The sequence below is a fragment of the Sminthopsis crassicaudata genome, chromosome 5, assembly GCF_048593235.1.
Source record: "Sminthopsis crassicaudata isolate SCR6 chromosome 5, ASM4859323v1, whole genome shotgun sequence".
Lineage (NCBI taxonomy): Eukaryota > Metazoa > Chordata > Mammalia > Dasyuromorphia > Dasyuridae > Sminthopsis > Sminthopsis crassicaudata.
This window is the reverse complement of record NC_133621.1, coordinates 61,401,893-61,546,071: the sequence shown is the minus strand read 5'-3', so window position 1 is coordinate 61,546,071 and position 144,179 is coordinate 61,401,893. Positions and strand designations below refer to the sequence as shown.

At 35.7% G+C, this 144,179-nt stretch overlaps 1 protein-coding gene and 1 long non-coding RNA gene across 5 annotated transcripts; one reads left to right on the top strand and one right to left on the bottom strand.

The window, feature by feature from the left end:
* Positions 1-29,347: 29,347 nt before the first annotated feature.
* PRTFDC1 (phosphoribosyl transferase domain containing 1) lies at positions 29,348-126,587 on the top strand. 3 transcript variants are annotated; one of them, XM_074266953.1, is made up of 10 exons: positions 29,402-29,482; positions 41,100-41,206; positions 44,771-44,954; positions 103,469-103,534; positions 116,705-116,722; positions 119,240-119,322; positions 119,636-119,713; positions 119,832-119,878; positions 122,746-122,822; positions 126,388-126,587. In XM_074266953.1, the coding sequence occupies exons 1-10, from the start codon at positions 29,456-29,458 to the stop codon at positions 126,523-126,525; spliced, it is 825 nt and encodes a 274-aa protein (XP_074123054.1). In that variant the 5' UTR covers positions 29,402-29,455; the 3' UTR covers positions 126,526-126,587. The 3 variants fall into 3 exon arrangements, with proteins under 3 accessions (XP_074123055.1, XP_074123056.1, XP_074123054.1); XM_074266954.1 differs by lacking the exon at positions 119,636-119,713 and having other exon boundaries at positions 29,348-29,451; XM_074266955.1 differs by lacking the exons at positions 119,636-119,713; positions 126,388-126,587 and adding an exon at positions 124,554-125,900 and having other exon boundaries at positions 29,348-29,451.
* LOC141542507 (uncharacterized) lies at positions 75,544-99,038 on the bottom strand. Of its 2 annotated transcripts, XR_012482181.1 has the most exons (5): positions 98,872-99,038; positions 83,557-84,619; positions 78,602-78,861; positions 77,716-77,862; positions 75,544-76,573 (listed from the first exon to the last, which is right to left on the bottom strand). It is a non-coding gene; the product is annotated as an uncharacterized LOC141542507 (long non-coding RNA). The 2 variants fall into 2 exon arrangements; XR_012482182.1 differs by lacking the exon at positions 83,557-84,619.
* Positions 126,588-144,179: the final 17,592 nt, after the last annotated feature.

Below are 144,179 nucleotides of genomic sequence, written 5' to 3'. Positions count from 1 at the left end.
ATATAATGATCTTCTGGTTCTACTCATTTCACTCAGCATCAGTTGATGTAAGTCTCTCCAAGCCTCTCTATATTCCTCCTGTTGGTCATTTCTTACAGAGCAATAATATTCCATAACCTTCATATACCATAATTTACCCAACCATTCTCCAATGGATGGACATCCATTCATCTTCCAGTTTCTAGCCACTATGAAAAGGGCTGCCACAAACATTTTGGCACATACAGGTCCCTTTCCCTTCTTTAGTATTTCTTTGGGGAATAAGCCCAATAGCAGCACTGCTGGATCAAAGGGTATGCACATTTTGATAACTTTTTGGGCATAGTTCCAAATTGCTCTCCAGAATGGTTGGATTCTTTCACAACTCCACCAACAATGCATCAGTGTCCCAGTTTTCCTACATCCCCTCCAATATTCATCACTATCTTTTCCTGTCATTTTAGCCAATCTGACAGGTGTGTAATGATACCTCAGAGTTGTCTTAATTTGCATTTCTCTGATCAATAGTGATTTGGAACACTCTTTCATATGAGTAGAAATAGTTTCAATTTCATCACCTGAAAATTGTCTTTTCATATCCTTTGGTCATTTATCAATTGGAGAATGGCTTGATTTTTTATAGAGTCAGTTCTCTATGTATTTTTGGAAGTAAGGTCTTTATCAGAATCTTTAATTGTAAAAATGTTTTTCCAGTTTATTGCTTCCCTTCTAATCTTGTCTGCATTAGTTTTGTTTGCACAAAAGTTTTTTTAACTTGATGTAATCAAAATTTTCTATTCTGTGATCAATAATGATTTCTAGGGACCTAAATCACAAACCCATTTTGATCTTATCTTTGTGTACGGGGTTAAATGTGTGTCCATGCCTAGTTTCTGCCATACTAATTTCCAGTTTTCCCAGCAGTTTTTGTCAAATAGTGAATTCCTATCCCAAAAGTTGGGATCTTTAGTTTGTCAAACACTAGATTGCTATAGTTATTGAAAAGTCTGTGTTTTTTTTTAAATCAACCTATTTTGCGAATATTTATAGCCATCTTCAAATAATGGAAAATAACAGTTTATGAGAATATTTTATATAAGTTGCTCTTATATTCCAAAGTCAATTCAATCAACTTATCTGACTAAAGTTCATTTGATCAACATGGTGGTGTTTAATCTGTAGTTTCAATATTGGTGTGGGAATTTATTTCCTTTTAATAAAAAGGGATTGTTACTATGGATACTGTACAACACTACATAATCACTTTACTTGTGAAAGAGGCCTTCCTTTCTTAAGGGAACTTACATGACTTTTTTTTTTTTTGGTTAATTAACAAACGCCTACTTTTCCTCTTTCACCTGATTTGCAAATATTCTAAAACTTTGTTTATAGACAATTGCTAAGGAAAAGCTTCAGGAAATGAGGAATGTTAGTGGGGCTTGACCTTCACAGCTGCCATGGTTTAGAAGCAAAGGAACACTCAAATGACCTCTGGAAACATGTGATCAATCCCCTTCTAGCAGCATTTCCCCAGATTCTACTTTTCTCCACTCCCACCCCCATGCATCATGTTTATCCTGTTTTCATGTTGCTATGCAAAGACACAGAAAAGGCTTGGCTTTAAAAAAAAAAAAAAAAACAACTATCATATCTATCAAATATATTCTTATAATGGTACAAAAGTTCCACATAAGAATTCTAAAATCCTTTGGGAAAACTAGCTAAGAATATACATAATAAGATATGATACAGATTTAAAAACTAACTATGCTTTCATATATTACCATATACTCAAGGAATAAGTATATAGAAGAACTAATTCGTATTTTGGGAAAATATTGTTAATTTTGCTAATACTAATAAAAGTGTGTCATATTGATTCTAATATATCTTATTATTACTGTCCCCTGGATTGTTTCCCCCTCCTTTATTTACTGAAATAAAGAATCATTAACAGGCAAAATAATCTATTGATCGTTTTGATCTAAAGAAGTCATACAGTCTTTTTGAGGCTCAAATAGGTATAATAAGACTTATCTCACAGCTTTATTGGGAGGACTGAATGAGATAATATATATAAGCCCTTTACAAATGGTAAATATATGTAAATTTCAACTGCTGATCTTTATCAATGGACTTCTGCTAGAAATGATCCTAAAGAAAATCACTATCCAGTTATTATTTTATATCTGTTACTATTTTATTATATATTATTATATAATTATGTCTATGGTATAATAAATTATTTTATATATACTGATTATATAGTATTCATTTTCTATGTGATGATCTATATGTTTAATGCATAAGATTAAATATGTATGCTTTTAATAAACAAGATTAAATGCACATGCATTTTATGATCTATTGCATAGGTTAAGTAAAATTAAATCTTTTTTATATTTGAATTTAAAAATTCTAATTGATGTAGGATCACTGAAAGCAACTTTGATATAGACAAAAAAACCCAATAATAATATATCCTTCATTCTGTTCCCACAAGATTTTGTTTTCCTTTGGTCTCTATAATTTTAAAAGATTTTCCTTTCATGTAACTTGGTGGTTAAAACAGATTAGTTTTATGTCTGTATAATTGTGAGTCTCTGATAATGGTCTAGTAGAGTACATGGTTTAAATTCAACAGAGTAATTTAAGGTTTGTATTTCTGGTATGATAGTTTATCTTCTGCTATTCCAAGTCTGGGAAGGTATTATAATAAGTTTCTGCTATATAATTCTAGCCATTAGGTTACATTTCTCTAGTTATTCTGAAGGTGCTAAGTTCTTACAGCCTGAAGTTTTGTGTTTACTATTTCTTTGTATCATCTGCAATGATACTGTAATCTGGATTCTTTAAGGATAATCCTGCAATTTTTGGAGATAATGATCTACTCCCGAATTACCATCACAAACCCTCCATTTTGACAAACAAAACCCACAGGCCTCAGTCATTTATTCCACACGTGTTTTTTTTTTTCTTTTTTGGTACATCTATGTCACTCATAGAGGGCCTTTTTAATACTACCCTTGAGTTTGAGCTATGTCATAAACTCCACCCAGAGGTACACCTTTGGGGGTTACATTCAGGAAATACAGTGGTGTATAACTGTTATTAGAGTTAGCTATACACAGTAAGATGATAGCTTTTCCAAACATATTTCTAAAGATTTTTACTTGTTTGTCATACACTTTAAGAATGTCTATCAGGATCAATTCTGGTGGAGATGGCTCTTTTCAACAACGAGATGATTCAGGCCAATTCCAATAATCTTGTAATGAAGAGAGCTATCTATACCCATAGAGAGGACTGTGGGAACTGATGGTGAATCACAACATAATATTTTTACTCTTTTTGTTGTTATTTGCTTGCATTTTTTTCTTTCTCATTTTTTCTCTTTTTGATCTGATTTTTCTTGTGCCGCAAAATAATTGTATAAATATGTTACATATATTGGATTTAACATTTTTTACCATGTTTAACATATATTGGATTACTTGCCATCTAGGGGAGGGGATGGGGGGAAAGGGAGGAAAATTTGGAACACAAGGTTTTGCAAGAGTCAATATTGAAAATTATCCATGCAAAAGCTTTAATAAAAAAATTTTAAAAGCCAGGAAGATCTTAAAAAAAAAAAAAGTCTCATCAGTCTTTTCCCCTCTTTTTTATCAAAGAAGTGTTCATCCACCTATATCTGCTTTAGGGTAATGGGCCTCGCATTTCATTAATATTGCATGGTTTTTGTTTAGATACTTTACAGAGTTATTATAGTGCATTTTACAATCCCAAAAGTATATATTAAGATTGGTATTGAATGGGTGTTAATTGCTTTAAACTTGTTCCTCCTATTCAGCTTTGATCTCAGCATGCTAGTAAATCTCTTAATGTATTCAGCTGCTGCCTTTGATATTTTGATGTTGGATGTGTCTTGCCTGGAGGAAACCATGATATTTGTAGTTATCACCCTCATTCTATTAAGTCATATGATGTCAAGAATCAAACTGAAAGGTTTTGACTTCTATATTTACTTGGCATGTATTGAATTTTGTACTAAAAGAATCCAATTAAAATCTTTATATCATTAGAAAAAAAAGACATGAGTCAAAAGAGTTGTTTAACATGTTTGTCATTTTCCCCCTTACCTCCCCTCCTTCCTGTGGAACTATATATAGCTTGATGCCATCCATATATATCAAGGGATTAATAAGATATTTTGGTTCAAAACCCTTTTTAACCTAGAGCTATATGTACTCCTATTGAAGGGTATGGATTTACAGTTAGGTGGAACCACGATGGGCTTAGACTAACTTCTTGAAAAATGTCATACTTTCTATCCATTTTTCTTGACATTATTGTGTTGGTGGTCTGTTTTAAATAAAGAACAGCTCTTCATATGGACATTAAGTATTCTAATATTCTCATTTACTTGGGTCTAATTCACATAATCACAGCATATAAATCAGCCATGATTAGAGAACTGAGTCAAAAACTTTACAGTAATCAATAAAGATAATATAAATATTAGACTGCTTTCAGGCAATTTGTCCATAATTACCAAACCACCAGTAAGTTAGTTAGAACTTTTTGGTAGATCCCTTTTGCTTCTCAACCAACATACTGTTTTCTTATAAGTATTTATATTTCTAGTGATACAAATTGTGAATTCTTGATACAAAATACTCAAATATGCCAGTACATTAGATTTGAAGGATTTACTGGTATGCTTATAATATTTTCATTATCATTACAACTATCATTTTAATAATTCAGGAAATTCGTGGTTTTTATAAGGGTCAGAATCATAATTTCCTTTACATCCTTTTTTAAAGTAGAGAATTAAATTCTAATTAATTACTTATTCATTTTTTTTCTAGTCTGATGATTTTAACAGTGTAGGGAATTATCTCAGATGGAAATTCCTACCACCCAAGTAGACTGGAAAATTATCTATAACTTAAAGTCTTAATTGCACTAAGAATGACTTGCCAATGGGGTTGCAGAAGTAATATTACCAAAGTTATGAACCAAGTTCTTTAAGTTCTTCCTTCAAACTTTATATTCCAATTTTTTCTCCCTTTCTCCCTGCCTTGTTCCCCAAGACAGCAAGCACTCCAATATGGGTCAAACATGTGCAGCTCTTCTAAACATATTTCCATACTCATCATATTGCACAAGAAAAATTAGATCAAAAGAGAAAAAAAATAATCTGGTAAAAAGGGAGCAAACAAACAACAACAAAAAAAAAGGTGAAAATACTATGCTTTGATCTACCTTCAGTCTCCATAGCTCTCTCTGTGGATGCAGATGGTACTTTCCATCACAGATCTATTGGAACCATCCAACAACCCAGAAAGACCATTTGTCACTTAAACATTAGTCCTTTCTTGGTTGTTAGAACATTTTGGGTTGTTTGAGTGACATTTGGGGAGGAGCCACGCTTTTTAGTGATTCTTCATGGACTATGAGGTGCAGCATCCTGAGAGGAAATTGGACTCAAATCAAGAATACACAGTGACTCTGGCCCCCATAGCTCCAGCTACAGCCATCGGAAGGTTGGCCATAAAAGGGTGATTATTATGGCTCCAGATATGCAGAATTAAAATAATAACTGAATAATTTTTTGAATTACTTCTTGACTCCATCCACAATAGAAAGTAGAGATGGGGAGAGAAATCCTGGCTGTCAGCAGGATTTCAGATTAGTACCTGTGTTCAATGAAGGCTACGGTTTCTAGGGAGATCTGAGAACATATAATGTCCATAGGATGGACCTTAACACACAGAATGTTTGAACTGGAAAATTTTGACTCAAGACTACCTAGGCCAGAGATTCTTAACCTGGACTCTGTGAACTTGTTTTTATTGTTTTTTAAAAATATTTTGTTAACTGTTTGGACATGTATATATATAGTATTTAATTTATAGTTAAACACATTTAACATGTATTGGTCAACCTGCCATGGAGGGGGGGGGGAAGGAGGGGAAAAATTAGAACAAAAGGTTTGGCAATTGTAAAATTACCCATGCACATATCTGGTAAGTAAAAACTATTAAATAAAAAAAGAAGGCAAGATAAAAAGGAAAAATATTTTGTTATTAATATTTCAATATAATTGGTTTTCTTTGTAATCCTATGTATTTTATTTTGTGTATTTTAAAAAACATTCTTCTGAGAAGGGGTCCATAGGCTTCTCCAGACTGTTCAGAGGGTCCGGGCTACAAATAAACTTAAGTACTCCTGATTTAGGCCAACATTCTGATTTGAAAACATAAGAAACTGAAGCTTGCAGAGGCTAAATGGCTACTCTGAGGTCACACAGGAAGTTAGAGGCAGAGCTGGGAATACAACACAGGTCTCTTGACTCCTGGATGCTGTACTTTCCATTATTATCAGGCAATAGATTCAATGCACTTCAAATATAAATAGTAAAGAGGTCTCTAGACTGAACAGGAGATGCAGTCAGTGCTGCAGAACTAAGTAGCACTGGGGTTGAGGCCTACAATATTGTGGTGGGATGGATAATTTTAAGAGGGAATCTGCACAGATGCTTGAAAAAACTTTCAGCTGGACAACTCCATTGTCAGAGTTTACTTAGACTTCTCCAGGTCATCTGGTCCAAATGATCCAGTAAGTAGTTCATGAGTGATGATGATATCATATGTACCATCTGTTTTTGTTTTCCAAACTCTTTTATTACTTGTCTACAGGCTCCAATAGTGGGATAAAGTCTTTCTTCAAGCACTGGTAATAACAATGTGTCCTTCTGCGATGGCCTTCTGAATGGCAGTGCATTCTGCACAGATGCCCAATGGGTAAGCCGCGTTTTCCATGTTGCATCCTGAAAAAATCTTCCCATCCGGGGTCAGGAGACTTGCCCCCACTGTAGGGACCATAGGCAAACTTGTTGGCTTCTTGGTCCCTGCAGATGAGCTTCCGAATCTGAGCCGGCTCCAAAGGCCCCCAGATGCTTGGGCACAGAGCCAGGCCAATGGGCACTTGGGGCCTTGACCCTGAGGAACTCTTCTCTAAGGTCAGCAGAAGACAGAGAGCCAGCAGGAAGGCAGCTGCTGGAGCAACTGACCCATATTCTTCTTAAGACACAGCTCAAAACAGTCCAGGGGTGATTTAAGCCAGAAAGGAAGGGGGAGATGAGGATAAGGTCCTTCCTTTTTAATATCCATCAAGTAGATATTTCACAAGCATTGTGAACGGCTACCTCCATTAGCCAATAAGGGAGCCCCATCATTTCAAAGTTTGTTCCTTCGGTGATTAGTCACCCCGGCAGGATATAGATCCCAAAGCTCTCTTAGGGTTTTCCAGAAGGAGGAATAAAAACTGACTATGCAACACAAAGTGGCCATTGTTAACATATAGAGGAGGAAAATGCATCCCAGAGATGGTAAGTTATTCAAAATCATACATTTATTAAGGGACAAACAAAGCAGGGGTTCAAATCTAAGGGGCTTCTTTGACTCTTATCACCGGACTTTGTTATCTCCTGAGATGACCACATAGTTTATAGAAAATCCCTTAACAAAATATTCATAGGATCATAAATTTAAGCCACAAGGGATCTGAGAGACCATTTAATTCACTGCGCTTCATTTTATGATAAGGAAACCGAAGCCCAGAAATGAGGCGACTTACCTGGAGTCACAGAGGTAATAAGCAGCTGAGTCAGAATTTGAACCCAGATCTTCCCTCTCCAACATCAGCACTCTTCCCCCTGTATTATTAACCTAAATCTAAGTATATGTGAAGCAATCAATATATTTTAAAATGTATTTTATCTTTGTAGAGTTTGACCCACACTACAGACATTCAACTGATTTGTGTGGTGTACCAGTTTTATATGGAGGACGGAAGCCTCTTTTTTTTCATTTTTGCTCCTGGCATCCTTCAAAGTCGCGTCTCTAGAGGTTGGTACCAGCTGCACGTGGTGAAAGAGTTTATAGAGATTTCAGGATGTTGAGAAGTTCAATGGCACAAACCAGTTCATTCACACATTATAGCTCTTCTAAGTGTATTCAGAATGTGAAGGGGGAGAAGGGAGGCACTGAGGGAGAGGAAAGTCAAGAATCTCACAGTAAAGAGGGAAAAGAAAAACAAAGAAAACCATACAAGCCTAATTTCTTATGACAATGGTGCCTCGCAATATATTTATTGTCTTAGGTAAGAGAGACAGAGAAAGAAAGAGACAAACAGAGAGAGACAGAGACAGAAATAGAAAGATAGAGACAGAATCAGAGAGAGACAAAGACAAAGAGACAGAGAGGGACAGAGAGAAAAAGATGCAGAGAGACAGAGACAAAGAAGCAGAGACAGACAAATACAGAAACAGGGAGACAGAGACAAAAGGAGATGGGGAGAAAGACCAAGAGACAGAAAAAGAAAGAAATTCAGAGAGAGAAAGAGAAAGGCAGACTGATAGAGGCAGAGACAGAAAGATAGAGACAATCAGAGAGAGACAGAGACAGAAACAGAAAGATAGAGACAGAATTAAAGAGCGACAGAGACAAAGAGACAGAGAGGGACAGAGAGAAAAAGATGCAGAGAGACAGAGACAAAGAAGCAGAGATAGAAAAATACAGAAACAGTGAGACAGAGACAAAAAGAGATGGGGAGAAAGACCAAGAGACAGAAAAAGAAAGTAAGTCAGAGAGAGATAGAAAAAGGCAGACTGATAGAGACAGAGACAGAAAGATAGAGACAATCAGAGAGAGACAGACAGAAACAGAAAGATAGAGACAGAATTAAAGAGAGACAGAGACAAAGAGACAGAGAGGGACAGAGAGAAAAAGATGCAGAGAGACAGAGACAAAGAAGCAGAGATAGAAAAATACAGAAACAGGGAGACAGAGACAAAAAGAGATGGGGAAAAAGACCAAGAGACAGAAAAAGAAAGTAAGTCAGAGAGAGATAGAAAAAGGCAGACTGATAGAGACAGAAAGATAGAGACAATCAGAGAGAGACAGAGACAGAAACAGAAAGATAGAGACAGAATTAAAGAGAGACAGAGACAAAGAGACAGAGAGGGACAGAGAGAAAAAGATGCAGAGACAGACAGATACAGAAACAGAAAGACAGAGACAAAAAGAGATGGGGAGGAAGACCAAAAGACAGAAAAAGAAAGAAAGTCAGAGAGAGATAGAAAAAGACAGAGACAAAGAGACAGAGAGAGAAAGAGAAAGGCAGACTGACAGAGACAGAGAGACAGAAAGATGGAGACAGTCAGAGACACACAGAGACAGAAACAGAAAAAGAGAGAATGAGAGAGACAGAAAGAGATAAACAGAGAAACAGACAAAAAAGACAGAAACAGACAGAGAGACAGAGAAGAAAGATTTAACCTTCACAAAAAGATAAGGCAACACATATTCAATAAGAGGAGACTTTCTCCCCCCACCTAAACCATTGTACTGAAGGTAAAGCTTTCTAGAGACGGAGAATAGTGACAGAGAGCATCAATATGAATGGGACAAAACAGGGCAATCCTGCTTTTAAGCCTCATTGGAGCAGCACTGAATCTCCTTCACACCATTTCTAACTTCCTCCCTCCCTCTTACTCAAACCACAATGGTCATCCTATTGCTTCCTTATTTTCTACCCTGAAATCTATCCAATTCTGTCCACTTTTCCCCCTGCTTTCCAACCAGCTCCCTCCACCTCTGTTTAAAACTGCACTGAAAGCATTTATGATCTGTGTCTATATATTATTGTAAAATAAATTTATTTAGGTAGTATAATAAAATCATAGATTGAAAGTCAGAATCTCAAAGGCCATTTAGACCAAATTATTCTTGTAAAGGAGTACCTGAACTTGGAGAGATTAAGTGGCTTTGCTCAAGAGTCACACAAGGAGTAAGTTGAAAAGTTGACATTTGAATCCAGGTTGAGTGTCTCCAAAACAGTCTTTTTTTCAACCTCAGAGATATTTCTCAGCAAACCCCCTTTGTAAAGAGAATCACATTTTAAAAAGTTAATTTTTTATTCTAAAATATTTTAAATTTAAATTTATCTTAAATATTATTAATTATTTTAATTAAATATTAAATTAAGATTTGCAATTATTTTATTATTTTTAAATAAATTATTTTAAAAGATTATCAAGAAAAAGTTGATCACATCCTTAAATGTTGTCAGGATAATACAATGAATACAAGAGGTACAAAACCTTGCCCAAAGAACAAACTCCCTGAAAATTAGAGTGGACCAAAGAGAAGTCAATAAATCTATGAGTCAGCAGATAATTTTAAATTTCAATCAAAAGAGTTAAAAAAAGAAAAGAAAAGAAAAGAGAGATTTTACCTTTTAATGTAAGGGTAAAAGCAACAGAATTTAGCAATTGATTAGATATGGAGAAATAAGAGAGTAAGGAGTTCAGGATGCTACCCAGATTGTGAACCTGGAAGCCTGGGAAGATGTGGTACCCTCAGCAGTCATAAGGAAGCGGGGAATAAGGGAGAGTTTGGAAGGAAAGATAATTTGGACATGGTGGGTTTAAAGTAGCCATAGGACATCCATTTAAGATGTCTAATAGTCCACTTCCACTGGAAGTCGGAAGAGAGATTAAGATTAGATATATAGATTTCAGAATCATTACCTAGAATGATAATTAAATAAACAGGAGCTGATGAGTTTGCCAAGTTGTAGAGCATGGAGGGAAAGAGAAGAGGGTCCAAAACAGAGACCTGGAGGAATTACCTTTGCCCTCTAAGGAACTAGCATTAAAAATAGCTGAAAAAGCACCAACCTGCTGTGGTAGCATTTCCTCATCTGGGAATTCTCCTATGCCAATGAAAGCACAGGTCTCGTCCCTATCCCTGTCCATAAGGACAAGTCCTAACTTGGCAAAACAAAATAACTCTTCCCATTAGATGGAAACGGTGACTCCCTGGGAGCAGGAAATTCAAAGAGCCAGTCCAAAGGAACGTCTGACCCTGGGGGAAGGCAGGGATAGTGGAAATATTGTAAGCTTCCCTGAGAATATTGTCTCCAAATGATCAGGAAGCCAGCCTTAGCTAAACTTTTCAATCTTTCCAAGACCTACAACACCTCTGCTGCACGACAGATGCTTAATAAATATTTGTTTAGTGAATAAATGAACGTGAAGGTGTTTCCCTCTTGTCCAGAAAGAGACTTGCCCCTCCCAGGGCAGGGATAAAAGGAAGGAATGTGAGGAACAAAGCCTGAAAGTCCTACCTGGTGAGCTCAACCTTGGATTTATGGAAAAACAGTGCTTCCATATGCCTCCTGAATTTTACAAAGTCAATGGGAAATCATCTGCGTCCCCCATAATTATGAACTTTCCTTTCTTAAACTCCGATTAAAACCTCTGGGCACATGTTGGTTTTGTTATGTAAATCTTAATAGAGCACAGATGTGAAAAGAGCAGGTTACTTGAGAGCCATTTTCACATTTCTGTTGGTAGAGTATAGATGCTACAATTGGCTCTGATTCATCGGCTTCTTGGGGAATGTAGTTGACATGCAGGCAGCTCGTCTCCCTGGGTACATTCTTAGCAAGCTGGTCATGCAGGGATGCTCTGTGAAGTCATTCTATGAGTCCTGGCATAAAGCTAAAAGTGTTTTTTTTATTATTTTCCCCTATTGTTATCTCTTCCTCTGACACATAATTCCTTTTTTTCTGGAATCCAAATGTCAATATCCAGTCTAAAATATTTATCCAAAGACACCAATCCTCAGGTCACCCAAAGGCCAGCTTTTTATTTTGGCCTGGATATTTCGTTCTTTCCACATAAATTCTTTGGGAGGATAGTTCAGCCAAAGATTTGGGTAACCTTCCAGATCGTGTCTCCTTTTCTAAACAGAGGCTGTAGAATAGCAAAAAGACCATTAGATTTGGAGGGGTTGATGGACGTCTGATATTTGCTAGCTTGGTGACCCTTATGGGCCAGCCATTTAGCTTGTCTGAGTCTCAGCTTCCTCATCACCTGTAAGCTAGGAGCAATGATTCCTGCCTCCTCCTGCCTCTGTACAAGAAAAGGAGATAACTTATGTAATAAAAGGGCACTTGGGTAGCAGAGTAGATAGAGCTTGGAATCAGGAAGCCTCATCTTCCCGAGTTCAAATCTGGCCTCAGACACTTCCTAACTATGTGACGCTGAGCAATTTTCCTGAGCAACTGCCTCAGTTTCCTCATCTGTAAAATGAAGTGGAGAAGGAAATGACCGACCAGTCCTGTATCTTTGTCAAGAAAACCCCAAATGGGGTCTCAAAGAGTAGATCAAAAGTAAATACTGTGGAATCTGAAAAAGACTACATAAGCATCCATTAATAGTGGTAATAATAACTAGTTGTGTCTATAAAGCAGGGAGGCTAATTATTTTGTGGCGTGTAGAATTTGCCTCATTACTTCACTATAAATCTCATACTTTCTCTCTGTAATCATGCTGCCTTTTTTCTGTGCAGACGACATCCTGACTCATCACCAGAATGACATGAGCATATTCATGTCTTTATCCAGCACTTTTCCCTGTTTCTTTCATGAGAGGAAACCATTTAGAGCTGGAATAAATCTTAGAGTTCATCTCTCCCAACTCCCGTATTTTACAGATAGAGAAACAGAGGTTGAAAACCTTTAGATGGCTTGCCTATAATATCCAACAAATAAGTGTCTGAAGCAGGATTTGAATGCAGGTCCCTTGGCTCCAGATGTAGTCACTTTGCTTGAGGGCAGGAACCATTTTAATTTTTTTTTTTTTGTATCACCATATCACCTTTCTTGAGGGCAGCAACAAGTCTAATTTTTTTTTTGCATCACCATTAATTATCATGGTTCCTAAAACATAATAGGTACTTTGAAAAAAATGTCTATTACTGATTCTCTTGATGGAGAATAGAATTAATTGAACCAAAGAAAGACAGATATAACATCTTTAAGTTGTTAGCAGCCCCTTCTCACCCCAAGGCTAATTTGTGAGGTCCATCTTGAAATGTCAGACAAAGTCCCCAAAGGATAACTGACCACTTCTTCCTCCCTCCTCAGGGTTTCTAATACTTTTGTTCATAAGCTTCTACCACTGTACTCCTCATTAATAAACGATCAAAGTTAATTAACCTTTAAAAAGTTTATTTGTTAAGTGTGTATCATGGATGGTTATTGAAGAAACAGCTCTCCAAGCCAGAAGTACATTCTAATTTCTCATACATAAAATACCTGAGGAGAGTGATGGGCAATTATAGTCAACTGATTGGCGGGTCTGGGTTCCTGGACATCCTCTTCCCTCTTCCCAGAGGACACCTGCAATTCCCCTTCTGTAGTCTCTCTGCTGGCTTCCCATGCACCTCTGCACTTAAATATAGCATAGGAACCTAATTTAGAATTGCACATTCTAGGAGCAGGCCAGTTGAGTGGTGGTCACCCTAAGAAGCAAAGTTCTCTAGAGAAGGAATTGCCCTTGGGTGTAGGGAGGAGAAAGTTTTCTTTCTCTGTAACCTCCCTCTCCTCACTACTGTTCTCCATCCTTGGGGAAGCGATAACATTGGCATTTTTAGTATTATTAGTATCAGTGCTCAGCACAGTGCCTGACACATAACAGATGCTTAAGAAAGGTGTGTTAACTGACTACAATGTGGGATTTCAATAAACTGGGAGTCCATTTGGAGTAGTGTTAAGTGTTTAGGATATTTTTAATAGAGTATTGAAAAAGGCAAAAAAAAGGAGGAAAATGTGGGACATAAATGAAGATATGGAAATATTTTTGATTGCTATAGGAATTTGTGCAGGGAGAAATATAAGGTCAAAAGGCAAAGTGGTAAAAAATTATGGAGAACCTTGAATGTCAAAGTGAGTTCTGTCTGTACTAAAGAGTCTGAACATTAAAAACAAGAATAAACATTCTCAGAGCACAGAAGTCTTGGCTTCTTGGTTAAGTTTTTTATATAACGACTAAAACTGGTCTCCATGACTTCTAGACTACTTTCAGTACATTCTTCTCTGGCTCATGATAGGAAGATGAACTGAAGAATCTCTGACCTTTGGTTTCCCTTATATTTGGCAGAATTTGTTCGAAGCCTACAGACCAACTTAAATATACCTATGGCCAAGAAAGATAAATTGTTAATAATGAGAGCCTGAACTTCAGTTCGAAAAAGTTAGCCCTGTGCTGTTTAGAAATTGTAAAAACAACTCTAGAGGAATACTCAAACAAGGTCATTTGTTGGCCAGGTTAATTTGCAGGCAGGGAGAATGGGAGAAGGCCTGGAACTTGTATAGCACCATTGCATACACGGGTTGAATCAAATACCACATGCAACGAATCACTTTTCTGGAGAGGGACATTTCTTTATAATTTTCCATATTGAGACTTGAGACAAGAAATAGCATGTTGAATGGCTTCTGTTTTGATTTACTTTTACTCCATCCTCCATAAAGTAAAATACAAAATCCTAAAAACTAAGAGAAAAGCATTTTATATTTGTTATGCTGTCACTTCAATAGGAAGAGGATGCTTTTGAAAAGTTTCATTTTATAATGAGCAAATGAATATCTTTTGTTCTCTAAATGAATAGTTATAACATGTTTGGGGTTTTTTTAATTTAAGGAAGCGGAGGAATAGCTGTTTAGTTGTTTCAGTCAAATCTGACCCTCTGTGACCCCATTTGGGATTTTCTTGGTAAAGTTACTAGATGGGTTGGCCATCTCTTTTTCCAGATGGGGAAACTGAGGCACACAGGGTTAAGTGACTTGTGTAGGATCACATAGCTAATAAGTGTTTGAAGCCAGATTTGAACTCATGAATGTCTTCCCGACTCCAGACCCAATGCTCTATCCATCTGTCCCCAACACAGCACTATTTCTGCTTTACCAACAGTCTAAATAATAAATAAAGTCTAAATTAATGATGTCTCATTGTTTCTTATTGAAATAAGAAACAATGAGACATCATTAATTTAGACTTATTAGTAAACTACACTTTTACAAATCAGCAAGGGGGGTTAAGATAAAATTTACCTTTGCTCAGTCTGGGAAGAAGAGGTTTGCTAAGCCAACTAATAGAGCAACTAAACTTCAGAGGATGATTAAACTAATTAAATCGACAAGATGTTTTCAAGAATTTCAGAAGCATCATTTACCTGGAAACAATATGCTAATTAATTATAAAATGTCTGTTTGTCAAAGCTTGATTTCAAATGAATTCTGGGAAATTCTTTGTAAGTCTAGATATTATTACATGAATTTGAGAGTAATAAGCTACATTTTTAAAAAATAGTCTATGTTTTAATCTTTTAAAAAATTGACACAATTTTCTTTTCCTTTCTATTCAAGACCACCTGCAATAACACAAGTGTGGTTCATTGAGTTGAATGGGCAAACATAATTATCTCTAGCTCCAAAAACCCAGAAGCAGACACTGTCAAATTGAGGGGCACAAATTGCCCATGGGTGCTGACACTCAGTAATCTCTGCCTTTGATCCTAGACTAAATTTAAATGCTCCTTAAAGGCCTGTTATTCTGGCCTGCCTAAGTTAAATCACAGGATTTAAAATAGCAGCAACAAAAAATTGAGGTCATCTCACCATAGGATCATAGAAGGGTATCTAATCCAAAGCCCTGGATTTACAGGTTAAGAAACTGAGGCTCAAAGAAATTAAGCGAAGTCATTTAAGTGACTTCAGGCACTTCAGCTTGCTAAGGTAGATTTCTTTCTTTTTTTTTAATTTTCAATACTATTTTATTTTCCTAACACATGTAAAAGTAGTTTTCAACATTCATTTTTCTAAGACTTTGTGCTCCAAATTTTTATCCCTCTCTTCCTTACCTTCCCCCTCCCCAAGACAGCAAATAATCTAATATGTTAAATATGTGATTTCTTTTTTTTAATTTTTTAAAATTTATTTATTTTTAATACCCGTTGTTTTATGAATTATGTTAGGAGAGAACAAAAGGGAAAAATCATGGGAGAGATTAAAAAATAGAAATAAGTGTTAATTTATATTCAATCTCCATAGTTATTGTTCTGGCATTTTTTGGTCCAAAATCTATTGGGATTGCTTTGGATCATTGAACCACTGAGAAGAAGCAAGTTTTCACAGTTGATCATTGCATATTCTTGCTGTTATTGTGTACATTGTATTCCTGATTCTACTTGTTTTGCTCAGCATCAATTCGTGTAAATTTTTCCAGACCTTTCTAAAGTCATCTTGTCCATCATTTTTTATAGAACAATCATAGCCCATTATCTTCATATATTACAACTTGTTCAGCCATTCCCTGACTGATGGGCATCCTCTACTTTTCCAATTCTTTGTTTTCCAATTCTTTGTTACCACAAAAAGAGCTGCTACAAACATTTTTTGCAAATGTGGACCCTTTCCCCTCCATTATGATTTCCTTAGGATAGAGACCCAGTAGTAGCACTGCTAAGTCAAAGGTTCCAGATTGCTCTCCAGAATGGTTGTGTCAGTTCACAACTCCACCAACAATGCATTAGTGTCTCAGTTTTCCTACATCCCTCCAACATTAATCATTATCTTTTCCTGTTGTCTTAGCCAATTTGAGAGATATAAGGTGGTACTTCAAAGATATCTTGATTTGCATTTTTCTAATCAATAGTGATTGAGAGCCTTTTTTTTTCATATGACTATAGATGGCTTTAATTTTGCCAGCTGAAAATTGTCTGTTTATAACCTTAGACTATTTATCAATTGGGGAATGACTTCTACTCTTATAAATTTGACACAGTTCTTTATATATTTTAGAAATTTAGAAAATATTTTAGAAACACTGGCTATAAAGATTTTTTCCAGCTTTGAACTTCCCTTTTAATCTAATTTTTGTTGGTTTTCTTTGACAAAAAACTTTTTAATTTACTGTAATCAAGGTTGTCCATTTTGCCTTTCATAATGTTCTCTAGTTCTTCTTTGGTCATAAATTTCTCCCTTCTCCAAAGATTTGATAGGTAAATTACCCCCTTTCTCTCCTAATTTGTTCATAGTAACATTCTTTAAGCCCAAATCATACACCCATTTTAACCCTATTTTGGTATGGGGTATGAATACCCAGCCTTTTTGTCAAATAGTAAGTTCTTATTCTAGAATCTGGAGTTCAGGGTTTATCAAATACTAGATTGCTATAGACCTTGATGATTTTAAACATATTTGTCATATTGTGCAAAAAAAAATCAGATCAAAAGGGGAAAAAAGAATGAGAAAGAAAAACAAACAAAAAGTGAAAATACTGTGCTTAGATTCATATTCAGTCTCCATAGATCTCTCTCTGGATGTAGATAGCATTTTTCATCAAAGTCTATTGGAATTACCTTGAATCACTGCATAGTTGAGAGCAAGTCCATCACAGTTGATCATCACATAATTTTGTTGTTACAGTGTACAATGTTCCCCTGGTTCTGCTCACATCACTCAGCATCAGTTTATATAAGTCTTTCCAAACTTTTCTTAAATCAACCTGCTCCTTATTTTTAATACAACAATAATATTCCATAACATTTACATACCATAACTTATTCAGCCATTCCCCAACTGATGGGCATCCATTCAGTTTCCAGTTCCTTGCCATTATAAAAAGGACCTCTACAAACATTTTTGGATCTTTTCCTGAGATATATTTCTATCCCATTTCTTTTGCTCCTTCTTCCCAATAACTCTGCTTTTTAAGTCTCTCTTTGTTGTGGTTTATTGTCTTCGATCCATTACTATTAATTTTCTCCTTGGCCTTTTGCTTTGGATCAATACCAACTGTTTTTAATCTAGGATCTATAAATGTGTTTAAGTATGTCGATAAATGCATTTCAATATAATTGGTTTTCTTTGTATTCCTATGCATTTTATTCCTTCAAAACTGTTTCTAGGAATGGGCATTAAGACAGCATGTTCACTTTCAAAAATACAAAACGGAGGCTCAGGGAGGAAAAATCACTCGGTCATGGTTATCCGTTTTTGACATGGCAGATCTTGGATTCAAATTCAATTCCTCTGATTCCAAATTCAGAACTCATTTTCACATTGTCCTCCTTAAAAAGTCTTTGACTCCAGTCAAACTGTACAGTGAAGATATATGTGTCTCTCTCCTTTCAAAAGCTGAAACAGCTATAATATAAATAATATGAGCCAAGAAGTTAAAAAATTGCTCTAAAGATTAAAAATTAAAAGCTCATATTTATTTAGCAATATGAGCTCTGAATACTTTTTCTTCACAACTGTGAGTTAGGTGGTATAGTTATTACTAGCTCCATTTTACAGATGAATAAACTGAGGCTCAAAAGTGTTAAACAATCTGCTGGCAATCATAGAGACATGACTTAGAACTAAATTTAATATGCTTTTTACCTCCCAATGTTACTATTGTAAAGAGACCAAATCTGATTCCCAACAGCCTGTTGATACAAATTGGGGGGGGGGGTCGGCTAGGTGGCGCAGTGGACAGAGCACCAGCCCTGAAGTCAAGAGGACCCAAGTTCAAATGTGGTCTCAGACACTTAACACGTCCTAACTGTGTGACCCTGGGCAAGTCACTTAACCCCAGCCTCAGGGGGGGGGGGAAATGAGAGGAGGGGGAAGCAATTTATAATATTGTAGAAATATTTTTAGAAACACTGATGGTCTTGGAGTCAAGAAGAACTGGATGGGAATTTTACCAACTTACTGGTTGTGTGACCCCGTGCAAAGCATTTTTTAAGCTCCTTTTGCCTCAGGTTCCTCATATGAAAAGTGAAGATAATTATTGCTCAGTCTTGTTGCACTCACTGTGGGATTTTCTTGGTGAAATAGAGTGCTTTTTGCATTTCTTTCCCCAACTCATTTTACAGATGAGGAAACTGAGGCAAACAGGGTTAGGTGATTTGACCAGGATCACACATCTAGTAAGTGTCAGGATAGATTTGAACTCAGTCAGCTTTTTAGTCATTGAGCAAACTAGCCACTTCCTAATTCCCTAACACACACACACACATATATATACATATATGTATATGTATATATATATATATCAGTGTTATCAAATACATCAATCATATTTATATACTATTTATATATCAGTGTTATGACAAGCACAATAAGGTGTGGGAAAAACTCTCTAAAACTTTAAAGGCATTATTTAAATGAAAGTTTTATCAAATAATTTCCAATAGCTAAGGGCTGATCCATAAACACAATATAATCAATTTCTCTGAGTATGAATCTTACAGTCATTAGTGCATTTGCTGTTGAACTGGGGAGCTTGGCAAGCGTTCATTGTACCTATGATCTTGCTGCTTTCTGTCACTGATTTCTGGCCCATACAGGCACTTGCTCTTACTTATTAGGACCCCAAACTGTATTTGGCGATCCCTGTACAGTGGCAGATACATTTAAAAAGGGATTTCTCATAGTAAGGTGAATATCCCCACAGATAGCTCCTCCACCTCTTCACTCCTAAAAGTGTCTTTGGGAAATTTTATCTCAATTTTGGGAAAATAAGGAAACTTCTTAGGTGGGATTTGCTCTGGTCTGCAGATAAGATCATTTGCTGAGTAAATACAGATCAGGGGCATATCTAGAGAAGTCTCAGACACCCCAAAATAAAACATGGGACTACCAGAGACCTAATTGGAAATAATCTGGACTCAAACTGAAGGGGCCGCAAAGATTCAATGCCTTTTTTTTTTTTAACTCTTCCTCCTCCCTTATTAGTAGAACTACAGTCTAGTAAAACATCCCTCCCTTTTTTTTCTCTTTGCAAGTTCTGCCTATTTCAGACCTGTAACCTGGGCCAAAAATGGATCTGCTTCTACAGCATTCTGTGGTTTGTCAGTCTCTGGGATGTCACTAGAGAGTAATGTACTTCATGTCTGATCTGGAGAGAATCCATCTGCTGCTGAGAGAATAGCTCAATCCCCATGCCACTTAATTCTCGCAATCTCTACTACTTCAGTCAATGGGGCTGTCAATTAAGGAGGCCTTTTTGGGAAGGGGACATCTTTCCATTAGGCTACAACACTGGCTGATGCATCAATTAATTTTGCATAAGCTGCCATATCACCATTAGATGCTAATCTGTTCATTCATAACCCCAAGGTATTGTGCTAGGGTCATGCACATGATTTCTGCATCCCGCCCTGAGGATTTATTTAGTGCTCAGACCCCCAGCTCTTGCAGCTGTGTCCTCTCAATGACTGCTTTATGGTGGCCAAGAGAGTTGAGCTCTGCTGCCAGACAAGAGGATCTGGAAGAACACATGGACAGATTGCTCTTGTATGCTGAAGCTATCCAATTCCTGTTCCGGTCAGATGGGGAAACAGTGGAAGGACATCTCTTAAGCAATCCAGTTTTCATTGTTTCTGATATTACTTATATCTGACATTTTTTTTAGAAATGGTAAAACTCTAAAGCATAGATCTCATTGGATTTAACCCTGATTGAAATTTATTGATATTCTAACACCAGGAACTCACTGCATGATACAGCAGAGACATTCTTTTCTTCTCTTTGTACCCTATGCCAGGAAGAGAGAGTTACTATGTCACTTGCATACTAATGAAGGCTTTTAGGGTTTTATATTAGAACTGGAGGGAAGTCCTCTAGCCAAGGCCTTCTTAAACTTTTTTCACTTGCAACCCCTTTTTTGCCCAAGAAAGTTTTACATGATCCCATGTATGTACGCATATAAAAAACGTATCCAAATCAAACATTTACTGAGAATGTCATAATTTCACGACCTTCATATTCAGTTACAAGACTGAATGAACCACAGTTTAAGAAGCTGGCATCTAGCCCCACCCTTCTTATTTTTAACACATTTACCAGAGAGGTAGTAAATGGCAGAAGCCAAGATTTGAATCCTGGGCCTCTGATTTCAAATTCGTCACTCTTTCTGCCAAACCACAAACCTATTTTGTTGCTTTTTATTTTTGTTATGGAATTGACAAATATTAAACATGAATATTTCATTATATGAAGAATAGACAAAGAAAGAACACATTTATTTTAATTTTTATTGCAATTAACTCCAAATCATCCAATACAAAAATGCAAAGTTGTTATATTTAAGCAAAAGTGATTACTGATATAGAAGACATTTCCAAATCAGTCATCTGTGTAATCAATTAATTTGTTAGAACAATGATAGAAAAGAGCAAAACTCATATCAAATTAGAAGAAAAAATGAGAAAATTATATATGATTAGATAATTTAAAAGTTCTAATCTGATCTTAACAGGCTACTGACATTTTTAAAAAAGGAAATGGAGGGGCAGCTAGATAGAGCACCAACCTGGAGTGAAGAGGATCAGAATTCAGATGCAGTTTCAGATACTTGACATTATCAGCTGTGTGACCCTGGACAAGTCACATAACTCTGCTTGCCTTGTCCCACCCTCCAACAAAGGAAATGGATAAAGGAAGGGATAAAGCAATTGATATAATGTATTTCCCCCAACTACAAGGCCATGAGACACAACAACTCAACAAATAAACACATATTCTCCTTGCTAATTGAAGAAATATGTCAATAAAAGACATCTTTATGATATAAATTCATTAAAAAAAAAAGAATAAGACTTGATTCTGGCAATATTACTTCATAGAGCAGAGAAGGGGTGGATCACTTAAAGGAAGGAGAGATATTTAGCCTGGAGCAAAGAAAGCTAAAGGGGGACTTGACAGCTATCTTTAAATATTTGAAGGTCTGTCAAGGGAAAAAGGAATTAAGTCTTGTTTTATTTGGGCCCAGAGGGCAGCTCTAGGAGTAATGAGTGAAGATTTCAAAAAGGCAAATCTAGACTTGATATCATGATTTTTTCCCCCCAATGATTAGTCGTACAAACATGAAATATCTTCTTCCCTGCCCTAGAAGTCTTCAAGTAAATGACCACTAACCAGATATTTTGAGGAAGGAGCTATTTTTCAGATATGATATAGAAGTAGTTAACATTCCTTCTGAATCTGAAATTCTGAGAGTATATGATGCTGTGAGTATGGAAAAATAACTTGTGACAATGGCAGTTGAGAATGTCACCAACAACCTATTTATATAACTAATTTCTCACTTCTAAATAATTAGAGAATTTGACTAGGGAATAGGTAAATCCAGATTTTTGCAATAAGATTTGAAATTAACCATATCTTAGTTATCACACAACTGACTGAAAAGTGCAGAGAATACAAAATTTCTCTTGACTTGTTCTTTGTTGACTGTTAACATTTGATTACATAGAATAAAAGGCTTTCTTAAAGACTTTGCTCTAACAAAGTATATCCCATATTATAATCATAAAAACATTCTTTGACTTTGCTCCAACAAAGTATATCCCATATTATAATCATAAAAACATTCTTTGAAAGAAATAAATGATCCTATAGTAGCAAATGAAATAAGTGAAATCATAAAGCAGGAAAACATATGCTTGTCAAAGTTATCTGCCTCTATCATGCAAATGTCCAACATGAAATCCAAAAAGAAGTTCTACATAGATAGTGAGGTTTTCTAAATTCCTGCTGTTTGAATATAGTATTGTGTTAATTAGGTCAAATTCTGGAACACTGCAAGCCTCCCAAAGAAATCTATATTGCCTCAAAAGAAGTCACTGTGGGAGTCAGGGAATCTGACTTCAAATCTCGCCTCTAACATTTATCATCTATGTAACCTTTAATGAATCATTTAATCTCTCTTGGGTCTCAATTTTTCTCCTCTATAAAATGAAAAGATTGGCCTCTGAAATCCTTTTCAGTTTTTAGTCTAGGATCTTAGGAACCATTCACTCATGAAATACCAAGTGGATGAAGAATTCTTTTTGTCCAGACTATGTTGGTCACCTGCCATTTTGTCACCTACTACCTCTATAGTACTCCTTGACTCACTTCTGCTTGAAATTGCACACAGCCAAGAATAGTGCCAAACTGTCATGATTTGTAATAGGAGTTGAAAAACTTTCACTTGGTTAAATGGATAAACAAGTGTGGATTAAGATCTGCCCCAGACTGCTAGAAACTGATACCTCCATATTCCTCAAACTTTATGTGACAGAGTGCTCCTTCCCTGAACCATGACGCTATATCCAAGAAAAGAGAGTCACCTTCACAAGCAAAATCAATCAATTTTGCATTGGTTTAAATTTTCTCTTCCAGTTATTTGGTTATTATATTTCTCTTTGGATGCTGCATACAAGTTGCATGTATAGCCCTTAGAACAAGTCCATTAGCATAATATAAATATTTTAGATACTTCAGATAGAGAATAAAAGGATCCACACTCCTGAATTGAATTGCATTTGGGATATTGTACAATAATTTTAACAATCCTTGAAACAAAAGACTATCTTTGTAAAAATCAAAATTCTCCCTGTGATGACAAATCAAGACATATCACAGTTTTTGAGTAATTCAATTTGCAAATTACTCAAAAGCTAATAGAGAAAAACATAGGATTGAAATAAGGCTGTAGCATACTATTATATATATATACATACATACATACATGATAGATATATATCAATATATATGTGGGTTTGTATATGTATATAGATAAATAGATAATAGGTAGGTAGGTAGGTAGGTAGGTAGGTAGATTAAAAACAGCCCAAATGATATCTCCAGAGAAATGTTACCAGAAAAGGAGATGGTCCGATGTGAGATCTAGTGAGATGTTAACCTCATGCTACATTGCTACCCCCGCCCCCAAAATTTCTAAAAGTCCTCCATCACGTTGAATGTGGAAGATTTTCAGGAAGTTGTAAATAAGACTTCTTGCTCTGCAGGAGAAGGCACAGATGGATTGAAATTTACCCCCTGGGAAGGAGTACCAATAGTTCTAAGATCATAATTCCAGTGACAGGCACCCAATTTCTTCCATCCTTATGTTGAAAAAGAAATCAGCTTCCTCAAATGGAGAGTGATCCTTAACCTACACTACAATTTTTTTTCTTTTTGTTCACCTAACATTTAAAATATTTTCTATATTGAACTACAGGAAAGAAAAATATCATGATCATTTTTACTGGCTTTTGGCCAGTGGATCTCATCCAGACTCTAACCAGTGACTCAGTGACTAACCATCTGAATCACCAGGTTCCATATGTTTGTGTGTTTCTGAGCAGTTCCCAGGCTGAACATTTTATATTTATTTTCATGTGTCAGTACTCATGAACAGTTAGACATCATCCTGAATTTAGCATGTGCTGACACCAAGTGATTGTCTCAAATCTCAGGAGAGGAAAAAAATTCTATGTTCTGTACCAGACATTTACCCAATAACAAACTTCAACTAGCAAAATATTTGCACATGTAAATGGCATAGGTGGAGGATCACATAGGCTGAGAGTGATCAAGATGTAGAGAAGGAAGTGACCTTAGAGTGGACAATCATCATCACCTAGTTCAGCTTCTTCAATTTGCTTTCCCAATTGAAGTGAAGCAACTTTCCCAATTTCACAAAGGAAATAGGTGACAGAGACAAGCTTTAAAGTGAAGTTTGGATGTAAGTCTATTTTTTACTACCCACCAGCAAAGCTCTTTTATAGATGAGGAAACTGAGAAAATATGGTTAACTGACTTATACAAGTACATACATCTAGTGTCTGAGGTTGGATTTGAATTCAGGTCTTTTTGATTACAGGCCTGGCACTCTTGTGCCACTTGATTGTCCTATAGAATCAGAGGATCTATGATCAAATAGTGATTCTGTCTATTTACTATGTGTCTATGAATAAATTATCTTTCTGGGCTTTAGTTTCCTCACTTAAAATGAGAGCCTTGGTTTGGGCAAGCTCCTATTTTAGAAAATTTAGAATTTTATTTTAATTCTAAAATTTTTAATAGCATCTGTGTATCTTAATGTTTTTCACTATGGTAGGACTATATGATTACTGAAGAGTTATTGTAAATTATTACACATGACTATTTTTTATTATTTTGATACATTAATAAAAGTATGTATTCTGAAATTTTAATTATTGCAAGTTTATATTTGTTAATAATATAGATTTAAAAGTAATTACTATTGAGAAAAGATAGTTCTCTATTTCATTAAATAAATAATTAGTGTGGGGGTTGAATTAGTGATTTAATGAAAAAGATCACAAATTGATTAATGAAAAATAAATTATTCTATGTCTAAAATGAAATATGTAACAAGGAGCAAAGTGGCAGGCCCAAGTTGGGTGAACTACAAATGAGTAGGGTCAGATCTCAGATCCCAAACCCACTGAAATTACTGCATTGAAGTTTATGGCTCTCTCTCCTCAGACTTGATAACAAAGAGAAAGGAAGGAGAAGAAAAAGTTCAATGCATTCTCTCTGCCTTAGATTTTCAGAGCTATGGATCTCATTCTCCTCGTATATGAATAGAATTAAATCTACAATCTATTTATGCTCCAAATTCTATAGTTTTCTAGTTTTTCTATATCCAGCATAGTTTCTTAGGCCACTGTCTCTGGCAATAATTTCAAGCTACTCTCTTTGCTTTGTTAATATTATCTCGTTAATTTTCACCACATCCTATACTAATAACACCTTACATTTTTGTAGCATTTTTCCAAGAGCCTTTCATAAATATTATCATATAACCTTGTAGGATAAAACAGACTTTCACTCTCCCCATTTTTCAGATAGAATAACTGAGGCACTGAGATGATCAGTGACTTGACTGTGATATAAATTGTCATGGCTAATTAATGGCAGAACTAGAACAGGAACAAAGAACTACTGACATGTTGTCAAGAACTCTTCCAAGTGAGAGCAATGAGACATAGATAAATCCCAGAGCACTTTCCTCCAGGCTATACAATATGCCAGTGGCAAATATAGGGATAAAGTCTAGTTACCTGAGTCAAGTGTTATTCCTTAAAAATATTTGGACTACCTAGTAAGTATACAAGCATTTCCATGTACCAATTCTGTATTCTAATATATTAAGACAATATCTCAGAACTATCTTGTAAATAAACAACTGAAGTAAGAGAAAATAACAAAATTAATTTGGTCTACTCTTTCTTCCTTATTCTTCATGCTTAGTAAGCACTTTTTGCTTTGGATGAGATGGATATTGCCAAAGTTGTACTTATATAATTTCCATTCCCTCCTATGACAATATACAATTATCTCTGTATTTCTTCCCCTAATTTCTACACAGTTGAAATAATAATTTGTCTATTGATGCCAGTTTGGTCAAATCAGATATCTCCTATATAGCATTGCAATAGCATTGTTAAAACTACAAAATATAGGATTTTCAGAGAAATTGGAAGATCTGTATGAACCAATGCAGAATGAAATAAGCAAAATGAAAATGACATATACAATGACTACAATAGTGTAAATAAGACAATTGATAAAGAACTAGGGAAAGTATAGATATGAGTGTTGAATACTTTGGTATATCTATCAGTTTCTGGGTCAGTTAGAGTTACTTGACTTTTTCATTGCAACAAGAGAAGGTTGGGGAGGGAGGAGAGGGATTTTCTCAGGAAATTACTGTGTTAAGAAAACCAAAAGCATCAATAATTTTTTTAAATCACTGTTAATGGAAATAGAAAATACCCTACAGAATAGGTAAAAGGTAAATGTTGAAAAATTAGAAATAAAAACCAAACAACATGGTCTTAAAGAAGAAAGTGAGAAGGTATCTTTACCCTAATCCAAATAAAGATTTGAAAGATCAGCGGCTATAGTACACAGTACATTTTCCTACTTTTCAGTGTATTAATTAGTTTGCTGACTTTTTTTTTTCTTTAAAAAATATTGTTTTACTTACAGGGGTTCTCAAACTAACTACGGCCTGAGATGCGGCCCTCTGAGGATGTTCATGGGCCCGATGGGTTATGGCAAATGGGCTGAGGGCGGAGACAGAGGGTGAGCTTTTGTTTTTACCGTAGTCCGGCCCTTCCACAGTCTGACGGACAGTGAACTGGCCCCCTGTTTAAAAAGCTTGAGGAGCACTGGTTTACTACATGGGATAGCTCCTTGGAAGGGATAGGAAAAGGGATACTGAAAGACATATTCTGGTGGTATAAAAACCAAAGATATCAAATTAAATCATTGTAAATGAATTATAACCCAAACCTATAATAAAGTCACTAAATACTAGCTGCCCACATATATCCATTGTTCTCATGTAATTAACTTCCCATAAAGTATTACTTTACTTTCTTGGATACAATGCAATTCAGCAAACGTGAAATTCCAACTCTGTGATAAAAACTGTGCTAGTCTCTTTCCTTTCCTTAAGGAGTTTGCATGCTAGGAAGGAATACAATATGACGACAGATAAGTAAATAATTATAATAGTGCATCAACAATGGGAGTGGAAGAATCTACAAGAATAGATTTTTGCTTTTCTGAAATCAATGAATAATGCTAGTTGGATCAGTTTTCACTCTTTTAGGGTGATAATGCTGATCTGGCCACCTTTGTTATATTGATGTTTTTCATTTTAGGTGAGATGACTTTAAGATCATGAATTTAAGCACCAAAATTCGCGAAGTTGAATTGTGCTACCCTGCTGGCTTAGAAACCACCACACTTAATGGACACTCAGGATCATTTTCAAACATGCTGTCTCTGTTCAAGAGACAGTTTATGGAGCTGATATGTTTTCTCACAATCTAGGTGTTCAATAAAAATTAATTGAGGACTCTCCTCCCTTCCCCCTTTAAAACCTTGGCAAAGGTCGTAGTCTTTTTTGTGGCTTCTACCCAAATCTGAAGAATAAAACAGAAACCCTTGGGAGAATTCTGAGTCAGACCTTTGATGGAGTATTCTGTCCAGTTCTCAGTTCCACAACTTGGGGGAGTGTGAAGAATTTGGAGAGAGTTCAAAGATGGGGTTCATAGATTTAGACAAAGGGATAAAACACACATCATAGACTCTCCTATGTCTAGGGATGGTTCAAGAATGTTTTAGCAAAATTGTGCACTATTTCAAAGTCCGATTCTTTTTGTGCAGCAAAACAACTGTTGGACATGTATACATATATTGTATTTAATTTATATTTAACATATTTAACATGTATTGGTCCACCTGCCATGGTGGGGGGAGAGGAGAGGAAAAATTAGAACAAAAGGTTTGGCAATTGTCAATGTAAAATTACCCATGCATATATCTGGTAAATAAAAACTATTAAATAATAATATTAAATTATTAAATATTAATATTAAATAATAATAAAAAATAACAAAAAAGAATGCTTTAGCAAGCCGGAAGTTACAGTGAACCCTTTCTCCAAGTTCCATTCAGGTCTGAGTTGGGTTATTTTTTTTATTTTTTTGCTGAGGCAATAGGGGTTAAATGCCTTGCCCAGGGTTAAGTGTCTGAGACCAGATTTGAACTCGGGTCCTCCTGAATCCAGGGCTGGTGCTCTATCCACTGCGCCCCCCAGCTGCCCCTCTGAGTTGGGTTATTCTAAAATGTACCAGGTTGTCAATGCAAATATCACCCATTGGACCCATGGAGCGTCACAGAACTTCCGAGCTGGAAGAGCCCCAGAGGCCTAGTCCGGTCGGTCTGACAAAGGCCTAAGTCAGCCCTTCGGGGCCATCGCGTGCGGTTTGAGTTCCACAGCTTGAGGGGAAGCTTGGAGAGAGTTCAGAGACCGTGATGGTGAATAAAAAGGGCGAAACCCCACGAGGACTCCTGCGCTGGGATGTGGTCTTGGAAGCGCTTTCTTTGAGGCGGGATAAAAGTGAGTGGAAACCCCCGGCTCCCACCTCATTCTTTTAGGACTCTCTTTTGGCCAATGAGTAGTTTTATTTTTTTACATCTTTGGGACAAGGAAGAGATTCTGTGGAGAGGAAGGTCCTGTAGCAAGTGGCAATAAACAACGCAAAGGGGGAGGGGTGTCGATAAGATGTTTTACAATTCTCAGGAGAAATAAAAGAGAATTACAGAACGGAGACACCGGACAGAGAGCGTGCTAATTGTAATATAGACAACCTTCCGAAACAAAACCTGTGGCGGAAGTTTCGTGTTTTATACAATCCCCTTTTTTTTCTATAAATGAAATACTGGTGTTTCCTGAGGGTTTTACAAGAGAATGTTTGGGGTAGGGAAAGAACTCGAAGCGAAGACATTTTTCTCCGTTTTTCCCGGTCTCGGTCAGGCCTCAGGGATACAGGCCCCAGGGCAGCAGCCCGGACCGGGCTCTCACAGGCTGGGGGCGCGAAGGAAGGGGCAGCCCCCGCACCGAATGGCCGCCGGGGCAGGCTCCGCGAGGCCGCTGCGGGCCCCGAGCATCCTCCGCGGCGGGCGCCGGGAGGGAAGCAGCCGCAGCAGGAGGAGTTGGCTCCCAGCCAATGGGAGCCGGGGGCCGCGGGCTGAGCCTTTCCCGCCAGCTGGCCGGGGGCAGGGGCGGAGCTGTCCCCGCGGCCGGTGCCCGGCGCCGCAGCCCCCTCCCCTCGCTGCCCCCGCCCCCCGCCCCCCCTCCCGGAGCCGCGGGCTGCCTTTCTTTCCTTCCTTCCTGCTTTCCTCCAGGAGAACATGGCTGGGAAGAGAGAGGAGGCGCGAGACTGCGGGCGTGGGGTCGTGGTAAATGGAAACTCCTGATTTCCGGGCCGCAGTGAGCGCCCACCCCCTCTGTACCTCCCTCACCTCCCCTTTCCAGACGGGAATGGAGCACTTTCGGAGTCCTCCCGGGCTGGCTCCTCCATCCCTCCCCGCGATGGAGCGAGGAGCGCCGGGGCTCCCAGGGACCACCTTGTCTCCATCCTCCCCCCAGCCCTGCAGACATCACCGCCCCCGCCTTTTCTTCTTCTTCTCCCCGTCCTCCAGCCTTTCTTCTCCCTCCTCATCCTCACTAGGGCTCGGCCCCCCACCCCGGGGCTGGATCTTGCCTTTTGTTCGCTCCAATCTCGCTCCAGGCCTCGGTTTTAGAAATGGGGGGAGGGGCTAGGGATGGGGAGGATGCAGGTGAGTTTCTGCTTTATGACTCCTCCTTAGACTGTCCTCCCCTTCTTCCTGCTTTGGGATGACTTTAAGATGAAAAGGAAAAAAAAAAAAAAAAAACAAATCCACAGGATGGTGAAAGTGAAAGGCTGCGTGCTTTTAATAGAAATCCCTCAATTTGGAGTCAGAGGACCCCAGTTGAAATCTTAGGCACTGCTACTTACTTCTACCCATGTATTAAATTCCTACTTACTTGGATAAATGATTTCTCTAGGTCTCAGTTTCTTCATCTGTAAAATGGGTATATTGGATAATAAGATCCCTTTCCATACCAAATCCTATTGGCTTCCTTAAAGAAATTCATTGAAAACGAATTCCAAAGTCTTAACCTTTGGTAACTTAGATTTTTCTTGTACCTGGTTTTTAAGATCTCATTTAGGCTGATAATTAATGTTCCTTTACTTTTTAGCTACTGTGCTCTTAGGTTGCAAAAATGTTGTACTTGTATTATTCCACTTGAAGAGGTTCATGGGCTTTTGGCATTAAAATATGCTGTAATACACATTTTCACTCACTTGGATATGTTTTCAGGAAAAAGCAAATGCATTCAAAATTGGATAGTTATGAGAATAATTGTTTGGAATGTTATGGCTTCTGTCTCAAGCAGTTACATTTTAAAATCACTGAATTGAAGTTTTCCCCTCCAACAGAGAATTTTCTCCCAAAATTAATTTTCTTGACCAAGAAATAGTTCAAGGAAAACAACCTTAAAGGAGATAAGATTATAGCATCGTTATTGAGTTCCTCTATTTCGACTATCACAAAATTAAACCAGTACAAAGAAGGGAGGTCAGATAGGTAAAATTTCTCACAGTTTAGAACTTACTGGTTATAATGGATCTGCTTGAGTCGGGATAATATGTGAAATAGTGATGTAAGTGCCTCTCTCCCAAAGACCCTGTAAGGTAGCTATAATATAGGGTCCTCAGTTTAGAGCTGGAAGAAATCTTAGAAATTGTGTAATGTGAACCATTCATTTTACAAGTGAGAAAACTGAGGCCTAAGAAGTTAATATGACTTTTTCAATATTATGAGTCCAGATTAGCACTTTTTCTGCAATTTAAGGTCTTACAGAGTTTCCTGGGGATCTTAAAGGTCAAGTGACTTGTTAGGATCACTCAGTCAGGTTGTATTAAGAGCAGGAGCCCAGATTTTTTTTTTTACTCCAAGATTGGTTTACAACCTATACCACTTGAAGCTAGGTGGCACAGTAGTGTTCATAGGGCTGAGTTTAGAGTCAGAAAGTTGTTGTTGTTTTAATTTGAAGTTTTCTTGGCAAAGATATTGGTTTCCCATTTTCTTCTCCAAATAGGAAACTGAGGCAAACAAGTTTAAGTGACTTGCCCAGGATCACAGAGCTAGTGACTGAAGGAAGATGAGTTTTCTGGACTCCAAGGCCAGCACCCTATCTACTCCATCACTAAGTTGCCCAGGATGGCAGGAAAACCTAGGTGCAAATACAGCCTCAGATATTTACTTACCTGTGCAAGTGCAATGTACTGTCTTGAGCAAGTCACTTTACTTCTGCCTCAGTTTCCTCTTCTGTATTATCCAGGGATAATAATAGAACTCATATCCTATGGTGGTCCTGAGGATCAAATGAGATAAATATTTGTAAAGCACTTGCCTCAGTGCCTGGTACATAGTGCAGGCTTAATTAATATTAGCTATTATATCATATTGTCCTCCTTAATGTCATGTAAATATTAAACTGACTATTCAAAGAAGATTTTAAAAAGTGTAATTTGTATTCAAGAGAAGATAGAAATTAAGTGACAGTAAGAAGCCAATGTTGCTAAGATGCCATGTCAGCCTTTTGTTGTTTAGATACTGTAACTTTTGGAGTACTTGGCCCTTTGAATGTTCTATGAGATATCACAGCAATTTGGGCAGGCATCATAATTAATTCAGTTCAATAATAAGTGCAGGGAAGGCATTGGGAATAATGACTAAAATGAAGAGAACTTACATTCTAATGAGGAAATAGGAGTATACCAATATAAAACAAAGAAATTTGAGGAAGGGGAAACAATAAGAATTGGGGAGAGAATAACATTAAGCATGAGAGGAGAGGTCAGAAATTTTATGAGTTAGTATTTTCATTGAACTTTAAGGAATATAGGATTCTGAGAGATAGATCAGTCAATCAGTCAATGGTTATTTATTTTTCACTTACTATATGCCTGACCTGGGACTATCTGTACTTCAGGGAGCTTACATTCTAACGGGAGAAGACCATACCAAAAAGGAAGCTGAAAAGGTCAGGGGAGGGAGTAAGGTCCTTTGTGTTGTCCTGAGCATGGGAGAAGGACTCCTGAGAACAGCCTGCAGAAAAATGAGTCACGGTTGGTTGGCCTAGACACCTTCCATAAAAAGAAGTTCTAGGAGGAGCCATCTGATCAGAGTGACATCACAGTGAGTCCATTATATGAATTTCAGGGATGGTATGAGACTTCAGGTTGGTAGAAGAAATTCAGTGGGCCGCTAATAGCTCTGTATTCTTGGGTGATTTGAGTCCAGTGTTTTTAACCTGTGAACTTTTAAAGAATACTTTGATAACTATGTCAGTATCCTTTGTAATCCTAAATTTTTTTTTGCATTTTAAACAGTATTCGGAGAAAGTGTTTGCAGATTTACCGGACACAAAAGTTGAGAACCCCAAATTTAGGGAATGTATTGGATGGGGGGAGGGAAAGACATTGAAATCATGGGATAATTTACTATAATATTGTGTGGGAAAGGTAGTAATATGAAAAAACATCTAGAAAGGTAGGTTGGGGCTAGATTTTGGAGGCTGAGGAGTGTGCATCATATACTAGAGGCAATAGGAAAGGCAGTAGAAAAGTCATGTTTTTTTTTTTCCTCATGTATGTAATTAAAAGGAAAATAAAAAGCTGAAAACCCTTAATCTGAGCACCTGCTCCTTAACACTTAGAAACTGATTAGAGTTTCCTCTTGATTATTCACAGGCATAGAAAAGGAATTAAAAATTCACTGCTGAAAATCCCCATGCAGATGATCCAAAATCATTTATATTTGCAAAATAGAGTCTGCTTTAAAACTGGTCCCATTATAACATTAGGCAGAGTTTTTTTTTTTTTTTAATTGGCAGTATAGGAACTTGAAATCTAAGGATTATAAATTCAAATGTGTTTCATTTTTTAGATGACACCAGAGTCTGGCTTGATTATTACTGTAAGAAGTTTGGTATGTTATTCTGAAATAATCCTATTAAGGGGTTGAGAGACAGCAAGAACCAGTGGATGGAGAACCAAGCTTGGTCAGGAAGATTTGAGCTCAAACTCATCCTATTACTCACTGATTCTGTGACCTTCAACAGCTTTTCAGCTGCCCAGGCATATCTTTTTAACTATATGTTACTGGAGTTATGTGAATGTGCATTAGCAAAGGGAATTTCCACAGCTGGAGTCCTTCATATTGATAAAATCTCAAGTCTGAAGCAAAAGGCAACTAAGTGATATCTTGTATAGAGTACTGGACCTAATGTCAAGAAGATCTGGGCATCAGACTCTTATTAACTATTTGACTCTGAACAAATTACTTTTCTACCTTGGTTCCCTTATCTGTAAAATGGGAATGATAATAGTCATGGGTTAAGAAGAACATTAATAAGTTTATCCAGAGGAGGTTAAACCAAGATGATGAAAGGCCTTGAGCACATCATTTGGGGATAAGCAAGAGGAACTGGGGATATTTAGGTTAGAGAAAAGAAGAAATAAAGAGGATAATACAATTAAATCATAGTTGTTTAAATGTGAAAGGCAATTGCTAGAGATAGTCTTAATGCCATCAACTTATTTAGATAAAGAGGACTTTAACACCTTTGAACACAGAACACAAGGAAATTACTTTACCCTAACACTTTAAGGATATAGTGACATTAAGCTTCCTTGAATGATTTCCCCCTTGTCTTTCAAATTCACATGTTAATGTGTCTGGTCAACAGAGCAGGGTATAATGACTTGGTTGGTCTTCAGAAATCCCAGGCAGGAATCCTGATTCCATTGAATGGGATTTTTTTTATATCTTTAGGTGACTAGGAAGCTGTCAAAAAATGAAAAGGTCGATCAAGTTCCAGGCAAAGCTTTGTTACCTTTTAGAGGAAGATAACCCCTCTTAAAGGGAAATGGGAACCTTAGTCCTACCAAGCAGTTATATGGAGGGAGAGATTACATTTATGTTGTTTGGCATTGAAGGGCTAAATTAGGAGCAAAGAGTAAAAGTTGCAAAGAGACAAATTTAGTATTGATGTCAGGAGATATATCCTTACAAATAGAGTTGTTTAAAAAAATTGTAGAATCTTCTTCAACTTGTGGGATCCTCCTTAGATGTCTTCAAGTAGAGTAGGGATGCTTTTGTGTATCAGGGATGTCTCTTGTGTGTGGACTGGACTGGAAGACCACTGTTGTCCCTTGTAGCACCCCAGCTTTGTTATTCTGTGATTCTACAAATTCATCTTAATTTTGAAGTGCCACATTTTGTCATGTATATAAAAGTCATTCCTTCAACTTTCTGAGCAAGCTTTTACCACCATTCACAAAAAAGTACCAAATTTGAATACATTCATCAATTTGCAAAAATAAATTCTCAATAATGCTATTTAGTATGTAAGAAATAGGACTAAGGGTCAAAATGTTTCTATGATTTTAGGAAAAGCTCCTAATAATAACTTTAATTTTATCTTCATTGGTGATATATTTACCCTTTTCCTTTTGGATATTGACAATTTAGTTTTTTGTTGCTTTAAAAAAAATCAAGACCAATGGCTTATCTAATTTGTTGGTTATATCATAAAACTAGCTTTTAGTTTTATTTATTAGTTCTATGGTTTCCTTAATAAATTAATTAATTTCTCTTTTGAATTTCTCCTTTGATTTTCAGAATTCTCTATTTTGGTCTTAATTGGGGATTTCTAATTTGTCCTTTTTCTAATTTTTTTTCGTTTTATGCCCAATTCATTAAATTGCTCTTTCATCAATGTAAGCATTTAGAGCTATAAGTTTCCCCTTAAGTTCTGCTTTGGCTATATCCCACAAATTTAATGTGTTGTCTCATTGTCATTCTCTTTAAAGAAATTATTGCTTATTTTGAGTATTTGTACTTTGACTGATATATTCTTAAGGATAAGATTATTTACTTTTCAATTAATTTTTAACCTATCTTTTTACTTTTCTTAAGTGAATATATATATACATATATATGTATATGTATATATATGTGTATATATATATATATATATATATATATATATATATATATATATATATATATATATATATATATATATATATAACTACATTGTGCTCTGGAAAGGGTGAGTTTAAGATTTCTCCTTTTCTACATTTGTTTGTGAAGTTTTATACCCGGATGCATGGTCAGTTTTTGTGAAGGTACTATGTATAGTTGGGGGAAAAAAAAGTTAGACTCCTTTCCATTTTCATTCCATTTTCCCCTGAGGTCTCTCATAATTAACTTTTCTAAAATTCTGTTTATCTCCTTAACTTGTTTCTAATTTATGTTATGGTTAGATTTACTGAGTTTCAAGAGAGACAGATAGACGTCCCCCACAACAGTATAGTTCTATTATTTATTTCTGGCTGTAATTCATTTAACTTTTCCTTAAAGAATTTGGATACTGAGTAATTTGATAAATGTATGTTTCATATTATTCTATTTCATTGTCTATGGTACCTTGTAGCAAAATGTATTTTCCTTGATTATCACTTTTAATTGGGAATTTTTTTTTGTTTTGCTTTGTCTGAGATCAGTTGCTTACCCTTGCCTTTTTTTTTTTTTTTTTTTTTGCTTCCACTGAAGCAAAATAGATTCTGCTCCAGCTGTTATTTTAACTCTGTGTGTGTCTTTCTGTTGTTTCTTGTAAACAAAATATTGTCTGGTTTCTAATCCATTCTGCTATGTACTTCCATTTTAGGGGTGAATTCATTCCAGGCACATTCACAGTTATGATTGCTAATTGTATTTTCCATTCATCCTATATTTTCTATTTATTCTTCTCTCTCCCTTTTTAAAAAAATCTTGTCCCTCCTCAAAAATCGGTTCTGCTTATCATTGCCTCCCTTAATCTGCTCTCCCTTCCTATCATCACCTCTCCTTTTCTTTTAGTCACTTACCCTCCTAATTCCTTGTTGGGTAAGATAGATTTGTATAACCATTTTAGTGTGTGTGGGAATACATATACATATAAACATGTATATAAGTATTATTTACAACCTCGTGTGTGTGTGTGTGTGTGTGTGTGTGTATTTTCCTCCCTCTTTGAGCCAATTCAAAGGGAAAGTAAGATTCAGACTTTGTCACCTCCTTCCCATTTCCCCTTGCCATGTAAAAACTTCTTTGAGTACCTCTTTTATGTGAGATACTTTTTTCTACTCTTTCCCTCCTTTCCCACTTCTGCCATTACATCCCTCTTTCTTAGCTCTTCATTTTTCTTTTGTGATAACCCCAATATAGTCGGTCCATAACCCTCTCTCCATCTAAGTAGTCTCCTAACTAACTATTCTAATACTAATACTAACAATAAAGTTATTGGGGGTTACATGTATCATCCTCCTATTTGGGATATAAACTGTTTAACCTTATTAAGTCCCTCGTGATTTCTCACTCATATTTGTCTGTTTTTCTGCCTTTCTTGAGAGTTCTTAAGTGTGAATGCCAGATTTTCTATTCAACTTTGGTTTTTTCATCAGAAATGCCTAGAATTCCTCTTTTTTTCATTAAGTGTCCATTTCCCCCTGTAGGATTATGATGTTTTTCTGGATAACATTATTTTTGGTTGTAATCCTAGCTTCTTTGCCTTCCAGAATATCATATCCCAACCCCTCTGCTCCTTTATAATAGTAGTTGTTAAATCTCGGATTTTGGCTCCATAGCATTTGAAAAGTTATTTCTCTTTTTGTACTCTGTGTGCTCACCTATCTGTTAAGGTCTTTTCATGATTGGTCCTTTGAAATCACAGGTGGTTATTTCATTGATCAGAATTCTTAACTCTTCCAAAGTTGTCCTTCTTTATAATCCTGCTTTAATTGTATATTCAACTGAATTAATGAATTTGAAAGTGGTTCTTTTTGTGTTAATATATAAACTTAATCTGAGTTATTAGGTAATCAAGAGATCTGTGAGAGATTCCTAAGGGCATTATTTGACCTTAATTTCTAGAAATCTTTTTAGTGAGTATCATAATGAAGCAATTCTCACCCCCATGTAGCCTAAGTCTATGTGATTTTTTTTTCAAAATGGTGACATATTCACAAGTTTAAGTGACTTAGAAGTTAGGAGAGGGGAAAAATAAACATCTTTGTTTCCAAACTTCTACTTGACTGTGTGTGTATATGTCTGTGCTGTTTAACAATTCTTATTAAAAATATCTAAAAACAAAAAGTAATCTAAGTAACAAGATATTTTTAATGACTTAGAATGAATATTACAGAATTCTTGAGAAAAACAGATTCAGGTTACTCTTAGCCTTGTGACTTAGTTTTCTTCAATGACTTTTCCAATTGGGCCAAGATTTGGTCCTTTTTGAACAAAAAACACATTATTTATGTGGGGGAATGGAACTGAAGAAAATTCTATTGTAATATAGCTTATTTTTCCAGAGTATTATGTTAAAGCTGAAGTGATACTGAAATTCTTTGAGGGAAAGGGATAAAATATTTAGAAAAAATGTGAAGACAATTATCGGTAATTAGTGAGAGTCAGTATGAATTGTGGAAAGAACAATGGATTTGGAAATTAGACTGTGGGCTAAAGTCCTGCTTTTATAACTTCTTAGCTGTGTGATTCTTGGTTTCTTCATTTATAAAATTGTACACCAACTACAGAATCATTGCAAGGATCAAAAGGGATGATGTGGATGAAAATGCTATTGGTATATGTATGCCCATTTTATAGATTGGTATATGTTTGCATTATTGGTATATGTATGTGTGTGTGAGTGTGTGTGTGTGTGAGTGTGTGTGTGTGTGTGTGTGTGTGTGTACATTCATGTGTACCCATGTTCAGACTGGGTATCCTTGTGTTCCCCAATGGAGTAGAATGATCTCTCAGGACCCATTCCCACTGGTGATTAGCATGGAAGCTTTGATCTGCTATGTTTTCAACTTGGTCTTTGGGTTCACTTCTCCTTAGATAGCCTGATACCAACCCCATTCTAGTGGCTCCTCGGCACTGAACTTAATGCGGGTACTAAGTTTTAGCTCTATTATAGCTCAGAACTCCCAAATTCAAGCAAAATCCAACAGTCTCAGTCTCCTCTCAAAAGCAGAAATTATAATAAATATATCATCTCACATGACCTATGTCTTCTTTAGTAGCAAATTAGTATTCTTAGCTCCTGCACATAAATTCCTCCCTATTCCTCCTCCATAGTAAGACTCCCCAATAATCATTATACATTTTTTCTCCTTTCATTAGGAATTAGCCTCAGAGTAAAAACCTGCTAATTTAGATGAATTAGAACATAAAGTTAGTCTATGTTTTGATATAATATTTTTAGCAAGCATTTCTTTATTACATATGAGTTAAGCTCTATGCTAGGCTCTGGAGATAAAAGCACAAACAATGAAGTAGTCCCTGTTCTTAAGATGCTCATATTCTAATGGAAAAAAGCAATAGATCCATAGATAAAGATGTAGAAAATATATCCAGAGTAAATAAATACAAGGTAATTTAAGAGTGGTAAGCACCAATAAACATTTGGCTTCAATAAAGGCAGCCTCTTAAGCCATAATTTGAGGGTTGATAGAGATTTTCTAGGACAGATTAGTGGCACAGTGGATAGAGTTCCAGGCCTGAAATGAGAAAGATTCATCTTGAATTCAAATGTGGCCTTAGACACTTACTGAACCTGGGCAAATCACTTAACACCCTTTTTGCCTCACTTTTTCATCTATAAAATGGACTAGAGAAGGAAATGGCAAACCATTCCAGTACCTTTACCAAGAAGGCAATCATGAAGAGTTGGATATGATTGAAAAAAATATCTGAATCCAACAATAAGGGATTCTCCAAAGTGGAGGTGAGAAACAAGAGCATTCTAGACATGAGGATATTTCCCATTTTTATACCAATGATTATTAGAATAATATAATGTTATTAGGCAGAGTACCATAGGGAAATTCAGTAATGATTTGTAATTAAAATGGAAACTTTTTAAAAAAGAATATAGATTATTAAAAGGTAGCCCATTTGTTCCATTGGCATCTACTCAATGAAAAGAGGTCTAGGCAGAGGTCCTTAACCTGAGGTCCACAAAGTTTAAAAAAATGTTCACTGTATATTTCCCTATATAGGTTTTTTTTATAATCCTATGTATTTTGTCTTACCAATTAAGGCATCCATAAACTTTATCAGGTTGCCAAATGAGTCCATGAAACAAAAATAAAGTTAAGAATCCCCGATCTAGAGGAAGCCACATTTCATTTGGTATAATCTTATAGAACATTTGCAGGACACTGAAAAGAGTCATAAAAGATGAGAAGATCTTTACCTTCTTTATACATCATAATCTGTACTATTTGAAAGGCCATCTCCATCAATGAGATCATGGCTTCATCAAAATAATTCTAAATTTTGCTTTCTGTAAAAAGATGAAATATATCCTTAGCAATAATGTTCATGTCCATTTTCAACGCGGACAGAGAAAAAAACTTCAGTATACTTTCTATTCAGATGATCGTGAACTCTAAATTAGTATGATCTAAATTCATATGAAAAAAACCTTGTTTATTAAGAATATGATATTGTTTAGTGATGAGCTAGATTCAATAGGATTGCAGAACTCGCATAGGTAATGCTTCCCTCATGGAACTTAGGGTCTAAATAGAGGAGACATTATTGATTTATCCAATTACCACCTGATATCAATCAATATGAAGGGTGTAAGCACCTTGAAAGGGTTATTTATGTATATATCCACTTCCTAGCACAGTGTTTGACATAGTGTGCTTAATAAATTCTTACTGGATTACACACTCACATACACACATACAAATATGTACAGGCATATGTATATTGCTGATTAGCAAGCAGCATGACATAATGGGTAGATGACCACCTTTGTAGTCAAAAAGATCTGGATTTAAATCCTACATCTGACACACTCTTGTTCTGAAATTAGAGGCGAATCTTTTAATCCCCTATGGACCTCCACTACCCTCTAAGACTATAAGTATAGACAAATGGCCACCTTTATCAATGCAGGAAATTTCCAAACTAGAGAATTCCCCCAAACTGAGGTCTAGACCAAAAACAAACACAAAACCCCCAAATGTTTAAATAGTATTTAGGGTTGGAAAGTTAGCAGAGCATAGTGGATGGAGAGCCAGCCTTGAACTCAAGAAAATCTGAATTCAAGATCCACTTCTGAAATAGACTATGTGAACTTTGTCAAGTCACAGCCTCTCAATACCACAGACAGTTCTCTAAGACCATAAGCTGTAGAATAATCCCATTTGGAGAAAAGGAGTTATTTTTTCCCCCAGTGATAATTCCCAATGAAATCATAAGCCCAATGCCCCTTTTCTTCCCAGTCCCACCAATATAGTGCTGAAATCCCAAATCCCACATCAGCAAGACCAGGAGTAATTGGAGATATCTTCATGGAAGAGACCAAACTCAAGCCAGGTCTTAGAAAAAGGATCAGACTCAGAGATGGAGTAGAGAAGGGAAGGAGGCCGATGCACAGAGGGGACGTGAAGTTTCACTTATTCATGAGACATAAGACCAGTCTGGTTCTAGAACAGAGTAGTTTGTCCAGTAGTTTATCAATGTTCAATAACTCATTACTTAACTTGTTCTTCATTCAGTTGTGTTCAACTCTTCATAACCCTGTGATAGAGTCTCTGTTCATGAGGTTTCCATGGCAAAGATACTGGAGTGGTTTGGCATTTCCTTCTGCAGGAGAATCACCTTTTCTTAGAATTCTCCCCTCTGACCCGCCTGTCTGGGGTAACCCTGCACAGCATAGCTCCATTTCATTGAGCTACACAAGTCCCTCCACCATGACAAGGCAGTGTTCCAGGAGGGGGTTTCCTAACATGCTCCCACAAACTGCAGGATCTTTATCATCATACCCTTTATAGACATTCACAGATTATGCTTTTAGGTCATTGTTTGCTAGATCTGTATGTACATTTTAGGCCATATTATCCAATTGAAAATAACTTCAACCCAAGTAACTTTACTTTCAGATTTCTGATGACTGGCCAGGCTATCACTTGGATTTATTCACTTACCCACAGCACTACTGTGGAGATCTGAACCGCGTGCTTATACCCCATGGTGTCATTGTGGACAGGTGGGTTCATTTTTTTCTTACATGCTTAGTTCAGTTTGACAGGCTAACTGCAAACTTTAAAACATGTTCTGAAAGGAGATATATTAACAAAAAAAATACTGAGTCAGAGGACTTGAAGCTTTTTCCTGACCCTTCCTGTTACTAGGTCTGTGATGGAATTGATTGTTCTATTACTATACACAAGCACAGCACTATCTGAGCTGTGATTTCTTTGTATGTAAGATAAAAGGGCTGAACATATCAGTTCCCTTCCAGTTCCGAGTTTCTGATAAATTTTCTGTACTTCAGAATCTTCCATTCCCTTTCTTATTTCATGATGTCACCAAATATGCAGTCAAAGGTTTCCTTTTATATGACATGACAAAAAAACATAAAGGTTTAATTGCTATCCTTATCCATATTTACTGTTTAAGAGGCTTCATGGCCTCAGAGCTAGGAAGACCAGACTCAAGTTAATGCAAACTGATTGTGTGACCCTGGATAAAGCAAATGACATCCTTCAGGGTGAGCTTGTAAATGCTGGGGAGAGGAATAATGTATTCACCACTTATTTTAAATTTAATCTACATTACTAATTCTTAAATCTAGACAACCAAATAATAACGTCAAGCTCAACTTTTTAGCAATTGTGGATTTCTGAGGTATCCATGCTGGCAGTGAAAATTTAACAACTCAGCTGTTTGGAGATAGCTAGCTCCAGCATACCTCTACTGTTGGTGTTCCTCATCCCAGCTTCTTAAACTGTAGTTCACAGCTCCATATGGGGTCTTGTTACTGAATGTGGGGGTCATGAAATTATGGTGTATTGTCAGTAAATATTTTGATTGTATACCTGTTGTATACAATAGACATTGTATATATGTCTATAAACCATGGGTCCCATAAAATTTTCTCGGTAAAAAGGATTTGCAAGTAGAAAAGTTTCAAAAACCCTGCTCTAGGTAACTCTATAAAATTAAATTTCAGAGGAATTGTCTACTTGCTTTATTAATGGAAATTCCCTTACTTGGCCTAGTCCCTACCTCCCTTCTTTCATTCCTCTCAGACTAAATAAGCCAACACATGCCATTTATTGGCTTGAGTTTACATTTCACAGCTAATAATAAGGACATTGGCTACTGGGACATTTGCAGTATAAAGAATGACAGCATAATGAAATTTCTCATATGTAGATGCTTTAATAATAGGATTAATAAAATTGAACAATACCTTGCAAATTTCCTCCAAAAAAGAAGAGAAATAATTCACATCACCCAAATCTTATGAAGAAAAAATTATAAACTCAAGTTAGTTCACAGTATTGGTTATCACATTTTGATTGGTGTTAATAAATTTAAACTTAAGCAATTAATGGATATTTGTAAAAATATTTTTAAAAAAAACAGACAGCAAAGGAAATAAATAGCCTAAATAGAAGATTAGAAGGGGAATCAAATCAAAAGTCTGAGGTATCACTTGTATCTGTCAAATTGGCAAAATTAATTTTAAGGCATGCTATTGCTTTGCTTGAAACTTTGGAGATAAGAAAATTTATGCTAAATTCCCTCCTTTGACATTTCTCATCTCTGTGAAGAAAGGCAAGTCACTTCCTCCTTCTGAACCTTGTTTACTCTTTGGAATAATTCCAATGAAGAGATAGTCCATCTCCTTGCCAAGGCGAACTCTTTGTAAATGCAAAGTGATCCTATGCCATCTTCTTTTCACTAGTTTTTCCCATTGATCATCTCTTATATTAATATTTAATTTTCCTTAATCTTCAATTTCTCAGTGTATAATGGCTGTTTCTCTACTGTTTACAAACATGCCATCCTCAAAAAAAACCCTCATGTGATCCATCCATCCCCCCCACCTGTCACCCTGTATCACTCTGGTGGCTAAACTCCTTGAAAAGGCTGTTTATAAAAGATGCCCGCTCTTCTCCCCCTCTCATTCTGCATTCTGGTCCCCAAGCTCATCATTCACCTGAAATGATGTCTTCCAAAGTTATCAGATTCTTAATCACCATTTTAACCTAAACATGTGCAAAACTGAACTTATTATCTTTCCCTCAGAACTCTTTTTCTCTTGCTAACTTTCTTGTTCCTGTTGAGGGCACCATGTTGAGGGTTCCCAATATTCTAATTCACAAATTAAAGTCTTAGCTTTGACTTCTATTGTCTTACTCCACTGTATCCTATCTGTGGATATCCATTTTACTTTTGTAACATCTCTTGTATGTGTCCCTTTCTCTCCTGACACTTCTGTCACTCTGGTGTACCCCTTATGCATCTTACCCTGGGATTATTATAAAAATCTTTTGGTTTGTCTTCCTGCCTCGTGTCTCCCTCCGTCACTCCATCTTTCTTTCAACTGTCAAAATAACCTTTCTTAAGGTACAGATCTATCTAACCAATTCCAACAGACTTCTGATGGAAAATGCCATCCACATCCAGAAAATGAACTATGGAGACTGAATACAGATCAAAGCATTATTTTCACTTTTTTGTTGTTTTTTTCTTTCTTGTAGTTTTTTTGTTGTTGTTCTGATTTTTTCACAACACAATTAATATGTTTAATACAATTATACATGTTTAACCTATATCAGATTGTTTGCTTCTTGGGGGTGGGGGAGGGAAGGGGGGAGGGAGAAAAAATTGAAACTAAAAAATCTTGCAAATATGAATATTGAAAACTGTCTTTGCATGTAATTGGAAAAAATTATTAGGTGGAGGTAGGGAGAAAAAAAAGGTACAGGTCTAACCATGTCATTCCCCTTCTACCACATTCAATAAACTCTAGTCACTGTGTATAATCTGCAGGATCAAATATAAAATATTCTCCTTAGCTCCTAAGAACCTTCATAACCTAGTCCCGACTACCTTTCTGGCTGTTTTACAATTTATTCCCCTCCTCTATAATTCAATGGTTCTACCTTCCTTACTATTCTTATCACAAACAACCCATTTCCCTATTCTTTATTTTTACTGGCTGTCCCCCAGTGCAATGCCCTTCCTCCTTGTCTATTCTTCTTCTCCTCCTTCAAATTTCACTTAGAATCCATCTTCTTCAAGAAATTTGTCCTGGTCCCTTTCAATGTCAGGGTCTTCTTTCTGACATTATCTCCAATTCACCCTATATAAATCTTATTTGTAAATAGTTTGCTTGCCAATTGTCTCTTCCTTTATACACAGTGTTTAGCAAAGCACCAGATCTTGTCGACTTGGCTCATCTGTAAAATAATACTTCCAACATATGAAGTGTTTACATTGAAGGATTTAGGCTTAAATGAGTTAATGTATGTAAAGCTGAAGATTTTAAAGCATTAGGTACATGTCAATTGTTGCTATTGCCCATTTCCCATTGACCAAAAACAAATTTTAGTAACATTTGCTAATCAATTAGCTTCTAATTTTAGAAATCACATAATTCTCATATTTTGAAGCTCCTTTTTTTGCAATTAAATACTTTTCCTCCAAAAGTGCAACCTAATGCTACATATTGTGCTTTGATCAGTTGTAGTTGGGACGCTTATGACCTCAAGAAATTTGTGGCTATTTATTTTTTGTCTTTTGATTTCCTTTCCAGAACTGAGAAATTGGCAAAGGATATCATGAATGATATTGGATTCTGTGACATCGTGGTTCTATGTGTGCTTAAAGGAAGCTACAAATTCTGTGCTGACCTTGTGGAGAATCTAAAGACTATCAGTCGAAATTCAGATACATTTGTCTCAATGAAGGTTGACTTCATCAGACTAAAGAGTTACCGGGTAAGTGGGCAGATTTTCCGTTTCAATTACATTGTCTGGAGCCAAATAAAAATGGGCAGAGAAATTAAATTTCCAAAAATGAAAAATTCTGAAAAAAAAAAAAAGTGAGATGGCTTGATAGACTGGGAGTATTTTAGAGGAAAAAACAAACAAACTTGTTTTACTTAATCTTGTAAAAATTATTTTTATTTTCCCCCAAAACTATTTTTGTTGTATGGATATCAAAAGATTCAACTCAAAAGTGTTTTATCATTTAAAAAATAGCTATAAGTTCCACAAGATTACTTACTAGAGCTTGACCTTGACATATCAAGTTAAGGTAGTCTAGGATTTCTGTCCCCTAGTAGCTACTATTGATTCTAGTAGAATACTCTCTTATTTGGCCTGCAGGAATGACCAGAAATTGAAGAAGTGAAACAATTTGTGAATACCTTATCACCCAATATGACTAAGCAGGCTCAGAGCAACTCCAAATGAAGGCTCCCCCAAACTAGTGGTTTATGAAAAGAGAAGGGGGCTTTCCTTTCCAAAGACAGCATCCTTAGGACTTTAATCTTTTTTTAACTTCTTCCTTGTACTTTCCTACCTAGCTCACCGTGTTGTGTTCTGTGTATTTACCTAATCAACTGGTTAGAATGCTATGCTGATACTGTATGAGGAAATCTGTCTCTCCGTCTTGTGTACGTGTATACACACATATCCACAGAGGGAATATATGTGTGTGTAATTAATTTGGTTATTTATGAATGGAGATTTATTATTTAAAGTAACTTGTTTATAGTCTATATGCCAGATTCGACTGTGTACCATTTTTCTCTCCCACCCAATCCTGCCCCAGGGTAAGATCATGAAGGACTACAATGAAGTTCAGTTTGGGAAATGGAGTTTGTGTGGTGGAGAAATTCCATTTCAAGTAAATAAGTCACAACCAGGACAGTAATTAATTTGGAGTGAGTGGAACATTGTCCCAGACTGCCAACATCCTTTGGGAGGTGAATTTCTTCCCAACAGGATGCCAGCATCCAAGTGGACGTGATTCCTTCCCATAGCCAATGACAGTTCTATAATTCGTATTGCCCAAGCTATCATTTGGTACAACCATCGCAGACTCACTGTCTCCCCAGAGTCCTGTTGCTGTGATGCTCCTCTCAATTCTGGTCTGAATCATGGGGAAAAAATCAGGAAGCTGGTAGATGAATTGTAGACTCTAAGATAAAGATAAGAAAGAATGAGTACAGAAGTTTAAGCCAAGAAACTCCCCAGAAGGTCCAAGAAAGTCACATGGGAAATAAGTTATAGGTTCAAGCTATTATAGATTGAGTTTGGACAAGCAGCAGAGGTTAGGCTGCCCTAGGTTATCCTATGGGTCTCTGTCTGGTAACTAGACCCACCCTTCAGTTTCTTCCAAAATCTCTTTGCATGGAGATTTGCTAATAATAATTTGCTAATGATTCCCTTGTCATCACGTTACTATATAGCAAAGAATTTTCTCTTAAACACATGGGCCATTTCACATGAAAAAGTTTCAGTCCCAAGTTGAAGGACATATTCTTTTAGTTCCAGTTTTTGAATTTTTCAGTTCTTTGTTGACCCTTAGTTCCAAAACAAAATTCCCCCTTCTCTAGTTACTGAGGTAGTTTATTAAATTAACATGGTAAAGAATATGTACTTGGAGTAAGGAAGATCAAAATTTGAACCCTTCCTTTGTAACTTTACTGACTGTTTGATTTTAGACTAATTTTAGATCCCTCCCAGTTTGTTTCCTCAACTATAAAATGGATATCATCTTGCAGAGTTGTTGTGAGATTCAAATGAAAATTATAACAAAGCTTCTTAAACTGTGTAGGTTAAGACCTTATATGGGATTGTGTTGAGATTATGAAATTATGATTTATTATCTGTAAATGTTTGATTTATATGCCTATTTTATATACCTATATACTGGTGGTCATGTAAAAATTTCTCTTGGTTAAAAGGGGTGCAAGTGGAAAAGGTTTAAGAAGCTCTGTTTTATACTAGTTGGTAAACCTTAAAGCTTTATAAAAATGGTTATTATTTTTATTATTAGTATAAAGATAGAACTGATTAATATTTGGTTTTATTAAGCCAATCTACTCCATTAAAAGGAAGTGAAAAGATAAATAATCAATTTCACAAGCATAGGTCAGACTAAATATGAAAAGTATTTGAAAATCATTTGATGAAATGAAATGACAGCTAATTGATTAGGGATTTCTTTGTATTCTCTGGATTCTTTATTAAAAAACAACAACAACAACAACATTAATTAGAATTGGAGAATTCCACAAATTGGAATAAGAATGACTTTCCATTATGCCCCTGAATAAGAAATGAATAGGGTCAGGGAAGAAGAAGAAACTTTGACCAGATTTTCCCCCTTCCTTTTAGCTGGAGGATGACCTTGTAAGGTTTGAAATATCTGCAAGATTTTAGACTTCCCATCTTCTCATTAGTATCCCAGCATTTTCTCCTCTCCTCTCTAGGACAGCATCAAATGTTGTCAGTGTCTGCATTAGCAGCCAAGGATAGGTTGGATGCAGATTTTCCTTGTTTGAGGGAAATTTCCTGACCATCCCATTGAAAGCACTTCCAGCAACATATAATCTTTAACAATGAATCCCCCTTTCTTTTGGACCATCTATGTATTTGTAGGAAAGAGTGTGTCAGACTTTTGGGGTGATAGTTTATTCTAATTATTATTCTTAGTAAATACTCCTTTCTTTAATCTAGTTTAAGATTGACTCTCTATAATGATTCTCAACTAATAATCTTAGGATGAAATATACTTATGGGAAGTTAAGTTCATGGTTAGAGGATTATACCCAATTCCTCAGGCATACCTCTAGATCTTTGAAGGGAAGATACTCCTTTGGTCTAGGACTCAACTTATCTGTGACTTTGGGAGTTGGGATGAGTATATTCAGAATAGATATGTATTACGTTACCATCATCATCATTACCATTTTTACTGTTAGCTGAACATAATTTAGTGGTTGTCTAAATAACCACTTTTTACCATATCCCAGTACAGAACAAACACTTGCATTTCTAAAGCTCAACAGCAGCATTCTCAAACTTCTGACCATAATTATTCGCTGTCCCAAGACATAGAGGCTTGGCTAATGATGACGTTCTTCTTGCTACCAAATGTAAGAAGGGGGAACTAACTAGATGAGACACATCAACTCGAGACAGTGCCTATGAGAAACTCCAAAACAACTCCTGTAAAGGCACAGCTGTTCACTCCAAGTATGCTTGACCTCTAATTAAATATCCTTAGAAGTGGGTGGAAGAAGCTGGTCCAGGCTAGGTTGTGATGAGCAAGGACTTGTGGGGAAGTCATGGATACCACCCGAAAGAAAGAGTCTCTGTGTCAGATCAGGCTCTCACCTCTCTCCCCAACCTCCGGGCACAGGCTAATTAAAGAAAGTATGCTAAATAAACACAGCCAAATAAGGGTAACCAAAGCAGCTCATTTCCCTAAGGGTGTTTGGGGCTTCTGCATACCTCTCAAACGGAGTCATTGGGAGCAGCCTTTTTAAAAATGGCTCGCCTGGAGCCATGAACAGTTCTAGAAGTCAGCATGTTCCCCAGGAGGCTGGAGAGAAGCAAGGGCTGCTGTCCAAGGATCACATGGTTCTAGTCAGAAAAAACCATTTCTCCCTAGAAATTTAAAAATAAACATATAATTTTAAAAGCTAATTCTCTGAAGTGCTCTTCCAATTCCTCCTCATGACGTGGCCCTGGGTAAGCACAATCTTTGCAAGGTCCTGCCCCACTAGAAATGCTTTGAATACAACTCAGGAATGCTATGAATATCTGGAAGAAGACCAGGCTAGCTAAGTTCAGAGAAGCTGGCCACCAGAAAGTGGCCAGCAGGGGAGGAATCTTTAGAATCACAAACTTTAGATCTGGAAGGGACCTTAGAACTACTTCCAGATGAGGAAAAAAAGAGGCTCCTAGTAATAATTGCCTTGACCAAGATCATATAGATCAGGAGGAACAGATCTCCTGACTTTGAGACTGGCAGGTGCTTTTTTCTTTTCCTTCCTTCCTTCCTTCCTTCCTTCCTTCCTTCCTTCCTTCCTTCCTTCCTTCCTTCCTTCCTTCCTTCCTTCCTTCCTTCCTTCCTTTCCTTCCTTTCCTTCCTTCCTTCCTTCCTTCCTTCCTTCCTTCCTTTCCTTCCTTCCCTTCCTTCCTTCCTTCCTTCCTTCCTTCCTTCCTTCCTTCCTTCCTTCCTTCCTTCCTTCCTTCCCTTCCTTCCTTCCCTTCCTTCCTTCCTTCCTTCCTTCCTTCCTTCCTTCCTTCCTTCCTTCCTTCCTTCCTTCCTTCCTTCCCTTCCTTCCTTCCCTCCTTCCTTCCCTTCCTTCCTTCCTTCCTTCCTTCCTTCCTTCCTTCCTTCCTTCCTTCCTTTCCTTCCTTCCTTTCCTTCCTTCCTTCCTTCCTTCCTTCCTTCCTTCCTTCCTTCCTTCCTTCCTTCCTTCCTTCCTTCCTTCCTTCCTTCCTTCCTTTCCTTCCTTCCTTCCTTCCTTCCTTCCTTCCTTCCTTCCTTCCTTCCTTTCCTTCCTTCCTTCCTTCCTTTCCTTCCTTCCTTCCTTTCCTTCCTTCCTTCCTTTCTTCCTTCCTTCCTTCCTTTCCTTCCTTCCTTCCTTTCTTTCTTTCTTCCTTCCTTTACTTCCTTCCTTCCTTCCTTCCTTTCCTTCCTTCCTTCCTTTCCTTCCTTCCTTTCTTTCTTCCTTCCTTTACTTCCTTCCTTCCTTCCCTTCCTTCCTTCCTTTCCTTCCTTCCTTCCTTTCTTTCTTCCTTCCTTTCCTTCCTTCCTTCCTTCCTTCCTTCCTTCCTTCCTTCCTTCCTTCCTTCCTTCCTTCCTTCCTTCCTTCCTTCCTTCCTTCTTTCCTTTCTCTTTTTCTCTTTCTCTCTTCTTTCTTTCAAAAAAGATATTTACTATGAAAAGTTATAAGAACAAGTTATAAATATTTCCCCCCAATATCTGGAAGTACCTTCTCTCTGGTACTACCTCAGTCCCTGGGAAGAATAGACTCAGATTTAACACAACCAATTTCATTTCCAAATACCAAATGGTAGGTGAATGAATGAATGAATCTCAGATATTAATTTTCTGAGTCCTACAGGTCATATCTTAGTGATGACTGGCTATGAAACCCAGCTTGACTCCAGTTCTTGACTTTCTGGTTTCTCATTCTCTTGACCTTTCAAAGATCACAAGGTCATAAGCATCTCCAGTCTCCTTCATCTAAAACATGAAAAAATAAATGGAAAGAGGCAAAGAATGGAGATCTGTTTTCCCAGCACCATTTGTCAGCCTCAGAGAGAAGGAGGCCCCACATCATTTCTCCTGACATCATTCTCTCTCTCTTAGGAATAGCAGCTTGGCAATAAAGAGGTCCAATGATATTTTCCCCCAACAATAATTCATAGATGTTGTCAAATTAAGAATAGAAATATTGTGTTATTTTGTTTTTGCCACAGCTGTGAATTTAAAAAGAGGTAAAGGAATGTTGGCCTGAAGGTAAAAATGAGATAATTTAATTAAAATACATTTACCCTTTAAGAAACAAATGATGTCGTTGGATTATATTACTTCTAATATTCCTTCAGTTTTGAATTTATGATCTTAAGATTCTATGATTGGTTTTAATGCAGTTTAATTGACTTTAAGTTAATTATATTTGCTACCGCTCTAGTAAAATGCCTTGTTTCCTTCAAAATATAGATAAGGGAGCACCTCCCAAAGGAGTCCTTCCAATTATTGCTTTCCCAGACTTCCTCTCTTCTAAATTACTTTTCATTTTCTCTGTATGTATTTATATGTGTACATACTTTTTAACTCAATAGTATATAAACTTCTTGAGGGCAAGGGATATTTCATTTTTGTCTTTGTATCTCCATTACTTTTCAGAGTGTCAGGAATATAGGAGACACTCAATAAATGCTTGTTGAATTGAAACAATCTTAAAATTCTAATTTTTTTGAAAATCAACTATCTGTGAAATATGGGAATCTATTACTACTCATAATATTCAATTATACTGAGCACTCCATTCTTTGACTATATAATAGAGAGTTTAAATCAGTTTTATTTTGAGGGTATCTAAATGAATCTATGGTCTTACTGTTCCTCTTATATCCTCCAACAATGTAAATCACCTTGTAAAACTCTTTGTCTTTGTCTTTCTGAAAATCTGTCATTGGGAGCCCCTTTAATAGAATTAACTTCCCTTTTTGTCTTTTCGGATCCCATGGATATTAATTGAGTTGTAGAACATCCATTGGTTATCCTTTGCTCTCACGATATGGTCACATTTTTTCTCTACTCATACATTTCTCTGAAAACATCTTTTACATTTCTTCACTATCAGCCTGCTTGTACTAATTCATTGTTCTTTGAGTAATCCTCAAACCTCAACTCTTTAAAGAATGGGTTATTTCATGACTAATAACCATAGGGAGGAAAAACCATTATATTAAAAAAGTCAGGCCTTTGTTTCAGGAGAAAGCTTGGGGCCTTTAATAGAACTGTTCCAATTTTTCTAGAGGAAACTTAGATTACTATCTCCCAGTTCTGAGACCAGGTCATTTTTCATTTTCAGTATCTATTTAAGATATATATACTCATGGAAAGTTGCTGTCTTTCCAACTGCAAAAAAAAAAATAGCTTAAAAATTATTCTTCATTCGCTTGGGTCTTCTGTGGTTATTAGGCTGACCTCTTGAGTGATTACAAATCTAATATAGGAAATGCTTCAGAATGCTGGAGTCGGATGCACAGAGTAGAATGTATTCTGCAAGCAGGAGCATCTGGAGCACCTCATTGTGGATAGAGAATACATCTTCTTTTGAACTCCATATTGGTCAATCTCCATGATGGTAGTAATAGTTTGATTTTGTCTCTGGCTAAATAACCAAATGATCTTCAGCAATTATTTCTATTATTACATCTTACACTGAATCCTTGATTTAGCCTTTACAGTGATAACACTTTGCTGGAGTAAAGACTTTAAAGTAACAATTGTTCCACCTAATCAAATGCCCAATTTAAAAAATAATCAATAAATACTAAGCACTATGAGAATCAGTCAATGTACATTTATTAAGCACCTACTTTGTGCCAGTTGCAGTTCTTGGGGTTACAAAGAATAAACAATCTCAATTCTCAAGGAGCTAATGGAGGAGATAAACTTATATCTGTGTGTGTGATACATACATACATATATTCACAATGTATATATGCATTTATATAATATATATATGAATATCTGTATATACATTATTTTCCTGACATAAAGAGAATAATTACAAAATACTTTGGGAAAGGAGAATACTGGAATGGGATGAGCATCAGAAAAGAAGTGTTCCTCAAGACAAAAGTGAAGAGGGAGTACATTCTGGACATGGGGCAGTCAATGCAAATGCATGCTGTTGTGAGATATACTGTCATATGTGAGGAACAGAAAAAGAAAGCCTATTTGGCAGGGTTGTGGAACAAGGGAGGGGAGTGGTGTCCAGCAAGTCTGGAAAGAGAGGTTGGGATCAGGTTGTAAAGGGCTTTAATGGCCAAACAAAACTAAATAAGCATTTGCGTTTTATTCTAGAATAGGAATTAATGGGAAATTTTTGGAATTGAGTACTGAAGTAACATGATCAGATCTTTGCTCAAGGAAATTTTGGCTGCAAATTGTGGGAGAGACTTGAATGGGGTGAGAGAGTTTTGGCCAGAAGACAGGTTGCAAAAATAAAGATTTGAGTAAGAGATTAGAAAGTGAAAGCAGTTAATATACAGAGCTTTGTCTAAAAATATGACAGAAAAAGTAAGGAGAGAATGATAGTTTGAGGGGATGGAGATTAATACAAGTTTTTTTTTTAAGAATTGAAGAAAATTGGATTAGTTTAAATGTAGTAGGAAAGGGACTTGAAGCTCAGGAGACCTTGAAGATTTGGAAAAGAAAAAACAAATGATTGAAATTAACAAGATTCCAGGGGGAACAAGAAGAGATGAGATCAAGCACACAGGAAAAAAAAACTACCTTTTTGTCAGAGACTCAGGTAATAATGAAGAACGATGTCAAAGAGTTTTTCAAGTGAGCAAAGTAGGAGGATTTACACTCAATGGACTCATTTTCTCAGTACATTGAGATGAATATCTTCAAAAATTTACAGCAAATTTTTCTGATAAATATCTTATTTCTCAAATATATAGAATGGAATCAAATTTATAAGAATATGAGTCGTTCTCAACTGACAAAATTGGTGAAAGGATATGAACACAGTTTTCAGGAGTAGTCAGTTATCCATAGTCACATAAAAATGCTCTACACTAGTATTATTTCTGTATTGATTAGAGAAATTCAAATTAAAACTAGTCTGAGGTACTTTCTGATATCTTTTAGACTAAGTAAAATGCAGAAAAGGAAAATGACTAATGTTAAAGGGGATATGGAAAAACTGGAACACTAATGTACTATTGGTGAAATTGTGAATTGATCCAACCATTCTGGATGACAATTTGAAACTGTCCATAGGGCTTTGAAACCTTATATATCCTTGGACCCACTACTAGGTATGTATCTCAAAGATATCAAAAAGGGAAAGGGACACATATGTACAAAACTTTTTATAGCAACCCTTTTTATGGTGGCAAAGAATTGGAAATTGAGGGGGTGCCCATCATTTGGGGAATGGCTGAACAAGTTGTAGTATATGATTGTGATAGAATACTATTGTTCATAAGAAATGATAAAGGAGACAATTTCAGAAAAACCTAAGAAGACTTATATGAACTGATATAAAATGAAACAAACAGAGCCAGGAGAACATTACACACATTAAAAGCAATATTGAATAATGATCGACAGTGAATGACTATTCTGATGAATGCAATAATCCTAGACAGTTCTGAAAGACTTAGAATGAAAATTGTCATCCTCTTCCAAAGAAAGAGTCTCAATGAAAATTGAAGCATAACTTTCTTTTGCTTTATTTTTCTTGGGTGTTTTGGAGTTGAGCTTTTTTATTTTTTATTTTTTTTTTATTTTTTTTGAAGGGGAGGCCAACATGACTAGCATGAATACTTTCATGTGTATAATTGACATTTTGTGCCTTCACAATATGTGGAGGTGAAAGAGATAGAGAGAATTTAAACTCAAAAAAAAAAATTTAATGAATGTCAAAAATAAATAATAAATTTTAAAAAGGAATATCTTCAGCTTAAAGAAATAGGGAAGGAGAGGAGAGGAAGATATGAATAAAGAAGAGATATAGTTTTGGTGAAGGGAGGACAATGATCCTAGAAATGGATTAGAATGAAACAGAATAAAAAGACTTCTTGCTGCAAAGAAAGGCTTATTTGATTTGCTTGTGATTATGAAATTTTACTTCAATTCAGCAGCTTCTGAATAAGAATGGAAGAAAAGGCTTGTGAAAGTAATGTAAGGATCAGTTTAGAAAAATGAATACTGAAAGGACAAGGTGGTGAGAAATTTGACAGCAGAGGAATTGTAGAGTTGAAATAGCTAAGTACATGATTAAGAGTAGAAAGGAAGGAAAAGTAGGATCAGAACTGGGCTAATGGCCTGAGGAAGTAAAGAGAGGTGAAGGAATGGAGATCTCTGATTAGAGCAAAGAATAAATGTAAGAAGGATAAGACATAGGAAGAGATGGAATGATAGGAGATTATTATCAGATATAGGAATGTCAAAGTTGCTTATTAAAGAAGTGGAACACTTGTGGACAGTAACGAGATTCAGTGTGTGATTATCCCTCTGTGAGGATGAGGTGAAGTGGAGGAGGAGGTATTTAACAAGACTGAGAAATTGTTCCGTTGTTTCAGTTGTGTGAATCTTCATGACCTCATTTATTTGTGTATTTATTTGTATTTTTGTGGCAGAGATACTGGAATGGTTTGCCATGTCTTTCTCTAGCTCATTTTATAGATGAGGAACTGATGCAAACTGAGGATCACACATCTAATAAATATCTGAGACTGGATTTGAATTCATGAAGATGAGTCTTGCTGATTTTAAGTCCAGTACTCTCTCCACCAGTCCACCTAGTGCCCTAAGGAATTAGGAGGTAAGGGAATTTGAGGGAGCATGAACTGGAAACTTAATATTCCCTAACATAAAAATAAAAGGTGGGGGAAAGAGGCAGTCTAAACCAGGTATAGAGCCTCTATATTTTTTAGCTAATTCTGTGACTGTATAACTACTATAAAATAATTTGTTCCCATCTCATTCTTTCATCAGTAGTTCCCACAACTCCTGTGTGAATTACTCATAAACATTTTTATAATTAAAGAAATAGGTCCATAGTTATTTATATTATCTGAATTTAATAATAATAATAATAATAATAAGGTTTAACTTTTCCTACTTATCTATGGTCCTCATTCAGATACTTTAAAATTCTTAAAGAACCTGAGATTTTTTCTTGTCTAACATTAAATTCCTCCTCTCTATCATTGTCCTAGAGTAGCTGCTCTTCCCATATTTGTTTCCTTCCATGCCTTTTTTATTTCTTCAGGGAGCACATTTATGACTGAAATATTAGATTTCAGATGGAAAAACATGGCTCTTTTGGAGGCTTGTTTAAAAAGAGTTTATCAAAAAAAAAAACACCCAACAATATTCCTTCTCAAATGTTTCCAAGTTTTGTCCGTTACTTTTCCTACTACACCTCTAAATACCTTTGGATTAATTTTGCTTAATCTCTGACCAAGTTCTATAATTTGTGAATGAATTATGGTAGCTATAATATACAGTTCTCCAATAGTTATTCTTTGGTAATGACTAGAGGATTTAATTCAATGAACTAATGTTGCTTTCAAGTTTATTGAGGTATTTACTTTTGGGATCGATTCTTTTAAATACCCAAACAGTAGATTTTTAAAGCATTCCTTATTGATAGCACCTAATCTGTTTTGAGTCTTTCTACTTTGCATAAAGAATCTCTTAGGAATTTTAATATTTAAACCTCGTCCTCTAGTCCAGGCAAAGATTGAGGTGGGGAAAACCTCTAATTCTCCTGAAAATGGAAGTATATTTCCTATGGGGTTGCAAGATTGAGTTGCATTTGATTCAGTAGTGTGAAAAGATGCCTTAATGGCTCTCTTCTAACTTTAGCTCTTCTATATCAAAATTACACAAGATTCCTCAAAAGCTTTTATAAGAAAGATAATTTTATTTTTTCCCCTAATGTTAATACTAATTGAAGAATAAAACTCAGAAAAACATGGAGTTCATTGTTATCATGGTAGAAATTTTGACCTAACTAGCCAAACAAGAAAGTTCTAGTAAATGAAAAATGATTTTGTCCATATTATGATATGCAATTGAATGAACAACCTACAAAACACATGCAATTGAAACATCTTATAGACAGATATCCCTTTGAATAGGAGGATAGTGAGCTTCTTGGCTATTGATAAAATGTGTGGTTTGTTTAATGACCTCAAGCTTCTCTCTAAATCAAAGATCCATCTGTATCATCACTATTCTTCTGGTGGTGTTGTATGGTTCATACATGGAAGACTGTCATCTCCAAAGAATCAAAGTTGAGGATGAATGTTGTGACATCTTACAAAGAAGGAATTCTACAAAGTGGTATAAAGGATGTCACCAGCGAAATATATGGTCAGGGAAGATGTTGGGACAGTCATAAGCCATGAATGAAAGGAAAGCCCCTTACATATTGGAAGAACCCGCTATGGTGAACTCATAGACATATATGAGTGACAATTGCATAGTATGGGCAGATATAGGTAATTTGTAAACTGTATCTTTGGAATGAAGGCAAACCTTGATGAGATGATGAGGTCCGTTGTAGTTTGTTTTAATTCTTATTAGTTGCATAAAAGGAGGTCAAGGGGAAGAAAAATTGCTTCCTTGCCTTTTTTAGATAAGAACTTTATACTGTAGTTTCATTTGGTTAAAAATCAAATTTATATATCTTTATATATCTATATGTATGTGTACATGTACAGCCACACATGCACGTATATGTGTATACATATATGTGTGTGTATAAACACACATGTTCCACAGCCAAATATATGTTATTTGACTTAACCACTATTTCATATCATTCAAATTTATATTTTCCTGCAGGAACATGTTTAACAGAAAATATACATACGTACTTATATACAAATATATCTCACACAATATTCAAAGTCCATCTCTCTATAGGTTGATAATGAATAATTCTTTTCTTCAGGGATAAATAAGATGGGAATTAATGAAAGAAATGGAAAGGAGAATCAGATCTATTGAGTTTGGTGCAGATCGAATAGTGAGGGTCTTTTGTTTCTCTTGGACTCTAACATCTTACAAATATCTGTAATATAAATATGTCATATTATTGTACATTTATATTAACCAGTTTCTATAGTACAGTTGTATAGATTATTTTATTAGAATTGGTGAGAGAGGTTAATGTATAAACAATATAAAATTATAGAAAAATAAGCAGAGAGAATATAATTTCAATAATTAACACCTGTGTACAGATTATGTTTTGTATCTTGAGGAAAATGATATAGAATCTTTATTTTGAAAGTAGTTTGGTGGCTCTGAATAATGAAAATTTTGTCTCCAGCTAGAATTATGGCTGATGTATCATTTGGTCAGCAAGGGAGTTTTTTTTTAATGAAGTCACATTAACTCTTCGCACAGTTATCTTTGAGGAGGTCACTTATTCAAATTGTACCAGCTGCTACCACTGCTGGCAGAAATCTCTTTTTCTTGGTTGCTGTTAGAGGATTGGCAATGTTTTTTAAAAGAATATTAGCTACTTATTTTTGTGGCAGGGTTTGTACAGTTTATATGAATAAAATATGAAAAACCTTCCAAGAAACTGGCTGGCAAATATTGACATTTCTTTTCTTCTATAACTCAAATGAAACTGGGATTTCCTTCTTGGCCTTCGGCCTTTACACTATACAAACTTTGCTCCAGACGTGGTCAACTGTAGCATCCTTCACTCCACTAGAAATAATGCTGCAGTGCTACTGAGAAGCAACATTTGGCAGGGTTGCAAAAGACTGCTGAACTCTAATCCCCTTACCAACTGTTTAGAGAATCCAAATTTGGTACAAAAGAGAAACTAACAGGCTTTGTTTTGTGACCCCATGGACTGGAACACTCTAATAAATGTTTGAGAAGAAAGGAAGAAGCATTTTTTAAGAATCTAAAGGATTTAGAAGTGGAAGAAGAACAATAAAGCAAATATTGTTAGGAGCTAGCAAATTTGGAAATTAATTTCTTGTCTTTTAAAAAATAAATTTTATTGATATATTTTATATCCTCTTTATATCCTAATGCCTCCCATAGCATCTCATTCCCAAATAGTCTTTAGAACAAAAAAATAAAAAAGAAAATATGTCAGGGCAGAAGGGAAGGGGAAAATCAGCAAAACTAATCACTATCAAAAAAAATTTTTTTTTCATCTGACCTTGAATACCTTCGCACGTACCTACAGTTTTTCACCTCTGCAAAGAAAATAGGAGAGGCACTTTCTAAGCTCTTTGGGGTCAAACAATCATGATAATTGTTCAGCATTCCATTTCAATTGTTTTGTTGTTCTGTCTATTTTTACAGTCATCATTTCATATTGTTTTCTTGGTTCTGCTTATTTATCAGTTCAAGTAAATCTTTCCATGTTTCTTTGTATTCTTCATATCCATTATTTCCTAGAATACAAAAATATTCCAATATATTCACAAATAGCAATTTGTTGAATTATTCATCAATTATTGATCATCTATTTGTTTTCCAGTTTTTCTATTATAAAAAGCTACTCTAAATACTATTCTAAATACTTAAAAGCTACTCTAAATACATGATGCATATATGAGGTCTTTCTCTTTGTTGTTGACCTGTTGTAGAGTGTGTCTATCAGTAGAATTGCTGGTTGAACGAGTATGCTCATTTTAATCATAGTTATATATTGCTTTCCAGAATAATTGGACCAATTCATAGCTCCACCAGCAGTGCATTAGTGTGCCCATCTTTCCACCACTCCTACGGTGTTATCTGGTTCTGTCTTGTCATTTCTGCCAATTGCTGATTGTGAGATGCAAATGCAAATTGCAGCACTGTTTTGGTGTGCATTTATTTTATTAATAGTGATTTGGAGCATTCTTTCATATTCTTGTTAATAGTTTGCAATTCTTTTGAGAACTGTTTGTTCATGTGTCAATTAGTTTTTCAAGACCAGTCCCTAGATGGGGATGTTTAATTTGCCAAATTTTTAAAGCTGAAATGTTGACCCAATTCTTGGAATTGACTCACTTTTCAAGCAAACAAGCCTAAGTATTAAATTCAGTTAAGGTCGCATTATTTTGACACGTCTGTTTTCCATGAGGTTAGTCCAAGATAATATGTGAGGAAAGTAAAATTACAGAAGAAACTAAAAAAAAAACATCTAACAGACCATATTTACCCTTAAGCATTTGCCCCTACAGTTTGAAAGTAGGCTATGTTTCTTTATTAATTAACTATTCCTGCATATTGGCAGACCTGAGAAAGATTTTTAATGCCAAAAAAATACCAAAGCACGACCTTGGCAGGAAAGAAATACTTGCCATGCAGGAGATGTGAGCCCAGCAGAGAAGTTGGCACCCTTATTAAAGAGCCTAGTCAGAACTAAGTATAGGCAATGTACTTACTCTCAAGGGAAATGAGAGAAATTATTGGCCCATATGGTGACCTTAAATGACCTTTGTTCAGTCTCCCTTTTAACTCTTATTGCCTTAATCATAGAGAAATGTTCATTTTAGCAATAACCAGTTCTTATATATCCATGGTATTTTAGAATGGGAATAAACGGAATCTCCACAGTATCCTCAGGCTTTATTTGAATCAATAATTTTAGTTATTCCTTTGTGAAATCTCATATTGCATTTAACAAATTACAAAGTTTAATGAGGGGATTTTCACTACTTTTTCTAGCCCCAAAGTTTGCTACCTCCTTGTTCTTAATCACTTTCAGAAAGCTAAGTGAAGTCTGGCTACAACTGGTAGGTCTAAAACAGGAAAAAAAATGACAAAGAAGGAGAGAGTAGGAGAAGGTACAGTAAATAGAGCACTGATCCTGGAGTCAGGAAGATTAGAATTCTAATCTGGTCTCAGACACTTATTAGCTACATGAGCCCTGAAAGGAAATGAGAGAATATTTGTAAAGCACTTTGCAAATATTTTTAAAAACCTATAAAGCACTAGCTATTATTGTTATCATTAATATACTTAGAGAAACCATACACACAGGTAATTGTCATGAGAACTGCAGTGAAATCACCAATCATATTCATCTGAATATGAATTATAATGATATAACAATTTTATAAGTCAAGTGTGAGATAATTGAAATATATTCTGTATATAATTTTAATTCTTTTTTTCTAATATGGTATTAGCATTCTAATTTGGTATTAGTATTGTCTGATCTGACAGTCTGAAGGTCTGAATATGTATGAAGAATTAATTTGGAAGAGTCTCTCATCTAAGTAACCATCTGGCTCTTGTTTTTTAAGATTTGATCGATTTTATTTTTTGTGATATTATTGGAGCTCCTCATATCCAGTGCCTCCAAAATCTTTTCTTAAAGAAAACAATCATTATATATATATATATATATATATATATATATATATATATATATATATATATATATATATATATAGGTTTAAGTTTTTTGCTTTACAGACCACAGACCTTTAATTCCTTCACTTTCTTGACATGGCGTCAAATTTTATAACTTTTTAAAAAAACCATCCACCTATCTCTTTGTCTTTGCTTTTAAGTGATTGATTGGTTTAATGTGGATAGTCTCATGAAATTCTTTATAGGATTTCTTTCCTTCCTCATCCCCTGAAGAACAAAGTACCAGATAAGCTACAATTATATGGTGGTGGTGGTTGTGCAGTCATTTCAGTCATGTCCAACTCTTCATTAACCCATTTGGGATTTTCTTGGTGAAATTACTGGAGTGGTTTTTGCTTCTCCTGTTTATTTTATAGGTGAGAAAACTGAGGCAAACAGGATTAATTGACTTCTCCAGGGTTGCATAGCTGATAAGTGTCTGAGGCTGGATTTGAACTCAGGAAGATGGAACTCCAGGCTCTGCACTCTACTGTTCCACCTAGCTGCCTTATAGGTTTTTTTTAGTAAAGCTTTTTTGTTCAGCCTTGTCATGAGTACTGCAGTGAAATCACCAAGTGTCTCATCATATGATATTTTTTGTTGCCTTTGGACACACACTCTACTGACTCCTTTATTTACCTTTCCAAGCAAAATCTAGGGGTCATTCTACCATTTAACTGCAACTTCCTTTTCTTTTCTGATTTCATTACTAGGGAGATATTTATGCTATTCATTTCCTCTGGTAGTATTTTAAATTGTTGGTCATTGGACCAACAAGGATCTCACATTTAAAGGAGGAATGAGGTAAGTTAAAGTTTATAGGCATTCTAAATTTGCTTGATTTTTAGAACTCTGTCCTCTTTTCTACTATATCACCATTACTACAAAAGTAGAGAACCAAGAACCATTCGGTATTTCTTTTGTTTCATGAGTTATATTCATGGCTAATGAATTTTTATGGCTAAGTGACTACATGAATCACAAGAGTCTCAGAAATCATATGTAGTCTGCTACTGGGATCCAGGAAAATAACTAGAAATGTTTTCATCTTGAGCAAAAACTCCTGAATGGGCAATTTGAGAGTAGGATTGGAGTAAAACACAGAAGACAGTCTGACTATGGGTATAATCACACTTGAAGAGAGGGTATGTTTTAGGAAAGGTCTAGGCTCTTAACCTATGATACATGAACTTATTTTGTTAACATTTTGATAATTATTTCATTATGATCAGTTTCTTTATAATAATCCTTATTTTATTTTATGCATTTAAGATATAATTTCTCTAAAGGGTTGGGAAGGAAGCATAGGGAAAGATGCACAGTACAGATCTGACTGATGAAGGAAATGAAGGGAAAGAGATTGAATCTCCCTTGCAGGCTGGTATCCAAAGGAAAAGCCCTATTTGCTCCATGCTAGTTTTACCTTTTCTAAGACAATATGCTCCTACATTTTGATCGCCTAATCATGATTAGGGATTCAAGATCTGGGATCTTGAAAGCTCTGCTCTCATTGCACATCTTATGGCACATTCTACCACACTAAGCATTTTTTGCATACAGTCTTGATCTCATATCATGTATCATTGCTAACAATAATTAAAAAAACTAAGACTTTTTTTTCTTATGTTATATGGTCAACTACCTCTTTTTCTTAAGCAGACATCATTGACATGATAATTTTATATGCTATAGGGCACTCTTCTGATACTAGGAACTTTTTTCCCCAACTGCTGTATCAAAAACATTCTCAACATCTCTGAACTATTACTGCATATTGCAAAAGGAATTATTTACTAAAGACCAAATCATGTTAGGATTAGGCATCTCAAAGTAATCTACAAAATCCTTTTAAATAAATCAAATCTATATATGACAACCAGAATATAATCCATTTTTTAAAATGCAACATCTGGACAGAAAGATGGGAACATCTTTACTGAATTCCTGTTTTCACTCAAACAAAAGGTGTTGACATTCCTTGTTTTTCCTTTGACCTGTGATTTTGAAATATATTTACAACCAGTGCTGTGGTGGATTAGGATGCTTGGCACATAGAACATCTTTAGTGGAGTGAAAGGGAAATGGCCTAGATTTGGTCTAAGCTTGTTTATTTTGAGATTTATAGTTCCATCCAAGTCAAGGGGGAAAAGTTGTCCAAAGCAACTGTAAAGTCAAAAACCTCATTATCTAATCTTTGTCTCATTTCATTTCTGTATCTCCATTTTTAACGGTACTTAAAAATGTTGTTTTGTAACTCAGCCATAATACGATCCAGAGTAGAAATTATATTGAACCAATTTTTTTCAGAGTTTTCTATAGTAAGACCTTTTAATTTCGTATGTTCTACAACTCATTTTATTCAATTTTTTTTTGTCTTTCAAGTTTACAAATTTCCACATCTTTTGTAAATAATATTTTTGATTCATACACATCCTTTGCTTTGTGGAAAACAGATATTAAAAATTGTAAAGCCTCAGGCCTTGATGCTAATGTGAGGATGATTCCTCAACTGCAAAGACAGCCACGTTGGAAGGCATTAGTGGGTTATAACTAACAGCAGTTAGCAGATGACTCAGAGTATCAGCTATTTTTCATGCTCATGTTATCTCCATGGAACTTTGGAGTCCTCTATGTACACAGTCCATATTTTATTAATTATAGCTAAATAACTTCTAATTTTCTGTGTTATCTTAGTTCCTTGGCAGCAGTTCTTCCCCTCATTTTTGTGGTGGCTTGTACTATTTTTTAATTATTATTCTTGACTTATCTTGTATTTACGCATCTATTAAAATGTCCATAAATTTAGATCTAGAGAAGACCTCAGAGACTATCTTGTCCAACCCCTTTACTTTAAGTAAAGGAAAGTAAGACCCAAAAATGTTCATTGACATGTCCAAAGTCATACAAAGATAGATTAATAATAATAATAATAATAATAATAATAATAATAATTACCATTTATATCCCCATTTTATAAATATCTCAGTTTAAAAGTACCCTAGGAGTTAAATTACTATTATGTCCACATTTTTTAAAAATTAATTTTATTTCTAATTTATGGGTCAGGTAGCAGTTAAATGAATTACCCATGATCACACAGTTAGTGTCTAAGGCCAAATTTGAACTCAGATGTTGCTGACCCAGGCCAGGGCTTTCTCTATATAGAGAGTGTATCTCTGCCCCTCCAATAAATGCCAGAGGTATAATTTGAACCTGGATCCTCCAGGTCCAGAGCTAAATGCTTTCTGCTACTTAGTTTCTTTTAAGCATAGGACTTTTATTCATTCATGTCTTCATAGCCTCAGCATCTTGCACATTGTAGACACTTAGTAAATGTATGTGGAATTGTTTATTTTGTTGTTGAATATGAGCAGTAAAATATGATATGTACTTTCACAAGATAGGAATTTTTTAATTAAAAAATCCTCATTATTATAATAAATCCAAATCTGATAACTGATTTTCCCCCTAGAGTTTCCCTATTAGAAAAGACCACTGAAACATTAAGTTTCTGTAAAATAGGTAATTATTTAATATGTAACAAAAATATAAGTGACAACTATCATTTACACAGTGCCTTAAGGTTTATAGGGTATTTATATGCATAATTCATTTAATCCTGTCCATTGATAAACATTTATTAAGTGCCTACTGCATTCCAGGCCACTGTGTGCAAGGGATACAAAGCTAAGGACAATTATTGTCTCCTACAACAACTCATACAACTAATACAATAAGCAGCCAACTGAAACGACAGATATTCCCTTTTTCTTACATAAGGAAGCTAAGATGCAGACAGTTTAAGGGATGTTTCATGGCCACCCGACTATTACCAGTAGAGATTGGATCTGAACACAGATCTCTGCCAACTCTAAATCCTGACACTCATTCCCCTTATATCAAATTTTTTTTTCTAAAGTAATAGTAACCTGAAGATTACAAAAAGACTTTAAAATATCAATTGTCCCACTCTTTAATGTGGTGGTTAACATCAGGAGCAATTTTAAATTCCATCTAAATATGACATTGTGCAAAAGAAGGCAACTCCTGGTATCCATGCTCAACATACCAATAAATAAATGAATGGATGAATGAGTGAATAATTAGACAGACAAACAAATAAAACAAAACAAAACACACTGGCATGCACATGTCTAAGAGACACAGACACAGTCAACAATCCAAATATGGAATACAACATAAGAAGATACTTTGGACATTTCCCCTGGGGTAAATCACTGTTGGTCCCTAGGGAGGCTGAAATAAAAAGATAAAGAGGACAGTCTTGTCAGATAAATTAAGTGTCAGTTAACGGGGCAGGTGGTGGGAGCAGTGGATAGAGCACTGGGCTTTGAATTAGGAATACTCTTCTTCCCAAATCCAGCCTTAAATACTTACTAGCTGTATGACCCTGAGCAAATCATTTAACCTGTTTTCTTCAGTTTTCTCAATGTAAAATGAACTAGAGAAGCAAATCTAATATATTTGCTAAGAAAAGCTGAAATGGGGTCATGAGTAGCCAGACAGGAATGAAACAAATGAGCAATAATAACAAAGGGTGAGTGGAGAATAGCATATTAGGGCAATGATGGCCCTAGGCTAGATGAGAAATGGCACATGGCTAAACTAAATTAATGGCCACCAAGACAGAAAGAGATGGTCAGATTAAGTTGATAAAGTAAGAGAAAAGCTATCAATTCTCTATGATTTTATGAAGTGAAAAGAGGATTCCTTATATAAGAACTAGATATTATACTTACTATGTTAATTCTGAAAATGAGCGATTCCTACTACTCCCACCATGTTTTTAAAGAGGCCTTCTTTTGTTTGTTGTTAGTATTACATTTCCACTTATATGTAAAGACAATTTTTAACACTCTTTTTAATATAAAATTTTGAGTTTTAAATATTCTCCCTCCTTGCGCCCTTCCTTTCTTCCTAAAACAATCAAGCAGTTTGGTGTAGGCTTTATATGTGCAGTCATATAAAACATAATTTTCATCTCAAAATGATTCTCCTTGGGCCTACCTAATCTTAATCACTGAATGGGCAGTGCCTCAGTCAAACTGAGACCTATTGAAGACCTTAGCTTTAAAAAGCCACTATCTAGGACCATCTTGAGTTGTCCTGGTCCAAATCTTGCCACTGGACCAAGATGGTTCTGGAGGAGAAAGTGAAGCCGGTGACCTTGCACAGCCCTCCTTCACTTCAATCCAATTCACTTGCCTGTCATGGCACCCCCTCCCTGATGTCACGGTCCTCTTCCAGAATAAGGGACAAATAACAAAAATTTCTATATTAGCCATATTGTGAAATTTGCAACAACAAAAAAAATTACAGTTTGCAAAAGAAAAAAAAATAAAGAAAGAAAGAAAGAAAAAATATGTCATGCTTTGATCTGCATTCTGACTCCATCAAAATTTTCTCTGAATGTGGATAGAATTTTTCTCATGAGTCCTTTGGGATTGTCTTAGATTGTCATAGCTGATCATTGCACAAAGTTGCCATTACTGTATACAATGTTCCAGGAGACCCCCCCCACTACAAACACACACACACACACACACACACACACACACACACACACACACACACACCCCAAACTAAAGTGCTTTTTCCTCTTAGGTAACCTTCCATCCACTCTTCCTAATATTGTATCTATATATACATGTTGCCTCAGGAAGGGACCGGGAAAGAGCTACTGCAGAATATGAGATCAGGGGAATAGTATAAGAAATATTGTTCTGTTCCCCAGAATCCCCATCAGGCATAGGGTTCTTTAATACCATTAGTTTCATCATCTCCCATGGCAACTGTAGTGGACAGAGAAGTTGGCTTATGAGTTGAGACTTGTTTGATGTTGTAAAGAGCCATGATTCATCAGGGTAGGTATTCAGTCACGGTCCCTCCATCCCTTCTTGTGGTCCTTGACCATATGAATCCTCATAAATCCTCCATAGAAGGGCTTTATAAAATCCCCCTAGCCTTCGGGTTTGGAAAGATTGTGGAGGGAAACAAGTAGCTCTGCCATTTGCATTGTAAGGATTGTAGTGTTCTTCCTTGCCCTGATTGATCTTTAAAAGAGAAAGAGGTGGACTGTTTCTATGACTCAAAATTAAATAGTTCTAGACATAGCTAAGGCAGAAGCAGCTTGTTTTGGTTGTTACATAAAGACTGAGCATAGTTATTTGCTGGCACTAGTCTCTCTGGAGATGGGGATATCCGTTGAATGAAACTCCTTTCGAGGGCACTTAATATAACTAAGCCCCCCAAAAGCCAAAGTTACCTGCCATAGACCGAGGGCCCTAATTTCCTGTGAATATTCTAAACTCTTCTGGCTTTTGTTAATCTTTACCATTTAAAATAGATCAGAGCTTGTGTAATTCTCCACTCAGGACACACCCCAGGAATGCTGAAGGTAGAACAGAACACCTCTGCATTTCTCCTAAGTACTAAATGGCCTTAAGATTGCCTTGGCTCTTGGTGTTTTTATTTTCACCCTAATATATTTTTAATTTATAACACTGTGTACATAGTGGGTGTTGGTTTCACTCGCTGGCTTCCAAAGTGCAGTGGGAATAGCAGATGCATGAGGAATGATTTTGTAGAGCTCCATTGTGACTTTCTATCTATTTTCACAGCAGTCAAAGCCAAATTGGAATATTTCTGCTGGAAATGTTTGCATTCCTCTTCTTTGAATGAGATACTTAGACATGTAGTAAATAAGTGCTGTGTCTTAATAAGATGTTCATTTGCAACTATAATTTAAAATATTTTGTTATTAAAATATAGATTTCGGGGGTCCAGGAAAGGGTTTATTTTTTTCTGGCAAACTTGGCTTTGGAAATTTGAGGTATGGAAAAGCTTACCCCAAGAGGTACATAGTACAGTGTTAGTTTTGGATTTTGCTGTCAGAATTATAATTCATGGTTATTAAAGTTATCAAAATAAAAGATGTCTAGCAAAACAGATCTTTGCATAAATCAGTTGATTTCCCCAGGGGCCAAAATAGAATTAATTCCATCAAGTCACCAAATTCAAATGTCTCATGTTTTTTGAAGTACTGGTGGAAACTATGGAAATCTAACTCATTTATGGTTGAAAATGAAGATTTGTTCAGGTAAGAACTGACAGGTGTTTTGTTGGCTTTCTAATCTCCTCATATATGCATTATGAGGGTGAGGAGCAGCAGAGTTTAGAGAATGGATAGCTAACCCTAGAATCAGGAAAACTAGGATCAATTCCTGCCTTCATACAGTACCACAGGCGTATGTGACTGACTACACACAACTTCTCTTAACAAGCTAGGCAACTTTCTAAAACCATCATGGTATGGTGGAAAGAAGCAAAATTTAGAATTATAGAACCTGGGCTCAATCCTGATTCTGCTACTTGGACTGGAAAGCTGCTAAAACATCTGGGCCTCAGTTTCCTTAAATGTAAAAAGAGGAGGTTGAATTGAATGACCTCTAATCTCCCATCCAGCTCTACATACATGATGCTACAATACTGCAAGGTAGTGAAGAGTTGCCCAATCTTCATTGACGTAGGAAGACTACCATTTTCTATACCAATGAAATACCAAATCTGAAAAAATTAAATAGTAAGTATATTCTATTAAAAAAAAAACCTTAAATCAATGGGGGTTGAAGAGAAGAAATTACTCAGAATATGTATTTCCAGCTCAAATGATATAATAGTATGCCATGTATCAGAGATAAGGGAATGTTACTATGGTCTCATATCATGTTGTCTCTTTATGAAGTAAGACGACATTTCCCTGATTTAATTGAAATTAGCTTGGCATTGGCTGAGATTCAGAGACAGAGAAAGAAAGAGACAGAGACAGATGGAGACAGAAAGTGAGAGGGGGGGAGAGAGAGAGACAGAGAGAGAGACAGAGACAGAGAGAAAGAGAGAGACAGAGAGAGAGACAGAGAGAAAGAGACAGAGAGAGAGAGAGAGAGAGACAGAGAGAGAGAGACAGAGACAGAGAGAGAGACAGAGAGACAGAGAGAAAGAGACAGAGAGAGAGAGACAGAGAGAGAGAGAGAGAGAAAAGAGAGAGAGAGAGAGAGAGAGAGAGAGAGAGAGAGAGAGAGAGAGAGAGAGAGAGAGAAAGGGACAGACAGAGAGACAGAGACAGAGACAGATGGAGACAGAAAGTGAGAGGGGGGGAGAGAGAGAGAGAGAGAATATAATTTTTTACAGTTTCCCAGTTCACAGTGTTTATGCAGGGAAACACATCCAGGCAATGAGTCAGTAGGAAGACTAAAGTAAATAAGAATCCTAGACGATTCTTGCCATTGAAATGATTGTCACAAGTCACCTATTCAAAAAGTGGACAATCAGACTCAAGCTCCCAGAATATGGATAGGTAACATGAAAAATTTTTAGTTCAACAACTTCTAGCGGGATAGACTATCTCGATTCACAGATTGGCTTTATTAAGGAGAAGGCTGATTTCTTCCTAACCTTCCTCTGCATCATTATTTAATCACCATTACAATGACTCCTCAACCTAAAAATCTTGTGGGACCAAAGTTCTTTTTAAAAGAAACTCTGCCTAGGTATTTGGGGGATTGGAATTTTTTTAGGCTGCTCAGTTTTGAGATGGTAGCAGCAGTAAATTAGAATTACAATTCCCGAGCTTGAAGAAATTCATCCAGTCTAGTAGTGTTCAAAGGATGGTCCAGGAACCCCTTGATATTTTCAGGAGGTCTTAGTATTATTTTCATAATAATATGAAAACATTTTAATTTCTAATATGGCAAATATCGATAGCTATTACCTATATAAACAAAGGCTTTTTGGTAATTTCAATAATTTTTAAGTTAAAAGGGGTCTTGAGACTGAAAATTTGCTGATTCATTCCAAGTCTTGAGAAGTTAAACAGCAAATGAAATAGAGTCAAAGCAGGAAGTAGGCAGAAGTAGGCAGAATTGGAATTTTAACTTGGGTTCCATAACTGCACGTTCAGGGGCCCATCTTTGAGAAAGAGGTGCCCTTGATCCTGTCTCTGGCTTGTGGTGGAAGGAGGAAGGCTATATGATAGAGTCTCAGGCCAGCTTCGTGAAGTAGAAAGGGCCCCCTTTCCCTTGGCACCTCTTATTTTCTATACTATGAATCCTAAAGAATTTTAAGAGATACAGGACTTAGATGCCTTCTTAAAATAGACCTGCCTAGGGAACCAACCAACAATGTCAGTAAGGTGCACTGCCTCCCTCTGGCTCCAGGGCCAAAGTCTTTTCTTGGATAAAAGATTGGATTTTGAGTCAACAAGGCTTAAATTTAAATCCAACCTCAGACATTTTTTAAGGTAGCTATCCCTGGGTTCGAGGTCACAATCTATCTCAGCCTTAGTTTCCTCACCAATAAAATGGGAGTAACAATAGCACTGAATTCCCAAAGTTGTGAAGATCAAAAGAAATAAGCTCTATAAAGTGCTTTGCAATCCTCTATCAATGCTAGCTGTTAATAATTCCTTTAATAAATTCAACAAACATTTATTAAATACCTACTATTATAGGTTGGGCACTTTGCTAAGCACTGGTACAAAAAGAGGCAGAAGACAGTCCCTGTCCCTAAGGAACTTATAATAATGATAAAATTTCTCTCTCTTACCTATGCCTTCTGAAGCTAACAAAAAGCTTTGCTCTTTGCAGTAAGAAGCGGGGTAGCGGAGGGAAGGCAAAGAGTGATGATTTTCAGTTGGCCAGGAGAAAAACTGGAACAGGAAATCTGGACATTCAAAGTCGGTGCCGGGTGAAGATTTTAAATTTTCGTGTTACTAACAAAAGAGCCTTCCTTTTGTTGGATTATAAAGATTAAAGATGAGATATATCCAGGACTCACTTGAAGTAAAAAGGATGTCTTCCTGGCATGTTATCATGTTTGTTTCTTTGTTTTTTGATGACCTGAATTCCTGCCACCACTTTTGTGTTTCATTGGAATCCCCAGATGGGATTTTCACAGTTGAGTTGCTGACCTCCTCCTTTTCTCCCACCTCTAGACCAGGTTTGTTTCTGTTCCCAGCTAAGTGGCTAAAGCCAAGGGGCTTAATGAAGAAGTGCTAGCTTAAACGATCCTCCTTATTTCCACCCACCTATCACAGCTACTGAGTGATGAAATGAGAGCCAAGAAGCAATCAGGAAACAGATGAGCTGCCTCCATCTGCCCTTGGAAAAGTTATTTGAACTCGGGACAGTATCAAATAGAAGAGTGGCCTAGATGAGGGGTCGCTAATCTTTTTTTTTTTTTTTGGCGGGGGGGCGGGGGGGTGTCATAGACACCTTCACATAGTCCCAGTGAAGTCCGTTGATACTTTCCCAAAAATAATATTTTAAATGCATAAAATAAATAAAATATATACTTTCATTAAATTTATTTTTATTTGCAAATAAATAAAATTTGTTATAAAAATAAATAAAACAAAATCACAAGGAAAACCAGTTTCAAAGATATATTGTTGTTCTGATAAAACCTAACTCTATCCACAATGCAGCACTGTCCTTCCACGATTCTTTCATGTCTCCTCCACCTTTCTAGCTTACTTATTACCTAATTATATATACCTAATAGGTAATTAAAATATACTGTAATAAAGAGACCTTTTCCTTCCTGCAGGATGGCAAGAAAAATGTATAAATAACAAAGAAAGTTTTAAGTATTAACCAGGTGACATGAAATAGAATGTGTCCATTTTGAGAGTTCTCAGTCCTGTTTGAGATAGAGATTATAAAGTGGGTGTAGTGACACTGAGTAGAGCTTCATCATAACAAGCCCCATTCACCATTCATTTTTAAAGGATTGGACCAAGTCCCAGAAATCAGTGCTGCCCTCGTGTAAAATTTTCCCATATCTGATGTCAGAAACACTTGGTCCCTTGGAAAACACTATAAAGAAGTTGCACTGAAAATCATAAACTCTGGGAGCAAAGGTCATGGAATTTTGTCACAATTGCTCTAGAATGGAATTTTCTTTTATTAGATTGTTTTCTGTTTATAGTAGTTAGAATACTTCTAGTCGAAATGTTTTTATTTGCATTTTCAAGTCCAAAAGAGCAAACAATAAGGGCCATTATATTCCCCGAGTTCTAGATGCCATGTTTGTAGCAATGTGATGCCAGGAACAGTTTCATCAGCCATTTCAGAAACCAGTTAAGGAAAAAGAAAATTTTCTACCCAGCTCGGTAGACTACGAAACCCTCTGAAGTGAAAGGCATCTGCTTCCATGTTGAGAGAAATAACTGATCTTCCTATTGCTCAGGACTTGTGTGGTACAAGGAAAGTCACTAAAATGGGAGTCAGAGCTGGAATCTTCTTCTTGACTCTACTACTGACTCTATCTGTTAACAACTCAGTTTCCATATAGTAATAATATGTAAAGGTCAGAAAAGATCATCTCTGTGAAAATAATTTTAAATTCATAAAGCTCCATATACATGCAAAGTATGAATTTTATTATTTTAATTAATTAAGAAATTAATTAATTGCTAATATTAAAGCAATCTATAGTTTTATGATAATTTTATAGTACAAAATCCAGGGCTATGTTGACATTCTAGCTGATAGATAACCCTTATCCATGTCATTATAATTTAAAAGTTTATCTTCTCTGCAATTTCATCCCTGCAGCAAGTTCCCTCTAAGGAAACTCTTCCCCTACCAAAGCAGCTTAGTTAAGGGACTTTCTTAGGGTCACCCAGCTAGTATTTATCAGCAGCAAAACTTGAACACAGATCTTCCTTGCTTTGTGGCCAATTCTTTATCCATTATGCCATACCTCCCTCTCTATATGTGGCATAATAATGCTACTTCAGACAGAATTATTCAATGAGATAAAGAACAGATTTACTACTGGGGAAACCAGATTCTAATCCATTCTCTTATTTTACAGATGAGAAAATTGAGTCTCAGGTGAAGTGGGAATTTATCCAAATTCCCAGAGTTAGCCCAAGTTGAAGCCAGATCTTCTTATTCCATAGCTAGCATTCATTTTATTCTATCATAAAAATGCAATATAATCTATACTGCAATCAGTTAATTCTCTAAATAAATTTGTATAGTGATTTAATTTTTAAACATATTCAACCCAGTTAATTCATCAGTAGGAAAAATGAAACTATAATCTATTGTGAGTAAAAAAAAATGTTGGGAGGAAATAGCTACTTAACTGTGAAATGAATATCTAAAAACAAATGTTTGTACCTGTGCATGATTGAGAGGCTTAAAACTGACAGCAATCATCCCTTTGGAAAATGAGGTCAGTGGAAATCTTAGTTTTATTTTTATTTTCTATGGAACCAATTTCACTGGCTGAGTCTAGCAGATATCAGGGAATGTCTGAAAATTAACCTTTATGGGCCCTTTTGGGTCATAGTTATTTGGCAAAGTTTATGGGTACTTTACCATTATTTTTCTTTTTCTATTTTATCACTTATTTGAGTTACAGAGAAGAAGAAAGGAAAAAAAAAAAAGATGGCATTAGAGTGGTTCAACTGTTTACCACATATAAGTATTCCATCTGGGCAACCCATATGTGCTCGGCAATGAGGGCCAATTATTCTAATGAATAGAAAATTGGATACCCAAGCCAAAGATCTGGGTTCTGAACTTGGTGTACTTAAATGAGTGACATTTTACCTCTACTTATCTTTGTTCATGATTAGAAAATGGAAGAAATGTCTACTCCTCTACCAGATATGAATATAGTAATAGAGTAACTTTAAGGGTTTTGCTAAGATCATAGACACTGTTTAGACTTAAAAGTTTTTCTTTTTGGTTAAAAACGGAATGAGATATACTGAACCCAAGAGGCAGCATGAAATATATCATACATCAATACACAATTAATTAGAGTTTCTGAGGTGATGGCTCTCTGTCTTTACAGGTTTAGACTCTTGTGTAGAGGTTTTCTGTAAGATTGGTTTAAGTCTGAATAGGTTCTAAGTTGAATTGTTAGCATGAATGCTGAGATCCAAGGGGTGAGGGAGAGATCAAAATCCCAAAGATAATTCACTAATCTTGATATTACAGCAAGAATCATTTCAGTAAAGACTATCCATCAGTTGGAGAATAGCTGAATAAATTGTGGCATATTAATGTAATGGAATACTATTATGTTCTAAGAAATGATGAGCAGCCAGATTTTAGAAAAACTTTGTAAGACTTATATAAACTGATGCTGAGTGAAGTGAGCAGAATCAGGAGAACATTGTACACAGGAATAGCAACATTGTGGACTGATCAACTTGGATAGACTTAGACCATTAGGTCTAAGATAATTCCAAAGACTCATGGATAGGAAATACCATCCACATGCAGAAAAAGAACCATGGAGTCTAAATGCAGATTAAAGCAAATTATTTTCACTTTTTTGGTCTTTGCTTTTTTATGGGTTTTCCCCTTTTTCCCACAACATGAGTAATGTGGAAATATGTTTAATATGACTGTACTATAATCTATATCAGGTTGCTGCCATCTGCGGGGGGAAGAAGGAAGGAAGAAAAAAATTGGAACTCAAAATCTTATAAAAATATTGAATGCCATCTGTACATGTAATTGAAAGGGAATTATGATAAGTGGAGGGTGGGAGAAGAATCATCTCAGTAAAAAATTTCAGATATGGGAATTGTAAGATTACGAAATTTGTTAGAATGAGATTGAACTAAAAGCAATAGGACGTTATGTGCCATCTTTGGTCAGAGAACCATAGGATTTTAGAATTTGAAGAGACTTCAGAACCCATCTAATGTAATTTTTCACCCATCTCAATGTAGGAATTCTTCCTACAATATCTCTGCCATCTAACTTGAATATATTTAATGACTTTCTCACAAAACAGTTCATCTTCTATTCAGGTAGTGATTCCTTAAGTTGGTCTGAAATATGCCTCCATGTAAAATAAAATGTGCACACCTTAGTCACAGTTCTCCTTTTTTGGAACTATACAAAAGTCTGGTCCCTCTCCCATGCGACAGACATTCCTATAGTTGAAAAAAACAAAGAGGTCCAATTTCTCAGTCTTTTCTTCCATAAGCTAAATACCATCCCTCTCCCAGCTCTCATTATCATCCTTTCTGTGATAGAAATTCAAGATCCTCCAGAACTCCTGGCAATTCAGTGACATTCTGGACATAGGACAGAAGGAGAAGGGACAAGGATGCATCCCATGGTTAGGCCGCACCTGTAGGAACTTGGAAGAACCATTGTTATGTAGGATTTGAGCTAAGAGTGTCTCTGATGTGTTGGGAGTAATGTTTGTATATTTTTTCATCCTTCATCTTTGAAATAAATAACCCTTTGTAGAAACTTTCTAAAAAACAAAAACAAGGACAATTACAGTCGTTGTGTAGAGGACCACTTAGGGAAAGGATAAACTTAAAGGCAGGAAGCCCAAACAGAAAGTGATTGCAGTCATCTAGATTGTGAGATTGTGATGGTTTGTACCAAGGTAGCAGTTTTTTGAGTGCAGAGAAGGTGCATATACCAGACATATTATGGAGGAGGAAACAGCAAGACCTGCCAACAGATTGGATGTGTGAGATAAAAATCTAGAACTAAACACAGCACTCTTGAAAAGAGACGTTAGGGCATATAAGTAAAAAGCTCTGGACTAGGAAACACAATGCTTGAATCTGGCCTTGACCATTTTCTTAAATAGTAATAAATTGTTTCATCTCTCAAGATCTGATTTTCCTCATTCAAAGTATATCAAGATTAGATTGTATAACTACTTTCACCTGTATAATTATAAAGACATTGTTTTCTAAAGATTGGTTAAAGAAAACGTAAAGATCACAAACTTAAAGTAGGATCATGGATTTAAAACAGGAAATGAATAGGCATTTATATAGCACCTATCATGTGGTAGGCACTTTATAAATATTTAACTTGGTTTTTTTTTCCCCTAGTAAAATAAATTTATTAGAGTAGATATTAATTTTAAAAGTCTATCGAAAAATCAACTCCACAAGTACAAGTAAATATTTCATTTGTTCCCCACAACAGCCGAGAGAGGTAGGTGCTATTATTTTCCCCATTTTATAGTTGAAGAAACTGAGGTAGAAAGAGATAAGTGATTTGTATAGGGTCACACAGCTAATAAGTAAATTTATACAGAATTTTTAAAATTTATCTTCCTGAGTCCAGGCCCAGCACTCCAACTACTATATCACCAAGCTGCCCCAAGGGACATTTAAGCTCAATGTTCTGGCCCCCTCATTTTGAAAATGAACAAATTGAGCTGCAACTAAATTAAGGGATTTTCCTCCCCAAGATCACACAGGTAATGGCAGAGTTGAAATTTGAATCAAGGTCCCCTTGAATCACAGAATTTCAGAGTTGGAAGTCACACTCAAAATGAATCTTGATTTCATATACCCAACAAGAAGCCTTTGCTTGAAAACCTCCCCTTTTATGGGGAATCCCCAACCTCCTGAGTCAGCCTGTTCTTCTGGTGGGCAGCTCTAATTGTTAGTAGCCTTTTGCTGTATTTAACTTAAACTTGTCTTTTTGCAAAGCCAGTGGTGTTCCTTATTTCCAAATCTAGGATGCAGGTTATTGTAATATAATAAATTAATAAAAACATGTAATAAGATAAAAAGTGATAATATAATATAATGACCAAGGTTAGCTGGGCCATGAAAAGAAGGAATATGGGATCTTAAAAGAAATATTGGCACTGTATTCTAGCCACGTCAGCTGAGTAGTCACAGGCTGATGCTTAAGTGGAAGGGAATCCCACTGTAGCATTCAGAAAAGGGACCATACGAAGATCAGGGGACTCTTTGTGCCTTGAGCAAAAGTGACAGTCGGTCATCGGGCCAAGATCCTGGCAGCTTGATCGGGGATGAGTAATGAGTGTCCCCAGCAGTGACGGCCAATCCTTCTCCATTCTCTGTCCTCCTGCGCCTCCTCATTTTTCAGTGCTCCTCCCTTTCCTGAAGAAAAGTTGAAGATCTTCCATAAGGGCAGGAAGCATAAGTGAGCAAAGGCTGTTAACTAACTGCACACACGCCTTTCCCCTTCTCCCACTGTGACCAACTCCATTCAGTGCTCAGTTCCTTCTTAACCCCCATCCACCCTACAGCTAAATGGCAGCAGGAATAAGAGAGACAGACAGAATGTGGTTCCAAGTCCCCGAGGGAGTACGTACCCACGGCACACCCTTGTCATGGCTCAGCTTTGGGGCTGAGCGTTGATTTATGTTCAGGAAGAGAATGTGAATGTAAATGCAAAACGAGTGGGTGTAGCAATGAGACATACTATGTATGACGCGAGTATTATAATGTCAAAGATCAGAAATAAAACTACTCTCCTCTTGCAGCCAGGAAGCAGTTATTTGTCATCTGGACTACACCCTCATCATTTCTTCTGAAAAATAATTTGTATCCATATTCTTCTTTTCTATATTTAAATATAAAGATATATCCTACACTCATTTCACCTATTCCTATATTTGTTGATCTAATGCCGAGAGATTCCCTCTGATTGTTTGTCTTATTTATTGTTTTATGATAGGATATTATAGGATTTCATTATAGAATCACAAATTCAGAGCTGGAAGGAAACTTACAAGTTATCTAATCCAGCCCTTTCATTTTATAGCTCTATTACAGGGTATTAGAACCATAAAAGGGATGTGATTTGTCCAGAATATATAACACAGGGGAAGAATTCATCTTCATGAATTCAAATCCAACTTCAGCTGTATGGACTCACTTAACCCTGTTTGCCTCAGTTTGCCCCTCTGTAAAATAAGCTGAAGAAGGAAGCAGCAAATGACTCCAGTATTTGTTAAGAAAACTGCAAATAGAGTCATGTTTCATGACTGAACAAAAATATGTAGTCAGGGGTGGGATTCAAGCCCTGATTCTTTCACTACAAAGCTCTCTCAGAGTTGCCTCAGGGATGGGGCAGCATCATTAGTGATTTAATCAGATGGCTTGAATTCAAATCCTGAGTTTGTGGTACCTCATCTCTAAGGCTTTTATAAAGTCACATGAGCTATAATGGTTTCTTTACTTCTCACCAAAGAATCTCAATTCTTACTCTACCAATATGGTGTCAATAAGCTACTTACGAACAATTTTAGTCTTGGCAAATTCACAGGGCTCAGAACGGGAACTGGATTTATTATCTCAATTATATAAGGCCTCCTGGGGAACAGCTTCCTCTTCCAATACAGTTGGGCACGATCTTTGCAATTGGTAGTTCAGCTGCTTAGAGGCTGAGTAATCCAAGATCATACAGTAAGTATGTTTCAGAGTTGGGAATTTTGTGCTAATTCATAAGAAATTCTGATTTATAGGCATTCCTGGGGCATGTGGCTTACAAACAGTCCCAGAGACAGAGATTTTCAGTGTTCAGTGGTAACTTCAAACTCAAATGTGGTATGCGGATTTCATTATTCAAGGGTCAACTTTGAGACCAACTTTTCAAAACTCAAAGCCCATATTCTTTTAAGCAGCTATCCCTGACATCATACTCGAGAAATGATATCATTTCTGAGAGACGAGCACAGGAAGAAGTCTCTTCCTGTTTAAACTCAATCTTTAAATGAACCTCCATGTATAAAATATTCATCCCCAATCTTTTATAAACAACTTCTGCTCTACCTGTTTGTTTTTCTTTTAGCTTCTAAAAATAAGCATCTAAAAAAAAATCAGCACCAAGTATAACTTAACTGGCCTGGCAGGACCGTCTTAGGGATTTGTTTTCTTCATTGATTTTCGTTTACTAGATTAATATCCAGAATTGTCAGAGGACACAAAAGCACTTTGAAGACTAAAGTGCTATTCAAATGTCAGGTACTATCATGACCAATCACTGGGTTACTCTTTCAGACTCTTAAATAGCCTTTGTAATTAGGTTGCATTTTATCTCTCCTCTTTCTTAACTGAAGATTCTAAGAAATGCCTGAGGTATTAACTTTCTGTGGGCTTGCCAGAGCAAGAGGGCCATCATACCTGTGGAACAGTAGCAAAAGTTGATGGGGGAAATCCAGTCACAAAGAAGCTGAGCAATTTGTCTGAGGTTACATAAGGGCTTGGCCACAGTGCCAAGATTTGTATCCGGAGTTCCTGGCATTGAAGTCTCTTGCTCAGTCTGCTAGCCTCACCATGTAAAATAAGTATGGAGCCACATATCCAAGTCCAAAAGGAAATCAGGCAGCAAGGGCCAAGGCTGATTAAACTCATCCATCTCCTCATTTCTTATTTTGATTTTCCTTAAAAAAAAAAAAAAGTCCATATTTTTATTTATTTAGTTAGTTAGTTATCTATTTGTTTGTTTGTTTGTCGGGAACTTCCCAAGAAGCAAATGTTTATATTTCCTTACTCTACTGATAGAACAATATTGTTATTTGTTTCTTTTTTAATGGTGGGGACTCCAAAAAGGAGATGACATTATGGATCAGTGAAAATGAAGTATAGGAATTGAGTACATCAGGGAGGTGTTTTTAGTTGTTTTATTTTGTTTTGTTTTTCATGACTGGCTCCCCTAATACCGAATTTGCCTCTATAGAACACTAGATAATACTTTGAAAACCCTCATGATATGGTGAGCATCTAGAGAAAAGGAACTTGGATGGGGACAGTGCCTTGAAAATGAGTTGAAGGAATTGGTTATGTTTAGTCTGGCAACTAGAAAGCAAGGTGGATAGAATGCCCAGCCTGAAGTCAAGAAGACTCATCTTCATGAGTCCATGTCTGGTCTCAGATCTGTCTGATCTTGGGCAAATCACTTAACCCTTTTTGCCTCAGTTTCTTCATCTGTAAAAACGAGCTGGAGAAGGAAATGACAAACTGGTATAGTATCTTTGGGGTCATGAAGAGTCAGACATGACTGAACAGTTCTGGAGATGAGATGTAGTATGGGCCATGACTTCTTCAAATATTTAAAGAGTTATCTTATTTAGGACATATTAGGTTTGTTCTATTAGATCTCAGAGGAGAAAAGCAAGAACAAACAAGGTCAATTTTGGCTCAATATTAGCAAAAACGTCATAACCATCAGAGCTCTCCCAAATGGGATAGCCTTTCTCAAGAGATTATGGCTTCAGCCTTTGTGGAGGTCTATCAAGTATGTTATAGTGAGAATTTCTCTTAGATATGGATTGGGCTAGGTAGCCACCTAAGGTCGCATCCAATTCTTAAAGTCTGATTCTCTCATATTCCCCTTTACCTCATCATTTTTGCTGTAGCCATATCTAATGACTCTTTTCCTAAAACATATCCAGTTTTCCTGCCTTCAAGCATTCCCACACTTACACCCTATTACCTGCCCTTTTTCTTCAATCTGTCGAGATCCCTCGTCATGCAGCAAGGCTCAGCTAAAATATCCCCTAATCTTCTATGATTTCCTTGATTTAGAAGTGATCTCTCCAAATTCTGTTCTTCCACAAAATTTTATTTTATTTTATTTTAGTCACTACTCTATCCACTGTGTCATCTAGCTGCCCCCACAGAACTTTATTTTAACCCCTTTTTAAAATCACATTAAATCTCATAGTATAAGGGTTTGGGTACATATCTGCCTTATTTCGGGATATAAATCACATTTTATTATCTTAGCAATGAGCACAGGGCAGTGGGCACTCTATGCATATTTGCTGCATGAATAAGAAGCCATTGGTACAGATTACTAAGAATCCTAGTCCACAGTTCCTTTCTCTTACTTCAGCTCTGGGAAAACCCCATCCCAAAATCCCCATTTCACAAACTTTTCCACATTGGAATCTGTGCCCTTTCCTATGTGAGCAAAGCTGCCATCAGCAAAGTCAAACTCTTCATATTGAATTGTCACTCCTTTTTGATGCTTCAAGGAAGATGATGTTCTTTTCATGACCAGATAATAAAATAAAATATCTCAAAATCTAAAGATTGAATTGTATATCTATCAAGCCAAAAAGATGAGCTTATTGAAAAAAAAAAACAATTTTAGTAGTTTGGGTACTTTCCTTGTGAACTTTTAAAAAATTCATGTAAGATTTCTTTTCCAAATATAAAACTACTCTGTAAAATTGGGCAAGCTGGGCCATTGAACATGGCCTTGCAAAGATGAGTTCCATATAATCAGTGATTTGGTAGCTGTTATTTCCTAGTGGTAACTAAACTGTGTTTTATTAAAATTGAGTAGGTTCCCTCCTTTACTTCCAGAATACAAATTTTGTTAGTAAGCAGTTGTACCATATAGTCTCATTATGTACCATTGTTGCTAGCATTAGCCAAAACTGGCCCAAGTGAGTAGGCCCGGTAAATAACAGTTCCAGGTAATCCAAAATTTCAGTGGTGTAATAATGAATACTTCTTTTCTCTGCACACATTCCAGGAAGAAGTGTTTTAATCTGAAGACCAGTGTATTAATCAGAATTAAAGATCTATTATTAAATCTTCCAAAATCATATTATGTGAACTTGAAAGATATGGATATGTTAAACTACTGCTACAGTATCTAATTGTCTATAGGAAGTAAATATTTGAAAGTATATATCCTAAGGAAAATTGAAGTATACTACTTTTTTATGATGCTTACATGGGGAAAATAATAGCAAATGACCAATCAGGCCAAAAGAGAAGCAAAGATAAACATGTAGGAGAACCATGTAATAATGAAGGAAGGAAAGGAGACCAGAGATTTCTGTAAGAAGTTATTTTTTCAAAGCATTGGTGAATGACTTGAAAATTAATATTGATATCTGACAGCTATTTGGGGGTTGCTTTAAAAATATGTTATTCTCTGCTTGCCATACTGTAAATGATAAGAAAAAAAAAATAAGAACGAATGCTCTGTAGTTACAGTGATGAACAGCCCCAGAGAAGAAATGAGAAAATGCACCTCCTTTTTTCCCTTTTGATCTAATTTTTCTTGCACAGCTTGATAAATGTGGGGATGTGTCTAGATTACACATCTAATTACACATGTTTAATCTATATTGTATTACTTCCTGTCTAAGAGGGGAGAAAATGAGGGAGGGAGAAAAATTTGGAAGACAAGGCTTTGCAAGGGTGAATATTATATTGAAAGTTATTTTTGCACATATTTTGAAAAATAAAAAGCTATACTTTTTGTTTTCTTTCTCATTTTTTTCCTTTGGCATATGATTTTTCTTGTGTGCAACATGATAAATGGAAATATGTATAGAAGAATTGCACATGTTTAACATATATTGGACTATTTGCTTCTAGGGGAGAGGTTGGAGGGAAGGAAGAGAGAAATTTTTGGAACACAAGGTTTTGCAAGGTGAATTTTCAAAATTATTATGCATATGTTTTTAAAATAAAAAGCTATTATTTAAAGAAAAGAAAAGAAAATGCACTTCCCATATTTCTTTTCAGAGATGAGAACTTTAGTCTGGAACATGACAAACCCAATATGATTTGGGGTATGTATTGATTAGTTTCACTGAGTTGTTTTTCTTTCTCCTTTAAAAAAAAAAAATTCTTGGCTCTCTAGGGAGGATAGGAAGAGAGATTTATTTGGAATTAAGTGTGATTCAAAGGAGAAGGAAAACAATATTTTTAAGCTGTTATGAAAAATATGTTGGTTTCAATGGTGGAAATACTTGAGAATATGGAATCCTGAGGTACTTAGTCCTTTTGGCGCCTAATAGGGAATGAATCAATAGAATGCATCAAAAGATGCAAATTAACTTCTCAATAGTATACTTAGGAAAGAATCCTAGGATTTGCAGTTTGAGATAGAGATCATGTAATCATAGTGTCATAGATTTAGAATTGGAAGATATTTCCCTTATTTTTCAGATTAGGAAACTGAGACCCAGGAACATTAAATAATTTTTCCCAAGCTCATAAAGTTTGCGTATCATTCCCCTGAGTCCAGAGTCAGTGTTCCTTCTACTCTTCCCATGCTTCCTCCAGTTTATAGAAAGGAAGGCTGAGCTCCCAAAAAGGGGAAAGTGATTTGTCCAAGTAGGATCATATATTTAGATCTGGAAGGAAGCTTAGAGGTCATCTAACTTAATCTATCCATTTTCTAGTTGAAGAAACTGAAGCCAAGAGAGGTGATTTATACCACTTGACCAAAGATTCAAACTCAGGTGACTCCACATCGAGTAATCTTCCTGGCAGACCCACATTGTCTCCTTGTAGCAGGACTGAGATTTGAACTCAGGTCCTCTGGCTCCAGATTCAGTGTTCTTTCAACAATATTTCATGTCAAACTGGCTTTTTAAAAAAATACGTTAAGTATTTATTGAATATATATTTGTACAGAAAAAAATTATCAATACCTACCTTATACTCATAATCTAGTAAAATTACCTCAAAGATCTGAGAATATAGTTAAAACTCCTAAAATAAGTTATTTATATTTTCCAACCATCAGTGAGTTTCCTACACCTGAGACACTTAGCATATCACTTTTAATATGAATTTCCTCTCTCCTTAACTTATAAAACTTAACATTTTTAGAATTGATTCTCTTTGATATATTTGTATATAAAATATTTGTTTAACAGTTAAAACTGCTGCTAGGTCAATGACACCAAGGGCTGTTGATGTGCTTAAGCCTCTCACAGTGCTGAGTTCAAATGTAGAAGAGTCTACTCTCTAATAAGAATCTGACTCAGACTCTCTTTTCACATTCTTTGACTCTTTACACCTTCACCAATCTGGGGAAATTCGCTTAGAACTTAGATTTGGTTCCTGTCTGGGGACACCCCAAAAGGAAGGAGTAAAAAACTTGTCAGTGTACAATGTGAATCAGGTGTGAGAAAGCTATCTGTTTCCTCTACACAAAAGAAATACTTACATCCAAACCCACCAATGGGCCTTGATGGAAAGATTTAAATTAAGATACTAAAACTTAGAACTACTCTTATTCTCTCCCCAAAGTTCAGACTTTAAACTATCCAAGCATAAAACATTGTGAAAGATTGCTAAATCAGCATTTCAGATATCACCTGTACTCTGCACCTTCCAAATAACTCCATCCAGGTCCATGTCCCTTGAAAAGCCTGAGGAGAGGTCAGTCACTTCCTCCCGCTGATGGCCATCTTCCTCAAGAAGCACTGTTTCTAGCTATAAGAGTATACCGAGGAAACAGAGTGGACAGAGCACTGGGCCAGCAATGAGAAAGGCTAACTGTGTGAGGCAGGGCAAGTCAGTTAACTTCTATTTACCTCTGTTTCCTCATTTATAAGTTGGAGCTAATAAGAACACCCACCTCACAAAGCTGTTGTGAGGATCAAGTGAGAATTATTTCCATAAAGTTGTTTAACACACTGCCAGCCCATAGCAAGTGCTACATAAACGTCAGCTATCATCGTCGTCATTGTCATCAACATTATTAAATGTGTTATTGTTCAGTCATTTTTTGGTTGTATCCAACTCTTCATGACTCTATTTGGAGTCTTCTTGGCAAAGATTTGCCAAAGGTTTGTCATTTCCTTCCCTGGCTGATTTTTTACAGGTGAGGAAACTGAGGCAAGCAGAGTTAAGTGACTTATCATGGGTCGCATAAACTCTTACGGGTCTGAAGTCAGATTTGAATTCAGATTCTCCATTATTAAATATAGCTAGAACTAGATGAGGATCCAAAAGTTGGGACCTCTTAAACACATAAAGTTGCTTCTTAAACTAGCATATCCATTCCAGGATAACTGTTAGGTTGCCTATTTTTAAGAAATAAAACAGAAGTCAGTGTCCAAAGCCCATGTTTATGTTTGTCTAAGCCAAAACGTGTGCTTTATCTCACTAATGCTCACAGTTTGTTATTTCTCTCAGCACAGGGATAAGGGCACAAACCCTCTCCCCTCCAAAATAAGCTCAAACAATTTGGATATGTCCTATAGAAAGAACAGAAGAGAGAGAGTGAAGACAGAGTTCTCCCTTTCAAAGATCCAGTAAGTCAGTGGCTCTTCCTGTTGGAATTGGCCATTGAGGGGTTTCTTCATTGTTCCAAAGTGTCCTTCAGCAGGCGTTCTTATCTTAAAAGTGACTGGTAAAAGAGGTCCAGCTCTGTTTCTGAAAGATAATGAAGATTAATTTCCATAGTGATTTATTAACTACTTCTCATCTCAGAAAATCACAACAGTATTTTAAATTCTATTAATTCCATTTTATTTTTAAAAATTAAGTCCATGGCATACAATATTTTAAAAAGGGGGGAAGCAAGTCATGAACTCCTCTCCATAGACACTTGAATGTAAATGAGCTCAATAAGAATATAGTTCATTACATTAAAAATATGATAGAGACACTGAATTTTTGAACTTGGAAAACTCCATTACATGGAAGCAAATATAGGGAAGTTAAAGGCAGCTGGGTAGTGCAATGGATAGAGTGCCAGACTTAGAGCAAAAGGTGTTGCTTCCTGAGTTAATAATATCTGGCTTTATAGGCACTAACTGGTGATCCTTGGAAAGTCATTTAAGCCACAATTTCCTCGTCTATAAAGTGAGCTGGAGAAGAAAATGGCAAATCACTCTGGTATCTTTGCCAAGAAAACCCCAAATTAGATCTCAAAAAGCTGGCTATGAAAAGGAGTGAATAGAAAAGGGAAGACAACCGGATAAAGTTAAAGACTAATCAGCTACATATCTAATCTTTCCAAATTTTGCTTTCTATGAAGCTGCCTTAGTTTTGCTAATGTAGATGGCCTTCAAGAACAAAGTTCCCAAACAGTGTGCTTTGTGACTTCATTTGGATTCATTTCACAGAATTATACAAAGTTGATCCAATTAGATTAATATGAAGAAAAAATGATGAGAGGCAAGATTCAGACCTTCTTGGGGACATGGACTCCCATGTCACTGTTAAAAGTCAATAAATTACTATCCAATGTATCCCAGTAGGTTCCTGTTTAAACATGAGCTCCTTGAGGGACAGGGACTTTTCTGTTTGTATCACCACCACGAAGCAGAGTATAAATGATTAATAAGTGCTTTTTCATTCATTCAGTTATTGCCCCTAGAGTCAAATGCAAATTTCCTTGTATACTTTTCAATCCTTTCACAACCTGGATCCAACTATCTGTCTAGCCTCATATGCTGTTATTCTTCACAGACTGTACATGCCCTTCTTTCTGGTTCTTACACACTATGTACCATTTCCAATCTCCCTGCCTTTACATAAGATGTCCCTAAGACCCGGAACACACACTTTTCACCCATGCCTCATAGCATACCTTCAACTCAGTTCAAACATCATCTTCTAAATGAAGTCTTTTCTGATTGCCGCAAGCTACCTCCTCCCAATCTTGTATTTATGTATTTGTTGGATGGATGGATGGATGGATGTGGATGGATGGATGGATGAATAGACAGAAAACAGACAGATTAGTCTATATTTATAAATGTGCATATTGTCTCCTCTGATAAAAAAAATAGATCCATGATTACAGAAACCATTTCTTTTGGGTTTTGTGTTTGTATTCCCAGTGCTTATCATCATATGTAGCACATAGCAAGTACTAAATAAATGTTTAAGGAAAGATTGATTAATTGCTCATATGCTTGATTGATAAGTCAATCAGTAATCTGAGTATAAAAGATTCTTAATTAGCCTCTCGTTTTGAATAGCAAGATAACGTCTGGTTGTTTAGCTTTGTATATAGAGTATCTGGCATATAGGAAACACTTAATAAATGTTAATTTTTTGAAGAAAAAATTGTGAGTTACTAAATCAGATGTAATGCTGGTTTACTTCCAATGGATTATTATTATAGTGAGTGAGGGGGGTGCATGTATTGGAAAGAGAGCTCTTAGCTTTAGAGTCAGAGAACCTTAGTTCAAATCCCTCTCTCAAATGATCATGGACAAGTCTTTGCCTCTCTGTGCCCCAGTTTTCTTCTCTATAAACTAAGAAGATTAGGCTTTTATGATCTCTAAAATCCCTTTCAACTTCAAAGCTATGATCCGGTTATCTCTCTCTTTTCTTCGAGCCCTACAATGTCTATCTGAGGCTGCAGTATCTCATTTCCTCTAGGGTCCCTGAGCTTCCTTTATACTACAATTAAAGAATTATTTATTAAAGAATAATAGGCACGTTAATGGAGACCAGATTCTGTTTGTATAATCTGAACAGACAGATGTGCATTGTTTTCTGCTACTTTTAGATGAGCAATACTATTTACAAGAAATTTTCCTGAGACCACCCAACTCATTTCACATGTAGTCTAAAGTTACTTCCAAGTCCTGGCCTCTAGAGAAGAGAAAATATAATAACTCATTGCCCCACCCAGTTCTGAAGACATGACTTAATCTTGAAAGAATTAGCAATCCTCTCCTGCCAATCAACATTCCTACATCAAATAAAGTACCCCTTTTTATTTAGAAAAAGTAAAGGTGACTTCGGAGCCAAGATGGTAGAACATAGTCAGCAACCCTGCCTAATTCTGTTAACATTCCCCTCCAAACAACTTTAAAATAACTCCTCAAATCATATTTTGGAGCAGCAGAATCATGAGGCCAGAGTGAGATATTTTCCAGCTTAAAACAACTTAAAAGATCAGTAGGGGAGAGATCTATGACAGTGGGGTGGGATCGGGTCCAAAGAAGCAGGAGAACCAGAGGTGGACCTTGGAGGCGTTGCAACAGCAGTAGCAGCATCTTTGGGCACTTTGAGCCCAGAGATGTCTGGGTCATCATTCTTGGGTTGAGCAAAAAGGAGTACTTCTCATCAGTCACAAATAACAGGGGCCCAGGAGCAGTTCCAAGACCAAAAGGGACAAGCATTATTAGGAGAGCAGGGATCCCGCTCACAGTTCTGTGTGGCTGCATGGGAGAAGGAGCCCTTCCTGAGTAAAGAACAGAGAGCAGGCTAGGAGAGCTTATGAAAAAAGTGCTCTATATCACTTGTCAGTTAAGGAGAGACAAATTAAGAACAACTATAAGATACCACCTCATACCTATCTAAAATGGTAAATGATGGAAGGGATGAGGGAAAAACTAATAAACTCTTGGTAGAGTTTATTGGACCAAACATTTTGAAAATCAATTTGGAATTATGTCCAAAGGGCTGTAAACTGTGCAAACCTTTTGATCCAGCAATACCAGTACTAGGTCTGTACCACAAAGAGATAAAGTAAAAGGATCTATATGTTTAAAAATATTTAGAGCAGCTGTTCTGGTGACTAAGGATTGGAAATTGCGGGGATGTTCATCATTTGGGAAATACTGAACAAACCATGGCATAGGATTGTGATAGAGTGCTATTGCACTATCAAAAATGATAAAAGAATGATTTTTAGATAAACATGGCAAAACCTAGATGAGCTGATGCAAAGTGACATAAGCAGAACCAGGAGATCATAGCTAAAATGGTAATATGTTTTGTATGATTTCATATATATAACTGATATTGACTTCTCAGAGCGTAGGGGGAAGAGAATTTGAAAATTTAAATTTAAAAAAAAGAATATTTAAAATAAATAATGAAATATAAAAAACATAAAAAAATAAAAGTGACTTTAGAATCATTCTAATTTCTGACTTCTTTGAATATTACTCATAATCAAGTGGTTTTACTGAGGGCTGTTAGATAAAAATATAAATCTGAAAGTCAATACAACAAATGATATACTTTGTAGAAAATTTTTACTTCTGCATATTTTTTCCTTTCTTTTTCCTGGTTTTTCACATGAATGGCTCCTTTTTCTGCTCAGCTATGTGTTATGACTAAGAATTCTGATTAATAATGCCAAGAATTAAGATCATTGAATTAGATCTAGAAGAGACCTCAGATATAATATTATCCATCCTTTCCACATCCCATTTTACAGATGAGGAAATTGAGACAGTTATTTTACTTGTTTATTTTTTTGTTGTTCTTGTCACTTTTGTCACAAATTCATCATTTTCTTTTTATCATTATTTTAAATTATGCTGTATCTTTTGTTTTTATAGTATCTTTTTTCCAAATATATCTTTCCCCTTCCCTACCAATGTATCATCCTTTAAGAAAAAATAATAAAAAAGAATGGAATTGGATAGGTACAGTGTTCCATATTTATAAGTTACTCACCTCTGCAAAGAAAAGCGAAGTTCTTTTTAATCTTCTCTTCTTTTGGACCAAGGATATTCATTATAATTATACAATATTCAATTTTATTTTTTTGTTCTTACCATTTATACTGTTTGTATATTGTTTTCTTGGTTTTGCTTACTGTAAGCTACATCAGTTTATACAATTTTTCTCATGCCTTTCCGAAGTCTTTATATTTATCATTTTTGACAACTCAATATTCATTTATATCCATTTATCAGATATATATATATATATATATACATATGTATATGGAGATACATATATGTATGGGTACATGTATATAATTTCGAGTTCAGAGATGGCAAATGTAGGTGGGAACTGCAGGACTACTCAACACCAAAATTAAAAATGTAACTGAAATATTTAACAAAATAAATAAAAATGCAAAAAAAACCCCACATATGATGATAATTTGTGGTTTTCTAAGTCAAAATACATTATATAGGGAATCTGTATGTATAGCTTAGTGCCCAATTTCTATTTGAGTTTGAAACTACTGAGACAATTGATTAATAGTTACTTTGTTAAGAATTCTTTGCCACCACAAAAAAGTGCAGTAATTAATAAATTTGAGTGTATGATACTCATATTTTTGTCATTTATTTCTTTGGAGTTCATGCAAAAATTATCTAAAAATGGAATCTCAACCTATAGTTTAAGAAGTCCTGAGCCAGAAGTCCTGGGTTCAAAGCCTGCCTTTGTCACTTGCTACCTGTGTGATCCTATATGAATTAACTCATCTTTCTGGGCTGCTCTTCTAGCTCTAGAATTCAAGCTTCTCAGAGTGCTATGTTGTGATGCTTTTGGATGTAATAAAAAGGTGGGTTATTGAACAGACTCAAATTCAAAGGATGCTTGCTTGCATTAGCTGGAATTTAGCCGTCCTCTGCACCAATTCCTTCATATTGCAAATGAGGAAACTGAAACCCTGAAAGATGAAGAAGCCCATTCAGACTCACAAATAAGAAATGACTGAGGTCCAGAAAGGATGTGATTTGACCAAAGTTATATAGCTCTACAGAAAAGCAGAGTCGCCAGAATGTTTCATTGATTCATTGTAGTTCAATTAAGTAAAGCAAAATTGTGGATTTTATTCCAGTGACAAAATATTTGGCAAAAAATAAGGTAATATCTCTACCCCATCTACTTCATAGGGTCTTGGCAAATCTTAATTACTTTTTAAAATAATAAACTCCCTTATCAATATCATCTTCAGATTTACAAGGCATTTTTCTCACAACACTGTGAGTTAAATAATATATTTCCAAATATTTTTATAGATGAGGACACTGAGTCTCAGTGAGTCTAAATGTTGCTCAAAGTCTCGCAGCTATTGGCATCCCACAAAGCTCAGTTTTGAAACTGGGCCCCACCCCAGTTTTTCCACTATGCCCCACTGTGAAGACACTTCTTTTATACATGTAGATAGGTACCTTATATCTTATATTAGTTTTTGATTATTCATAGAAGTCTTACTTTAAATTCTTATTACTTAACTAATTAAAGAAAGACCTGAAGTCATACATTGACACAGTTCATTATCTTTTATTTTTACTCCAAATTACCCAAGAGGAAGTCTCTTAAATTTAAAACATTTAATTATTTCTACCCTTCTCCTTACCCCACATCTCAGAAAAATTAGGGCAGTATTTTGCATTGCGCTGAGAGGTGATGCTCTCCACACAGAATAGGAAACAAGCAAACATTCTGGTCAGACAGGAAGCTGGAAAAGTTTTCCAGTTTCTTCTTAGCCAGATTTGTAATTGTTTTATTAGTATCTTTTAAAGTTTTATAAATTTCCAGAATGCCAAGCACAGCTGTAAGTGCAAAGACATGTTTATAAGACAAAGTGAAATGATCCTAGATTAATAGCTTTCATTTCTGTAGTTCTCAAAAATTTATAAAATACCTGCCACACAATGACCCTTTGAGCTAAATAGTATAAGTATTTTTTCTCCGTTTTACAATCCACAAAATGAGGCTCAAAGGGATTTATTTAGCAGCTTGCCCAAGGTCATGAAAAAAGTTGTATTTGAATTAAACTATTGATATGTTTCATATTGCGACAGCATTGTTCATGAATTTATGCTTTTACTGACATTAGGCTACCTCAGAATAAGTGTTTGTTGACTGCCTGATTGATTGTGGCCAGATAAAACCAGATTGAGGTGGTTTCAACACTATTAAGTACTTCTCTCTCAGTTGAGTGCTTGTTACAAACACAATTTTTCATTACTTTTTTTTCTCCCAAAGAATAGATATTAGTCTAGGAAATGTGTAAAAATTGTGGCTTTTAGAGAGACTACTGTTAGAGCTATCATAGAAGGTATTGGTATGGGGAATTCATATATTTCAAGGATATTCAAGCCCACAATAAAACAATAACCCCCAAGCAAAAGAAAATATGGTTGAAAATTCAAAACTGACAAACTATTACTGTGAAAAGCCAATTAATTCTCAGGAAACCAACAAAGATTCCCAGAGAGATCTGGAAGCTAAAGGAGTTATTATTGATTCCTCTACAGAGGATCTACAGAAGAATTTGGAAGGAAGGAAGGAAGGAAGGAGAGGGAGGGCGGGAGAGGGAGGGTGGGAGGGAGGGAGAAAGAAACCATTGTTATGAAGAAAAAAATATTATTGTCACAGGCAAGACAATAAAAAAACAAGTACTAAAAACTGGGGGTAGTGGTAGGGATATTTTTTACTGATGAAACTTATTTTCTCATTTAAGTACCAAAACTGTTATCATTAGTAGTCCAGATTAATCTATAAGATCTGAAAATGTTCACTTGACTATAAAACAACTACTCCAAAAAGGTTGAAGTTTTTTGGGTTTTTGCTTTTTGTACTTTTTTTTTTTTTACTTCAAATGGGCCTGGGAGTCTTGCCTATATTGGGGGAATTATGACATTGATAAATGTATTAAGGAAATGATGACATCTGGTAAATATATTGATATGTTGAGAAACAGAATTGGAAAAATTCCCAAATGAAGGTGGAATATTGTAATATAACCTTATATTTTACCACAAATCATGATAGATAAGAAATATTTTCAAGGGATGAGGATAAATATAGTTATGAGTGGCCTGGAACCTCACATGATTTAAACCTTATTGAAAACTTAAGGGCTATAATTAAGGTTAGATCTGGAAAAGTGGATTTTGTCAAAAGCTTAATAGAGAATGTGATGAGTAGTTTCATGAAAAATGAAAGAAAATGTATTAATTTTGTGAATTCAGTTCCAAACCATATAAAACAATGTAGCTAAGGGGCATGTTACATATGAAAAAGGTTTTTTTTTTTAACTATTAAGTTTATTGTATGTCAATACATTTGACATTTGATTATTTTGTCTCAGTTAATTTATAGACAGCCGATAGGACTTCCAGATTTAGGATATGAACCTAGGAGTCTCCTAAATCAGAATTCTTCCCATGGCTAGCTCTCAATACTTTATTGCTCTCCTCCCATAACTACAGATAATGAAAACTTGACTATCCAAGAGCTTTCATATACTTCGAACTCTAGAGCCAGAAATACCCCCAAAAGATCATCTAGTCCAATGCCCTTATTTTAATCTTAATTCCAGCTGGGCCCAAGAAGGCTTGAGTGATTGTCCAAAAATCACTTAAGTAGTAAATAACAAAATGAGTATTCATATTCAGACTCTTATAACTTCAATTTCAATGCTTTTTCCACTGTAGCATGGTGCTAATCTTAATTACAGGTATGCACCTTCATTGGAAGAAGAAGTATATTTTAACTTTTTTTTTAAGTTAACAGTGAGATAGAGAGATCACAGGAAGTAAAATGGATAATTTGACTATATGACACTAAAAAGTTTTTGCATAAATTAAACCAGTGGAACCAAAATTAAAAGGAAAGTAGGAAATAGAGTATTGAATTTCTCTGATAAAGGCCTCATTTCTCAAATATTCAGGGAACTAATTCTTTATAAAAAACTAGAGTCATTAGCTAAATGATAAATGGTCCAAGTATATGAATAGGCAATTTTCAGAAGAAGAAATCAAACCGTCTATAGTCATGTGAAAAAGTGTTCTAAATCACTACTGTTAGAGAAATGCAAATTACAACAATTCTGAGATACCATCTCATCCTATTAGATTATCTAATATAACAGATAAAATGTTGGAGGAATTTTGGACAAAATAGGGACATCAATGTCCTGTTGGTAGAGTTTTGAACTGATTCAACCATTTTGGAACTGTGCCTGAAAGTTATAAAACTGTGCATACTCCTGAACTACCACTACTAGGTCTATATCAAAAAAAAGATCAATGAAAAGGGAAAGGATTTATTTATATGTAGAAAAATATTTATAGCAGCTCTTCTTGTAGTGACAAAGAATCAGAAATGGATGGAGTGCCCAGCCACTGGGGAATAGTTGAACAAGTTGTGGTATATGATTATGATGCTATAAGAAATGATGAAGGGAATGGTTTCAGAAAAAGCTGGGAAGACTATGAACTGACTCAAAATGAAGCAGAACAAAGAGAACATGTACACAGTAACAGCAGTATTATGATGATAATCAGCTATGAAAGACTTAGCTAATCAATGTAATGATCCAAGACAATTTGAAAGGACTCACAAAGAAAATATTCCCTAAACCCAGAGAGAGAACTGGAGAACGCTGAGTACAGATTTTATGCACACTTTTTTCACTTTATTTTTCTCGCTTTTTTTTTTTTAACACCATGGCTAATGTGGAATATGTTTTGCATGATTTCACATTTATAATTGATATCATATTTGTTTGCCTCTTAATGGGTGGGGGAAGGATTAGTAGAAGGGAATAACTTGGAAATCAAAATTTTTAAAATCATTGTTAAAATAAAACATAATTGTTATTTTTTTTTTATTTGAGGGAAAAAAAGTTCCAGGAAATCGTATGGGGCGTCATTCACATTAAGATGCAGCAGACTGTTTTACTGGAACTTTTTCAGGTCAATCACACATATACACTAAAAGAATCCAATTTGTTTGTACTTTTCAAACACAACCTAAACCAAAATAACAATCCCATCCCAAGGTCTGAACAGAAGGATATCCTGCTACAAGATTCCAAATAAAGTTCAAGTAAAAAGCAGAGTCTCTTTATTTGTTTTTCAGCTGGGTTTCCTTTTTTCATTGCACCTATAATTGTACCAACAGACCATGTGTGCAGCCTGATGTGTCTTTTCATTTTTCCATGCCCCTTCATTTTTTGCTATTGACCTACAGCTGTACCCAGCCCCCTGGCATCACTGCTCCCTTTGCCTGACATTATTTCTCATGAGGATAAGAGGCCTTTATATTGAGTAGGGATTGCTTTTAGTCACCCAGGGCCTAGGAGGTATTGGAGAGGGGATAGAGAGTGAGTGCCCTGCTCACAATGGCTTAATACATCACTGTCATTAAGAAAGGCATTCTGTCTTACAGAAAGTTGTGTCAAAAGTTGAACAGCTAGATATACACCAAAGGCAGGAAATACCTGGTGTATGTGACCTACAAACAAACTCACACTTCCTATATACTATGTTAACATTTATTTTCCAGTTAAAATATTGGTTTGTCTATGAAACTTTATCTTTCTTCTGTGTAACTATAGCAAACATACTGTATTAAATCTGTCAAAGTCTTGACCTTGACATTTTGTATTTGTATTTTTAAATTTAAATTATAGGTAGCAAGCATGTATTTTTGCATGTAAATTTTAAAGATTAAGAGAAAGTGGTTCCTTTTTTAATTTAAAGAAATTTTAAGTTAAAAAACTACGATATATATATTTCTACCATGTTTAACATACACTGGACTACTTGCCATCTAGAGGAGAGGGTAGAGGACAAGGGGGAAAAATTGGACCACAAGGTTTTGCAGGGGTTAATGTCAAAGAATTATCTGTGCATATGTTTTGAAAAATAAAGAGCTTTAATAAAAATGCATAAAACAAAAAAAAAAACTATGATAAATAACCTTCCCCTTTGGACTCCATAGGAAAATGGGCTTTATACCTTTGTAATGTGTATAAATTCAGTGTGTGTATATATACATATGTGTGTGTGTGTTTATATACATATATATGTACAAAAACATGTTACACACACATTACAGAAGTACAAAGAATGTAAGCACAATATACATCACAGAAGTACAAAGCAAAATTTCATATATGTGTGGCAATATGCTATGTATGCACGTATATTTGTGTGTTTGTATGTGTGTGCAGGTGTATTATTATAAATTATAACTATTTATGTTTGTATCGTTTTGTGTATGTGATTTTATCTGGGTAGGGAACTCCCTAAATAGAGACTTCCTTTGTTGATGCTGATCAGCAACTCATCTGTAACTCAGAATTATCTGGCACACTGTGTGGTTAAGAGATCTGCTAAATATGTAACACAGTCAGGACTTGAAATCTGCCCTGAGTCCAAGACAGGACCTTATCCAATATACTAGCTAGCATTTTTATACACTTTAAGGTTTGTAAAGTACTTTACATAGGTTATCTCTGATCCTCCAAATAACCCTGGGACATAACTGATGATATTCCCATTTCACAGACAAGGACATTGAATCTGAGAGAGGTTGAATTTCTTGCCTGGGGTGACATGCCTGTCCCAGGTAGAATTTGGATTTAGATCTTCCTCACTCCAAAACCAGTAAAATATACCACATTACCTTCCAGTTGTGTCTTATTAACCCCAGACAGTGATTGTGGACTCCATGAAGGCAGGAACTTTGCTCGAAGTAAGAGAACATACTAATAATTAGAACTATTCAAAAAAAAAAAAAAATACTTCCCTGATCCCTTAGTCAATTTTCCTTTCTTCACTTTAGACCTCATGTATTTATCATATATTAGAATCTTTTATATATCTGTCATGTCCTACTATGCTACATACTCCATAAAGTCAGATACCTTATCTTATCTAAATCTGCTGTCTACCTCCCAAGCACAGTACCTTGTATGGATTTGTTGTTCAGTCATATTCAATTTTGTCTGACTCTTCATGACCTCATTTGGGGCTTTTGGGGTGAAGATATTGGAGCATTTTTGCCATTTATTTCTCTAGCGAATTTTATACATGAGGATACTGTGGCAAACAGGTTTAAGTGCCTTGCTCAGGATCACATAAGCAGTGCCTGGAAGGTAATTTCTAAAAGTTTATTTAGCTGTAATGAATTCATCCTTCCCATCTGTCCAGTGATTCCACCTCTATCTCTACGTGAGTTCAATTAGTCTTGTCTATGTCTCCCTTTATCATTTATGTTTATTTTTGTGATCTTTTTGTTCTGAGTTTCTCTATCAGAATGTCAGGTCCTTGAGAACTGCAGGCTGCAGAAAAGATGATTTAGACTCCAAGAAAATAAGAGTAACTTGAGGGATACTCAGTACTTAAAATAAATAGAACTATTAAACAGGAAATCAATACATTATATTCTAATAGCAGCTGAATGCAAGCTAGAACAGATTTATAAGAAGCCTTAAAAATGGCCTGAGGTCAAAGAAAAACATGCAGGCAATTACATTTTTTAAAAAATTGGAGATTAAAGCACTTAAGTGACAGGACATTTAATTATACTTAAGAATGTTTTTCTTTTTGATCTTTGTTGAAATTGGGATATTTCAGAGATTGCAAGTCTGATAGAACCATAAAACCCTAGTAAGAACTCTGATACACCCAACACTAGCTAAGGAAGTAAATTATTTCTACACCCACCCCCTTCACATTTGATCATCAAGCACCTTCCTACCTGAAAATATTCAATGATAAATAATTCAGCGTCTTCCAAGGTAGCTTATTTCATTTATTTTATTCTTAACTATTTAGGAAGTTTTCCTTATACAGTGTCCCAAAAGTTTTAGTGCAGTTTTAGCCTGTATTGAACAGTAATATAATGTCATTTAACTTCTACTCATTGATCCTACTTCTGCCCTCAGGATCTGGTTATAAAACCAGGCTGATCCTTCTTCCAAATGCAAATTCTTGAAATATCTAAAGACATTGACCAATTCCCATTTCCCTAAGGAAGGAAAGGAAACTAATTTTTCCTCTTACTCTGCTAAAAAGTCTCATTTTCTTTATCTGATCTTCAAATAGAATAGTATGGTATCCTTCACTATTCTAGTAAATCCCTCCTCCCCAACACATTTCAACTTATAAGTAGCATTTTGATAATGCTACTTATACTACACTAATACTTAGTATGTTCTGCCACCAAGAAGTAGAAGGAGAGGTTGGGGGGAAGAGAGGATATTCATTTTACTCATTCATGGTACCAGTCTTTTAATAACATACCATATTCTGGCATCACACTTGATTCTTATTGAACTAAAAATCCACTGGTTTTTAAATTTCTCCCTACATCCATAAACAAATATCTTTTTCCCATTAACTATAGTCATTCTTATTGTATTGATCCAGCTTTACAAACTAAAATGTATGCCTTTATCCTTAATTCAGCATTATAGTAATAGATCTGACCCATTGTTCCAGGAAGGTTAGATCTTTATGAATTCTGTTTATGTCATTTAAAGAGTTATCTCTACCTTCCAGTTTCATGACATTGAAAATCTGCTAAGTAGGCTATCTTGCCTTTGTTCAATTGACTGTTAAAAAGTTGAATTGTGGAGCAACTAAGTAGTGCAGTGGATAGAGCACCAGCCCTGAAGTCAGGAGGACCTGAGTTCAAATCTGGTCTCAGACACTTAATGCTTCCTAGCTGTGTGACCCTGGGCAAGTCAATCCCAATTGCCTCAGCAAAAAGAAAAAAGAAAGTTGAATCATACAGGGGCTAGGAAAAAGATTTGTGATGTTCCCTTACAGACCTCCTTCTAGGTCATTACCTATTTATCTCTTAAGTTTGATCAGTCTTTCAGTTTTAATTATTACCTGGTTGTCCCATCTTTCAGTCCTTAAGGATATGGGAATGCCTTCCTAATCTAAAACATTTCCCTTATCCATTAGTTTAGTTTATCCATTAGACTTTTTAAAAGATGGGACTAATCTATACTTTTAAAGAAATATGCTTTATTGATGCCTTTTTTTCTTTACTTTAAAATCAACACTGTGGCACTCTTGATGTAGGATAAAGAAAAACAAAACAAAAACAGTTGATGTAGGGATAAAGTAACTAAATCTGATGATGTACATAATATTTGTACCTTACGCTTTAGTGTCATGAGGCAGAATTTAGTTCCATTATCTGCTCTTTTGGACCTTTATTGAATTTTTTTAGGCGTTTTTAGTTGTGTCCAGCTCTTTGTGATCCCACTTGAGGTTTTCTTAGCAAAGATTGTTTGTCATTTCCTTCTCCAGCTCTTTTTACAGATAAGGAAACTGAGGAAAACAGGGTAAAATGACTTGCCCATAGTCACATATCTAATAAGTCACATAAGAAAGATGAATCTTCCTGACTCTAGACCTGACGCTCTATTTGCTCTGCTGCCTATATATGTATTTGTATATAAGTATATAAAAACATATATGTATCCATTAAAATATGCATATGTACCAAGACATGTGGAATATATATCTATATAGTATAAAATATGTGCATATACGTGTGTATATGTAGTGAGTGTGTTCCTATTTCATATGTCCCTCACAACAATGTATTATTATTACACTCATTTTACAGATGAGAAAATTGAAAGTGAGAGGTTAAGGGATTTACCCAGAATCTTACAGTTAATATGTATTTTAGGCAGGATTTGAATTCAGGCTTTCTTGATTCCAAGCCTAGTGAACCTCTATGTTCAGTTGTTAGTGTGATAGAGACAGCCTGCCTCATTCTTCTGAGTCTGGGACACAACGTTACAAGCAGCATGGATGTTTGGGACCAGCCCAACATAGTTGTTCACATGGCCAGCAATGAGGCTCCCTATTAAACTAGGAAGAGTTTATACGAAGATTCCACAGTGAACTTTGAACTGTTTTCTCCCTAGTCGTTCTCTTCGTGTCTCCCTATTAGTATTTAATTTTAATTTCATATTTCTTCTTGATTTTTTCTTAAAGTCCTTATTTGTTTTTACCTCTACTTTCTCTGTTTGAATTATTCATGAATTGAGCTCATAAAGTGCCTGTAATTCTTGTCAGTGGTTATTATTCTTCTCTTCCTTAAGTACTCTAAAGTCGCTCTTTTAAAAACACATGCAGTTATCCCCTCTCCCCCATGAATCAAAGTAAAATTCATAAGTCTATAGTTAGACAGTCTACCTTTTTCTCTTTTGAAAACTCCGGACATTGCTCCCACATTTCTGGTTCGGTGGCACTTGCAGTCTCTTGAATTTCTCAAATTACTGATGGGGGTCCAGCAATGGCTCCCGCAGGTTCTTTTAGTTCCCTGGGATGAAATTCTTCTAGGCGCATTGACTTGAATTAACGGAAACATTCCTTTGCCTTTTCACCTTATTTATACTGGGATAGAGTTCTCTCTTAGTCATTTTTGGTTAATCCTCCTGAGTCTAAAGATCAGTCTCCTTGGTGATGAAAACAGAAGAGAAATAAGCATTAAATCATTGTCTTTTCTCTGTCATCCATTATTACCTTACAGGCCCCCCAAATAGCAATTCTATCTCTTTTTTTTTTTTGTCCTAAATCATGTTGCTCTTTAAGGTCCCTGGGGTTTTCTTAGCATTATAACAAATTTTAGCTAATTATTAGATGTTACCCTTCCTAACTCTTAAGGACTATGTTACTTTAAAATAAATAAATAAATAAAAATGTAAGTTTAATTGTGCGCAATTCGATTCCTTTACCTGTCCTTTTAAAATCTAAGCTTATCAGAATGCTCCTGGGACTGTCACTTTACATCTCCTTAAGATACTTATCTTTTTCCTTCCACATTACAATCATTTGTGACTGGGTTGTCAAAACTTTTTTCCCCTGGGATTCTCCTATCTGCTTGAGGTGACTTTCCCTATGGTTTTCCCATTGCTGAGCATGGGAGCCTATATATCTCTTATTTGAATTTACAGGGGGAGGGGTACAACTGGGGTTAAGTGACTTGCTCAGGGATACACACCAAGAAAGTATCCAGTATCTGAGGCCAGTTCTAAATTCAGGTCCTCCTGACTCTAGGGTCAGTGCTCTATCCATTGTGCATTTGAATTTTTTTTTAATTAACTCCCCTTAATAATGGTATCAGACTTTGTCTGAATTTCCCTTCCCCACCCCTTTTATCTGTTAAAAATTCTAAGTTTAATATGTTCATTTGCTTCTAATTTTTAATAATTTCTATTTGGGCAACTAGTTATTTTTCATTCTACATTTTTCTTCTGCTCCTGAAAAAAATCAGAAAAGCTAACTCAACATACTCTAGTTTTTGCAAAAAGATATAGATAGATAGATAGATAGATAGATAGATAGATAGATAGATAGATAGATAGATAGAGATAGAGATATATAGATATCCATGAAACATCCGAATTAATAGGAACCCTCCAATCATAAATGTTCTACATATATTGATTTCTGAATTAGAAACTGAAAATTAATTTCCTCCATCTCTAGTGGTCTCTAGCCTATTACCACCATAGTATCTCTTCTGTTTTTCTATTCTTTCATCTGTACACAAACGGTATTCACTATGGTTTTCCCCTTCTACTTTGCAGGTTTCCACACTGCTTCTTGATATATATATAATGCATCTCTGCTGGATCTTTTAAATCTGATCCATTCCTTTTAAACAAGCTACATCTTCCCATAATCATCTCAGTTGCATTACATAAAGTTTCACTGATTGTGGTATCCTAGAGCAGGTTTTGAATTCATAGTCAGAAAACGTGGATCCAAACTCTTGTTCTTCCATTTCCTGACAAAATCAAGTTACTTCGTTCCCCTGGGCCTCAGGTTGCTCGTGTGGAAAATTAGGGAGCTGGGCTAGCTGACCTCCCTAAAGCAATGGATCTGTGTGCTACTTCAAGCTTTGACCCTATGGTGGAATTTCTGGTCTTTTTCCTCTTTAGGCTGACTTAACTTTCTTGAGTTTTCTTTCTTCCTTTTTCTTGGTAGGGAAGAAGGAAAGAAGGTACACTGAGATCTCTGTATCTAACATTGGAAGATAATGCTTGAATGAATGATTTTGCATGTAGTCCCATTTCACATAATGCAAGAGAATATTAGCAAAGGCTAAAGATAAAGGGGAAAGAGGAATGAGCTCAATTAGCTGGTACCATTTTGGTTAGGAGTTGATTAGTTTGTCCTTTTACAAAACAAAGTGATTAGCTCCTTTTTTAAAAAAAATATTTGACAGTATAAACATGGTGAAAAAATTACTCTGAGAACAGTCTAGAATTATGTGAGGAAAAAAACAGCAAATTAATTTGTCTTTAGAGACTGAAAGCTTGAGAAGCTGCTTGTGTGTTTGGATTTGATGCAAATCCCTGTCATTTTGGAAGCAAGTTATGATTTAGAGAGTGCTGTTTTTGTTTGTTTCCTTTTGCTTTTCTAGATCTTTAAAAGGACAGAATCTTTACATATTTTCTTTGTTTTTGGTTCTATTTTTTTGAAATTTTTATCTAAGTGTACAGTCCAATATGTGAAAAATGACCACTCCTAATGTCTTATTACTATATGATTTGTGTGAGTTTTGTTTAATATCTAGAGATATTGCCTGTCTAGATCAGTGATTTCTAAACTATCTTCTAAGGATGCCTTTGGACATATGACTAAATTTTGTGACTTCCTTGAACATTTCACTAAATCTATATAACTTACTTTGGTTTTTATTGCCTAATGTTCTCTTCCCCTAAAACTCTTTCATTGTGTTTCTCCTCCCAACTAGATCATAGACATAGACTTTGAATGGACCTTAGAGTTATTTTAGTTCAAACTTAGTTCAATCTAGTTCATTTTAAAGATGAAGTAGGTCCATACAGTTAGGTGATTTGTCCAAAGTCACATAGGCAGTTATCAGAAAAACTGGGATTTCAGGTCATATGATTCCAAATCTAGGGATTTTTTTTCTCTGAACTATAAACGTCAACCCTAGTTCAAACCCCAACTCCCATCACCGATTAGAGCATACAATAACAAATTTTCAGGGTGAGCTCTGTTGTTACTTTTCATAGGGATGTTTTTGCAAGGATACTGGAGTGATTTTCCATTTCTGTCTAAAGTGTGTCCCCATTTTATAGATGAGGGACTGAGGCAAAGAGGGGTTAAGTGACTTACCCAGGATCACACAACTAGTAACTGTCTGAAGACAGATTTGAACTCCTAACTCTAGGCCTGGTATTCTATGCACTGGACTACCTGTCTAAAGGAAAGCTAACTCTAACACATGCCCCTCTGACCAGAGTGAATTACTCCTTCTCTGAGGTTATCTTCCTTTATTCTATGTATTTTGCATGTATTTATTTATTTACATGTTATCTCCCGCAAAAAGAATGGAATGTCTTTGAGAGCAAAGTTCCTATATGTTTACCTTTATTTTGGATTCCCAGAACGTAACACAGTGCCTGGCATATAATAATTGCTTAACAAATGTTTCTTGGCAATTCCAGTAGACTTGGGATGGAAAATGCCATCTGCCTCCAGAGAGAAAACTACGGAAACTAAATGTGAATCAAAACATATTTTTACCTTTTTTGTTTGTTTACTTTTTTCTTTCTTATAGTTTTTTTTTCCCTTTTGGTCTGATTTTTTCTTGCACAACAAAATAAATATGGAAATATGTTTTAGAGATTTGCACATATTTAACCTGTATCAGATTGCTTGCTGTCTTCAGAAAAATTTGGAACACAAAGTCTTATAAAAAAGGGATTTTTAAAATTATCTTTACATGTATTTGGAAAAATAAAATTCTATTACGGAAAAAAAACTGCTTCTTGAGAGCTCCAGAGTAGACTTGGGATACCTCCACAGCCCTTTCTCTCCAAACTCACCTTCCTTACAGCTACATGCTGCCTCCTTTCACAAGTTCTTAATCTTTATTGTGTCATGAACCTCTTTAGCAGTCTGGTGAAGTTTATAGACCCTTTCTCAAAATCATGTTTTTAAATGTATAAAATGAAATACATAGAATTACAAAGGAAACCAATTATATTGAAATATATTTATCATTTTTTTTAAAATTCAGACACCCCAAAATACATCCCTAGAACCCTTAGAGACTTGAAGATTCCAGATAAAAAAATATTTGCTCTTTTAAAACTAGCCAAATTCATTGCATGAAAAGGAAGACATGTCTTATTTCTATAAAATTTCAATTCAATAAACATTAATTAAAAGTCTGCTATGTTCCAGGCACTGTGTTAAGCATTAGGGATACAACTAAGGAAAAGACAACCCCTTCCTTCCCTCGAGGAGCTTACCATCTAATGGAGAAAGATAATACACAAAAGAAAGCTGAAAGAAGAGGGTCATCAAAGGGTACCTGGCCAGGAGCACAATAATGTTCTTGGAATTGAAACTGAGTAAAGGCACTGGTAGAAAATGGCTTTACCTGGAAACTTTCAAGTTCTATATAAAGGAAAGCTTTGAGAGGAGTTTATTAATTCTCCCTCCAGCCTTTCAATCAGAAGGGATTGAAGGAACTAGAAGCCCTTGAGTGTCAAAAATTGAGTCAATCTAGATGGTGATGAGATTTCAGGGGATGAGCTTTTCCTTGAGGGGTCTGATGTTCATGGAGCCAAGCCAATGGATGGAAAATGAAGATTTCTACCTCTTTAGAACTATGGATTGTTGTGGATCAATATTCCTATGATTCATCATTAACTGACAACCCCCCAAAAATGGTGTTCATTTAAATGTTTCTTGAATGTTTCTTTTGAATATTATTTCTTTCTTTTTTTTCTTTTTTTTTTTAAAGAATGACCAATCCATGGGTGATATGCAGATAAGCGGAGCGGATGATCTTTCTAAACTAGCTGGAAAGGTATGTCCATTTAACTTGTCTCTCTGAATCCTGATGTTGTAGGAAAGGTTGCTGTCCTTTATTCTTTAAGAGGACCAAAATGAAATCACTGTTAGAGTCGAGTTACAGAGTGTCCAGCGTGGCTGATCAGACCAATATAAGCTCAGAATGTTCAGGTTGGACACAAATGTTTATTGCACTAAATTTCACACTTTTCCCAGTTTAAAAAAAAAAAAGTTTCTTATAAAAAATGATAAGAATGTTTGCAAGGGTATCACTTTTATAATGCATTTATTATAGAATACTTCAAGGATAAGATGCAGACCTTTGACCTTCTAAGATTTTTTTCTTTCTTCATTCAAACAATTTGACAAAAGGAATTATTTTTGTTTCTGGGATTATAGATTTAGAGCTTTAGGGACTTTTAAGATCTTTTATTTCAATCCTTCTAATTGATAGATAAAGTAACTGAGGCTTAGAGAAGTATAAGACCTGCCCAAGATCATACTGTTACAGAACAAGGATTTGAAACTAGGTCCTCTCACTTTGAAACTAGTACTCAAGTCACATCCCTAGTTGAGCTAAGTAAAGAGAGACATTTCCCTTTATTCTCATCCATGTGTCAGCACCCACCTTACCATACGCATATTTCAGATTGTTATTGCTGTTAAGTCATTTCAGTCATGACCCCATTTGGGGTTTTTTGGACAGGGAGAATGGAGCAGTTGCCATTTCCTTCACCAGCTCATTTTACATAGGAGGAAACTGAGGCAAACAAGGTTAAGTGACTTAGAGCTAGTAAATGTGTGAAACCAAATTTAATCTCAGGAAGATAAATCTTCCTTATTCCAAGCCAGAGCTCCATCCACTGCTCCACTTAACTGCTCAGTGATTCACTTACATGTAAAGAAAAGCATTTGAAGGCTTTAATAAAACATTTATTCTTAATACAAAAAATTCACTTCTACATAGGGTTAAGATGATATAAGAAAAGTTCCCAGCTCGCTGCCTTGTCAGCTGAGTGAGGGGGAGTATCATCCAACTTCTTCTTTTTCTCTTCTTCCCTTAAAAAAAATCCAGAAAACAAAACAGATGTGTATGAGGTGGGGTGGTATGCCAACCATGAGATCATGGGAGAACCACCCTGAGTCTGGAGATGGAGTCTCAAACCTGGTAGCTTTGGTTTCTTATGCTTAGCAATAAGTGAAAAGGCTGTTTTGCTTCCAGCACAAATATACAAACAGGAAGGAAGGATTGTTCCATAAAGCAGATGGTCTCTGAGGAATGTGACCCATAATGCTAGCTTGCTGTGAATGGAAGCAATGTAGTCTTTGTTTGTTTTAAACTGGGCTGACTTATACCTTGTAGTCATTATCCTTGGACAACTTCAGCTTTTTAAGCAAAATGGATCAGAGTAATACCCAAGGCTTAATCTTCCATTTTTGTGGTTTTTCTCGTTATATAACCAGTGGAAGAAAGAAGTAGCAGCCACATTTAATATTTTGAAAATGCATAATAATATTAGAGTAACAACAAAGCATCAAGGGTTTTGATTGAAAACAGCTTAGTCTTTCTTTCTTCATCCCCCAAATGAATGAACTAAGCAGCATAGTATGTGGGACAGAGTAAAGAATTTGGAGTCAGAGAACATAAGTTCAAGGTCAAGTTAATTCCTAGCTCAATGACCTTGAGCAAATCACTTGTATTGTGCTTCATTTTCCTTAGCTGAACAATGAGGGCCTTGGAAAAGAGCATCTTCAAAGTCCCTCCCATCGCTAGATCTAGGATCCAAAAATCGAATGAGGACCAAATGCCAAAATTATTTCCCTGTCATAAATTAGTCTCAATTAGAAATTGCATTAGTCTGTCAATCAATCAGCAAACATTTATTAAGCTTCCACCATGTGTGGTCGGCACACTAGGAAATGGGGATCAAAAATGAAACAGTTTCATCATTAGTATAATTTGATTACTAGATCACCATTCCTGCTTTCATAGGTTTTAAATCAGAAAAGAACCTGAAAAATCATCCAGTCAACCATCTTCATTTTACAGATGATGGAACCTCAATGAGCTTTTTCAGTAGCTGTTATTGTTCAGTCATTCAGTCACATCCAATTCTTCATGACTCCATGCCCACCAGACCCTTCTATCTTCCACCTCCTGAAGTCTGTACAAGCTTCCCTGACACTCTCCATCTCATCCTCCACCATCCCCTTTTGCTTTTGTTTTCAATCTTTTTCCAATTTCAGGGTCTTTTTTAATGAATCCCATCCTCTCATTATGTGACCGAAGTAGTTAAACTTTGGCTTCAGTATCTGACCTTTTAGTGGATAGCCTGAATTAATTTGCTGTAGTATATTGACATTTTTTGCTTTTACTTGGCCATTGAGGGAATTTGTTTTGCTTGCCTATACATGTTTGTAACAGATTTTGTTTTTCTTACCTTCTACCAGGTAAGTGATACAAGATGGGAATGAGAGAATATGAACCTGAAAATAAAATTAAATTAAATTTTTACAAAATTATTGCATCAGTGGACTGACATGATATTAATAATAGCTAACATTTATATGGTTCGTTAAAGTTTGCAAAATGCTTTACAAAATCTCATTTTGTGCAGTACTAGTAGGTGCCATTATTAATCCCATTTTAGAAATGAGAAAACTGAGGCAGAGGGAGGTTAGATGACATGTACAGGATCATATATCAGGAAGTGTCTGAGTTTGAACTCAGGCATTCTACCCTTCTATTTACGTGCCACCCAGCTGCCTCATTATTAGATTTAAAAATATCTGTGTGATCCTGGTCAAGTCCTTAACTAACCTCTTTCAGTCTAAGTTTCCTCAATAAAAATATTTTCCAAGGTTGTAGTGAGAATTCAGATATGAGATAAAATGCATAATACTCTTTGCAAACTTTAAAGTTGCATATAAATGTTCGCTTATTATATTTATATTTGTAGATGTTATATCTCCCAATAACTATAGGTTCATCGAGGGCAGGGACTATTTCATTTGTCCTTGGATCCCTAGCACATTACTTTGCATAAACTAAGCAATCAAGAAAACATTTGTTGAATTGATCTGAATACCTTAAGGTTTCATTATTCTCATCTGAAAAAATAAGAGGATTGGAATGGATGACCCCAAAAGCCTTTTCCAGATTTAAAGTCTCATGATCCCATAAAGCCCTTGTTTTACTCTCATTTCTACTAGGAGGACTAATTTCCCAAATTAGTTTTCCTCATCAAAGCAAAACAAATCCCTTTTTAAAGAGTACAAGAGGACCTTGTCACTGTTAATGTCATTTAAAGCTAACTAAAACCTTCTGATCCCATCACTTATCCCCTGCCACTGCCCAGGACGTCGGCACATATTGGCACATGCCCGTCATTGACATATCTAGGCCAATCTAGAACTGAATTGAAAAGGACAAGAGAGGAAATGGTTATTTTACAGCTTAAAAGCACTGATACATCTGTCTACCAGCACCTCCCTAAATCAAAGATAAACCAATGTAGAGATCACCCCACTACTAATAGGTCAAATCAAATTATTGATTAGACACGTGATATGCAGCAAGAGCATGTGTTATACCAGTTATACAATCAATCACCCTCAGTCCCAGAATACCAAGTCAAATCGAGGCAACAAGCATTTGTTAATTATTTACTATGTTCCAGACATCTCCAGGAGCATTGAAGATACAAAGAAAAGCAAAAACAAAAACCCCAAACCTTAAAAGGCCTGCACCTACCCTCGGGGAGCTTGAATTATAACAGAAGACGATATTCAAAAACTATGTACAAGCAAGATACATACAGGGTAAATGGAAAGAACCTCAGAGGAAAGGTATTAAGAGAAAGTGGAAAAGGCATCTTTTGAAAGGCAGGATTTCAGGTGAAACTTGAAGGACCCCAAGGTCAAGACTAGAAAGGCGAGTCAGACATGAGGGACAAGAATAAAAAGTCAGACACATAGTGGTCTAGATGTAAGTGTTCACCAACTTGGGGATGACTTGCAGAATTCCAGCCTTACATGGATTGTCCACAAACAAGACATTCCATCTCTCATTTCCAGGCCTTCTTTCTAATTGTCCCCTTATATCAGAAGCAGGTTCCCCCCTCTACTCTGACTGCTGACCACCCTGGCTTCCTTTAAGTACCAACTAAAAATCTCTCCTGAAGGAAGCCTTTCCCAACCCCAATTCCACTGCTAAGTATTATTATTATTTTGGCTGATACAATTCGGGTTAAGTGACTTGCCCAGGGTCACCCAGCTAGGAAGTGTTAAGTGTCTGAGGCCAGATTTGAATTCAGGTCCTCTGGACTTCAGAGCTGGTGCTCTATCCACTGTACAACCCAGCTGCCCCTAATTATTTTCTATTTATCCTATTCTATTTATTTCTATTTAAATAGCTTACTTTGTATATTTTTTTGTTGCCTGTTGTATCCATTAGACTGTAAGCTACTTGAGGGCAGGGACTGTTTTTTGCCTCTTTTTATATCCTTGATTCATAGCACAGTTCCTAGCACATAGAAAGCTCTTGATAAACATTGGTTGAATGAACCAACTAAATCTTAACTTCATTCCTTTTCCAAAGATTCATTTCCTTAATGGTGTTTTGGGGTTTTTTTTCATCAACTTCACATGTGCAAATCAACTTTAGTAATATGTCAGACCCCATTTATACGATCACTATCAGCCCCTCTGATACCCTTTGAGTGACCTGCAATTTTAATTTTTATGAGGTTGTTCCATGATTCATAGCTATATAGAATCACCAGGAAAATGTTGTGGTTAAAAAAAGATAGGCTTTGGGAGGTAGCAGCTTGAGATTCTTGAAGGAACTTTACAATTTCCCAAATGCAACATAGGGTATTATAATAATATATGAGAATGACGGAGAAAGTGATATTGAAAGCTTCAAAGGAAAAGCAAATGGATTTGGGGAAGACTATGCAGAAGATTATCAATTATTCTTATTTGATTGGGATTAAAAAATGCCCAAAAAATAGCTCACTAGAATCTTCTTTTCCATCCTGTGGAGTAAGGACACCCTCTGATAAGAGACCCATGATGGAGGTAGCATGGAAATATCTTGCTCAGGCTCATGGTGGCTTAGACCATATGGACTAACTTAGGTTCAAAGGATGGAAAAGTCAACTTTACAAATAAGAATAGATTAGCCTATGTGGGCCACTGTGGCTAAAAGAGCCAGTGGTGAGAACCAGCCAAGAATAGGAAAAGGCTTCTTCTCCTCCCCCACCTCCCCAAAAATGAAGGGAATTACTTAAAGTTTCCTGAAACCTGAAATTCAGGAGTTAAAAATGTGGGAAATTTAAATAGAAGAGAATCTTCCTTTTTTAGGTAGATAAAACAAGTCTCTTCCAGGCCATGGACCCTTGGGATCCCTCCCAACTCTGAAATGCTATGATGATAAATCTTACACTTATTATATGAAGTCACTAATACACCCCCTTTAAAAGGCTTCTAATAAAGTGGGTAAATATTTAGGAAGAAGAAATCTCTGTAGAGTGCAAGGCTTTTTTTCTCTTACAGTATGGAAAAGATGTTCACGTGGAAGTCTGTCTGAGTCATGGGTTTAAATAGGTCAGTGTTGTTGAAGAAATGGAGTCTTTAATGATCCAGATAAATGGCCTCTTTAGCTCACCATGGTAAAAACATTTTTCTTTATGTGTTTGCACTGTCTGCACAATGAGCTCCTGAGAATCATTTGTATCTTTTTAGGGGTGAGTTTAATTCCAGCACATTGCAAAACCAGTGCATCCTTTAAAACTAGAAAATCATGTTCGTGTTTAAGGGAAAGAAAGAAAAAAAACCAAAACCTCTGAAAATCAAGGATAAAACTCAGTGCATGAAAGCAATGCACAGATCTGGCTGCCTGAAAGCGTAGATGTGTGGGTTAAGAACAAAATGTCAGGTTTGGGTTTAGGTTGTTTTTTTTTTTGTTTTTGTTTTGTTTTTTTTTTAAATTAATTCAAGCAAGTTTATAATCCAGTGCCAGAATGAAGCTTCTAAATCTGCCAATTATTTTTGGCCCTAGTGTTAGTAACTGTTTCAATCATTCCTTTTCATTGTTTCTCTGACTAGGCTGAGAACTTGCCCAATAATAGGAACACCCCATAAACACTCAGAGACCTCAGCTCTTCAAGAACCAAGGCTGTCTTTTGTCTCTCTTTCTATCCCCAGCACTTAGCACATTGCCTGGTACATAGTAGATACTTAATAAATGCTTACTGACATGATTCTTACAACTCTTGAGTCTTATCAGAAACATAATATGAATCTATATTTTTCCATAATTTTTATATCTAAATATGATATATATACCATACATATTTAAAGTTATCCTTCATATTTATAAGCAATTACCAATGGTTATTGCTCTTTTTTTGTGTGTGTGACTAATAGCTACCAGAGTTTTCTCGCCATGTTTAAAATGGGTTGTTATAGACAGGGGTATACTGGAACAAGTTCAAACCGACTCTGGAGATCTGGTTGTTAAACTTTCAGTGTGAGCACTTACAGCTTGAGAAATTGGCAAATTCTGCAAACCAGGGCTTGACTTATTGTTTTATTGATTGTCTAGACTTTAGAAAGTGATGGATGAAATATTAATATTGCAGATTAAACTTTAAAAGTGTGTTTGTGTCCAGTCTCAAACACTATCTATGTGACTCTGAACAAGTCACTTAACTCTGAACCACAAAAGACAGACAGAGAGAGAACCGGAGAAAGAGAGACATTGATAGAGACAGAGACAGGGAGACAAAGAGACAGAGACAGAGAAATTAGGGAAGTATGTTTGAGTTTGGGGAAGGTTATAAAGGATTTAAGAGCGAGCACAGGTAACTAGGTGATGTTGTGGAGTGGTCAGAAGGATGTGAGTTCAAATTTGGACTCAGACACTTATTAGCCATGTGACTCTGGGCAAGTCACTTAATCCCAATTGCCTTCCGCATCCTCACAAAAAAAGTGTGTGCGTGTTTTTTTTCCTCCTGGACAGCCTCATTGTAAACAATTTTACACCAGCTGAGTGAGGTACAGCAGTGGTACATTAAATCAAGAAAAATCAAATGTAAGAAATTCTTCAAAATCTTCAAACATTTTTGAATAACCTATTTTTAGGAAACAATTATGATTTACATGTACTTACTTTGTAGTAAAAATTTTGAGTCTGGATCCTGAAATAGCAAGAAAAGAAAAAAATTCAGAGAGAATATTTTTGGTTCCCCAGAAAATTTTGCCTACAGCCAGCAGGCTGGCAATTTTACTAGGTTTTCTATGAGGAAATGAGCTAGGTGTGATGAGATGATATCTGAGATACAGTAAGCATAATGTTATCAGGTTGGGAGTGTGGGAAAAGGTACAGTAGGTTTTGAACAGAATTTCAAAAGGTAGTCCACTCAAAAATGAAAACAATGAGGAGCCTTGGAAGTGAACTTCAAAAATAACTGAAAATAGATGGTAGTTAAGCCTGAGGAGGGGGAAAATGTTAAGGTCAAGCAAAAAAAAATTACGAAGGGAATTACTAGCATTATTTACTGGAGGGAATGAATAAAAATGAAGACACATCACTTGCTAAATTATGACTTCATCTCACTGTGAAGCCCCTTGGTAAATGAAAGCTAATAGCTTCCATTTATATAGAATTTAACAATTTACATGCATCTTGTCATCTGATTTTCACAACTATGTAGGACAGGTAGAGTAAGTGTTACTGTGCCCATTTTGTAGATGAGACTCAGAAAGGTTAAGTCTCTTGTACAAATTCACATGCCAACTGAGTGGTAGATCCAAAACAAGAACCCACTTGTTCTGATTTCTGATCCAGTGCTCTTGTAATCTCATTCATGGATGGCTTTCCTTTTGATTTAATCAGAAAACTGGAAAGGACGGGGATAGGAAGGTTAGAAGGATCTAACCACCAGTTAGATCCTGGCAATTAACTGCAATGGTATATTATAATTCCATTTTAATTTGAGGGCAATGAACATATTTAACATGGAGTAACTACTAAAAAATTAAAGACTTGGAGGAAAGATAAAGATAATACCTTTTTCAATTTTTCCCACTACCAACAAAGATAATAAGTTATATCCTAATTTCCCATAATTTCACAATTAAATCTGGTCTCCTACATATCTGTGTGACTTTCTTCTCCAAGATGCTGAATCAATGATACTAAATTGAATTCTCTTCAATTTCAGTATCTCTTGAGATTTGGGGATTTTTATATCTGAATTTCTGATAAAACCAAAGGCATGATCTATATTACTTACATAGATTTATATCTTGGTTATTTTTCTAAATAGCAAAATGTCAATAGTCTTTTATTCTCCAAATGATTTCAGGATGAGAGCATCTGTTATTGGTCCATGATCTTTGGAAACTCATAAAGAATGGAAAATATATAGGCACTTAACAGAAATAGACAAGACCAAAAAAATTCCCAAGTGATCAAAAGATATGAAAACAAAAACAAAAATTTTTCTCAAGAGAATTGAAAACTCATACCATATGAAAGAATGCTCTGAATCAGTAATCAAGATCAGCAAATTGGCCAAGATGATAAAAGATGAAAGCAGTCAATGTTGGAGAGATTGTGGAAAGATAGACATATTAACAGTGTTGGTAAAGCAGCGAACTTGTCCAACCATCCTACTACCTATGGGTTGGGAAATGACTAAACAACTTATAATACATAAAGGCAATAGAAAATTACCATCCTGTAAGCAATAATAAGTATGATTTATATAAAGAACTTTGGGAAAATACATGTTAACTAATACAAATTGAAATAAGACTAGGAAAACAATATAGGAGGGTTCCAAAAATCTTAGTGCAGCTTTGAACTTTAATTTCAGAAATATAAATGCCACAAATTAACAAAAAAATTTTGTCATTTTAATTTTTAAAACATTGATATTTTATTAAAATTCAGTATAACCATAATTTTGTGCCATATATTGCTAGATGCTTTGTTTTGTTTTGTTTTGCAAACTTTGTGAAAACTTTCATTAGCTGCTGTTCCAGGATTTCGGATTCCATTTGTAATTCTAACCTTAAGATCATTTAAAGAATGATGTTTTCATACATATATTACCATTTTAATATGACCTTACAAGAAAAAGTCTGATGGAGATAGATCAGGTAACCAAGGAGTCCAAGACTTTTACTGATCCACTGCTCTGAGAAAGTGCCATAGGCTATTCATAATAAAAGGGTGCTCCATCTTGTTGAAAAATAATGTTATTTAATGATGTTAATTTAATTTCTACTATTTGAGAATGAAAGAAAATTTCAAGCATTAATGAGGGAGATTCACTATTGACCACACATTCTTTTAAAAATAAGTCATCAATAATATGAGATTTCCTAATGGCTCACCAAATATTCACTTTTGGGCAACTCATGTTGCCAGACCTACTAAGGCTTTCATCTGGCCCTAATGTTCCAATCTCAAAAATTAACTTTGCCCCTTAAGTGGAAAGTTGCTTCATCAGGCAACTTGTCAAGAACATTATTGAAATTTTCCATTTTTTACATCAGCAGACAGAAGTCTAATTTTGCAAAGTAAGGCTCTCTGTTGTATCTGAACAATTGTAACTTTGTAAATATACTTTTGGAAATTCAGAATTCTAAGCACAAAGGTTTTTGGAATGTTCTGAAAAGTCAGTCAATCCCAGAGTACCCTAATTTTGAGGGGATTCTTTTCAAATATCTTCCCAATTTCAGCCACAGTCTCTTCACTAGCTTAGCATCTCGTAGATCTAGTCTTGTTGTAAATTGAACAATTTGCTTAATTTTTAAAATCTAATTACTAATTAAATTTCTGGAGAGATTCTTCTTGTAATGGGAGGCAAATCTTCTTCTTACTGACATTGTGGACTTGAGTTCAACTACCCAGAGAATGTAATTGACTTTTTTCTTCCATGTTTGCTATTTTCAATCTGAGACACTAAGTCAAAAATTTTCATTTGTTATTCCAAATTCGCAAGACAAGAATTAAAAAATCTAAATTTTCAAATGATTTTTGCATGTTTATGTTATATATTTATGAAGATATTAAAACAATACTGTACTGTGACTTTTGGTGTACAGTGTGTGTATGTGTATTTATATATATATATGAATATAAATTTATATATATATAATGTATATGTGTGTAGTATATATAATTATTACAATGTCACAGGAAAGAAAGAAACACTAAAACAGTTGAAACTGAATGCTTTAAAATTATATTGAGCAAATCTGACTCCATAGAAGACTTAGAGAAAGTCATTTCCCTTGCTTCTTGACAGAAGTGGAAGGCTACACTCATCAGATATTTTCAATGTGTTGTTTAGTTTTTCTTTTCTTAATATTTCATAAGAGGTAATTGTTTTATGGAAAATATAGGAAATATAAAAACAAAATATATCAATTTTTTTAAAAAAGAAGCCAGACTGAGGGAGGTGCCATGATATTGGAGATAGTCAAATATTATCCTTCTTTTTTTTTTTTTTTTTTTTTTTTTTTTTAAATAAGGAAAAGTGTAGAATCTTCTGTGAACTTAACTTTGATTTTTGGCAAAAAACTATAGAACAAGGATTCCCAACTGGTGTCTATGCCCTTGTTTTTTGACTGATATTCTTTTTTTATTAATTTTATAATTAAAATATTTTTGACAGTACATATGCATAGGTAATTTTTTTTTACAACATTATCCCTTGTACTCCCTTCTGTTCCAAAATTTTCCCCTCCTTCCCTCCACCCCCTCCCCTAGATGGCAGGCATTCCCATACATATTAAATATCTTATAGTATATCCTAGGTACAATATATATGTGCAGAACCAAATTTTGTTGTTGTTGTTGCAAAGGAAGGATTGTATTCGGAAGGTAAAAATAATCTGGGAAGAAAAACAAAAAAAACAACAAAACAATGCTCACAGTTTACACTTATTGCCCAGTGAAAGTTCCTTTTCTGGATGTAGCTGATTCTGTCCATCATTGATCAATTGGAATTGGATTAGCTCTTCTCTATGTTCAAGATATCCACTTCCATCAGAATACATCCTCATACAGTGTCATTGTTGAAGTGTATAATGATCCCCTAGTTCTGCTCGTTTCACTTAGCATCAGTTGATGTAAGTCTCTCCAAGCCTCTTTGTATTCCTCCTCTTGGTCATTTCTTACAGAACAATAATATTCCATAACCTTCATATACCATAATTTACCCAACCATTCTCCAATTGATGGACATCCATTCATCTTCCAGTTTCTAGCCACAACAAAAAGAGCTGCCACAAACATTTTGGCACATACAGGACCCTTTCCCTTCTCTAGTAGTTCCTTGGGGTATAAGCCCAGTAGTAGTATGGCTGGGTCAAAGGATATGCACATTTTGATAACTTTTTGGGCATAATTCCAGATTGCTCTCCAGAATGGCTGGATTCTTTCACAACTCCACCAACAATGTATCAGTGTCCCAGTTTTCCCACATCCCCTCCAACATTCATCATTATTTGTTCCTGTCATCTTAGCCAATCTGACAGGTGTGTAGTGGTATCTCAGAGTTGTCTTAATTTGCATTTCTCTGATTAATAGTGATTTGGAACACTCTTTCATATGAGTGGAAATAGTTTTAATTTCATCATCTGAAAATTGTCTGTTCATATCCTTTGACCATTTATCAATTGGAGAATGGCTTGATTTCTTATAAATTAAAGTCAATTCTCTGTATATTTTGGATATGATATGCCCTTGTTTTTTAAAAAATATTTAATTATTTATATCTCAATGTAATCAGTTGTAATTTTTTTTTTATTTTATGCAGCTATGCAATATACTAGTATTCTGAGAAAGGGATTCTAGGTTTCAGTGTCAAAGATATTATATAGAAAAGGTTAAGAAGCCCTGCTTTCAAGCATACTATTAAGGGGATGGCTTATGAGACTTCAAAAAAGAAGTGGTGATCAAAAAGAGCTAGCATGGCTTCATCAAATACATGCTTAACTAAATATATGTTTGCTGAAGTGTCATGCCAACCTAACCTCCTTTCCTTTTTTGACAGGATTATCAGGTTGGCAGCTAAGAGGGATGCCATAGGCAAAGTTTAACTGAATTTAGCAGGACATTTGACAAATTTCTTGTTGAAGTTGTAAGCAAACTGGAAAGATGTGAACTAAATGATAACAGTTATTATTATTACTAATTGATAATATTTTCATAGTTCTTATAATGTGGATTTGTTTGATCCTCAGGTGCTATTATTATTGCCTTTTACAATTGAGGAAACTGAGGCAGACAGGTTAAGTGATCTTTGCCACATTTACACAATAAGTATTTTAAGCTGGATTTGAAATCAAGTTTTCCTAACTCCAGGTCCAATGTTTTATATAAGTTTATAAAATAGATATACAAATCAAATATTTATTGCTAAAAAGTCATAATTTTACAACCCCTACATTCAGTTATAAACCCCATATGTGGTCACAAACCACAGTTTAACAAGCTAGACCCTGGAGGATAAATGGTGACGGGTCATGATGTTCAGGTGTAGATTGGAGGAGGTAACTAGGTCATCCTTGAGGTCCCTTTTTTTTTTTTTTTTTTTTCCCTGAGGCTGGAGTTAAGTGACTTGCCCGGGGTCACGCAACTAGGAGGTATTAATTGTCTGAGGTCACATTTGAACTCAGGTCGTCCTGCATTCAGGGCTGGTGCTCTATTCACTGCACCACCTAGCTGCCCCCTTGAGGTCCCTTCTAATTCTGAGATTATATAAATCTATTTAGTTACAAGAGTATATGATAAAAAATAAGTAAATAAATAAAATAAAAAAGACTATATGATGACAAATCAAGTCCAATTAAGTCAACAAGAATTTATTAAGCACCTATGTATCAAGCAGTGGAAATAAAAGAAAAGTTCCTGCTGAGGGCCTGGGAAAACCATACTCCTATTCCAGATGAATTATTTCAGATTGGCAGGAATCCATGGAACTCCCAGAATGGCCATTGCTATAACTAGAGTAGCAGGGTCATAGACCCATTCACTTACCAGGATTTTCTGCTTTAGAGACAGAGGTAGAGCAAATTGTGGATTTTAAAATAGAACCAAAATGCTGGATAACGCTTCAGATTGTATTCTGAATAACTGTGTGTCACGTGTCTCTTTCAGAATGTACTCATTGTGGAGGTAAGCTGGCTTGTCCCCATCCAATTTTTGATAGTTGGCAGATTGCTACGGTGAGTTTTTAAATTAGTACTCAATGTCCCCATGTCCAAATAGCTTTTGGATTTCCATTGTGTACTAGCTGTTACAGGATGATGCAGATCTAATTACTGTCCTTAAATAGCTTAGAATCTTGCGTTTGCCTGGGAACCAGAAGACTTAGATGTTAGTCAGTCGATTTATTGATTGGCAGTCCTAGTTCCACAACTTCCCAAGTAGCCTTTATAAATCACTTACTCCTACTTATCCTCAGTTTTCTCATCAATTAACAGGGGAAATCATACCCCCTTACCTGCCTAACAGCATTTCTGTAGCACCAAACGAGGTAATGAATGTGAAAATGCATTGCAAATGATTACATGTCATACAAATGCAAGTTTCCTTTATCAGAAAATTGATTAGACAGCTGTGATGTGCTGCTATTAACCTAGTGTGTCAGAGGTAATGGACTCATACAGATTGAGACTTTTTGGATATTTTCAATTAGGAATTTGTTTTGTTTGACTGTACATGTTTGTAACAAGGGTGTGGTTTTTCTTGCCTTCTCAGTTGAGGGGAAGAATGAATGGGAGAAAATGCAGCTCTGAAAATAAAATCAAATTTAATTTAAAAGAAGAAAAAATTATTATGTGCAAAACAGGTTCCCCCCCCCCAAAAAAAAAAAGGATGTTTTGCTTTCAAGTCATGGGATTTAGAACTGGAGAGTACTTTAGAGATCATTTCTTCCAAGTTCCTAATTTTACAAATGAGAAAACTGAGAGCTAAAGAAGTTAAGTGATATACTTAAGGTCACACCAATAGCAAATGGGCCACTTTATCTTTTTTTTTTTTCTAAGGGTTTTGGCTTCCATAGATTTATTTGATCTTTACAGTGCTATGTAAGTTGTTCAGTCATTTTCAAACTTCTTGTGATCCCATTTGAGATTTGCTTGGCAAGGATACTGGAGTGGTTGGCCATTTCCTTTTCCAGTTCATTTTACAGATGAGGAAACTGAGGCAAACAGGGTGAAGTTATTGGCCCAGAATCACACAGCTAGTGTCTGAGGTCAGATTTGAATTTAGGAAGATGAGTCATCCTGACTTCAGACCTTGGGCTCTATCCACTGTGCCATCTAACTGCCCCAAGTGAGGTAGGTGAGTTCATCTCTATTTTACAGCTGAAGACATGTCTGTGTAATCTCAGAGACTTAGTGACAGGCAGGAGGCTATCTACAGTCGTCCTGATCTATATCTTGCCACTGGGTCCAGATGGCTCTGGAGGAGAGGGGGGAGGCTAGTGGTACTACACAGCCCTGCCCTACTTAAATCCAAGTTTCAAGTTAAAACATCACCTTCCTGATGTCAGAGTCGGACAAACAATAGCAACAGTCCCTATGTCTATACTTGTGGCCTCTCCATCACATCCTCAGTCCTTTAAGACTCAGTTTCAACAGTTCCAGAAGAGCCATTTGTCCATTAGGCAAGTGATGGAAGTTTGCACACTTACCCAGAAAGGAAGAGCAGGATCATTAATCTGATTTGCAAACTTGTTTGGGGGTTATTTATTTGTTTGCCATTTTTGTTTTTATAAGAAGATTCTATCCTATATATTTTACTTTATGCATTTTAAAATATTATTCTGTAAAAAGATGCATAGGCTTTACCAGATTGACTATCAAAAATAGTCCATGACATCAAATTTCAATTAAGAACCTTTGTCTAGAATAAACATAGGCAGAAATTTTCAATTAATCAAATATAGTTCTCAAACAAATTTTGTTGACAGAATATTCTAAAGTATTGATCTGTCACATGTATATTAATCTGTTTTTCAGCAAAATTTAGGAAGTATCCTTCCATTCAAGAAATTTGCTCAACTATGTTGCTGGGATATAAATCTTTTGTTTCACCAATCAGCAACTGAGAGTTCAAAAGCTTAGGTTTTTGTTTTGATTCTTTGAAATTTCTGTGGCCTCTTTTGCTGTAATTGTGCCTCAGTCATCAGTGATGAAGCCTTGTCTAGTGCAGTTGTGTCCCCTCCACCCCCACCCCTCAGTTCACTCCTTGTCACCAGCTGCTTTCCAGATCTTTCACTTCTTTAGTCACAGACTCCCTCCCTAAACGGGACTAAGAAGGGGGGAGGTATTTATATTTTAAGGGTATTCAGATGTAAAGACTATGTCCATGAAAATTCATGTGCCTTGTATTGTGTCCTATAACCTCCAGGCCAAATTTAGCCCTTGAAAGTGAACTCACAGCTCCAGTTCTAATCAGAGAGAAACCACACATGCATATCCAAAGATTGAATTTAGCCCTTCCAGCAAACAGCCAAAGGCTTCAAAGAGTAGCTTCATCAACTCTCAGCTCCCCTGGAGAAGTGAAAGCCTAGAAATACGCCATCCAGCCATCCCCACCCTCTCCCTCGCTGGATAATAGTCTTAATCATGGACATTGTTATTGGGGAAGATTGATGTTGAATATATCTATGTCTTTTTTACAAAGGATATTGTTGGAACTGGGAGGACCATGAAATCTCTGCTTGGCAAAATAGAAAAATACAAGCCCAATATGATTAAGGTAGTGAGGTAAGTTGAAATTCAGTCAAATTTTATTCTTTTTCATTTAAAAAAAGTAAACCACGGTCCTTTTGCAAAATATGGATGCTTTACCCATGATCCTTATTTCAGGAAGACTTGTGATTGGCCGTAATGTTAAAATAATAATAATAATAAAGCCTAATCCTCTTGGCTCCTAGGCTAAGGATGAGGTGAGGGAAGGGAAAGCTTTATTCTGTGCCTTCTGGAGCCCTCCTTGACCCACCCCTCACTCTTTAGCCCTTTTTATAGAAGTAGCTTAGATGAGCCCTAAAGATGATACCCTACCCCCTTCCTTTACCAGAGAGACTGTTGTCATGTTGCAAGCACTAAAAAGAATGAAAACAGGATTCAGTGACTCCAAGAAAACCATGGTAATTTTGTAAGTTCTCAGCTATGAAATAGCAGCAAATGCATCTTAAAAAATTTCAAAAAGTACTGGCCCTCCAAAGAGATGTGATTTCAGCCATTCCTAACATGTTACTTCTTTTTAATGGTAGTTTGCTGGTGAAAAGAACCCTGAGAAGTGACGGCTTTCGACCTGACTGTAAGTACTCTTCTGGAGAATCTTTTGACTACAGTTGATGATATTCTCTGTTCATGTTCCCCCAGAAGGCAATGTAGGACTGGTAGAACTACGGAATCCCAGTGATGGCTCCAACTGCCTAGCAGGAGGATGTGCTCACAACCTGAGGATGGGGAATCCTTTAAGCAGCAGATCCCAATTTGTGTACTTCTGTCTTTGTGGATATTGTTGAACTTGGTTATTTATCATTATTCTTGGTTTTATATCGTGACTTTGTTCCAAGAAGGTCATGTGATAATAACTCATATGATTACCACAGCACATTCCTTCCAAGAGCTTCATTCAGGTGGGATGGTGGGATGCTGCCTGTTGGAACAATACAGACTAGAGCCCCATCCACATGTCTCCATTGATCACCCGTAAGGGGAAAAGTGTACATGTGGGAAGGTTTTTTCAAATTCAGAAACTATCACAATTCAAAATTACTATTGGTAAAGTATTATTTGATTGTATTTTGACAAAATTTGGGAAGAGAACTCCTTCAGATTGAGCATTTGGCCAACTTTTTTTTTTAAATTACATAAAATCAGGAAGAGGGAAAAAGCAAACCAGAAAGCATCCTCACAAGCCTTAGCTCTCAGAACATGCTATCCAAGAGATACAACTTTAATTCTTCCACAAATTACAGACAGAGCAGAAGCCTGAGAAAATAAACCTACAGTCCAATGATTTATTGTATTATCTGTAAAAGTGACCTTTTTTCCCCTCGGTTGTATGGTATCTGGAATGTTATATAATGCAAAATGGCCATGACTTGATTTTCACAAGTTATGCTTGCTGAGAAGTCCCTGAAATAATTTGGCTGAGGTTTTGGTCAGCAAGCTGAATAAACATCAGAGCAAGGGAAGTACGGTATGGATGGGGAACTTGCCAGTGACATCAAGTCACTTTAGACCTTTAGACCAAAAGCAATTTTTTCCAAGACGAAAACATTTTCTTCTTTACATGCTATTAAAAATAACAAGGGTTTCTGAAAAGTACGATCACATAGCATTCTAATTCAGTAAACATTGATTAAGAGCACACTGCACAGATTGCTGAGCCTGATTCCAACTATCCATCACAGTGCTTAGCATTCAGGTGATATTAATAAATGCTTGTTGGTTGATTGATTGAGACAAAGATCAATAAGACCTGTACTTTACTGACCAATAGGAGACATAAGGTATGTACACTTGTGCTTTTAGTATAAACTTAGTATAATATATATATATATATTTATTATATTTAAATATAATAAATATACAATATACTAAATTTATTTATGTTTATAAATATATAAATGTTATCTATAATATAAATATAACATTTATATGTTTATAAACATAAATAAAATAGTGTGAAATAAATTGTGATGAATAAAAGTGCAAATAAGTGAATATGAGAGATCTGAAATCGAGGTGAGGGAGATAGTGGATCAGTGGAAGCTTCCTGAAAGAGGTGACTTTTGAGCTGAGCCTTGAAGGATAAGTAAGGTTTCAGCAGGCCGAGATGAGGGATTAGGGCATTCAATGTGGCTGGTGCAGTTTGACCTATGGCATGAACATGGGAGGAGACAGAATGTTGTGGAATGATAGAGAGCCTTGTTTGGCTACAGTTTGGGATGCAACATGGAAAAATGGCACAATGAAAAGTTGTGATTGCCGGATTACTAGATCGTCACCTTAAGGTGGATGGCCTTCAAAGCTGGCCTGAGGATTGGGCCTTTTTTTGGTAGGTCATTTGATAGTATTTATATTGCACTTGAGGCCCTATTTTTATCATTATTTCATACATGAGGAAACTAAAAACAAGTTACTTGCCCAAGGTCACACACTCTAATATGTCTGAGCTGTAATTTGAATTTAGGTCTTTCTGACTCCCAGACCACCACCCTATCCGCTGTAATCCCATTAAGCAGCCAACTGAGAGTCACCACTGGTTCCAGCAGTGGTCAGATGTGCTCAGACCTGTAAGATGGCTCACGTTTATCCTTATGTATTCCTTCTCCTAGGTTGCATTGCAGAGTTGCATGCTTATTAGGGTCAGTAGGAATGACGGAGGCCATGGGAATTCATTTTCAGGCAAGACTACGGACATTTGACCTTCTCAGAAGGAGATTCTGCAACCTAGACTGGAGTGACCCAATCGGGTGTCAAATAGCCTTCCTAGTCAGGAAATTCTTCCTATTCTTTACCTAAAATCTCTCCTGCTGCAGTTGAAGCTAGTTTCCTCTCCATCTGCCCTTTGGAGAGATAATGCACTAATTATTGTCCTGACTATTAACCTCTTGCCTACTTGCAGACCCTTACAAACCCCATGCTCAGAACTCTCTTCTTCAGGCTGAATCCTCCCATTTCCTTTGACCTTGCTCCATCAGAGTTGTTTTGCAGCTCTTTCCCCCACCTGGGTGGCTCTCCCCTGAATCTGTCCAAGTACAATGGCAGGATTATCTCACAGTTCCTGCATTCCAGCCTTTTCTTGATGCATGCAGTATTCCAAGAATAATGGCTGCCATTTGTAGAGCTCATCAGAGTTTCGCTCTGAGATTATTTAATTTGATCATGCTTGCTTTTTTTCACATTACATAAGAAAATTCACATTCAGCTTGTATTCACAAAGGTGTTTGGCTCTTTCTCGAATCTGTTCAGAGAAATTTTTCAATATGATTTTGCTTGCAAAATATACCATGTCACCCAAGTTCCTATTGAACCGCATCCAGGCTTGTGTATTCCTTATCACTTCACTAGCTTGCTTCTGGCCAAATGAATAAATGGACACAGAATGAATTCACAAAGTCCCTTAGTTCATAGATTTGTGCTTATCTAATTTTTTTTCCCCCTACTAAGATGCTGGATTTGAGATTCCAGATTTATTTGTGGTGGGCTATGCCTTAGACTACAATGAATACTTCAGAGATCTCAATGTAAGTCTTTTATTGCTCATAGTTTGTTTCCTAACCTACTGAAAATGTTTAGATTCAGTTCCATTTATCAGAAATGTCTTGAAAAGTATTACAAATATGAGAGGTACTAGTGGTCAACCTTAGAGCCAGGGAAATTTGTGTTCAAGTGCTATTTTGCCATATATTAACTTTTAACTATGGGTAAATCATATGGATAAGTCCCCAGAAAACAACAACAACAATAATAATTCAACAAATATTTTTGTTAAATATCTGCTATTTGTCATGCACTGTACTAGACAGAGATAGAAAAAACAAAAATGAAATTTTAACAATAATAATAAATTCGATGATGATGATGATATTTGTTCTACTATATAGTGCCTTAGATTTTCAAAGTACATACATAATTGCATTTGGCCATTGCAACATTTTTTGGGAAGCAGATGCTATTATTTTCACTATTTTGTAGTTGAAGAAACTAAGGTTTAAAAGTTAAATGACTTGCCTGTGAACATTCCAGTAGTAATTATTAGAGGCAGGATTTTGAACCCAAGTTTTTTCAAATCTGAATTCACCACATTTTCCATGTCACCATACTGTCTCCAAGACTATAAAATTGCAGGGGAATTATTAAAATGTATCAGTAAACATAATTTCCACACTGGAAATTAACCAATGAAATCACAGGTCCATATTTTTAAAAATGATTTAAAATTCAACAAATATATTTTGTCATCATATTCCCCCTTGCCTAACAATGTATCTGACATAAACTAAGTAATAAATATTAATTGACTGACTTTTTTTTTCCCTAAAAAGCTTTAAAAACTTGTCAGATATTTTGTTGAATTAATGAAAAGCAATATGGCATCATGAATGGAAAACTGATCAGTGTCTGGAAGACCTACATATTGGCTGAGTGATTTGGCAAACAAGTCACATGCTTTCAGTGGCCTAGATAACTAAATCTATATGCTTTAGAGAGGATGTTGGTTTACATTGGTAGAGGGATTTCTCTTACTTGATATTCCCTATATTAATTATATCTTAATATATTATTATTATATTGTTATTCCATGTAATATATTATGTAATAATATTATTTTTATATTATTAATCAATGTTATTTAAAGATAATGTTATATTCATCATATTAATAAAAATCATAAACCTAGAAAAAATACTAGAAATGTAGGTATACAGAAATCATTATTATCTTTATTTGACAGCTGGGCAAATAGTCACCCTGAGGTAAACTAGGGATTGGTGTATTTTCTCTCTTTCCTTCTAGTCATATCCCACTGCCCCCTGGTTTGTCCTAACAACCAAGTTTCTTCAGCTCCTGTCAATGATGGCCATAACATGGTATTTCCCTCCTGCCCTTGAGGCACATGCTCTCCACATGAGAAGGGCTGGACAAGAGTCCACGCTACGCTCAACATCATGATTTCCTGTCAGGTGGGATTTCAGGAAGAGTAGATGTCATAAATGTCACAGAGTGATACATTCCATCTCCATCAGGACCTTTCAGTATTCTGTTGTCAGAGATCAGGATCAACCAGAAATCAAAGCTGGAAGAGCAGAAAACATTAATCACTTGGCAATTGAGTGGTTCATATGTGCAGATTTTGCACATATTTTTTAAAAATGATGAATATTGATTATGTTTGCCGCCTCTGTTATTTATGAAAAAAGTTTAACTGTGCTTCTCTATTGACTGTGTGCCTAATTTATCTTAAAATATTTCAGCATATATGCGTGATCAGTGAACAAGGCAAAGGGAAATACCGAGTCTAAAGAAGTACGTTCTCCCTACCTGAAAATTTGTGAATTTCCTCAGTTCCCTAATTATCTTTGCCTTTGACTACAATCAAGAAGCCAGTTTGTATGTTTGTGAAAGTCAGCTCTGCAAGCATCTTCATGGATTAGGACATTAAAAAGTGGTTTCATCTGAAAGCATTCTTTTCAGGGCTCCTGACATCTTCATCATGAAATACACAGCTTGCCTTTTTCTTGATTTGTTCCAAATCAAACACTCCACCTGGTGACTCATGACTTCTGTCTACCTTCATACTCCCATGCTACACCTTTTTTGGTCTGGAGAGTCCTTTGCACTCACTCCTTTTCCCTGAAATTCCCCATCCCCCTTCTCATTCCTCAATTGTTTATTTTTGGTCTATGTTATTTTTTGCCTAATAATTACTTGACTTTTTTTCTTCCTTTTGGTCACAAACTGAGAGATGAATCGTTTTGTCTGAGATCTGAGCCCACACAACTGGGATGCACACATGCTCCTGTGCCCAAAAGGAAGGGAGGGGGGAAGGCAGTTTAATATATATTTATGTGTTTGCACATTTCTGACAGCCCATTATCATTCGCTTTGTCAAAACCTTTCAGAACCTCAGGGTATGCTGAATCTTAATGACACTATGAAATGAGCCTTTACATGGTACTCTTGATTTGAGCTTCCAGGACGTGACTGTGACATGTTGAGTATGCACAGACGTGCTCAACTGTGTTTAATACACTGAATTTTAATTAGAAAAAAACACAATGCAGGGAAGGCTTTCATTTTTAAGCTAGGTCCCTTGATTTGAGTGGTCCCTGAGCAAATGACTGGATCTAGAGTAAGGAGGACAGCTCCTTTCACATGTATATTTCCATGCTTGGAGCTAATCTAGTAGAAGTCTGTGCTTATGTTGAAATTATTCCAATGCTACTTTCAATTTTCCTCTCTTTTATGTCTGAGGGTGTTTCCCTGGTCCCTCCCCCCCACACACACACACACACTGTCATAAAATAAAAGAAATTCTCTTGTGCAAACGGTACAACAAGCAAGGGATCACAGAGGCGAGCTGACTTCATAACTTCTGCCATTTTTACAAGATCTTTTCCTAATTTACAAGGGAATTTAATGGAAAATAAGCTTTGGAGTGCCAATAGGTCTCACCCTGCTCTCCTTCACTTCCTGAAAGAAGCTGTCTCAGCACAAATAACTGAGTAGCCTTTGCTTTGTTCAGAACCCTATGGGGCATATTATTGTTAAGCTCCAGCTTCTTTTAAACTAATAAAGAATAAGAAAACTTGTTAAATTTCTTAACTGTTTATGATTTTTCCCATTTCTATGTTATTGTTTTCATATTTAATAGATACATCCTTATATATACACATACATTTTATATTAAACAGAAATATATTCTAGACTTTATATTTTATATATTTATTTTATATTCATATCACATTTATTTTTTCATATAAATATAATAATACACATAATAATATATTTTATATAATATATAAATATTTTATATGTGTATATACACATTTCCAGTCTTTTAAAAAAATATATGTTTGAGCTAGTGACTTAAGTATATTTCAGCATATATCCACTCTATGGCTTTATTTTTATTTTATTTTATTTTTCAACCTGGACAAGTTCCAATATATGCAATAACCTAAGCTTTACTGCAGAATACATTCTCCTCCTTCCTGGCCCTCCCTGCTGCTTAAGTTTGTTTATAAGAACATGGAATTTAGGTTGTAAAGAAGATTTTTTTTTTTTTTCTGTGTATCCTTGTTCCAGTCACAGAAGAAAACAAACCACACCCAAGGATCCCAGGGGGAGAAATCTGCAATGGGAATTCCTCCCCATCCTGCTCTCCAGAAGTATTTGTGTCTCAGTTGTGGATTGATGGTGACCGAGCTCATTTGGCCAATTTAATGGAATATCAGTAGTAGGTGTAAAATGAGACAGCTGTGTCAAAATAAATAGAATAAGTGTAATTATCTGTAATGATGCCTCTTCATCAGCTGCCACGAGAGGACATAGAAGCACATTTCCCTTTTTCACTATTGCTTTTATTCATGGACACATCCATACAGTATGCATTACAAAGACTTTATTTTTATAAAGTACTTTTAAATTATTCAATATTAATAAAATCAAGGGGTCTGGAGTTTAATTAGAATTTTAAAGTTTTAGTCAGTTTGACAAAATTAATAGGTTGAGTATTTTGGCTTGTAGTTATAAACATGGGCAAAAAGTAAAGGATTTTATTTATACATTTATATTTTTATTACACATATATAATATATATGTTACATACATGCATATGTGGATAAATACATATGTAATTATACAAATTCAACCATTCCTTAAAATCTCCATCAATAGTCTGACAAAATTCTGGGAAGCAGAAGATAGAGGGCTAAGCCTGGGAAGACCTGAATTTTAATCCAGATTCAGATACTTACTGTGTGACTCTAGACAGGTCACCTGACCTGACTCAGTTTCCTTATCTGCAAAATGGGAACAATAATAACACCTTCCCTGAAGGATTTTTGTAAGGATCAATCCTGGCACTTAGTAAATACTGTATAAATGCTTATTTCCCTTCCCTGGCAGATAGTGGACCAGCCCTAAAATGAGAAAGACCCGAGTTCCAGGGCTGTTTGTGACAAGTGCTGTGTAATCAGGGCTGCTAGGTGGTGCCATAGTCACAGAGCCCCAGGCGATATCCAGCCTCCCCAGAGGTAGATTCACCGCTTTTTAACTCTCTTCCTGAATTCAGGGCTGGTGCTCTATCCACTGCACCACCTAGCTGCCCCTTTTTTAACTCTTTTCAAGCTCTTTAGGGCAGGGACTGGCTTCGTGGATTTTATTTCCCCACTCAGGATTTAACACATGCTGCGTCCAACTTTTTGTGATCCCATAGGGGTCTTCTTGGCAAAGATACTGGAGAGATTTGCCATTTCCTTCTCCAGCTCATTTGACAGATGAGGAAACTGAGGCAGACAGGGTGAAGTGACTTGTTCAGTGTCTGAGGCTGGATTTGAACTCGGGAAGATGAGTCTCCCTGACTCCAGTCTCAGTGCTCTATGCACTATAGTGCCGCCTAGCTGCCTGCAATAAAACACAAAAAAATATTAATGCAGTTTTCTAAGTCACAATACGTTGCCCCTGGGGATTACTGTCCATTTCTATTTGAGTTTAACTCCATTTGTCTAAAACACTGAAAGTTTAGTGACATTTTTGAGTCACATGGCCAATATGGATCAGAAGCAGAGCATGACTCCAGGTTTTTCTGGCTGTAAGGCCAGCTCTGATAGATACATAGATACATAGATACATAGATACATAGATACATAGATAGATAGATAGATAGATAGATAGATAGATAGATAGATAGATGATAGATAGATAGATGGAGAGATAGATAGATAGATGGAGAGATAGATAGATAGATGGAAAGATAGATAGATAGATAGATAGATAGATAGATAGATAGATAGATAGATAGATAGATGATAGATAGAGTAATTAAATAGATGAATAAATAAATAAGTAAACCAGAAAAGGTTAAGTACCTTGATTCACAGTACACTTTTTCATTCACACTGGCAAAAATTAATGTTGATGATAAGCATTTCAATATCAATGGAAATGCCCAACATTTGGAGAGTATCAAAATTCAATGAACATTATTATGATATAGCATATTCTTCCATTGAGCAGCATGGGAGTACAGTAGGTAGAGGAACAGCCTTGTAGTCATAAGGACCTGAACTCAAATGTGATCTCAAGCACTTACTATGTGACTCTAGGCAAGTCACTTTACCTTGTTTGCTTCCATGTTGTCATCTGTAAACTGAATTAGAGAAGGAAACGGCAAACCACTGCAGCATCTCTGCCAAGAAAATCCTAGATAGGGTCATGACAGATTGGCTAAAACTGAAATGATTCTTTCACTGGTGGAAAAGCACATTAGATTTGGAGTTACATGACTGGTAATAGAATTCTGGCTCTGCTACTTCTGGTTTATGTGACACTAGATGAGTAACTTCATGTCTATCACCCCCAGTTTGCCCATCTATAAACTGAGAAGATTGGGTCTATTACGTGTAAAATGCTTCTAGGAGATTTATTTAAACTCATTCAAATGATATGATAGGATGGACCACATGTTGTCCTCTGACACAGAATTACAAGTCATCAAAACCTGACTGATATAATATAGTCTGTCTACAAAGCAAGAATTACTTTTATAGGATATGGTTTCTAAGACACTGAAAACATGGCCTTTAGAGATTGGACTCTGCCAGAAATCAACCAGGTTTACCTGTGAGATAGTCTGGATATTTCCGGAGTGACAGAGTTGTCCTCCGCCCATTAGAAAGTCTAAATATTTCTTCCTATGAAATGTTCTTTCTAAAAATAGCCCAATTAAGTAGCCAGTCCCTGAATTTCAAACTCTAAATCACACTCTTCCTTCAGTTATCTGGGTAATGCTGGCAAAAATTGGATTTGTTTTTCACCTTAATTACCTGAATCTCGGGAAGTATTTTTGAACCCTGGGGTCATAAAAGTAGTATGTGGTTGGTATATAATCACCATTTTATAAGTTTCTGCACATCTCATTAATGATCTGATTATGAAGTGATACTACACAAAGTATGCACATACCTATTTAATTACGTATATACTATTATGTTTAAGTAGTTAAGCAAACGTGTGTATTTAGAATATTTTACCAAGATGAATTCTAGTAGAAGATGCAGATAGAGGCCTTTTTTTTGGATGGAAAAACTGAAGTGTTAAATTGGGTTGTCCAAAGCTAAGGAGCTAATAAGAATGGGACTCTTTTTCATTTGTTTAAGGAAAAGAGTAAAATCCTAGACTTTTGAAAAAGAATCTTAGGTGTTACTTGATTGATCATTTACCTAGTCTGCTTATAACTGACTCTCTGAGAAGTATTCATCCAGCCTGCTCTTGGAGAACTCTGGTGATAGGGCACTCACTGTCTCCTGGGGCAAGACATTTCACTATTGGACAGTTACATCAAGGAAATATCTGCCTTTCTAACTTCCCCCATTTCTAGTTCTGTCCTCCGGGGCCAAGCAGAATAATGCTAACCCTTCTTTCAGATATGTGAAGACAGCTACCATGTTCCCAGAAATTGTTCTCTTTTCCAAGCTAAGAATGACCAGTTCATTCACTTAATGCAAGTGTGGTATGGCTTAGAGTTCTCTCATCATGCTGTTTAATTTACTACAATGGTAATCCAGTTTAACAATCTTTCCTAAAACATGAAGAACTGAGCACAATACTCTAGATATAATCTGACATGAGCAAAGAAGAAATATAACTTCTATTTTTCTCTTTCTATGAATGCAGCTTAAATAATCTTGCCTGTAGATCCTTTTCATATGAACAGCTGCCTATATTATTATATATTATTATCCTATATTATATTATAAATCCACGTCATCCTATCTTATATTGTAAATCCATCCTATATTATAAATCCAAGTCATCAAACATTGCATTTCAGCTGAAGAAATTTGATCCGTTTTTCTAACTAATTTTTTTTATCTGATTCTGTTATCCCTTGTTAACACAGCTCCCTTTCCCAGTTTTTGGGTTATCTGCAAATTTGACAAGTAATTCTCCTTCCAAGTCATTAAGAAAATTTTTTTGGCAACAGGACCAAGGACAGAGCCCTATAGTGCTCCTCCAGAGACATGCTTTCAGCTTGCCATATAGCTTCAACCTGTCTCTAAATCTATCAAGTCCACTATTTTGCATAATCTAGGCATACTTTTCTATCTCCATGTCCTTGTTCTTACTGAATCTTCTACACATACAAGCACGCAACCTTGGAATGATCTCTTTATATATCTCTGAATCTCTACTCATCAAAATTCTATCCACCTTTGAGAAATGATCATTATGATAACTAGCATTTACATAGCATTTTAAAGTTGTGAAGTACTTCGCGTAGGTTATCTCATCTGAATCTCACAATCAATCTATGAAGGTGATGCTAATTTTTATTCCTATTTTACAGAGGAAAAAACTGAGGCAGACAGAAATTATGACTTGCCCAAACTCACAAAGTTAGGAAGGACAGGAAACATGATTTGAAGTCAGGTCTTCATGACTCCCAATGTGCCACCTAACTGCCTATATTCACTGAAGCACTTAGTATCACTAAGTCTCTACAATAATCAGTAATTTCATTCACCTAAATAAACTGATCATCCTGATTTCCAGCTAATATTATAGCATAGTAGAACCTAGGAGAAGGTAGATTTCCCCACAAAACTCCAGGAAAACTCAAAATTCACCAGGAGAAACAATGATAAAGAAAACCTAAGAGAAAACCCCATAAACTTCTCCATCAAGTCAAGGACAACATGAAAAGATATCTCGGTATATACAAAGGCTCTAAGTATACACAAGCTTGAGTAAGATGGAAGACACAGCAACCTAGAATCATAACAAAAAATCAGACTAGACCAGAGTCTAGGCAATCAAGCTTTGGTAGCTTGGTCAGAAAAGCACCCAATGCCTAACCTATTACCCAGAAAGCTTTCATTCACACCACAGAAAAAAACAGTTGTAGCAGCCTATATTTTTCCCACAGCCAGAAAAAAAAAAAAAAACACATGGTGAAAGGAAGCACCTGAGATCTTCCAGGAGTTTCACACAATTGATAATATATGGTGCAGTCCATTAGAGTCACAGTAAGGAATGGAATCAACTTCTGTTCAAGAAAAAAAGTGATAGAAAGGGGCTAAGGTCAAAACCTAAGTTGAATCATCAAGAGATTGATCTAAAACCAAGAAATTCCTATGGAAGGTGGACCTAAACTTAGCCATCTCTTCCAAGATAAAGCAGGGCCACCCCATTGCAGCTAGCAATACAGGAGGAAACAGAATTGACTCTAAGCACAAAGTCCCAATCCACAAATGGCAGGTGGAGATGTATGTAAGCAGAAGAAAGCACCCAAACACAAGGAAGAAGCACTATGGACAGAGAGAAGCTTAAAAGGTAAACTGAGAAGGAAGTAACACTATGAGGAGCCCAATTAAAGCATCATAGAAAAAGATGATGCAGCAGGACTGTAAAAGAAGCTAGAATAATTTAAGGAAGAGACATAAAATGTAGAGTTAGATGCTAGGAAAGAAAGAAAACAAGAGAATAAATAGGTTATGACAAATCGTAAAACTTACTCCAGAAGTAGATTCTCTGAAGATTAGAATGGTCCTAACAAAGAGTAATGACTTCATGAAATAACAAAAAAATATTGAAATAAGACCAAAAGACTGAAAAAAGAGGGAAATGTAATATATCTATATCAAAAATAATGGTCCTAGAAAATAGGTATGATTGAACCTCTGACTTATCAGTATAATTGAGTCATAAGGAAATATATTACCTTTGTCCTTTGCCTACATTAACCCATGAATCAGCATAGGGCAGGGCTAGGGCTCTAGTCACCTACTCTAAAAGACCAAAGCTTTGGGGAGACAGATTGAATCAATCAGCTCTCTCTAGCTTGATTTCTTGATCCCATGTGTACCCCTTTGGCTTAAATTTCCACTTCCTCACAGGGCTTCTTATTGAACTCAACGCCTTAGATTTTGGCAATCCAGAGAATTCGAGGTTCCAGATTTATCATGGACTTTGGTTTTACTCTCCCTTAGATCTCCATTCAAACAATACCTCCCTTGTATCAATCCTGATGACTACACTAGTGACGCTGGTATGTGTACAGCAACATGAGAAGACGTAGGAATGTGACAAATGGCATTTTGAGATTTTCTATTCTGGACTCTCCATTAGTTAAAGTTTTATGAATGATTGGAAAGTAATTTAGAATTATGCTAAGAAGGCGATTAAAATGTCTTTACCCTTTGATCCAAAAATTGCATAGCTAGATACCTATATACATACATATACACATTTTATATATATGTTTGTGTGTGGGTGGTATATAAATATATACATACACACAAAGAGAAAGCAACATGTTTTTTTGTAATAACAAAGCTCTTGAAACAGTCATCATTTCACATCGATAAATTCTTCATGGTACAATGTCATTGTGATGAAATTATAAATTAATATATAAAAACATGAACTGATGCAAAATTAAGTAAGTAGAATCAAGGAAATATCACAGAGCCAGGAAGAGGAAGGAGGAGGAAGAGATAACAAAAAGCCTAATTACTCTCACCACATAAGTGAAAAGATCAAAAGAAAAGCATCTAAATTGCTTTCTATTAAATTATGATCATGTTGTCCCCCCAAAAAAAGCTATGAGAAGGTGTTCTTCCCCTCTCCCTTTTTTTTTTTTGCAGAAATGGCAGATTATATATGAAATGCTTTAGATAATATCAGAACTTTCAATGTGTTGGTTGGTTTTACTGGACTTTTTCCCCCTTTTTTATTTTTTGTAATGAAAGATAGATCTCTAGAAAGAGGAAAAGGAAGGATACATTGGAAAATGTAAAAATAAAAGTTATCAAGAGGATATATGTTATGAATAAGATAAATGAATGGGTATCACTTGGGAATAAGGGAAGAAAGGTTAACATCTTAAAGGATGACACCAAAAATCACAGTGGCCTTTTTAAAAATTATGGAAACATCTCAAAGAAACATGACCTTGATTTTTGAAAATTTGAGCAATCAATTTAATGAAGTTGTTTTATGGAACATCCAGGTTAACTCAGAGAGAAAGAGTAAATGATGGAAATTAACCATACTCTATACAAGGACAACAAAAAATCATGTTGGTCTTGCTCAATAGCAGGTTGTTTATGAAGTAACAAAACCTCCTATTTATGTAATATTTCAAAGTTTACAAAGTACTTTTCTCCATTGGGGAGGAAAAAAATGAGTTACAAATGAAAAAAAGTTGGTAAGGCATATGAAGGATTGTTCCCCAGATGATAAGTGATCTCTGCCTTTAGAAATACAAAAAAGTGTAAGTAGTTAATCCCATGATGCAACTTTAATCCATTGTTTAGTCCTAGCATCAAAGATTTAAAGTTTGAAGAGACTTTACTATTACTAGTTCCAACTCTTATTTTTACAGATTAGAACATTAATGCTTTGAAAAATCAAACGATTTCCTCAAAGTTGCTAATCCCTCCCCTAAATTCTATCAACTGTCTACTGGAATTTAATATGTTATCATTAATTATTTTGTGTTATATAACAATTTTGTGATGATGGTATTATATAATGATAATAATACCCAGCATTTGCATAGCACTTTAAGGTTTGAAAGGTATTTTACTACATCTTATCTTATCTTTACAACAACCCTGGAATTAGGTTTCATTATTATCCCCACTTTATGGATGAAATAATCAAGGCAGACAGAGGCTAATTAACTTGACCAGTATTACAGAGCTATGGGCTGGATTTTAGATATGAATTCAAGTCTTCCTGATTCTAGTGCTCTATTAACTGCACAATCTAGCTGTAGACATGCAAATTGGATGCCTCAGAGATATCTCAAACTCAGCGTATTTAGCTAGATCATGGTACGCAGTAAACAGCAATATTGTACAGAGATCAACTGTGAAGGACTTAGCTATTCCCAGTAACACAGTGATGTAAGACAATTCTAAGGGCTCATGATGAAGAGTGACATCTACTTCCAGAGAGAGAACTGACTGAATCTGAATGCAGATTGAAGCATATTTTTTCCTTTCCTTTATTTTTCTTGGGGCTTTTTTGTCTGTTTTCTTTCACAACATGAACATGAAAATAGGTTTTGCATGACTGCACATGTATAACCTATAGCAATTCCTTGCCTTCTCAATGAAGATGGGAGGAAAAGAATTTGGAACTCAAAAAAATATTTTTTAATGATTGTCAAAAATCTTTTTGATATGCAATTGAGGAAAAACAAAATAATACTAAAGTTAAAAAAAACCCTCAACATATTCAAAATAAAACTATTATCTTTTTCTTTCTAAATCTACCCCTGTTCCTAACTTCCCTATTATTATCAAAGACATGATTAGCTTTCACCCCCTCTCAAGTTCTGAGGCTTAAAACCTCAGTAACATTCTTAACTTCTCACTTACCTATTAATATCAATTCATTGCAAAATCATGTGATTTCTACCTCTCCAACATTTCTCATATATGTCCTCTTCTCTTCACTCATACTTCTAGTTCAATTGTTCATCACTTCTTATTTAGACTGTAGCAGTAGCCTTTTTTTTTCTTAAAGAATGCTTTTATTTTATTTTTCCTCAATTACAAATAAAAACAATTTTATAATTCATTTTTTAAAATAATTTTTAATTTTCAAATTCTCTTCTCCCCTCCTCACTCATTAAGCTGTAGCCTTCTAATTAGTCTCCCTACCCTGAGACTCTTCCCCATGTCAGTCCATCCCCCACACCTGCCAAAATGGTTTTCCTAAAATGTAAGATTTGAACATATCAATCATCTCTCGTACTTAAGTAACCCATTACTTCTAGGATCAAATATAAACTCCTTTGACATTTCAAGTTCTTCACCAGTAGTGGTCCAGGCCTATTGTCCTACTTACTGCCCCTCCACATCCCTCCTCCATGCATTTGCCCTGTTTATCTCTCAAACTTGCAACACTCTCACTTCTCACTTATAATATTCAACTTCCCTCAATATTCATTAAAATGACACCTTTGGAAGGAGGCATTTGCCAATCCCCAGTGCTACTTCTGACTTTCCTCCTAAGATTCTGTTCCTTTCTACTCCGAATAGTCTTGTAACAAGAGAGACAGCAGACAGGCAGAAAAAGAGACAGACAGAGAGAGATGAAAGGTAAATAAATAAATAGATGATAGGATACATAGATGATAAGATACATAAATAAATACATAGACATACACATATAAACATAGTTATTTATATTTTGTGTATTGTTACATTATATTGCATATGTCATATTGTCTTTTCTATTCAAATAAAAGCTTTTTAAGAGCAGTGACTGTTTTTGCTTCTCTTTTTATCCCCAGCACTTAAGAAAGTATCTACCATAGGGATCCTTTACCAGTCTTTATATCGTGAATCCCATTGGTAGTGTAATAAATCCAATGGACTCCATCTCATAATAATGTTTTTAAATACATGAATAACATACATAGACTGCATAAGAAATCAATTATGTTGAAATATAATTATCAAAGTACTTTTAGAAGACAAATCCACAGATTCCAAGTTAATAATCCCTATTTACTTCATAATAAGTATTTTATAAATATTTGTTGATGGATTGATCAAACAGGAGAGCCAACACGTGACCTATTCTTGGATGCCATTCCTTGTGCAGTAAGGTACAGTTGAAACATGAAGTCTGCATCTAAAACTGCCATTTACTCCATAGGTGACCTCAGGAACAAGTCACTTAGTCTTTTTAAATTTCAATTTCTTCTTCTGTAAAATGAAAGAGTGGGATGAGATTCTCTTTTAGGTCCCTTCTAGCTCTTCATTCAATAATCTCATAGATTTAGGTTTGGCATAGGAAAATTTTGGCTCTTGGGAGTATTTATTCAACATTGTATTAAGGGAATAAGTTGTGGTATTTCTTCAAATAATTATAGTTTATATACATTCATAAATGCACACTATGGTATGTATATATATGTGTGTGTGTACATATGAATGCATGTATAGTGTATGTCAAATATTATGTATAAAAATAGAGAGTATAGTTAAATACTATACACACATATGTATTATGTATGTGTATATACATATTATGTATCTGTGTATAGTATTTAACTATACTATCATAGTGTATATGTGTATAGTATATGGCAAATACTATATAAAATATATAATATGTTTAAATACAATATATATGTATATATGTGCATATGATATATGGGAAATATATAAAAATACATAGTATAGTTAAATACTATATACATATGCATACATATTGCCATGTATGTATATGTACAGCATGTGGCAAATAATATATATAAAAATATATAGTATGTTTAAATACTATATATACACACACACACATATATGTATATATGGTATATGGGAAATATATATAAAAATATATAGTATAGTTAAATATCATATTCATATACATACATATCATTGTGTATGTATATGCATAACATATGGCAAATACTCTATATAAAAATATGTATTATGTTTAAATTATATATATATATATACACACATATATGTGTGTATGGTATATGGGAAATATATGTAAAAATATAGAGTGTAGTTAAATACTATATACATATACATACATATCATCATGTATATATATGCACAGCATGTGGCAAATAATATATATAAAATATATAGTATGTTTAAATACTATATATATATATATATGTGTATATGGTATATGGGAAATATATATAAAAATATATAGTATAGTCAAATATCATATTCATATACATACATATCATTGTGATGTATATGCATAGCATATGGCAAATACTGTATATAAAATATGTAGTATGTTTAAATTATATATATATATACATATATGTGTGTAAGGTATATGGGAAATATATATAAAATATATAGTATAGTTAAATATTATATACATGTAACATACATATATTGTGTGTATATGCATAGTATATGGCAAATACTATGAATGTATATTGTGTAAATAGTATAGTAGATTACTACATATAAACATATTTCGACAACTAAAACATTTCTGAAAATAAGATCTAGTTCTTTGATATCTGGCCTTGACTAAAGGTGGGAATAGAGAAATCCTTCTAACTACTTATTATTCAGTCATTCAGTAATCCGATTCCTTTAGGCTTTGCCTCAATATGCCCAGTCCCAAGCATCTCTTCGCTGGGTTATAATTGTACACACTAATCACTTCTACCCCTAAATAACTACACATGGTGGGGCCAGAGGAAAGGTCATCCTTTGGTTTGCAGAAAATACGGGTATGGAAAAGCTAGAATGTTTCTAACAGCTGCTTAATCTCTGTTTCTTGATCTCCAGTTTCTAGCACGCTTCCTGGCACATAGTAGGAACTTAATATTTTGATGTGCACACATCACCTCCCCTGATACAATGTGAACTCCTTGAAAGCAGAGAACATTTCATTTTCATCTTTGTGCCCCCCCCTTGGCTCCTAGAACAGCTCCTGGAATGTAGTAGATTCTTTGAAAAAATAATTTTAAAATTTTAAACTGTGTTTAATTAAATAACTTTCTTAGCTTTGACCCCCCCCACACAAGGTGTATATTCTCTAACCAAATGTCTAGTCAACAGAGATCCATTTTGTAGTTCCTCATGGTTTATGGCTGGAAGTATTGTTTGAAATATGCAAAATTGCATTTTTATTTTGAAGAGATCCACAGCTCCTCATTTATAACATTGTTTATTTCACATACCACAACATGCTTTAATTAAAAGCGCCAATAAACTTTTTTCAACTGTGGTTGCACCCTATGACTCATAAGCTTGGTTTCTCCTTCCCCTCCCCCCACCCCAAATCAGTTCAACAACATCTGGTAGCTTATATAAGGAGAGGATGTTCTTTACAATTGTGATCTCTCTGGACAACATGTTTCTGCATTTGGCTGCCTTCCATTTCTCTCAGTGCTTTCGTACACTCACAGTGGTATTCCTCTGCCCTAAAGATGTACACATATGAGAATTTAATCCACAATTTTATTTAAAAAAACCTCGATCAGTGATCAATCTGCTAAATTTCTAAACCCCACTGTTAATTTTGTCTGTATTGCTTTAACAAAACAGGGAGTATATAACAGAGCAAAATAATAAATAGGACCCTGATTTAGATCGTCTGGTCCCCCTCATTTCACAGATGGGGAAGCGAAGATTTCAGTAAGTTAAGTGAGTGACTTGTCCAAGATCAGAAAGATAAGGAAGTAGCAAAACTGGGACTTGAGGGCAAAGGTTCTAGTGCCAGAATCCACACTTTTCCCATTGTACCTTGATCCCGAGACTGCCTTGGTGGTTATACATTGCAAAATCCACAGAACCTCAGTACCCTCTGATAAATCACCGAAAAGGAGATAAGGATCAGATATTGCAAAATGTATCTCTAGACATGGAGCCTTTTTTTTTTTCCTCACAGATGTTTTTCACATCCTCTCTGACTCACAGCTCTTCAGACAGCATAAAATATGCATGATATTCACACTGTTAAAGCTTCTTAAAACGTGCCCTAAGGTTTCTGAATGTTTCTGTTTTAATATCTTTTCTTACATTAAAATTTAAATTTGAAAACAAAAAAGAGAAAGAGACCATGTTCTGCAACTGAAATTACATCCGTTTAAATCAGATCAGATTCTTGTGATTTGGAGCTATTGTTTCTTCAGGCGGAAAAGGATGAAGCTATTCCAAGTCACTCACTCTGCATCTGCTGCTTTTTCATTTCTCTGGATAAGATAGGCTGTGAGTAAAAAACCATATTGTAATCGAACTTGGCAGCCCCAGAGACTATAATTGAGACCAGATACACAGAGCACTTAATTTAATTTTCAGTTTAAGGATAAGACAACATTGACATCCAAAATGCAATTTAGTATGATATAGATAAGCTCCATGAAGGCAAGGACTATTTCACGTTTGTTTATGTATTGCCATTGCTTAGAACAGTGCCTGGCATGTAGTGGGGCTTTGTATGCGCTTACCTAATTGAATTATATATGGTTCAGTTAGATCAAATGGGGTTTGTCATTAGCTTTGTATGGAACTGTGCCATCTTCTCCTGCTTCAGTCAATCAATCAATCAGCACTTATTAAATACCCTCTATATCCTAGACACTATGGTAGGTCCTGGGAACATTCAGACAAGAGTAAAACAGTGACCTGTCCTTAAGGAGGTTACATTATGTCCATACATAAATTTAGAGAAGATAGAAATGTAGATAGATATACATGATATAGAAACAGAAAATATAGAGATATGTATTTAGATATAGATATATAAATGAGATGGAGGCAGAAATATGTTGATGATATATGGATAGATGATATAGATATTTAGATGAGATATGATTTTTAAAAAAGGGCAGCTAGGTGGCACAGTAGGTAGAGTGCCAGCTCTGGAGTCGAATCTGTCCCCAGCCACTTGCCAAACTGTGTGTATCTGGGCAAGCCATTTAACCCTGTTTGCTTCAGTTCCTCATCTGTAAAATGAATGTAGAAGGAAATGGCAAATCACTTTGATATCTTTGCCAAGAAAGATTTCAAATGGGGCCATGAGGACAGACAGATAGATAGACAGATACATACATACATAGATAGATAGACAGATGGATAGATGGATGGATGGATGGATAGATAGATAGATAGATGATAAAGAGACAGTCAGATGGATCAATAGACAGATATAAACAGACATAGATAGAGAAAGAGATGATTGGATGGATGGATTGATAGACAGATAGAGAGATGGTTGGATAGATAAATGGATGAATGGATGGATTAATAGAACAGATAGACAGATAGATAGATAGATAGATAGATAGATAGATAGATAGATAGATAGATAGATAGATAGATAGAGAAATGGTTGGAAAGATAGATGGATGAATGGATGGATCAATAGACATGACAGACAGCCAGATAAATAGATTGACACTACTGAAATGCCCGAAAACAACAATGATATAAAGAGAAAGATAAGATATAAACATATTATGTAGTCAGAAGTGATAAGAGAATGCACTGCCAGCCTCACAGTCTGCCATTTCAAAGGCACAAAGATGGCAAATCTTCTGAGGAATGTTAAGAAGACCAATCTGGCTGAATGTCAGAGTTCAGGAAAAGTGATCGCATATAATAAGGCAGGAAAGGTTAGGATTAGGTTGTAAAAGGCTTTAAATGCCAAATAGAAAAGTTCATATTTGTTCCTAAGTATTTAGGGAGACATTGGAGGATGGTGAGTGATATAATCAGACTTGTGTTTTGCTTGCTTACAGAAAGTCAACCTGAAAATTTGGAGACCTGTCCTCTTAATAGTAGCCGTGTCACCACTTTCTCTTTCAAATCTTACCACAAAGGACTATTACTGAACCAGAATATTTTATTAAGGACAGATTCTTGGCACTTGAAATACCCTCAGATTTAAAAAATATACTCATTTGGAATGAAGTAATTTGCTTTTTGAAGGCAAAACGTGTGTGTGTGCGTGTGTGTGTGTGTGTGTGTGTGTGTGTGTGTGTGTGTGTATCTATGATCTTGGAAAATCAATAAAGAAATTTCAACACTTGCCTCTGTTCAGTAGAGTGGTGGAAGCTGTGGAGACCAAATATAGTAGACAGCAGCAGATCTTTCTGTTGACTGGCTTTGCTGAAATGTTTTTCTTTGTTATGTGAAAGGATTTTTAAATGGACATTGAGAGGGGTACTATAATGTTAAAGAGAAATGACTAGTGTAAAAGCAAAGGTTTAAAAAAGACAAAACAAAAAAAAAATGGATGTACTTTTTTCCAAATATTGATAAGCCAGCTTCACAATAAGATATTAAATTTTTGATCATCTCTGAGCAACATATTGCCTTAATTTAAATACTGATGATTTGATTGGAAGAGTTTTTAATTTATGGTATTTGTTTTGTTTTAGAATTTTCAGTGATGGAGAGAATCTATGGCAACCTGCTGGTTGTTTCAGATGTCCTAAAAAATTATATACACATTTATTTCTTGTCAGCACCAAGTAAAAATGTTAATCAATCCTACTGAATGCAGAATACTGACAAGATGCTAGGAGCTCTTGCATCTAGTTTGGCAAGCCATGGGAACTCTGGCTCAGGAATGAGAAAATAAATTATGTATAATATTTATTTAAACTATCCGGCAATGTGACTGGCATTCACTCAGAGAAAGGAAAGTTTTCAGGAAGTAGGGGACAAGTGATGGATTTTTAAAATTTTTATTATTATTATTATTATTATTATTATTATTATTATTATTATTATTATTATTTCTATAAGAGAAAGCAGCATAGAAAGAATAGAGTTGTTAATTTCTAGTCACAAATATATATTTTTCCCTGTGCTAGATTCTCTCCTGGGTTCTCTTCCTTTTGTCATGCTCAACTGATGCTTTTGGGGCCCAGCTTTGCTCTGTGGGCGTTTAGAGCAGAGGGAAAGTGACTAAAATCCCTCCTTTCACATGTACCCACAGACAACATTTACAAATCTGGTTGGTTCAGTTATTTCCCACTGGCTGCCAAGACACCCGAATCAGACAGCTGAATTTCTTCCTACTTGTGAGGGAGTAGGTGTGGGGTTGAGAGGCAAGGAGCTCCCTGACTGCATTTGGACTTTATGAGTTCCCCAAACCAAAATTTCCCACAAATTTTGTTTTCTTAAATCAAGGCTTTCCTTTCTTGAATTTAAAAAAAATCAATTCTTGTTCAATTTTAAAGAAGTTTCATGTGTTATACATGCTTGCACATCTATAACCTATATCAATTGCTTATTGTCTTGAAGAGAGATAGAAAATCTCAGAACTCAAAAAAATGTTTAGACAAATGTTAAAATTTGCCTTTAAATGTAATCAGAAAAAAAAATAGTATTAGACTGTCAAAAAAGCAAAAATATTTCACCCTTTATTTCTCTGCTATGTCTTTTCTGTAATGTTTCTGACTGGTGTCAGAAAACGCAAAAGCTATGTCTAAAGAATACAAGCTTCTACTATGAAGTGTCATCCATGAGCCAATGAGTAGTATTTCCTTCCTTCATACTTGTGTTATGGGGGTAAGAGGGAGAAATTTATCAGGGTAGAAGGAAGCATAGTATAATGGATATAGACCAGTCCAGAACATAGCTGAGTTCTAATCCTGCTTCTGACATACAAATAAATACATAAAAACACACATATAAACACACAATCTATAATCATATCTATAGATCTATAGCTATCTGACATGTAAATACACACATCTATTTATGAAATACCAAGGAAGGAAGGAAGGAAGGAAGGAAGGAAGGAAGGAAGGAAGGAAGAAAGAAAGAAAGGAAGGAAGGAAGGAAGGAAGGAAGGAAGGAAGGAAGGAAGGAAGGAAGGAAGGAAGGAAGGAAGGAAGGAAGGAAGGAAGGAAGGAAGGAAGGAAGGAAGGAAGGAAGGAAGGAAGGAAGGAAGGAAGGAAGGAAGGAAGGAAGGAAGGAAGGAAGGAAGGAAGAAAAAGGAAAGAAGGAAGGAAGAAGGAAGATAGATACATACATAGATGGAGGAATAGATATATAGATCAACAGAGAGAGAAAGAGAAATAGAGAGATGGTTGGATAGATGGATGAATGGATGGATTAATAGAAATAGGCAGATAGACACACAGACACACAGACGATAGGCAGATATGTAGAGAGAAAGTCTGTGTGACTATACAAAGTCATTCAATAGCATGATGCTATAGGCATCTCTAAAACAAGTTACAGGTAAGGCAGTTGTGCAAACCTTTTAAGCTCTTTCTGCCGGTTTCCTCCAGTAAAATGGGAATGCTACTCTTCCAATCAAACAAGAATCATAATAGCACTTCCTCCAGAGGATCAAGTGGCATGGCACTTAAAAAGCACTTCGCTAACCTTTAAAGTACCACATAAATACTACTTATTATTTTAAATTGGTAATCTACATTGTCAAAGGGAGGTTTTAGACCTGGAGATTCCATGTGCTGATAAAGTAAACTAAAGTAAAACAATCTGTAAGTATGCCCCACATGCTTGAACTTCCACTCCAATATGAAGCAATATGCCTTTAATGTTAATTCATATATAGACATTCATTTCTTCCCATATTAATTGAAATCTAGAAAATTACTTTTAAGTTCAAAAGCTGTTTGTCTATGAACAAATCACACTTTCTGAACCTCAGTTTCCTTATCTGAAAGAAAAAAAGGAAACGAATACCAGTGGTAATTATCTAAGAGTCTGCAGAAAGGATTTTGTGGACCTTAAGATGCTCTCTCAAAGTCAGTTCTTAATATGTTTTAGTTTTAAGCTTCTTGCCTCTTCCTACTATTTGAGGATAATAGACTCCACCAGCAAAGTCATTCAGAGAGAAATTCATCTCCCAGAACACTTTGGTTCCTGTTTGGGTCAGCCTGTGAATACTGGATGAAATAGTCTGTCATCACTAAAATCTTGTTTGTGTTCTTTCAATTACCTTCAAGAGATAGGGGGACTTTGCACACCAGAACTAAAGGCTGCCTATTGCTTATGCTCTCCAGGAAACAGTCTAAATGAGTAGAATTTTCCTTTGAATAGACCACACAGAGGTCTCACATTTCTTATTTTTTATATATTTTTTCTGTAGAAAATGTATCTTTTCACCAGCTTTCACCACAGGGCAGACAAGCCAACCTGGCTGAAACCCTAAGACACCCTGAGGGAGAAATAGAGGAAAAAATACCAACCAAGTCAAAATACCACCCTCATTTAGCCATCATCTTCTCTCGGACCTCAGTGGAAATAGCCCAGGGCACGGAGCCCAAGAAGCCTGAAGATACCAGTCCTTCTTCCTTCCCATAACTGGACATAACTGAGGGGAGAGATCACTATGGAGAAGAGTACCACTTTTCTTGGTACCAGCAACACCAATTGCAG

Excerpts from the sequence above, each read along its gene's own strand:
- PRTFDC1 (XM_074266953.1), top strand. The coding sequence starts at position 29,456 with ATGGAAACTCCTGATTTCCGGGCCGCA. Across the intron at positions 44,955-103,468 it reads TCAGACTAAAGAGTTACCGG|AATGACCAATCCATGGGTGA; the intron begins GTAAGTGGGCAG and ends TTTTTTTTAAAG. Across the intron at positions 119,714-119,831 it reads AAGAAAACCATGGTAATTTT|TTTGCTGGTGAAAAGAACCC; the intron begins GTAAGTTCTCAG and ends TTTTAATGGTAG.